Genomic DNA, 144,179 nt, shown 5'->3' with positions numbered 1-144,179 from the left:
ATATCATTGTTATTATTATGATACATCCGAATCTTGTCATTTTAATTGGATCCTATTGTTTTTGTTATTAGATTTATTTATTTTTTGATTGTTAATTTTATTTATAGTGAATTTTATATGAAAAAGACACGTTCGCGGGAACCAATCTGATTCCGAAACGCGGTCAGTTTACAGGAGAGCCATTGCCGAGTCACGGTCTGACGATTTTGTCAATAATTCAATGAATATAATATAAACAATGATTTTTTACGCACGAATAACGGACAATCTTATACGCCAGGCATTACTACCTATATAGTACCTAAGATCAATCGAAAGATGTAATTATAAAACGGCCGTTTTGCACACACATGTGGCACTTGTAAACACGCATATTATATGCTCACACCGTGTGTTTATAGGTAGGTATTGTACACCAGAACGACCGATTTTGCGTGTGTGAAAACAGACGTTTGATGTGTTAAGAACAGTTATTATTATACTATTACCGCGTGTCAGTTTTGTTGGACGTAAAATCATACACATATGTATAATATGATGTGTGAGTACTGAGTGAGGTCAAAAACCCACACGTCAATGTACTCTACGTGTTTAAAAAAACAACGATATTAATATTATTATTACTAGCATAATATATAAGGTACTATATAATGAATGAAGACCATTTAGGAAGAACAGCGAATCCACCAAATATTAATAAATATGTTTATACGACATGTGGGTATAGACTATAGATCATAAAATGTATAGAATTACGCGGATTTTCGTGTAGGTGTTAAATAATGTGTACTTTACCGTGACGACATGGTTACAACTTACAAGTTACGTGCATTATCTATACATACACCTAATATAACTATATTATGTTTGACACTTAAAGCAGTAGCATTTAAAACGTCGAGACATAACGTGGAATCAGAATTATAATATATAATATATTATAATAATCGAAAGTCGTTCATGCGTATCTATATATTACCTACATTATTATGTTTTTAGTAAAAGTTGTTGCCTGAATAAGTACCTACGTGTATCTATCTATCTTGCAACATAATATCATAATAATAAGATACTTTCATAATATTATTTAATATTAGGTATCGTTTATTATCAGTGTAAGCGGGGCCCTAGCACAATAGTTTCCAAAGAATTTTTGTAAAGGCATACAATATATTATATCGTCTCAAGTTGGGCCCCGATACCGTATTAATAGAAAAAAAGCTCATCCGCCCTTTCACGATTTCCGGCTTGGCCATAACCATCGTTGTCATAAATTATATTTGTATAATATAATATTAACAGTTAGCGCATGGCTATATTATAATAATAATATATAAGTACTCACTTAATATCTTTGGGGTTGCGAACGTCGTGTGAGAAGAACACCGTACACGCGATACAGTTGACGGGGGGGAAAACGGAACGAAAAACGACTACTGTATGTTATGATAATACTGTATAATACGCGATGCGGACAATGGGTAAGCGATTGCGTGGCGGGCGCGAAGACGGACGGACGGAACTGTGAAAACTGACCTGCAAACGCGAAGACTGCGACGGGCATAATAATAATATTATATCCACGGCGGCGGCGGCGGCGGCTGCTGAGACCGGCGGCCGGTGCATCGAACTCTCCTCCTCGCCGTCCCCAACCACTACCGCGGTCGCGGTCGCCGCCGGTTACACGCACGTATAGGTGACTTCTTCCATTTCCATTTTACGAACGCCGAAAGGGTGACCTCCATAGTGGGTTATTATTATTATTGTCGTAAACATACACACACACACACACATAATATATATATTGCGTATATTCATTTATATACGCACACACGGTCAGTCGGTTTTCGCGTACACAAGGCGGCGAGAGAAGACTACAATCGAGGTGCATCCGTGCGCGATCAGACGAGCAGAAAAAAAAATGAGGCAACGACGCACAACAACAACAATAATAATAATAGAAGTCTGTGAAGACATTTATTCTCGAAGGCTCGTGTGGGACGCGATCGGTTTGACCGAGTTCGACGAGTTGTATATTTGCGTATATTATCGTTATCATTATTTTGTATTTAAGTGTACCTATACTAAACACGTGCCCACTATATAATGGCACGTTTTGTATTACGCATGTACAGTATAATATAATGACGGTCTGACGACTTTCGATCGCCCAGATTCTGTATATTTTTTTTCTCCAGAATAATCCGTACGCAGGTTATAACATGTAGGCATGTGCATGAAAGCGCCATGACCATACTTAGTACTAACGTCGATCCTCGATATCATAAATATCGTTTAAGTGTTCCTTTAATATAGAGTAACCGGAAGAGCCGACGTTCGGGGCACATATATACCGCGCATGCGTATGATTTGCTATAGTAATACTGCAACACATATTACAATATGCCTGCAGCAGTGCAGCCTGCTTGCATTTTGTATGCGAATGAGTTGAGTTCGCGCGAAACACTTTCGAATACTGAAAAAATGTCTGATTCAACTAATCAACTCTAGAACTGTGTTTCCCGTACATCACTGCATACGAGAAAAACGAATTTTACGATGACCTCATCATCAAAATAAATTATAAATACGTGGTGACCGTTATAAAATTATCGTCTTGTGATTTCTGTATGATCAATAAATAGGTACTTTGGCCAAATTAGTCGAGTTTTAATTAAAACTTAAATTAATACATCTTTCTTTTCATTAGTACTAATTATTATATGCTTTGAAATACCGTATTGTTTTTGTATAGATTGATTTTATTGAGCGATGTTTTTGCACACAATGTAGGTATACGGACACGGTGTATAACATAATATTATAAACATCTATTATACGTATATATACGTGTTGTGTATAGATACTACGATATAAGATGCGTGCCTATTTTATTTTTGTACGTTCTATTATTCTATTTGCAAAATACATATTAAAAAAAAAACTGATTTCTTATTAACATATAAAATACACTTATACATATACGCTGTATCAGCTATCTATTCAATTTGTATTAATATGTTGTTTGTGTGTGTTTTAATTTAGGTACTTGTAATTTTACGTTTTTATTCTGATTAATTTTACTACAAATTTCGTTATACGAACATCATAGATTTATCACAGTATATAACACGATTAATACGTTCGAGGCTTAGGTTTTTATTACTTTATACTTTTTGGAAACCATAATGTCAATAGGTAATAAATTATATTTAAGATACCTACATAATGTATTTATTTGTGCTATTTTTTATTTTAATCTATACAATTATTACCCTATGCAGTTATTTTTTATTTTATTATTTTAAAAATATATAACAAACCTATATAGGTACGAGGTACCTACTTTACTAATTAATAATATTATAAATTTTGTAAAAATTAATCTACAACCGACAGTATTCGACACGTACGAACGTTATGAGCGTTGGAAATTATAATAAATTAATTAATAGAAATTATAATAGATAAATGATTTTTTATTTCACCGACTAATCCTTACTATGTATTAATATCTATAGTTCTTCATAAAATTACAAATGTGTATAATTTATTAACTCTAATTTTAATGCATTATTGTTAATTATTTTATCACAATTCACAACTATTATTTTAGGTATGAAAATTCAAAAAAATTATTTTTTTTTTATTATTGAACAAAATTTAGTATATTTACAATCTATATTTATAACTTATAAGTTATACGATGGGTACATTTGATAAGAGTTTATAATAGGAGGGGAAAGTCACCCATTTAAAAAAAAGTCATAATAATATTTATGTTACATATTATACCTACGCGGCTATACCTATATTATATTATCTTATATTATTATGTACCTATATATTATATATTCCTTGGTGACTTTAACGCTAGCAACGCTTAATTAACTAATAATATTATTTAGTTATACTATAACTTTAAATACTATCTTTAGATTGTTATCATTGAAACGTAATATTAGGTATATAATATGTTAATTATATTTCAATAAAATAACTTAATTGTTATAACGTCTTCAAGTTCAATTTCTTCAAGAAAAAAATTAAATCTATATATTTAAAAATGTTTGTATGGCTTTATTGATTTTGAAATTGTATCTATTCTATTACTATAGGTATTGGTAGGTATTTTATTGATATTTAAAAAAAATATAGTCTTAAATATCGTTTGTGTGATACAACACTATGTTTATTTTTTATTTTAATACCCATCATCGAATTAAATATTAATTATTATAATACTTTTTTGTTGAATGCGACATGTAACTTCCTATGTAAATTTATCATCCATATCCGGAGTATCTAGATGAGCATTTATTTCATAGGTTAATTTAAATGTTTTTAATAATCTAACTAGTTTGGTTTTTTTTATTTTATTATTCCAAAAATATTAAATGTGTTAAAGAGTAATTAATGATATATAATAATATTATGTAAATACTACGAGTATATATTAGTATATATTATTTACAAGTAAAATATGTTTTTAAAAACAATATTAGAAAAACAAAAAATGTCATAACTCATAATAGACATCAATATAATATATTATTATAGTACAGTATGTAACGTTTTATGTAGAATTAGTAAGGTATAGTTATTTATTGCAACCATCAATAACGTTATTATTTTTCGGATCAATAATTTTTACGTGATCATCCATGAAAAATAAGTTTATATTGAATAACACAATGAATATATATAGGTAACATACATTGTACCAATACATTGTAGAGCATACTTAATATATTTTAAACTTCAATCAATGTAGTTATGTTTTAATGAGTACAGTAATAACAAAATATGATTCACGAATTAGGTTCACATAAATTCTTGTACCAATAAACGACTATCACTTAATGATTTAATAGAAACTTATCACGCACATTAATTCAATATTTTCCTAGACCTATTTTATAATATGATTATAGTTAATACTTTAATAGGTACTTCTGGTACCTATATATTTAATCACGTATTCTATTGATGGGTGTATAAAATAAGTGTATTTCTTCAAATCACCTACTTAAAAATGTACAGTAGAGCAGGTTGGATTTGAAAAAAAGAAGTTTGTACCACCACAAAACACTCGTTAGATTGTATAAAAAATTTGAATAATTAATAATATACCTATAATATGCTTAAATTCACTTAATCAGAATCATACTGCATATTACAATTTAACTTAAATTTGGTTTTTAACATTTAAAAATAAATAATAAATGGTACAATTAATCATGAAATTTATAAACATTTTTATAAATTATATATTTTCAAGGAAACTAATAGAAAATTTTAAAATAAAGTAAGGTCGTTATGTTGTAAATAAATTACCTGATTTGAATTATCATATTTGCTCAAAACTTCAGATTGGTTCTTTTCTGAACTTGTCGATATAATATATTATTTGTCGGTTTTTCGTACTCAATATATACAGACGCTCAAACTTTCAATACTTGGCAGATGTTTTAATTTGATTGAATTTTGGCTCTGAAAAAAAAATTATTTAATTATTTAGGTTTACTGTGAAATCAATCAAATTTTCAGAAAATATACAAGTCATTCCAAAGCTATGACCACATACAATATTGTCATAAACATAATATAACAATTATATTAAAGTATCTTTATCAGGAAGTTATTACTTATTGTAAGTGATTTGTATTCTCGGAATTGATTGATTTAACGTTTTATCATTTTGTGAGTAATGCCAGTAATATGTAGATAGTCCATTACCTTTGTATAGTTATTAGTTATAACCTATAATTAAAATTACTATTGTTAATTATTATTTATCTAGGTAAGATTTTTGATGGGAAAATAGTCGTGTCCTAGATTGTGGGAAGACAGACATTGTTTCTGCGTGCATACAGCAAGGGGAGCTTGAATGTTTTTTGTTCCCGTTATATTAACAACAGCGACAATAAAAGCCCAACGCTCAATTTTAATTCACTATTATTATTGAAGTATAAGGACATGAAATAACACGACACATGCTATGTATTATTTGTTTTGCCTATATATAGTGACTTTATAGTATACAAATAAAATTACACTGTAATCGGAGTGTTTGGCATAGGTGTACTATGCATTTTGTATTTATTTTTCACTGTAAACAGTATAATAACTGTCGTAATAAAAACGGAATATTGCTCAAAACGATAACCATATGTAGCTGGTAGTACCTACAAGCTCCGATGATTAATATTATCTAATACTTCCTATAAGGAATGATTATCTAGTTTATAGTAATTTTGACATCGTCACATAATAATATACGGGATGGGTATAGTCCCACGGGCGCATTATATTCGATATCGACTTTCTATTTAAGCTTACGAGTATTTATAGGTATATTATATTATTATATAAAAACTGATTCCGCCGTAGTGGTTATCAGTATTTCGTACATTTGCATAACCGTGTCGTCTTCCGAACGTAATGGTGGTATAATATATTATACTGTAGCAAGACTACGCTGCTGCAGGAACCTACATAATATTATAATATACTATACCTACATAGTATGCTATACTCCGTATGGTACTTGGGTATAGATGGAACGGGAAATTGTTTTATCGGAGGAAAAATAATTTCCAGAATATAACGTGCGTACATATCATACCTATACATGTATTAGATTATAATATTATCTAGTCATTGCCATCGCATCATCGCAAATATAGGTTGATTACTATATATGTATACGTTGTACTTATATAAACGATTTTGTGTTTTCCGTAGACTCTCGTCGGTGGTTGTAATTAATATAGCAACAATCGATTTCGATGTCCGTAGAAAATGTTTAACGATATTAATTATTGTGATCGGTCACGCGTTCAGATGAGCCGAGTCATTATCTGCAGGTCATGATGGTAATATTATATAGGTACATATAGTGCGCGTTTATATTTTACTACTACGCATAGGTAGTGTATGCCATTGGTATATTATAATTTATAACATTTGCTGTAGTCGCTTGATGAAGACACGCCATCAGTGCATACTATAATATATTATATTGTATACGTCATGTATAACGTAGGTATACACCGAAACGCGCGACTGCAAAACGGTTTGCTTTGGACTGAAAACTAATTTCGTTTTACGCTGCGCGAAAAATGTAGTCCGACGATGAATAATTATCAAATAATTTCCACGGTAGTTCTGTAAAACTAAATTTAATTAACTGTTTAATATAGCGTTTGTATTATTTAGACAATGCGTAGGTACCGTAGTCGTTTTTGCCTTTTCTGACCAGTCACATTTGCAAAGACTCTCAATATTCTCATCAAGATAAGACTACATAGATACGACAACCGCGTTTCGTATGCCATTCTGGTGCTACTTTCAAAAACAAACGATTCGTTGAAAATTATTTAAGATTATTATCTTCCCACTGCATTTGTAGGTTATAGATGAAGGCATAACAAATAGTAAATTTGCCATAACTTTATTTGTATTTGGATATACTTTTATGGATTTGTGTTTCGATATGGTGTTTATGTCTAATATGCGCTATTCCATGATCACAGTCTTTACTATAATCTTATTACTATACTGCGGTGAGTCCCTATTAATAATGAGCAAAATACAGTATAAAACTACCGCTTGGATCAGTGGTTTCCAACCTTTTTAGTTTAGCGGACCATAGATTATGTAAAAACAACTTTGAAGCTCACTTACTAAATATACAGGTATTAAATATAAACACGCAAATTAAACGATAGAAATATAGAAGTGTATAAAATCATATACAAATCTCGATGTCGATGACAATTAAAATTTGTTGACCTTTGGCTTAAACTCTCCAACAGCGTCCACGACCCAGTACCACATTGCCCGCGACCCTGCATAGGTACTCATGAGTTGTGAACAGCTGGCTTAGATAATTGTATCTTCTACGAACCTATCTTCCTAGTTTCTAGTTGTAATTTATGAATATAAAGTTTTATATATAACGAATAATTAATATTATATTAGGTAATAAAATTCTTCATTTTGTTAAAATGTATTACGTATTACTAAAACACGACCAATAACGAGTCGTTATGAGTATAATGAATACTAAATTAAATTTTTAAAATAATATTGACATACAATATGTTTTATTTACGATATGACTCTTTATAATTTGAGTGTGCCCGCAGTGCATGAATTGGCAAAGATATCGAACGCATAATTTTTAGACTTAAAAAAAACTAGCATTTTTGCAACATATTAACTCAACCTATATAACCCGTGCAGTATATATATATATAATATGTTTAGTTATTTATTAACGTTATTGCTTATTCTTACAGAACTGGGTTTTAATTGTTATTATATCAAAATTAAATTATAGCATTCAAATATATTCTTTATAAGAATAATTTCTCCATTTTTTGATTCTGCAGTGAAGTACACTTTGTGAGCTACTGATATTTTGCCTTTACATCCGTGATAATAACTGATAAATGATAATATATCATATTACAATATGGAGCTGGTTTTTTTTCAGCAAGGAGGGAATACTTATTTAAATACTATTTTATCTGCATTACAAAATAATAATATAACATAGTTTCAACTTGTGATAGCCACCATAGTCCATAACAGTTGTGCTTTCACCGCAAAATAATTTTAGCAACTCGCGATAACCAAAATTTAAGATAAATTAAATAACCAATCAATACACATGTAGGTTACATATATAAATATTGGATGGTGGATAGAAACCTTAAACTATAAATTATAAATCGATTGTAATAATTGTTCTAAAAATGATTTTCATATTTCATTTACTTAGTCTTTTAGTTGTATTTCTGCACTTTTAAGAATATTTCAAATGGTATACAATATGATACACCTACTACCCACTACCACTATATGTAACACATGAAATCATTGAAACATATTACATATAATATACGCATGCACTGTTGGCTGTATTCTTGTGAATTATTGTATTTAAAAAACACTTTTCGTAGAGTAAAATACGCATTTTTGTATCTACATTTTATAGACCATAATATAACACGTGAAAAAAATTAGTAACAATTTCACAGAGAGCTGGACAATACACAATTATTTGTCCACGTTCTACTATGCGACTATTATGGTATAGTTACTATTGCTGACATAAACGAATAGTACCCAATTTCGTTTCGATGGTGCGCAAATTCAAAACAAACGGTTTTTTTCTCACAATCATGATGTCTATCGTGTCCGACAGTCGTTAACCGAGCTCCCACATACAGTAATAGGTACATTGGTATAGCGATGACACACACACACACACACACCAAAATAAATTGCATTTTATTATATTTGTGATTTTTAGACGGATGTGGTGCCATTCCTTCCGTGAAACGACGATTTTTGGTTGAGAGGTGCATATAATAAGGTACACACATATGAAACATGAAATAATATATATAAAATATTTTATGTGCATCACGCACGTGACGGAGATTTTATCGAATACTAGGTAATAATAAGCGAATATTATCATATTTTAACCATTAATCGCCGTCGTATAATCGTATGAAATGAGTTAAAATAAAAAAAAAGGTCTCTTATTTGACTAGCATAACAAATTTATTAATTTAATGGTTGACTAAAATTTGATGGACCAATAATTGTGAGCTACTAAATCACATTTAAGACGCACCATTAGCTCACTGTTGATTCATTAAATGTTTAACGACCGTTTATACCACGATGGCATTATAATGACATTATCGGTTCATTATAATTTGTCATAAAAATTAACCAAACAAATATGTACATAACCACGTGTAGTCGTTTCGGCGTTCCGCGTACCTATGTAGGCTATATATAAAAATATATATCCTTATGTGCATGCGTCATGTTATATATTTATATTATGTGGTACCTATATATTATTATTATGTATACATGCAGACACGTAAAATCATCTGAGCACGGCGCCGATTGCATAGAGTGCGTAACCCGGAAATTTTTTTGAGGTCAAAGTGGTATTCATTATGTATCGGGTGTTCTCGACTTGACTGTGACCTCGAAATAACTCCTGCCCGCTACTAACATTCTTCGCTTTTATTAGATACTCGATCCCTCCGGTTTCAAATATTTACATTGGAATTCGCGCACTCAAATATTCGATTGAAAACATCGTTGTGATAATAATTAATGTTATTACCGATCACGAGTCGGAAAAACCGCATACACTCTACGACGTAGTACTACACGCGCACGAGGCTATACTAGAGCTATAATAATTAATAGTATCTACTACCGAAAAATAACATCTTACCGGTACTGTACCCGTATATTATGATATAGGTACCTACGTAACATGTGCGGACACTGCAGACTATTAGATATACCTAGAGTCTAACCATTAACTGCCAAGTATTATATAACGAGTCTTCTACGATGCTTTTTGCCTTTGATAATTAATTTAGATGGTGTAGTTTTTCATTTATACCACTGTAGTGGTGCTAAAACGGGGGGGGGGGGGCAGAGGACCTCTCCACCATGTGCTTTTTTTCAATGTTTAATATCTGATAACCATAAACTATATTTTTAATAATTCAATTGTGCATGTTAAAAAAATCGACCATATCCTTCCCCTCCCCCACACATGACAAAATTATTTGACCGCCACTGTTTACCACTGTCTATTGTTAGATAATCAGATAGATGTTGGATACTTTAGTAAGTATTAAACGTTTAATATTTCCATAATGTTTGGCAAGCATTCACTAAGCATGGCTAGAAAAATGTTTTCAGACCATTCGTCAGGAACGAAAGTACCTAAATTATTTAAATCTATTTCACCATCGTTTAAATTCTAATAACTTTTTTACTATTCTTTCCTATAAAACTGTTGTCAAAATATGATAGTCAACGTTCCACGTTTAGTTTTTTAGTATTATAATATTTAATGGCATTTTCGTGAAAATGTTAATCGTCAACTTCAATATAATATTATATTATATGCTTAAGTCTGTACTCATAACTCACAAGTCATAATATTCATCATATGCTATTCATCATATGTTCAAAATTTAAAATGAATGAACACAGTATAATATTACGATAACAGTGTAATACATAAAGTCGTTATACTTTTTATAAATATATACCATTATGCCATTTAGTTTGTAAACGCATACTAACATAATACGTATTCCAATATCTATTGCTGTAACATATTTTAATAAAATCCACTTGTGTGTAATGAAATCAAACAAAATACGTTTTTCGTCCAATGCGTCCTACATAAATATACCATGTTATAAAATGAAACGCATGTAGGCTACATGTAGCAAAATATATATATATATTATATATAGGTACTGTCACAGTGAAATTATATATTTATATAATTGTATGTATACGCGTCGTATAGTATTTTTTTTTTTTTTTTTTTTTTTTTTTTTTTTTTATTGGGTAACCCGCGGCAACATAGGCCATTGGGTGTGGGGAGGGCACTGTAGGTTTTATATTGGGTAGGTTTGGTAGGTTTTATATTGGGTAGGTTGGTACACGTGTGTGTTGTGTTTGGCAGAATTTCTAATGGGGCACCCGTAGGTTTCTGCCGAGCCCCGGGGTGGGGGGATGGCGGCACTTGTTCTCCGGACACCGTGACTTGCACGGAGAAAAATGCCGCCCAGTGGTCGAGGATCGAACTCGGACCGGCTGTGCCGAATCCGTCGCGTTAGACCACTCGGCCACCTCGTCCCCCCTCGTATAGTATTATATTATGCACTATAACCATATAAAATGTATAATAATATGTATGAATGTGTGTTGGTATATACTATATATACATATATGCACGATATGTATACATAACTGTATACAGTTAAATACAGTTGGGGTCACGTTTACACACACACACACACACACATGTTGAAAACATTATGCCCGGGTGGATCAGTGCACTGTGTGTCCTTTCGGTCCGGTGTAAATTCTGTATAATATAATTATATGCAGACGCTCGCGATGCAGTTTTTAAATTGCGGCGCTCGGGTCGCGAACGGATGATACCCTATATTATTATCCGATAGAGATGGGTGCAATTATAGGTCGTCAACTGGAAAAACAAAATCAAAATAAATACAGCAGTTTTGTGAACAGAATAATATGACAATGACGTGTGTTAAGTGTTAACACGGATCGCTGCAGGTATATCGATATTATATACGAAACCCGATATCATCGTATAAATATATATTATATTATTATGTATAATGTATATATATATATATATATATATATATACGACACCCGCAATACATATAACGGCTATATAACTTTAGGTAGTATAATATTTTTTTACACGCCGATTTTGAAAACGAGTTGATATCGATACCTAATATTATACAAACGTGTATCGCCACAAACAGCGGCCTGTAAACCTAGTAGAAATAATTTTTTTATGAGTAAATTTATGCAATGGGTATAATTTTAAGCGTAACGAGGAAGCAGGGGACATATCTTTAGTTTTTATAATTAGTTTTATACTCGATTTTCCTGTTATAACATTTTATTATTTACATCACGACTGCAGAGCTGTGCAATCCAATCACCACCAAAATAAATTACATGATTTGTAGTTTTTCGGCTCAACCAAAAATGATACTATGCAATGAGTGGGGGAATGCCATAATTATTATTTCTAAAAAAATGTCATTGTGAAAACAATTTAAATGGAAAACTAAAATATTTTTCGGATAACATGAATTATATACTATTGAAGTAAAATTGCCAGAAAAATGTACATTCTAAAAAAAATATTTTGTGGATGGTCTGCCAAAAAAAATACTGCGCGTTGTACAATTATATATAATTATATTATATTGTGTTCTTTTTCAAAAAGCATATTAATTTGTATATAATACTTCCACGAGCACCTTATTGCGAGAAAATAGCTATGCGGGAACAAATAATATTTTATAGGTTGTATGTACCTAATACAATGAAAAAAAATAGACTAAAATAATATTCTAACTGCCAGCGAATAATAAATAGTGACAAACTTCATTGTACATTTAATAAATAGATCAAACCATATTAATATATTATTAAAATATTCAAGAGTTAACTAACTAACATCCTAACTGTTTCAAAAGTACGCACGAGTTTAGTTTTAGATTTGTTTGCACCTACACAAAATAAAATGCATCCAATTATTTTAATACATCGAAAGAATGTTTTTCGCAGTCACGATGTTAATGAACTTTAAAATATGATTTTATTAAAATAAAAATGACCTTACAACGCACTGCATGGTGCATACATAACAAATTAATAAAAACACGTAGAAGATATTATGTGTTGTTATAAATTATGTATTTAAAAGACTACTTGTGAGTCTGTTGTGACTCATACGTTTACACGTATTGTATTTGACAATCGATTTATCGATGAAAAATACAAGAACGAGATTAAAATTGATAAAATTGATTTGTATTTTCAATGGTAACGTTCAAGGTGAAAAGATGATTCGTTATATCAAGACAATTATTATAAAACGTTAAGTGTATTATAAAAAAGTACAAGACTGTTGACAAAATTGAATAGAGTGCCAAAATGTTTAATTCAACGTAAAACAAATTGAAACATTTTTTTTCCAACAATAGTTATCTACTTACTTGTAACTTGTCTGTTTTAAAGTTTAAAACATTTAGCCATCCAAATTTAGGTAATGAATAAAAATTAGATAACATATACTTCTATCATCCAAATGTAACGGTAATTTAACGAATCTAATTAATATTGTTAAGACGTTTTTAATTAAATCACTTAGACTCGCTTGAGAATACTAATAAAATAGTTAATAATATATGAAGTCACAAGTCAGTATAAACTACAGTTATAATACAATTTTTGAATACTATTTGATATAATATTCTGTCATTAGCATATAATTTTATTACTCTGCATATGAGTACAGATTTTAAATTGCATTATATTGCATATTATATTAGGCAGTTCAGTAATCGTGTCAAAAAATATATAAATATTGAAAAAATTAATTTTTGATCAAATTATTTATAAATACTAAAATACATTATTGTCGCTGGAAAACTAATTTTAGGTATATAATTTATAAATCTAAGTTACTCTTTATCAAATGTGTACAGTGTATCATAAATCATAATGAATTGTCTTACTATACACGATTCATATTTTATCGTTTCATTGATATTATTTTTAAGTTTAGTATACAATACAGACATGTATAAATGATAATATGCACATATTTTTAAACCCTTAAATTAAGTACACTAAAATATACAAAAACAATAAATATCATATTTATTTTGTTCTATGATGAACATTTTTTTTTAATTACTACGAAATTTCTAACAGGTTATTGACATATGAACGTTATTTCCACAATTAATAATCATAATTATATTCCAATACCGAGTAAGTTGATTGATAGTCGTCAAACCAGATTTATAAATTTAATAAAGAGGAAAAACATAAAATATACATAGTTTCACTATAATAGGTCTAAGAATTTAGCGGTATTGGTACCTAACTAGTGATTTTCAAGCATCATCTCGATTGTAAGGTATAATATTGTCACTATAACTAGTCTATAGTTACCTGCGAGTTTATCTAATAATTTATAGAAGTATAATAATTAAAATAATTAGGTACATATAAACTGTTCGTACAAACGATTAGTCAAAATAATTATAGTTCAATTTTGGAGTTTTGCAAAAAAGTAGGTAGTTTATGTAATTAACATGCAAATATAATATGTAGTAATTATGTACAATGCAAGTTCCGTAGTTTCGTGCACATTACACATGCATGTGTGATAACTGATAACACACTACTATACATAATAAATATAATATAAAAATTTAACTATTTAAGTATATTGATATTATAATATAATTATACTAGCAACTAGCTGATACTGTACGGCGTTACTCCGTTGAATATTAAATTTATTAAAATGCGCAGATTTTTAACACAGTTATTTGAGTTGTTTTGACCATATAAATCATTTTGAAATAATTATGTTACAAAATGTTCATATAAAATAATTTCAAAATGATTTATATTTTTTGAAATTATAATGTTTCTAACATAAACTAGATCGTATATTACTTAACAAGAATATTGATATTTAAAAAAATGGTAAAAAATCAGCCACTTGACTTAAATAAATGTTTTTACGATATAAATTTTTCTGAAAATCAGATTTACAAATTGGCTATTTTGGAAATTTTGGAAATTTTTTTTATCAGTTTTTAAGTTTTTTATTTTCAGTATTAAAAAATAAAAAATAAAGAATGTATACTAAAAATGTAGCGCAATAGTCTATGAATTATATTTAAAAGAAATTTTTTTAAAATATTAATTAGAACAAAAGTTATTTCATTTGTCAGATCTCAGTGGGACACCCTGTATATATGATAGGTCTAAAACGGTGTCCAATCATAATAACTATTTTTTTGTTAAATCTATTGACTAAAATATCATGAAAATCGGTTGAAAACGGGATTTTTATTTAATATAGTATATACGTATTTATTATTAATCATAATATAGTTGATACTGCACGACATTGCCCGTGACAAGTCAAATAATGTCAGTGGATTTAACCTGTCTTGGCTGTCTTCAACACCGTTAAATATGAACTGCACAGATTTTTAACACAGCTATTTGGGTAAATATCGGTCTCTTCTTATATTCAGTTTTAAAAACTATTTCATTTTTTATAACCAATGGCGACCACCCTATATACAAACAAACAAACATTCGTTTTTTGTGAGCCAATAAATTCCTTTGTGAGCCTCTTCTTATAATGAAAAATTTTAAAATTGGCTATGTTCCACATTCTCGGACCTCGGATCTAGTATATGATTATATATATAATAAATTTCAGAACCATTAGACTAGGCTGTAGATTGCTTACACACGCAGACACACACAAACACACACACACGAGATAACGAAGTTTGACATAATAAGAATCTACTGTATTAGCATTTTATAGACATACAATTATTATCAAAATATTTTGGCTTTTTACTAGACATTTGAAATATATTGATAAACATCATAGGTCCGATGAAAAACATTGAAAACAAGATTCATTTTGATTTTAATGTTTTTATACAATAATAAAAATATTAAAAATCGGAAAATATATGGGTACAAATTTTTTTTATAAACATTTCATTTTGAATGTTTACCAATTTCTTCAAAATCTCATAAATATTTTGTTATTTAATCAATAATTTCTAATCTAGATAAGCCGTGTTTAATCATATATTGCCGTAAAATAATGACAAAATGTGTTATTGGAGTTTAATGTTTTTTAAGCGCCCGACGAAATCTCAAACATGCATATACAGTTAAGCAATATGAATTGCCTATACAATGCCCATAAGAATATGAAAATTCAAGAATATTTAGAATTGTATTGTATATTTGTAAATGAGCAAAGGGGAAGAGTGTTTGGATAGGTTATGACCTGTTTGGCATAATATGTATCTGCTAACTGATTTCCAAGGATTCCAATATGACTTGGGATCCATATCATTGTGATGGTATGTGCATTTGTTTTGAGAAAAGATATCTGGTTCTGATAACCTACTATTATAATTGTTCAAAAATATAGATCCATTTTCAGGCGGATAAGGTAGACAACACTAGATGCACTAAGTTATATTTTGCCCTGCGCCGCCATTTCTATATAACAAATAATTCATGATGTGTAATATCTATGTTTAAAACATGTTTTTAATCACTATGTTTAAACGCCTTTTTATTGTTTGAAATATTTTTTTAAGTTAAAAATTGCGTTTTCTTGAAATCAAACAAAGGATTCAATGTATACTAAAAACATATTATTTTGTAGGATGTTTAGATACTAAATAAATGCACTTCAATAAATAATAAAAGTTTTTTCAATAGTTTATTAGAATAAAGTATGTTATTAACTAGTTTTAATTTTTATTGCATAGTATTGATTACGTTTCAATTTTCATTTGGTGATAAGCTGATATGAGCTTTATGGTAAAAACGAAACTAGGTATTTAAATTATGTCGCGTGTTTAGTGCACTGTATAATTGTGTATAGTTATGTAGCCGTTGTATTTATAGGTTAGAATATGCTATTTGTTTGTACCTATTCTTTTGTTCGTGTGTTGTATATTTTAATATTTATTATCGAACAAAACTTGTGGCAATAATAACATATTTTATACTACGACAGAGAAAATGTCTTCACCAAATACTTTATAAGAATATTATGAAAAAAAAATATTATCACAGTTTTACTATTACTATCGGCGTTGCAGCTTGCAGATCATCGTAAAGTTGAAGTGTGAAGGTTTGGAGAGTTAAATGATAAATTACCATATACAATTTAAAAATTACGAGATGATTTATTAAAATAACAGTGGAATTTTAATTTTTGATATCTGTTTATTTCTTTGAGCCTTCAACATTCGTCTGACGAGTGGGTGTTTAAAGCATTTTCGTGTGGTCTATAAGTATGGCCAAATTCAACATCGTTCCTAGTTGAATTTCTAAATATAGAGTATTTTTATAAACGCTTTTGACCAATTTTATATTCTGAGCTAGGCAAGGAATGTATTGATTTTACAATGATGATTTTATAATTTACACCAATGTTCAACACTGAGGGTGGTTTTAGTTAGCATATTTGATTAATTTGATACTTAGACAAATGGATCTTCTCAGGACAGAATTTTTCGGATCCGTATATAAAATTGCCTATATTTGCCCCTTTTCTGCAATTATTTTTGTTATAATAATATAGAGCCAATACAGTCAATTTCATATACGGATCAGAAAAATTCTTTTCTGCGAAGATCTATTCGTTTATTGAATCTTACATCTTTATTCGTCATAATTACTGATAATAAATACTGGTTTTTATAATTTACGTTTAAAAAAAAAACAGAACTTGACTTACTCATATTATTGAATGACATCGATTTCGTGTTTTATTCTAAACGTTAATAAACCTATTAAATATATACGACTCACATACCTAATTGCAGAATTTCGTATTACTGAGTTGTTTATGATAAAGTGTTTTTATAAAATTATAACTATCTATTATATATTATAGCTAAAAGTTAATAGGAGCAATAAATTGAAATCGATAAAAATATATTCTTAAAAAATAATTTGACTATAAATTTGGATCGAATTCTAACCTTGGGAAAAAATGCATCCAATGAATAATGATCCATTGCAGTGAGTTCATAAAGAAAGTTAACTCAGAAACAACTTGTTAAAATGTTGACTTCGATATAACAACATATTTAAATGCTCTTAACAATCTGCTTAAATCGAATAAATTCGTAATTTAACGATCAAAATGTGGTGAGCCTGATGAAAAATCGCCTTGTATAATATATAATATATAATATGTATATAATATGTATAATATATAATTATCGTATCATGTTTTTTGTATTTATAATATATATATATAATGATATATAGAGGTAAATAATTTAGTTTAGTTAGTAAGCAAAGTACGAGTTACGAGTGCGCGTTTGTGGAGGGGAATCGAAATTAAACGCCGGACGCGCACAATGATGGAACGGATCTCTGTTAACGCCACCGCATACCGTCGATGAATAAAGATAGCGAACTGTCATCATGTGGGAGATTTCACTTTGATTACTTATACCACGGTGGCGTGGGCTGGGGCAACGGAGCCGTGTCCACGTTACGACAATAGATATAGGTAGGTACCTAGCTATACAACAACAAGTCGGTCGTTTCGGATCTAATTACAAACGTCGACCGTGTTAATGAACACTGTCTCTATCATCATCATCATCATCATCATTATCATTGTCGTCATCGTCATCGTACACCTCCTCTGTACAGGCTGCCGCGGGGTTTGTCCACTTGTTACAGCGATATTAATTGAATACCGTCCTGTCCGTGTCGTGGTCGGTTCGTAAAATTAAACTCGCACGGACATCGTTTTTGGCGTACCTAACACACTCACACAGCTACAACGTTTTACACTCACACTCGTGCACAAACACACGTTTACAGAAATAATATTACTTCTATATTTAATACACTTTAATAGTTATTAACTATATATTATTAAAGTGATTTCTTGAAAAATTGTATTCTTTCTTTTCCAATGCCACAGCGTTTCAGGAGCTGGCGTTGTAGTAGCAGTTAGTCGCCTATTTTTTTTTTTTTTTTAAGGAGGTCGAACGTCTTTTACGTGACATTTTGTGAAAAAAAAACGCAACCGATAACTTGACTAGCAAATTAAGATGTCTACGATCTGAATGCCGGATACGAGCAGCGTAACCGTGACAACAAAAGTTTAACAATCCTGAAGCTGTACACCAATCGGCGATCGCCGGCAGATTCCAGTAGTTGGTAGTTATCTACTGACGGGACGAGAGTTAGTGCCAAAGTAACATACTCATTACTCACACGTTTATGGGTTTTAGGGTTTGTCAAATTTTCACTGAAATCACAGACTGAAACATAATATATATTGAGCAGGAATTGCGTTCGTTTATTTTCTGTCACATAAAATATTGGTAATTAACAATCAGTTCACCATTACTACGTAAATTCAAATTTACCGGTTGGTCGTAGCGTTCAATTAAATAAGCTCAACAGTCTCTACTCGAGTTTCAATACTAAAATAAACGAACCAATTTTTTACTAGTTAACGTCATACCACCGAATACTCGTTTACATAATATGTAAGGTTACAGCTGTAACCTAGAGAAAAAACCAGAAAAGTCACTTTTTTAAAAAATGGCACCATATTACTACGTAAATTCAAATTTACCGGTTAGTCGTAGCGTTCAATTAAATAAGCTCAACAGTCTCTACTCGAGTTTCAATACTAAAATATACGAACCAATTTTTTACTAGTTAACGTCATACCACCGAATACTCGTTTACATAATATGTAAAGTTACAGCTGTAACCTAGAGGAAAAACCAGAAAAGTCACTTTTTTAAAAAATGGCGATTTCGGTATCAAATTATTTGTATTGATGTATTCTATCTTTTAAGCGTTTGAACCAGGGAAAAAAGCGGAATAGTCGAGAGTTACGGCCGCCGGAAGTTTTGACATACAGAGATTACAGTCGTACTACAGGCATAGTTTAGAAATTTAAAATACGTTTTGCTCGAAATTAAAAAAGTGACTTTTCTGGGTTTTTCCCTGTACCTTTCATATACGATATACCCTTAAATATTTTACAATAACTAGGTACCTATTACAATATAGTAGTTTTTAGATAATAATTATTGATAATAAAACCTATGAGTTATACCTCACAACAAATATTTCATATTAACCGTTGAAATATAATAATGATAGGACAGTAACTTTGAAAATAAATGGAACTTTAACATTTTGTATAATATAAAATAAATAAATCACACATAATATCATGGTATATGTTTATACGTATTATTTTTTATTTGTGGTTAACTTAATAGTTAAAGAATATTTTGTAATAAGTAATTTAAAATATTCAATTACCCATATGTACCAGGTACCTCAATACCTCATATCAGCGTATCATATTAATTATAATTATATTTCATAATCATTAAAATAATCTCAATCCTCGTAATATTATAGTCAGTATATTATAGTTGAAAATTTAAATTATTCGTGTGACTAAAATTGAATAATAATAACAGGTATATTGGTATATATTGAAGCATCCGAAAGGTAAAATTTGAAAATATTAACAGTAAATTAAAATAACCGTTTTAAAAATTAGCAAACCTAATCATTTTTAAACTGTACATTTATTAATTATGATGAATTCATAATTCTAGATTTTGTAGAATTATATTAACATAATTTTAATGAGTTGTATTATTTTTGAACAGATTGTAATGAAAAAACAAAGTTATTTTTACTGTTTCCCATATTATGTAATTTTAATGGTCCTATTATACTTGGCTATTGAAACAACACGAATTAAGTACCAACTATAAAATGTATTATATTTCTAGTACCGTACAATTGATGGAGGTTTCTGCGTATCGTGGACTCCGTTGAGAATGGAGCCCGGTGATTTCAGGTGGAAGCCCCGCTCTTCATTCTAAAAAATCATCAAAGGAAAAAACATTATTTTAAATTATAAAATATGAGCTGTTGATTTATAGTTAAGTATTCAGTAATGCAGTAGGCAAGTGCCTCCTGCATATTCGATTGGACCATAAGAGAAAAAAATATGTTAGTGTTATCAGCTCTGAATGCCAATAAATATGATTGTATCGATTGGGTCTTTAAAATGTCTATTTTAAAAACTATACACAAATAATCTCCATTGTGTAGTAAAAATTAATAATCTTTAGTCGGTACTCAATGATACGTATTCCATCTAAAATATAATTTATCATTATCACAAATCACTATTCACTATTGTTGGTTAATAATACCAAAATTATTAAAAAAAATATTTAGAAAAAGGTAGGCAAGTAGGTGTCGCTCTGCTGTACAGTAGGTTACAAGTGGGTCACTGTAATGGATGGTGTTAGATTTGAATTCAATGCGATATAATATTATTGTACCTATAAGAAAAATAATTCTGAGCGTAGACAGCCTATGATATTACTAAGTATATTTGATGATATTATTATGAATAAAGTAATTTATATATGATCTATTTACGTGGAACCTTGTTTTAAATTTTCAATCGTTAGCTAAATATTTTATACATTTTTTTAAAGAAAAATTTTTATGAATTTTTACGTGCGGAAAACTTCAAAAGCTCGCTACTCGATATTTTTCCTCAACAAGGAAAATCTATGAATCATAATTATGATTTTGTTAATAAGTAACTATGACAACGAAAACCTAACGAAAATTTAGGCAGAAAAACTAAAAACGTGGATCCAGCCCAAAAACATAATATTTATGTTAATATTAAACAGTAATTTATAAAATATAATAATAACTAATAGGTACTCTAGTACAGTTTAATTATTTTTTAAATGTTATTTTTTGTTTCATCACTTTGGTTATTTTTTTTTTGATATTATTATACTTTTATACATCTGGTATTAATTTATTACCCTTTTGAATTTGTGGCATAGGTAGGTACTGGCATAATATAGCAATATGAATTATCTAATTATCTAAACTATAAAAAGTAATTTTTTTATAGATATATTGCCTTGAGTATTAAAATAAAGTGTTTTCAGTTATGCAATTTTTGGCAAAAACAAATAAATCATCAAATTAGTGTATAGTTATTAATTATGTCTGTTGATGAGTCCCTTTGTAAGTCAATTTCCGTTGCCCACATTACCCAGTTCACCGACCCTATCCCATATAATTCAACCAATGTTACTCACATCCCACAGAACCAAAATTAATATTTACCACTCCTTTTTTAACGCTGTTAAAAAATGAATACCGAAATAATTCGGTCATTTCAATTGTGTAGGGGTCAACTTCACGCACGTTTCTTATTCTAATTCATGTACAAAATGTATTATATATTGGTTTATCGGAAATCAAAAAAAAAATACATAATTAGTAATACAACATTATATTACTATATTCAAATATTCTATCTCGAACTCGCTTTCGACTGTTTAATTGTGCGTAATCATAGTAGGTAAAATTCTATTTTTGAAACAAAAATACATAGGTATAATATGCATGTATTAAATTCTACGTTTTATGTATCAATCGGTTATTGTCGGTTCAAAATCGATTAATTCCACTAGGAAACAAACAGGTTGTCGAGACTCCAGCGAAAAAAAATTCTCGTGTATCGTCATTTCTCTGCGTTTCGTCGGAACAACATAATTATTCCAAAAATTGGTATGTTTCGTCATCTGTTATAATTTATAACAATATTTTCATTATTAAAAATGTGTTCGAGGCTAGAGCGCTGTGCGAACGTGTCGCTTACAACAATAATAATAATAATAATAATGAGGATACACTTATTGCATTATATATATATATATATATCTTAATAAGGTAGGTACACGTAATTTGCGTACGTCTCGACCGAATTACTCCGCGTGATGGTGACGAATATCACTCGAGGATGTGCGCCCAACACGTCGTTGCGGCGGCGTCGGACTAATTAATACAGCTTCGCACAAGTAGTTCATCGCGGAAATAACAACGATATAACGTACATATATATATATATATATAATTGCGTCCAACCCAAATCGTACCGGAACCGTATAGTAAAACAAAATGCGTAAAAACCACTGGCAATTAAAAGAAATAAAAAAAAAAAAATAGAAATAAAATAGAAACAAATATATAGTTAAGGTACACACAGCGACTGCGATGATTGCGTGCATAATCATCGCGCACGCGACCTTGTATACCGCCATTTGTTTTCCTTCGCTTTTCCGGCGCAACTTTATCATGCCGTCTGTGAACGAGTTGCGCATGAAATAAAACGCGATTTATAAATACACATCACGAATGATACAATTTAACAACTATACATGTACAGATGCAGCGTTGTAAGTTGCAACTGATTTTATTGGGATATTTTTTTTACAAAATGCGTCCTTTATATCTAAATATTATCTGCAAGCAAATTAAGATGTTGGAAAAAAAATTGGATAATATAACACTATTGTACGCATTCGTACAACGCAATATTTTCCCGCGCGTTTGGAACTTTTCTGTTTTACTAAACAACCTTTTTTTTAAAAATTTTTTTTTTTAACGTACCTATGTAGTTAAGTATGCTGAAAACGACGGGGAAGTATGAATTTGGCTGTCAGACTTATTTTAAAGTATAATAGCTAACTAAAATTTTTAGTATTTTCATATAGACCTAGCGTGGTCACTCGCTCGGACAGTTAAAATTAAAAACATCCCTCAAGTTGTTATGTAAAACCACCATGGGTGGGTATCAGAATTATTTTTGCCCCATAACTAAGCGTGGTAAATTATAAGCGTTGTGCGTGTGGGTAACACGCCGAAAATCGTGGACTTCGTTGGGCTATAGTGCCCATGGTATAGCAATACCATAAAAACTAATGATTTCCGGCAATTAATTTTTGCATCATCGTTCTTAACTGGTTGTAATACACAGTTTCCGAAAAAAAAATTGAAAAATTGATGTGGGCACTAAACTTCATTTACACCACTAAATTTAACAAATATTTTATATGAAAAAAGCCATTCTAACCGTATTAAAATTGGTTTGAACCAATAATATGACTAACCCACAAAAACCTATAGCCAGGGCAAAGGCCTCCGTCTGCCCTCTACCCAAGTGATGCACAGAGTTATATAATATAATGTATATGTCTGCAGCATTTATACACTGGCACGCAAGTAAGGATTAAAAATATTTATAATATTATACCAACTTAAAAATAATTATCAGTGGCGCATTTATGAGTGATGACTGTGAATGCTCCTGCAGAGTCCGGATTGGGGTTGCCAAATTTTAGAGGCAGGAAAATTAAATGTCTACTTAGTGATCAATACATATCAGAAGTGATTATATAAGCATTATTTTGGTGAAACAACTTATTTATTAACCCCCCACCCTCCATCACACAGTAACAATATATAAATCAAGTTGTATAGTTAATATAATTTTATTTTTGCATGAAAAAACATAAAAACCAAGGAACACTGTTGTCCATTAATATAGTATACAATATGTAAATACATTTTTTTTACTTTATCTGGCAGAAATAAGTATTTAAAGCAATTTTAATACGAGTCTATGGCGTGACAAACTTAAAATGTCTGTAAATGGCTAAAAAAGAACCATACAAATTTTATTACGTCTAGAATAATTCTAATATAAATTTTCCGATTATATTGATAAAATATATAGTACTATATAAGTACTATATACCTAAGTGCTACGAATGTTCTAGTTTTGTTCCCCCTCCTCTCAAAAAGAAAATACCAACTAGATGCAATTTTCTTCCAAAAACTGCCCTTAATGTTGAAGTTTGAATCATTTTTGAATATAACTCCTAATGTTCCTATACTTTCTATAAAGCATGTATTGAATAGTTTAAAAAATTAAACTTATTTTAATTGCATATTATTGATTACTTTCCACAATATATACTTAATATTGCATGTATTATTAAATTAGGATCAGTTAGTAATTATAGAAATGTAATATCAATTTATGTAATGGATGGGAGGGGGGGGGGGCATTAAAATGTTGCCCCGAGGCATATTTAATGCTTAAATGCGCCGCCGGTACTTACTAATAATACATTCGTTACGCCACCGTCTCGGCGCGGTGAAGTCTTAGCATTCGATAGTTCAAGTCTTAGACACTTCGGACACGAGCCCCCGTGATTTCCCGCCAGTGGCACCAAATTTCACCGAATGTAGATCAGCACGATCGTAATTCATACCAAATATATACAATATAGACAATATATTGTTTTATAATATTGTCGAATGTACCCCCCCCCCCCCGCGCCTTTTGGTCAACACAATGTTATAGTACTGCAGTGCTATATAATATAGTATAATGCTATATGTATGAAAAATACACACACTTCACCATTGCCCTCAGTAGGTCCAGTTCGACCGTGTTATTCATAATATCATTATATACAAATAGACGTGTACGATTGAGCGCGAAACTCGTTTCGATAATTAAATCACTCCATTTCACGATTGTTTTCTTATTGATATCGCTTTTCCGGTAACGAATTGTTCAAACAAAATTATACCCGGTCAATGCCGTTGGAAAGTGTTATTCTCATTAACGACGACTAAACAAAAAGGATAGTTTCAGACACGAGTGCAAAATTGTGTTTTGATATACATGTATATATTATATTACATTATATTATATTAAACGCGAGTATATCAAATTACTTTTTGAATATCTATCTGTTCAACTTTCCCACGGCACTGATTTTGCGAAACATTATTTTCGAAAAAAATTATCCCATTAATATAAACGTGTGCACTTCTTCGACGTTATTATCATGTTGAAATTGAGTTTTTTCCGAAGTGACCAATGAAATTACAAAATATTCTTCAAATAATACTCCAAGCAGTTACATGCACCTACACTAATTATAGAGAAATCATTCCTTCGAAATATTATACACACAAGTCACAAATACATTTTTTTATATAATACACACAATACACACGAACAGTGAACACATATCTCATACCATATTTTTTATGTTTTTGTTTACTATATTATAAAATCTTTCTATTAATAAAAAAAACTTGTTAGGTAATACAATTATTATTCTATTGAATTTGGTTTATATGAGTTGCACAATATGTTACATATTTAATGAACACAAATTAAAAATGTAAAATACATTTTTTTGAATATTTAATTAATATATTAATATAAATTATTATAATACTACTTAATTATGTAATAAGTCGTCATCGACATCGTATCAAATAATATGAGTAATTTTTCTTTAAATTCAATAAAAAAAGGGAGAATTTCAATTTCAATTAATTTTTAAAAAAATGTACTACTTAGGTCCTAGATGGTTACATAAATAGTAAATAGCAAATAGTAGATATTAATATTATACGCATCATATCGATAAAGATTCGAACCATTATACTTTAATGTGAAAGTATTATTTGCTTGAATAAAAATATGTTTGGGACTATAATACACATGTTTTCTCTATCATAAAACGAATACAATTAAAACATAATTCCCAATATTTATATAAGAATAGAATAGTTAAATGGCATATTGACGCCTCCCGCACAACAACTTGAACACATCAATTTGTGTACAATTATTAATTTGATAAGCTACGATATTCGCCATTACAGTCCGTGTACAGTATATTATTATACGCGCTTCAATGAACACATTAATAATTATTTAAACAATTATTTGGAGAAAAAAAAAATGACGAACATAGAGGTATATCTTGTATACCTACTACATTTTGATGTTACGATATTATTATTGCTTCTATTAAAAATAAAATTGGCGTATATATCAGTTCTGACTTCTAAGTAACCAAGGGTAGACGTTTTGTAATTATTATAAAAAGTAAGAACGTTTAGAAACGTGGAGGTTTCTATAATGATCTGTATTGTGCGTTTGCGCTTATTGTCACCATCAGTCAGTCCGTTCGTAATATTATCCAACAACCGACTTTGGCCGTAATTTTTTTAATCGAATATTTCAATTATTGGTGTCACACAGTCACATGAAAATATCTCGATAAAATTATTACTGTAAAAATATCGGCAATGATATCACAGCTCATTAAGATTTAAGGCCGTGCATCATAATTACATCATGCTATTTGTTGGAAGTCACTGATTAGTGGATAACTTATACAAGTATAACACGGTTATTGGCTAGGGTTGACCTTATTGTCACATTATATCATTTATCAATGGAAGTTATGGTTGACCTAATACACAAATTATTTTAATATTAGTTGCATATAATACGCCTGAAGCCAACCAAAAAATATCAATCTATGAATACTTCCTTATAATTTTTTTATTTTAAATGTAAATGTACATATGCATTTATTTATATATTTTATAGTACTTTATATATTTATATTATTTTTCTACTTATATATTTTAATTTTTAAAACACAATTTGTAATTTGTAGGTACCTATAGGTACGACAGTTTATTTATGTGTTATTAATTTATTATATTCGTTACTATAATATTAATTTGTGATATTTTGACATGGTACGTTAGGAAGTAAAACAATTAAATTAAATTAGAAGAATTAATATACTGCAGTCTGCAGCCTTTAAACGTTTGTTCACCATAAATATAATGCGAATTATGCAACGTCGAAATAGTTCAACAGTGTCCGTTTGACCGCTATACATTATATTTTCATATTAAACTAGCTAAAACCGGTGCTAAAGTCTCCAACCAAGTTAATGCAGTTATTGCTATAATGATAGAAGAATAGAACATTGTGATATTTTTAAAGATTATCTTATCAAATATGAAATATTACATGTCATAAATGTCTACAAATATTTTACTTCCGTGGTGGTTCACAACAGGACATTTTTATATCACTTCATTTGCTATAGGTAATTTCAGTTATTTTTAAAATATGTACAACGTATATCAATAAACATTAGTTATTCATTGGAAATGGGAAATGTGAACATTTCACATGAATGAAAAACCTGGAATCGTAGATAATATAAGTGTTTGAAATTTTACATTTATAGTCATAGAGTTGAAATACTATTATTTTTCTAGAAATAACTTTGAAGACGGTTTCATTATTTTGCATTATTGTGGATAGCGTAATAGTTTATAATACCTAGTACATATCTATAATACACAAATTTAATCAAAAAACCAAATGGCCAACTCAATACGGTGATATACTAATATAATATAATAAAATGATGCAGCGCATGTATATTGTGTTTTAATTATTACGTAATATATACTTACATTAAAGGCGGGTATTATAATACATATAATATATTATGTTCGTAATGCAAGACGTTAAAAAAATCAATACTTATAGGTTTTCATACTTGAGTTTTAGTATTAAGAAATATTTAAGCTACCACATCATTCGAAAATTACTTAATCATTTACAATTTAATTTAATTCATTCCGATAGTAATTAAAATAATTAGTCGAAATGTATGATGCAGAAATAAAATAGTATGTAACATAATATTATAAATAATACATAATATACATTAAACGTTTGTTTGCATATTATATAGTAATTCCAGTTTTTATATAAGAATATAGTGTACCTTTTAAGAAGAAATAACATGATTATTGATTTTACAAATTAGGATTTGATTCTTTAAAATTATACTCGTTAGAAAGTTGTTTATTATAATTTAAAGTCAATTTTTAACATATATTACGTAGATCTATGTAACATAAAGCCTAGACAATTTGAAATAATTAGGAAACATGCATGTTTACTCTCTTATAAATATTAAGGTTCAAATTAGTAAAATCATAAATTGAACAATAGTAATAATACAAGTTAGTAGCAAAACAAATATTTAGAAAGCATACAATTATTAAACTCGTAAATCATCGTAAAACATATATTACAAGCTATATAATTATCACACTAAACCTTGGCATAATATACATGTATAAAAATAATTGACTATAAATGTGATTTTTGAATATATATTATTATATTATTATTGTCACACTATTTAAGTAATATTGTATTAGCAGGTGATTTAACGGAAAAGTGTAATAAATGGATTTTTATTATACTCTTAGCTAAGTATAGAAACGACCCTTTTATTATTGTTAATGGACCAAGTCCTCGAACAAAGATGATTGTTTTTGGATGTAAAAAAAACTAATGATTTATTATTATTTGTATATTAATAATAATACCGGTAAGCGATAACGGATAACATATAAATATCAGAAAAAAAGTAGGCTACTGTATATTTTTTCTGTCTGTTCAGCTTACTCAAAGAATAAAAAACAAACAAAACCAACGGCAAACTCTTCACCGCCAATAATAACGAAAACGTTTATATTTTTCTAATATTGTACCGACTATGTGTGCAGCTATACATTGTTGCACTATATAGGTACATTTATTACATAGGTAAATATACCATACATATTACACACATTACACACACGTCATGATGTACACGGGCGTATTATAATTTATAATACCTATATATGTATACGTGTAACAAGTGCTATCGATGTGTGTCTGTATCGAAATCACATTTTTGCCAATAATATATTATATTGTAATATTTTGTACAATATATCGTAATAATTTCCATGTTTCCACACGCAGACATGACAAGTATCATTTGCGTGCCGCGTTCTAACTCCGTTTGATTTATTATAAATCCGCGGCGAACCGTGCAACTCGAGCGCATCTATTGTCACGATCCGTACCGCATATATTATACGTCCGTTGTGCTGAACAACATAATGAGTGAAAATACGGAGGAAAAAAGTGAGCAATAGCAGTAAATAAATAATAAAAAATAAAATAAAATTTATATCGAAAGAAAACGTCCTAAAATGTTATTTTGTATAATGTACCAATATAGGTAGGTAATAGGACAGTAGGTACATACTATACATATTATTATTGTCTCATTAGACAAGACGACCCTTTTTTTACACACTTCCTGTAGGGTACGCACGTCACACAAAACCAAATTCGAAATGTAACACGATTAAATCACCTCACATTCAGTCAGTCGTTTTGCAGGCGCGTCCGGTCGTTAAAGTCTCTCGGTGCGAAAAACCAGTCGACTAACATAATATTATAATATTATAATAATAATATGCGTATTCTTATTATTATCCCACTTTAGGTAACTTATGCGTTTATTTAACACCACTATATAGGTATCTTTATACGGCTATAGCCCAAGTATTTACTATAAAGTATGAACGATGTTTCACCCTGGCAGTAGCCGTCAACAACTCTGTTTCTAATGTAAATTTGTCTAGAAAAAATAATGTCTATACTGTAGAATTAGAACGTTGCCAAGTTATAACTCATTAGTTATTTTAATTTATAGTATTTATTCTTTATTTTTATTTTGTCACATAAAAATCTGAGATTATCAATGTATATAGATATAAGTTTAAAGTTATGATGTACCTAAATGTTTTAAAATGTAACTATTAATTTCCATCAATACATTGATATTTTTCAAAAAAGTTATTAAATTAGGACAGGGTCACATGTGGTGTGGTCTGAATCCAGCATATTATTACCTAGTAAATTAATTAGTTAGTAGGCGTATAGATGATAAACCACATCCCTATATTGATACATTCAAACGGTTCACTCACAGTAAAACTTTACTAGATTTATCGTTTATAAGTTGACATCATAACTTAATACATATCTTGCTTTCTACAAACAGAACCCTCTGTATAGCAGGCACCTCCTAATATTGGACAAAATTTCAGCAACCGAAAGTGTCCGGTAGTTATAAGTTTCACTGAATTATTTAGTACAATATTATACATTAAGTATTAACATTTGGTTTGATAATATTTTATAATATAAAAAATTCATAGGTACTTTAATTCCAACTCTTTTATATTATGTAGAATGCATACTAGAACATAATATACTACTTAGATAATAATTTTTTGAATACCATTATCTTATTTTTATTAATTTAATGTATCGAAAATTGTATTTGGCTGTGAACATTTTTCTATTCTTAAATACGTTTTTACGAATACAGAGCACTTGACTTTTGGTTCAGTTGTAAGATTTAATAAAGTTGATTATACCCTCTCTGGATTAAGAAACCATAACATGTGTTAAACGCCTTAACCCCACTAAAAAACTGAAATTGCTATAACGTACATAATAATAGGTACATCGTTGCATACATATTATGCGTATAAACAAGGTACCATAACTCAACCACTTAAATGTATATTGTATAATGTATATACGATACACCCACCTATACCTACGAAGCGATCTCATTATATGATCCGTTATTAGACATACTAATACTAAATACATATAATATTTATATACTATTTATATGAAATTTTATACTTTATATTATAGATCTATACAGATAAAAATAAATATACATTTGGACTGGCACTACATTTTTCGCACATAGTTCTTGAGACTCGGGGAGTGTTTATAGCTTCATTTTCAACCCAGGTTGCTATAGAGTGGCTCACATAAGAATTTTGTTTCAGCTCACAAAAATCAAATATTTTTTGTTCATGTAAAAGATTTCTAATGGTTACAGAAATAAAAGATAAATTTATTTAATCTATAAATATAAATATTAATTATTGATATAAATAAATGAATGTATGTTTGTAGCTTATATATAGGTACTCGAAATCTACAATTCCAAATTGGACGATAATTTCAGAGATTGGTCTTCGATTTAAGGAAAGTTTAGATAGTAGTTTGAGCCACATTCAAAAACATACCAAGTAAGTTATATATCCAATCCGCTACAGGCGGATCACCCATCCCCATTCAATAGGCAAAGTGATGTACACCGATTCCGATTTTCGGATTTTCCCGTGAACAGACTGAGGCACAACACTACAACCACGATACACCGATATAGCACTGTATTTTATACTTGTTAATTTTTGCCCTGGCGGCGGGCAAAGTCAGATTATACCAGTTAGTATGCGTATAATTTAAGATACATATATTATATTATGTAAGTAATAAATAATATATACTTTGCTGTTATCTAACGATCCATTAAGGTTAGATATGTTTTATAAGATATAGGCTTATCGTGTAATTGGCGGATATTAACATATTATGCGCATTAAAAAAATGTTTTTGAGTTACAAACTTACAACCCTATAAAACGTTAATTACAAATCGTGCCTATTTCTCCGTATTACAATCGTTGAAAAATAGCAAACCGATTATATTCTTCGAACAGTATTTAGGTTTGAGAAATTGCGCGTGATATTATAACTGGAGTTATGCAGTTAAATAATAACTCTATGTCTGTATGGTACCATTCTATGTATAAAATATGGATTCGGTTCCAAGCGTATCCGCCGACGCGATCTTCGTTTTCGACACGATCAAATATTAATAGAACCGTCCTGTACGAGACAAGGACATAATATAATATAATGCGTGTGTGTATAATATGCTGGTAACGAAACGGTCACGAACGCTAAAAATCGACCGATAATAGTAAATTCGCGTTAGACACTGGACACAATGGACAGCGGCGTCGGCCAAGAATAAAATGGTAAGAATTTGTTTTCGGCTATAGGTACGTTTAATAATAATAATGATTCACTCGAGGAGCTAATAACAAAAGTATACGTGTTCCGCGTAATAGAAATCTTCCCGGATAGAGAAAAAGCGTGTTTGTTATAGTACATATACCCTATACGCAGGCACACAGTGTGCTTGTATATTATATTTCATATTATATTCTCACACGTCCAGATTAACGTTGCGAATTCGGTTGCGGTGTGCATATACCTATCATACAGCTGTGTATATAGGCACCATTTTAATATGGTCGTAAGTATATTATAATGCGTATGCAATATGAACCTTCGAATCGGCTCGAAAGTTTCGCACATGTTCTTTAATGTCTTATTATATTAGGCACCATGCGAAATATTATTATTCGCCCGGTCTGCTCTACATAATATCCTATGCGCATAGCATTGTACTATCAAACTTCTGCAGGTACTCGAGGTATTCAAGGCGATTATTACTTTTCTCTGCGTATTGTTCTCGGCCATATCCGTTTCCGGTCAACCGAGCTTATCTGTTCGCGAAATCTACGATTATTTATATATATATATTTTTTTTTTTTTGCACGAATCCACGATATTCGCAGCTAATCGTTCTTTCAGCTCTTTGTGTTCCTCGCTTTACCTTCTACAAGCGCTGCAGAATTACATTTTATTTAATCCAACGTCGGTTAAACTCTATTGTTTGACTTTGAAAAGTTTTTTTTTTGAGATTTGTAATCTTGTAGATTGCATTTGCAAATGTCGTACATCGACTTTTCAAGCAATATATAAGTACAATCATTTATAAATAATACCCATATAAATTATGATCAAAACTGTGCTTAAAGCCTTAATACATCCGAAACAACATTTCTACATTTAAATATTATACCCAATGATTAATAAAACGATGTATGATTATTACACTTATCTACAACGTAGTGAAAAAGTCTTTGATAGTATAATTAATATTGCAATATTTGGACATTTTTTTTTTAAGGTTTTACTGTATGGTTGTTCGAGACAATCAGAAACTAATTTGTAAGCTAAATCTATTTATTTCTGTAGTTTTACTGTACATAATATTTCAACAACTACAGTTATTAATTATATATTATTCAGTACCTAGGTGGCTAGGTATACTGAATAAGTATTTCAACTTTCAAAATTATTATGTTTAGATGATAACGAGTAAGCATCTATATCAGTATATGAGTATAATATTAATTTGTGTGTACCTACCTACTTATAATAATATAACAATATTATTGTCAAAAAATAATCAAAAATGTTCACTCTTGATATTATAATATATTGCTTCATTGGTACTCAAAGGCCCCCAACAATATTGATATATTTTAGACTTAACAATAATACGTAAAAAAAATGTGTAGATGTACTTTATAGTTATATAGGTACACTGAGAAATTATAGTAGGCACCTAAATAGGGAATCCGAGTATCGTTCCATACTTGTATAAATTGTTTTGATTTTAAATTAGCATTAGGTAAGTATATGTACGATACTCGTACAATATTTGTTATTCAAAAAACTTAACCAAAAACAAAATACATACACCGTGGTAAATTACCAGTGTATTAAAGTGGGTTTTTCGGGAAGAAACAAAGAACAAGATGTATCAAAATGAATTATTTTTTGAAATGTTATTGGGATTACAGATGTTTCATTCCGGTTATTTCGTTGAATTCATACTACATATTAGTATTGAAAAACAAAAAAACTCTTTTTATACAATGAGATGACTTACCCGGTGACGTAGGAAGTAGAGTTTTGATTCGCAGTGGCGACGGTTTCGAGCAGTAAAATCGATATCACAAGCGCATCCTGCGCAAAGTATCCATGTTGTACGATGATTAATGATTAATGAAGTACAGTCGTATGTCCAAACACCGTGGTCTTCGTCGATCGTTGCTGGGCACTGGTATACGGGTGTACCGAACTATACATACACGTGACACTGGTCACTGCAGGTCGGTATAAAATACACAAAACTGTTAAAAGCACAAAAGTCGTTCGTCTCGATCGTTATAAATATGTATATATGCAGCCACACGGCACGCAACCACGCGCAAACCGACGTCTTAACACCGGTGGTATTATTATGATATTATCGAAACGAATCGATCGAACAGAGATGCGGTCGCGTCGATTGACGGGCGCAACAGCGGCGGCGGCGGCGGTGATATGCGCGTATATTACACGCATAAGACGAGGAGAAAATGCGCCTCGAAACGAGAATAAATATAATAACAATAATGATAAAAGACAGAATTTAACAGAATTAAAAAAAAAAAACCAACACGAGTCGTGTTTGCGATGTGTTAAGTCGAATAATAATGGAACGCGACGATCGACACATCGGACACGATTCCGACAACAGTGCATGCGCCGCGCGCCACCACCACGAGAATGGGTACCACCGCCGCCACTGGTATAGAGAGACCCCTCTCACCACGATAACGCGCCGTAACACTGTGCATCGACATCACAAAGATTATTTTTTTCTTCTCTTTTAATTTGAACTGAAGACTGTCCATTAAAATATCGAACATTGCACGACGATAAGGTTATCGTTTACCTCTATTTTCTATATTATAAAGGTATATAGTCGTCGACGCACTCCTGTTAACCGCCCACGAAACAATAAATAAATACAACATTGAATACGTATATCAGACTCTTATCACGAGTTATAAGAGTTATATGAGACATGCACGATGACGAAAGATAATATCATTTTAAGGGCACCAGATCTAAAAATCAAAAACTAAATCAAAATCTCTCCTCGTCCTTTTATTTTAATTACAAATACGACTATTTCGTGGCCAACAATCAAGTTCTATAACCGGCAGATCCGGATTAAATATTTTGTGAGCCGTAAGCATTTTGAGCCAGATAAATGAGCATAATTAAATATATATATTAAATATTACACTTGTGCGACAAACTGTGGTGTTTATAGAATTTTATCAAGTGAGGCGGAGAGAATAAAATATATAATCTTTACTAATTTAAATTATGATTATTAAGTAATAATACATTTTTATTATGAAATCAATCAATAATGTCGTCTTTGAAACTCACAACAGTCAACTTCTTTATACTTTTAATCCATACATAATAATTTTTTCCAAAACTTTGGAGTATATCTTTATTTTCTAGTAATTTCACAAAACGCCGTTTTGATGTCGACAGTTCAGAGGTTTTGCAGATTACATTGCGATGATGATGATGATCTTGATAAGATTTTTAATAGTTTTAAGTTTTTAACAGAACTTTCACTAGTGCAGACGGTGCGGTTATTAAACATATTATAATAGAAAGATGCATAATATGTAACAATACATTTCAACATTTTTTTCAAACTCTCGATTTAATTACTATATAGTACCGCCTTATATGTAAATGTTAAACAGACTATTCTTGTTTTTATTTTTGTTACAATAGTAATTAATAATAACGACGCTTACGAAAACTTAAAAACTATTTGAATCCAAGTATCCAATACAATAATAGAAATAGACGGTTGGGCGATAAAAATCTTTAACTGGCTTACGGACGCGGAACGGTGGATACCGAAAAATGATCAGCGGACAAGTTCAATAACCAATGTCGAGTCGTGTGCGAAAGTACAGAGACCGCGGGTACTGCAACGTCGTATTATATTATTTACACATCGTGTATAGCTGTGAGTATTCCTCGGCCATATTATTATAATATTATACCTATACCGCGGGCACGATAACGATGACGGTGTGTGACATGTACGTTTATGATAATAATACAATAATATATTGTGTACACTTCGGCATAACAACATAATCTGCATGCCTGTTGTCGAGGGGCCTATGGAGAGTCGTCGTCGGGGGGGGGGGGGGAGGGGGAGAACCGTGCACTCGTTGTAAAGCTCCAGCTCCGACGCAGCAGCATACTTCGAACACGTCCACGCAATGTTCGACATTTCAGATGCAATTTTCTAGGGACATTCGCGGTGTCTGCGGCGGTAGTTATGCGGGTAAATAATAGCCAAATAGCCAATAGATATACTATTCTATACGGAGTTCCGGTCGTATTCCGATGCCGGGGTTTCCATTTATTGCGTACTATATGTACACTATACGCTTATATTACCATACTATTATACGTAGAAGTAAAATATATATATATATTATACAGTATTACGATTTACGACACGGTACGATAATAATAATAATAATAATAAGCGTGTGTGCGTTTAGAGAAAACGCCGGTATTCGATCAAAATCGCATCATTCAAATCAACGTCAATACAATATTGTATGAACCAATATAGTACTACCTTCATGGCTTCATGTAATCGTGTGTAATATTATGATTCATTGCTTGTATCGTTGTAACATAAAAATGAATCGGTTGATACATATTATTATTTATTATATACACATAATATAGGTACGTCTAATATGTACAAATTATATTACCGTGAATTATACCTATAGATAGGTCCACACCAATAAATACGATAATAGAAAACAGACATCGGTAGGTATAGTGTTACATGTGTTTTTTTTAAATTTAAATTCGACAAACGATTATGATTTTGAAAGATAGAAAAAAATAAAATTAAAAAGACACAATATTATGTGACATAACTAATTATTATAAAGAATATCCGGGGAAAAGTCTGTTACAATGTAGACTTACAAGTGTACGGTGAAAATCTGCAAATGTATAGTTAGCTGTATTTGTAATCGAAAAATTACGTATTACCTATAGGTACGTATTTTTACTCAGTTCTATATTTTTGTGCATATTTAGGCACTTAGTTTATTTTGACATTTGTATTCCTATTTTACAGTGTAAAATCTAGTCCGACAACTAAGTCCATGAACGTCTTTTATTTGTTTGTGTAATTCAATTATTGCACATTGCTAAACAAATTATTACATACAGAATTCACTATACAGTCTAGATTCTTCATAATTTTACTGCGAATATTGACGGTAGATTATTATAATATATGAATAATTTGTATTACTACCGGTAGAGTATTATTGTTTATTTCTGGCCAAAATCAGAGAAAAGATAGAAAGATTGTAATGTACGTTTGAGTTCAAAAACTTATTAATTTTTATGATGATTAGTAATACTAATAAGTATTTATAATCAGTATTTTAATGTATTTAGGTATTTTAAAAAATAATTATTAAACGAAAAATAAATATTGTGTACATCTTTGTAATACTTAGTAGGTATTACATACTGTTGTATTATAATTTATAATAATTATAATCAATACAAGAAATAAGTAATGTTTTCTTCAATAATTTTGTTTATTTTCGATTTAGTATTAAGATGAGAGTAGAAAAATAAGTTTTTCCCGTGAACCTTTGACGTATAGGGTCGTTGATAATTTCAGTTTGAGACCACTGATGTATATAATACCGTGCTACGGATATAATAATATTTATATAAATACATAACAATAATTTACAATATCAAAGGAAAACAACTAAAAAACTTCACATAAAAAATAAATGTTCACATACTTAAATTGTATAGGTTATAGGTATAGTTATTATTAATAATTTAATTAATCTGTTATATTTCATATTATATATATTATATTGTACAAAAGTCAAATGGCATAAATTCATATAAATAAAACAAAAAAAAATAATAATAATAATAAATAAAAAACGACAAAGACTACGTGTGTTCCCAAGCGGTCATCCATCTAACTAACTATGCCCGACGTTTATCAGACGAGAAATGGTGGTTATTGAACGTGGTATTATCGTTTTTAGAGGAAGATAATATATCTTATACATATTATGTAGTTCTCAATTATTATTAAATGCAATAATACTGTTTTTCAGATACCTATTAAATATCTATGAGCCAGTTGAAACTCCCTAGTACCTACTCCTTAGTACCTACGACTTGAATATGGTTCTCTAGGATCCTCACACACCTCCGACTCTGCAACCGTTAAACGAGTCCAAAGGCGATTTCTATTTTAAACGCCAGCCGACAGAAAAGTTGACAGTAACTTGAACTTTCTCCGAAACTTCATTGACGGCCCTGCCGACGTTTCTATACGCTCTTTTCCCTTATCAACTTTCACGTCCCTCCACGTCGGACCCGCTCTACCCCCAGCTTTCCTATCCCTATGCGAGCCACCAATTATAGTTCGAACAATCTGATTCACTGCATATTGCACTTTACTAATGTTCACTCCAATCTAGACACCTGGTTCCGTTTCATTTCCGCAGATTTGCTATTTCTATGTAAAATGTTACTATTTTTTACTGTACTTTGGGCTACACCTGTATTTAATAAAATAAAATAAAAATAGATATATATCCGTTTAATATTTTATAAAAATATACAAAAAAGTCAAATAATTCTATAACTTTTAGAAGCATTAAAATAAAGTTATTCATGTTTTCCTTCTTTATTTTGTTCTCTATTCCACTTATATGCTTTTTTTGTTTCAGACATTACTATAATACTATAATATTGGTATATCTATCTATTTATTAATTTTAATATATATAAATACTCTACAATTTTTTTGTAATATATCAATAGTCGAAAACACGGTCTGGTCACGACTTGGTATACCTACATACTTTTTTGACATGAATATACCTAATATAGTATGATAATCTTATTTCTCTCTGAAGTTTGTTTTAAAATGTAATATTTTTCACTATAAAAAGTACTAATGAGTAAATAATGACCACCAAAATGTAAAGCAAACAACATTATGGGCCTTTTATATATGTGGGCTCTATGAACGTGTCCCCTTGGCCACTGCGGTCATTACTCGATCTAGAACTGAGCTCCACCAATAATAAATCATTTATAATTTAGTTGGTCTGCCTAGAAAATAACCACGCATCTGAAGAGGAGGTAGTTGGAGAAAAAATAAAATAGCACTTAACAAACCATTATTTTAATGTTAACAACAAAACTCTACATAATAGTAAATACATTATAAATTATTTAATCATAACATACAAGTTAATATTATAATATTATTTATATAATATAAAAAAAAAAACAATCATCTCTATTTCAGATATAGTACTTGAATATAGGTCGTATGATGAATCAAATTAATGAAACTAGTAGGTACAATAGTTGGTATACATTAATCGTTCTGGTCTACGATAGAAATTAACGAGCAGATATAATAACATTTTTATTTTGAATGAGGTCATGACTCATGTTCATCAAATAGCATAAGTAATATACGATTATTGTAGGTACCCACATTGAATTGAAACGAACGATTTTTGAAAAAAAACAATTTATAGCAATATCAAATATTATTATTTAGTATTTACTATTATATTTTACGTGCGTTATTGTGTGAATAAAATATACAATAACAATCGAATGCTTACAATGACTTACGCACACGTCATTTTCATTTGGTCAAAACACAAAATGTACTCAAACAAAAAAAAACCATAATATGCCTACGATATCTCACTTAATTTCTTTAAGCTTTAAATCAGGTTAAAGTTATCTTCGGTGCTGGCCGACTCGGAACATTTGTATTTGGCCTGACAATCTCCGTCCGCCCTACCGTCTTCAATGGCTTCTTGCAACTTGATCAACATTTGCTCGTATTTCGCGTCTAACGGCACCACACTGAAATCAACACCACAAAATAATAATGATATATTATTCAATTAAATATTTGCAAGTATTTTATAGACGCCGCATTACTCTCAAGCGAACTATTGCAGTATTCACTGCACATTGATTCCGTGATGGGGACGTGGCCGTGGGCGTGTTTAAATAATCTGCAGTTGTACATTTATAATCTATATAGGTAATTATAATATAGGTACTATAAGTCTATAAATATTTTAGAAAAACAAATTTAATATATTATAAGAACAGCCGATCGGATAACGTTTAATTAGCATAGGTATATATGAATTTGTATATAGGGATTAGGTGGGCTATAGCCTATTATTATGTTTCTGGTACACAACATAAATTCTAAAATATGTAACTAAACAAAATTTACGGGATGGGGGGGGGGGGGGGGGGTGGCTAAACAAATTCCAAACAATTGGTATAATCCTTGTCGGAATGATGTAATCTATATATATTATCTATGATATGGGTAATTCAATGAAATAATAAAAATATTACAAAACTGTCAAATCAATATTTTTGAATGCAAGTAAAAATTAGTTATCACTTATCAGGATTATGAGTAATATAATTATGGTTACTTGTAAAAATAATCTCCTCTTCACTCTTCCTCCCAACCGTAAAAAGTAAAGTAAACATTCAACATTACTTCAATTGATGCATAAAAAACTACTATATGTCCTACATATCCAATGTTATTTTATTTAAAACTTTGTTTTAAATTAAAGTTATTATATAATATTATTAACAATATAAAAATAATATAAAAAATGCCAACGGCACGTAGTGTTCCCAAGCGGTCACCCATCCAAGTACTAACTACGCCCGACGTTGCTTAACTTCAGTGATCGGACGAGAACTGGTGTATTCAACGTGGTATGGTCGTTGGCGAGTGTGGAGAGGTTCTAAGTTATATTTAAATAAAAGGACCAACAGGCGGAACCACTAAAAAATATACATATTATTTCTAATGTGGCACACCGACAAAAGTTGGGCATTTATACAATAAATGTAGTTTATATTTTATAATAGCCATGTAAACTTACGCATCCAATAATTTCGCTGTTTTCCAGACCATTTCGGCGCTCTTTAAGTAACTCTCCGCCCTGGCCGGTTGTTCACACGCCACGCGGTTCAAGCAATCGTAGCGACCTGATTCATCGGCTACCAAATATCCAAGGAACAACAGCAAATCCGTCTCAGTGACCATGTTCTGCAAAAGTCCGGTCCCGGCTAAGCCCGCCGCATCCGGTCCGTCCTTCCGGCTTTTGCCACCGTGCCCCTGCATGTACGACGCTCCCCAGATCAGTCCCTTGAGAACCAGCATCAGAACCACGTTGGACATGTTTAGGCTGAGCATCTAGACAAACAGATGACGACGGACACTGTATAATAATCGATGATCGTTCACATACCGTCGAGTATGGCAGTGCAGTCGTCGATGAGGGCAGCAGACGAAGGTATACAGGGTGATTCACCAAACATGTTTCTGACACCCGTTTTGTCGCTTTGATTATATATTTATTGCAATTTTGATTTTTGGGATTTTAAAGTATAAGTACTAAAAACCATGTTTTGAATTAACCTACTCATGTAATTTATGGAGTAACGTATGATAATGCTAATACAAAATGTTTTTCAAATGATAGCCATTCGCGGTTATCATTTGTAAAAAAAGACGTTTGTATCATCACTATATCACTCCTAAAATGGCAAAAAAAAATAAAAAATTATATTAGTAATAAAAAAATGGTCATTATAATACAAAAATTAAAAGTTGTATCTTTACTTAAAAATTCCAAAATATCAGAATTCAAATAAACGCATAGCTAAAGCATACAATGGGAGTGAGCTGCTCACTTGGTGAATCATTTTGTATATTATACAATACACAATGTTAACAGTAGGAATATATATATAGACGAGAAAGTGATATAAATTATTTAATATATAATATAGCCATAGGTATAGGAGTTAGTATAAAAATAGGTATACAATATTACAAATATCATCATAGTGTGAAGATCAAGTCAAGTACTTACGCGGAAGTAACCGTTCATTACGTTATAAACGACGCCGAAATCATAGGTAGTATAGTGGAGAGCCAGTAAGTAACGAAAAAGTTCAGATCATGTGGTTGTGGGTTTTGAAATCGAAAGCTTTTAGTAAATTTATCAATGCATGATATATCAATTTAGGACGATTTGAATGAGAGTATTTACTATTTTTTTGCCAGACTAACATCATATTGTTATTCTATATAGCGTATATATTATATATTATTATATTTTGAATAATTTAGAGCAATAATGACTGTGCAAAATGTTTTGTATTAATTACCGATTTCTAATTAAAAATGTTAATACACTTGAATTTATATGTTTAATCAGATTTTACTTTTTTTGTCAAATAATGACAAAATGCGTGGATTTTAGATTTGTGTAAGTATTCGGCTTAATTTAAATACCGAAATGTATCACGCAGTAATACAATTTTAATATGGCTCAACGTTCCGTGACCGTCCAAAATTCAAAGGCGAGGTCGTAGGGAATGAGAAATTATACGCCCCATCGCAGCTGGTCAACACGATTTTCATAGACTAAAGTAATTTTCAGAGTGGAAACACTGTGAAATGGTTAACAATAAAAAAAACTATTGAATCGGATGAAAAACATTTAATGGTTTCTTAAATTGTTATTTAATATAGTTTTCGTTTGAAAGGATATAACTATTTAGTATTTAATGGTCAAACGAGAGTAACAGATTCGGACCGTTTAGAAAATTCGCAATTAAAATCAAATTAATTTATAACTATATAATGTTTTATATTATAATATGTGCTTATGGGGCTCTATTCATTTTCAGTACACAATAGGTAAACGGACGTATTTTGGGAAATACATTATTAATATGATGAATAAATGATGGTTTATTAATAATTACTAATGATTAATAAGGAATACGTGAGAAGTACACAACTATATAGTACCTATATAATAATAGGTAAATCGCCTACAAAACGTAATATTTAGTGTTTTACTGGATTCCGCTTTAACAAATTGTACAATTATTATCCCCCCCCCCCCCCCCCGGAGACCCGCGAAATTCCGTAGCCAAGGCTACCCTATCTTTACGCCACTAACGCAGTACCGATAGCCTAAAAGGTAATTATAAACGATTCGAGTTTTTACTGTGCAATGTGCATACATTAAAATGTTATATTGTTGTAATAAAGTGCAAATTGTTACGTTATACGAACTGACAATGAACAAAATACATCGTCCAATATAATATGAGTTTCTATTATCATAAGATATGCTAACATATAATATATATAGAAATAATCGTATTTTCACCGTCTACAAAATATATAATTCATATGTAAACATAGTGTCATTGTGACGAATCCAGTGTATATCATCTCGAGTCAAATATTACAATATATATGCGTGTATATTTTCATTATATGAATATAATATATGGGTATTGGGTTTGTGTGTGTGTATTGAAAACGATCGCAGTGGTCGAGAAAGCATTATGTATAGAAAAGTCAAGAACAGCATTAAAATATACTGTTATTAAATTGATTGAAGACTGAAGTAAAAGTAGAACCGAAATGCGATTTTAGCCATAGAAATAAGGTTCTCGAAAAGACGGGGGGAGGGGGTGTTAAAGTTTTGTTGCATACATAAATGAAATACTAGCCAAAATGTCGGGTAGATCGCATAATCCAAGGGCCATCTTGAAAAACTGACAGGGACTGGACAAGGTGGTCAGGGAAGACATTTTGCAGATACCCTGGCCGGTGGACCTCTTTTTTACACCCGGATTTATACAGTGCTGGTTCTAAATATACAATATAATAATACGTTGCACACGCGTTATTACCAACAGCGACAAAATAAAATCCCATTTAAAAAAATTTTTTTTCTAAAATCTTTCTACGAGAAAATAACATGAAAATAATATAAAAACCAATGTATGTGTTGTTTTGTACTTGACTACTGGTGGATCCAGTTCTGCTGATCATAGACTTGGCGAAACCCGCAAATATCGACTCCATGTCCAAAACCCTCGGCTGCTGCGAGGCGTCTCTCTTACGGTCTGCAGCGGTTCCGGCGTCTTCGTAGTCTGCGCGATTTTCGCCGATCGCGTGTCCCGCCGCGCGACTGGCCAGCAACAGTAAGCACACGGCCGCAACTCTCGTTGGCTGCATAATGTACTCTTAAAAAAATAAAATTTAACTAATAAAAAAGCATAACAAATAACGGACAATAGTCACTTTGTGTGGAGGTTTATCAGCAAACGCGGATGAAGTATAATATAGTCCGGTCGACACTCACCGGTATAGGAACGACCGCGAATACACACGTAACTATCAACGTATCTTGTGGTTAGATTATGGTGGTAAATCGGTAATGTCAATAATGTCGCGATGTTGTGTTGGATTGTCTTCGGCGCGTTAAATGATGGTCCAGACGGTCGAACGGCCGATTTTGTTATGTCTCCGACCGGGAAAGTAAAAGTGTCGCGTATTGTTCGTGCTTCGACAGCATATCGTTGCAATTAAAGTTTCACTAGGACTCGTAATATGTAACAACCAGACGAACGGAACCGTTTGTTTACGCCATTTGTGTGCTTGTGTGTGTGTGTGTGTGTGTGTGTGTGTGTGTGTTTGGCGGAAACGAAAAACTTGAGACCTGCGGAAGAAATGGCAAAACTGCGGCCGCCACCACAATGGACTATCCGTCAAAAATCATGACTGCAAACGATTTTGTTTGTTCATGTTTACTGTGTGTTAAGTAGTGATTATTATTGTTTTATTTTACCTGCGTGCTTGCCGAATGACTTAAACTGTGTATAGACTTGCTAGAATTTATATCATTCATACTGTATTGTACGCTTTCTACGGTTTCGTTAAATAATTATTATCAGTGTAAATTACAATTTTTTTATACGTTTCATAACATAACACGATATAGTGCTCAACTTGAAGTAGGTATTTTTGAATGAGATCTGATGATAAATAATAAGCCTTAATTTGAATTTATTATAAGGTCGAAAAAACTAAAAATATGTTCACGCACAATTTTTTTTGTTCTTAGAAACAGGACGTGTTTAACAAAATAAATTTGAATAATAATAATTATAAATACTTAACTAGCATATGTTTCAGTTCTTACCAGCAAATAAATATTTATCCATTAATTAAATGTGTACGGGTACTCGTATGAACTGTAAAAATAATAAATTGGTATAGTTATCAGGCAAATAATTTAACTGTTATGTAAGTAAACTGCCTATCACACATTTTATAGGCGGAACAATAAGAAATATCAATAGGAGTCAACCATATTCTGATGAATTGCATAAACAATTTATTTTATTATAGATACTTCTAATACATTTTTCAATTAGTATTACATTTTATTGATTAAAATAAAATCCTTTGCTATGGAAATAATCAAACTTTTAAATAGATCTAAAAGTTAAAATGCAATAAATTCACAACACCACCTGCAAAACATATTATATTATACCTATCTATGGGTTCGCCATTTGTAGTTTTTTAACTATAAAGCAATAATATGTCTTCTTACGCGGCCATTTTAATTTCTTAACGTAATAAAACGATATAGTGGGGGTACTGTTGCAAAAACCTTGTATATTTAAGCCATGATAGATCCATGGATTACCTTTGCCGTGATCGATGAATGCAGAGGCGTAACAAAAAATAGTATGTGTGGCTCATGTGAGAAGGCAATTTCAGTCTTAGGTGAAATGTAGCCCTCGCCTGCGGCCCGTGCCGCACACGTCGCCCGCGACTGAAATAGCTCACTTTCCGCCCCTTGCCACACAACATACTATTTGTCACGCCTGCACCGAAAATTTGATTTTCGACCGTTGTTGAAGCGTAAAAAGCAACATTTTTCCGTCCAGATGGCAGTAAAGTTGGAATCCCTATAGTGCCGCGCAGTAAAGTGGAGATTCCAAAAAGTGCTGGGCGCGCATATCACGCGTATTCCCTGTACAACCAGACACTGAAATCTATACCACGGTCCTTAAAAAAACATAAACTTTTGGTTACGTATTATATACATAATATTATAATTTCCTTGCATGACGCGTAAACATTTTTATTTCATGAAATTGTTTTCGTAGAATAATGTGATGAGTTGCATATAACCCTAATATAACCTTTGCCGTGATTAAATTTTTTTGTGTGTTGCGTTTGGTATGGGTACAATGGTTTTAGAATAATATTGGCTGGTAATTTTCATACCACTAATTTTAAATGAAATGTTTGTTTTATATATTTACACATTAGTTTAACCAGTACTAAATAATATTCTCTCCAAGCACTTTTTAATTAATAAATTCTCTAATATTCAAACTTAGATAATTTGTTTGTAATGGAACTAAATTTATACATAATTTATCATCATTCAATACCCATACTTTCTGTTTGTTACCCAAACATAACTATTTAACTGAAAACAAATTTAAATTAATTTTGGAGTTAATGAATTTATACTTTCCTACTTTCTCAAAAATACACAAATATAGAAGTTCCCCTTATCTGTAGCCTAAAATTATATAAGACTTTTCAGAATATGTTGATTGAATTCGGTAAACAGAGTGGAAAAACAGATTTTAGTTAAACCATAGATTTATTGATTAATTTAATCAATTTGAATATCTAAAAAAAGACTACTAGACTTTGTACTATAAAAATATTTAATTAAAAATACACATTTCATCACACATGTAGGTAATCCATGAAAACCGTTATTTAAATAATTATTATAATATATACATTTCTTTTTAGTTGGTTTTTAATTTTTATATTATGAAAATATATAATGTAATTTTAAACCTCTCCAGAAAATTTGTTTCAACTGAGGCCTTGAAGATAATATCAAAATGTCATGAATAACACACAAAGAGTGTATAATATTCAATTAGGATTAAGTCAAAAAGGTAACACAAGTATAATATTACTAATTATAATATATTATTTAACTTAACAAACAAACTAACTTAATGATTCTGAGCGGCTAAGCCTAAAAGACGTATAAATCGAGTCACAGAATAATGCAAATCGTAATACCAGAATATTAGGTACCTATCTATACTATATCAATAATAATAATGGTCTTTAGAAAAACTAATGTACTCGAAAAATTAATGCTGCGGGCCGATGAACTAGAGCGTACTATCTGGCTATATAATAATATATAGGTACACGTCGTCGCCTGGGAGATTTTCGAATTGACCGGTCTCTGTGTTGAGAGACTTGTATTTAGCTCATTATCAATTCTAAATTATATCTGACACATATATATACGTTCAAATAAAAAATGGCTTTCAACAATAGTAACAGCAACGATATACAAGATGCATTTCACGAAATACTCCAACTAATTGTAGTTGGTATAATGGATCGCCGTTATGAAAACGATGGCGACGACGAAAATCTCTTACGACTAGTTCAATATCTTCTGTCTTCCATTGTTACGGATATGGCCTCCAGTGGCGACGTGCAGTCCTCAGGGTCCGAGCCTGGAGAAACCACTTCGGTTCAGGACGATGCTCCAGTGGCTCCACTAGAAGAGGCAACCGGAATGGACGACGAGGACGAAGAAGATTTTGAGGAGTCGAGTGTCTTGCACAGTGAACTGCCGAGTGGCGATGCGCTGTCTCTCGTGGAATCTGAGCCTGCAGCTCCGATCCCCGAGACAGCACCACTCGGCTACACAGTCGAAGAATACGACACTTCAAAAGATTTATCAGCCTGCAGTTATGCGAAGTCGGGTGGCGATGCGCCGTCCTTGGAGTTGGAGACCGTCGACCCAGCTCCGACTACCGAGGACGGACCTCTCGACGACGTGGACGAAGAAGACGTATTATGTGAAAACATTGAGGGGCCGGCCAACGAATTAGCTGTGATAGATGATAGTATCGGTGAGCTGAACGGCAAGGAAGAACCCGCAGTAGAACGCGAAGAACGCGTTTCTCCACGTAAAAAGTCGACGTGGAAAAGTGTTAAACGCGTTTTTCGCGTGTTGTTCTGCTGCGGGTGCAGTAAGACCGTGCGAAGCTAACACAACTAGCACAGCCCACTTGGGCCGAAGACGACGGACAGGATGACGGCGACGCAAATGAGGGGAGGATACGGAAAAGAGCACGGAAGGTGCGCGGCGGTAAGTCACCCGCGCACGTTCTCCGACCACCCCCCCCAGCACGACGGGTTTACGGGCGTAGCGCGCTCGGCCGTAGTTGACGCGCGAGACCCTCTGGCGGCTTGGCGGGCGCCCGGCTGCAGTTACGGTCACGTGGAGCGACGGACGACAACGACGACGACGCGGCGGCTATAGCATAGGTACCGACGTGGGCAACGATTCCGCCCCGACGGCATACCGACGATGACGACGGCGATGACGACTCGTTTCGACGGCAACGGCGGAGACTTCGGCACGGGGTGAGTGGTATAGAGATTTTATGTGTTAGGAACACGGACGTGAGCGGCGCCGGACCCGAGGGAACTTAGGGTAATTAGGTTAAGTTAGGTTAAGTTGGTTTAGTTTAACTGTTTCATATGGTCCGGCGGCGGTCATCGGACGAAGACGCGGCTGAAGGGACGACGCCAGGGCGAAAATTACCGGGAGTCAAGGATCCGATGACTCTCGCCTTTTCGTCCCGCGGTAATCCCACATCGGCCGCGTCTCAGACTGTTCCGCAGCACAAAATCTCTGTTCACTCTCTCCACGTGTCTATTGGTCTTCGCCGTCTGTCGGTAAGAGTCGTCACCGTCAACCCCGTCGACGCACGACATCGCGCACTATAGCCGCCGCTCGTCGCCGTCAACCGTTGTCGCTCCCGTGGCCGTCTCGGTCTGGCCTCGCCAGCTGGGCAAGGTCGTCACGCGTCCGAGCAAACGCGCCCGTGACACCCGTCAACCTGGGGGACCGGTCGTGGGAACGTGCAGAGGTGACCAGTGGCCACAAGATTGCATAATATCCGCACCAAATCGCCATTCCGTACCCTCCCCTCCTAGTTATTTGCGTCTCCTCACTCCTGTCCGTCGTATTTTTTTTTTCTCATTAAATTTCCTTTACTTATATCACGATTAATAATGTTCACTCTATAAATTTCGGCTTTTTCTTTATTGTTCTACCTTTTTTTTGAACATACAAAATTGTAAATAACAACGGCAACTGTTTCCAAAATTGTTTCCGTTTTTGAAATTAAATTTCCTTTACTTATATCTCAATTAATAATATTCACTTTCACTCTATAAATTTCGGCTTTTTCTTTTTTGTTCTACCTTTTTTTTGAACATACAAAATTGTAAATAACAACGGCAACTGTTTCCAAAATTGTTTCCGTTTTTGAAATTAAATTTCCTTTACTTATATCTCAATTAATAATATTCACTTTCACTCTATAAATTTCGGCTTTTTCTTTTTTGTTCTACCTTTTTTTTGAACATACAAAATTGTAAATAACAACGGCAACTGTTTCTAAAATTGTTTCCGTTTTTGAAATTAAATTCAATATATTATTATATATATTTCATATTGTTTTTGTTTGATAAATAAAAAAAAAATTGTGAACACAAAAAACTGTCGTTGCTTTTTTTCGTATCGTCGAGTGTATAAATCAATTTTTACAGATTTAACAACTATATAATTATTGACTTGAGTTGTTAATTATATTTGTATTTATTTTTTAATTAAAATTAATTAAATACATAGCATTATATGCGTACCACGGTAGGTATATAACATAATATTATGAATAAAGCGTCTACGTGATGTGTCAATAATAATTGTGTATAAATATAATCATTAAATCATTCATTGAGTATACAGTACACATTTGTACTATAATATACATAATAATGTGCAGTTAAGATAATATTGGATAGATAATAATATTTGTATGTTTAAATTTGATGATAAATCAATTAAATATAATACTTAAGACAACACAGTTAAATAGATTATTTAGAACTTAAAATTTGCATAACGTCTTTTTAATAGAAAAATAACACACCATTTAGTACGTAACCCAGGGTTCAGGTAAATAAAACATTTTTGAATAAATCAAATGAGATTCTAGTTTATTCATCGTATTAAAGGTAATCCTATACTTAAAACATAAGTAATAACACGTTTTAGACCAAAATGGCAAAAACACGTTTCGGATTGTAACCATACAAATTGAACTAGTAGTATTTTTAATTATTATTAACTTAACTTTGTGTAATTTACACAATTTATAGGTAATGTTTGGAAGACAGTGGCATGCGGCCAGGGAAAGTGAAATAAGCCACCACATGCCCGCTTAAAAAGGAAGAAAAATTAATCAATTAAATTTATAATGTCAATTGGCAATAATACGGCATGTTACAATATAGGTTTTTCATTAAAAGTACTACTCTGGTATATGTGTTTTATTAAAAAAGAGAGAACATAAATTATGAAATTAAATCATTTTCTTAATTAGGTACCTACAGGTTATACGGTATACCTATGCGATATAATGACAGAAGCGCTCGGATTTTCCTGTATCATTATATAGTACGAATGGCAGGGTACAGACGTACAGTAGGGCGTGTTGACTAAACCAGCAGTTTGAAGCGGTGATGCATTGAGCGATTATAATTAATGAGAATAATATGAGATTAGATAGAAACGAATTTTCCGATAGGTACCTACTGTAAAAAACGAGTTTTTTTTTAAGCTCAATTACTACGTATTACACAATGTCGCAATATAAATATATAATAATGTTATGATAATCAATTGACAATTATATTAAAAAAGTAGGTAGGTATACTTTAAGAGCTAGGATGACAGCGCACTATTTGTTTTCTCTCTCTGGCCCATGCACAACATAGACAAAATTGAAAACGCATTTACGAAGAATCATTTTTTCTGTGTTTTTAAGTAATCTTAGAGTAAAATCACCCATTACAAAAAAGATAGGGAATAATATTTTTGAGGGAATGCCATATTGATTTGTCTAAATATTGTCTCAAAACAATAACATAATTTAAATTTACAACAATTATTTGTTTATTTTGAAAGTCGAATACAAAGTCAAAGTCAAATAACAATAAAATGTAAAATCGATATATCATTCCCTCAAAAATATTACTCTCTAATTTTTTGTAATGGATGATTTTACTCTAAGATTACTAAAAAACACAGAAAAAATGATTCTGCGGAAAAGCGTTTTGTCTATGTTGCGCGTGGGCCAGAGAGAGAAAACAAATAGTGTGGTAACATTCTCTTAAGTTTTCTTTATAATTTACATAGGATTTACCTATTATGGAACAATAACTGTAAATAGAAACTGGATCTTCAATTTTTTGGCGCTAAAATAATTTTTAAGGACTATTTTCTTACTTTCTACTTCCTAGTGTAAAATATGTTTCAATAATTGAAAAACTAATCGTATTGAATTTCAAATTATGTAACCCTTTGTAAATTATGGGTAGGTACCTAATATCAACATTTTCAGAACAATTTTCAACTTAATAATTTACAGTTATATTAAAAGAATAAGACTACATATAAAATATTATAAGAATATCAAATCAATCGTACGTATGAGGAGGGCTATGGCCTATGACGTACAGTTATGAATTATGATATAATATTATTATAATCATAATATTATGATATATTGTATATTTGACGGCTAATAATTCATATCTTATAGTAAATGAAGCAAATGTATACGGCCGTGATCGTCTAGTGGTTAGGACCTTGCGTTGTGGCCGCAATAACCCAGGTTCGAATCCTGGTCACGGCACAAATTTTTTTGCGTTTTTAATAAAATATATGAGTCACATTAATATATTATTATAAAATATATATTAATTATATTAAATATTTGGAAAATGAAACAAATAATAATATATTTTTAAAAAAACTTAAACATAATGTATAAATCATATAAAAGAGATGTTGACAATAATATAATAATAATATTATTGTTGTCGGATAATGCTATTATAAATAATATAGAAAATTACCATAAAACAATGTTGATTAGTGATTACACATTTACCAACTAGGTATACAAAATAATCTAAAAAGTGTATGTTTAGATATCCGCAAATTGCGCTCGGCATATGTTCGTCGCCGTCGATCAGACTTAATTCCACATTTACACAAATAATTATATTTAAATGCGATGAAGGTTAGGTTAGTAGTTTGGTAGTCAAGAAGATGCGTCTTATTATTTCAATTTAATTCAGCTAGACTTTGAAGTTATCGTCGGCAGTCGGACCGAAGCATTTGTATTTCGACTCGCAATTCCCGACCGCCATTCCGTCCTCGATGGCTTCTTGCAATCTGATCAACGTTTTCTCGTACTTTGCGTCCAACGGTATCACACTGAAAACGTCAATATTAACGTAGTTTTAATATTATTACACACGTTTTAATTGTGTAAGTATAGTCGTATAGATATTTAAAATCATTTCAAACGACGTTTGTGGCGTATTGTGGAGCAAAGGGGGGGAGGGGGGGGGGGTATGAGCGGTAATGTAATTTAAATTTAAGTAAACTCTTTAAGAAATCATTAACTCAGATAATGCTTTATATATATGTGTAATATATATATACATAAATACATTATACTTGTAGGTGTACAATGTATTCATATAGGCACATAACTGAGGGGAACTAGCGGGATTAACCTCCACCCAATTTTATTTAACTCAAAAATATTTAACCCACAAAAAACGTTATCCTTATTACTCGGCGAGTGCACCTTACCCGTCAAACATTTTCGCGGTTTTCCAGACCATTTCGGCTGTCCTGAGATAACTCTCAGCTCGCTCCGGTTGCTCACACGCCACGCGGTTCAGACATTCGTATCGACCCGACTCATCGGCTACCAGGTATCCGAGGAACAGCATCACATCGGTTTCAGTCACCATGTCCTGGAACAGTCCCCCAACCGCGGTCGAGGTCGAATCCTCGTTTCGCGCTTCTTTAACACCATTGCCACTTTGCATGTACGACACGCCCCATATCAGACCCCTGAGCACCAACATTAGCACTAAATTCGACATGTTCAAGCTGAGCGACTATAAACAGAATGAACGTATGTCGACCATATTAATAATATTGCCATATTTATTATAATATTATTATTATGTCGCGGTCGTCGTTTAAAAGTTATACCGTGCATGATAAGAATTCAGGTTGAAAACATAAATGACGAGCATAAAATTATTTAATATATATTTTATATAATAGTGCGACTGTTATAAATAGGGCAGACGACTTATTTTATAAAATTTGCTTATTTGCTATCGTGCCAGATACCTATCGCCAAATAAATTAGTTTTTTTCGTGATGAGAAAAAAGCCAGGCCTGAACATTTGTTTTTTCATAATTATATTCCTTAATTATGACAAGGCATATTATTTATTTTCTGACGTATTTTATCAGCAAAAATATCGCATTAAAGATTGAATGATTATTGATTTAAATAACTTTTTACTAAAATAAGTACTTTATATTCGTTTTATACTTCTGGAAAAAGTAGTAAGTACTATACCTTTAAAAAAGTTGTTTAGATTTATTTATTCAATAGTTAAATATAAAATTAATTTAGTTATTGTGTTATAAGAAAAAAGAAATTTGTTTTCGTGATACTATACTATACGTATAGGTAATACTAAATTATTATTAATTCTTGTTATTTTAAAAGCATATAAATATATAATGTAAGTTCTTGTATATTTGTTATATAGGTATATTAATGCTTTCATAGATTAAATAGACCAGTTGTTTAGGGTTGAGTCTTCTGCCCTACTACTTACTATAGCTGATAAATATACAGGACAAATAATAGTCACATGCATAGCTGGCATAGTAAGAGTAAAAAAAAGTAATTTAAAGTATGGTTAAATACTTAAATGTACTATGGTTGTATAGATATTTTGTCGTTATAATTTGAGTAATCGATTGAAAGCAGAAGTAAATAGCAGGTAGTATATGCATTATGCATATCATAAACAGTAAACCCAAGAACAATTTTAGAAATAAGATTCCCGAAAAGTTTTCTGACAGGGTATTCTATTATAATTTTTTTTTAAATACTAGCCAAGATGTCGGGCAGATCGCAAAATCCGTTGGCCATCTTGAAAAATTTACAAGGACTGGACAAAGTGGTCAGAGAGGACAGTTTGCAGAAACCCCGGGCTGACCTCTGGTATACATCGCGGTCTATACAGTAGTGGTTCTAAATGTAGAATAATAATACGTTGCACACGTGTCAATTTTTTACAACGAAAAAAAATATTAATTCTGTTTTTTGGCGTATGTATAATAATATGTATTATATACATACTATGCATGCCTGTAAAAAAAATTAAATTAAATCATATTGTTCAATATATACTTGACCACTGGCCGCTCCCGTTTTGCCACCGATCAACGTCTTGGCGATGCCCATTAACACAGACTCCGGTTTTATATCTCGCAATTTACTCTCTTTCTGGTCGGCTTCGAAGTCCTCCGCACGATGATCGTCGATCGAGTACCCCGAAACTGATCGAGACACCAACAGCAGTAGGCACACGAACCATGTCACCGACGTCTGCATGGCCTGTGTAATTTAAATTATCATGAAAAACAATTTTTTTATTTTATTTACCTGAACACCTGTCTGTGCAAATTTAAATTTAATTTTGTATAGAACCTATATATCGTTATTTTATATTATAACCTAAGTCATTTACGTATAATAATATATTATATCACCTTTATACTGCAGTTACTAAACTATTTGTACTTCAGATTTATTATTAGAAAATGTCAAAACTTAACTTTTAATGGAGGTACATTTTGTGTACAATAACTTTTTAACTGAACGAAATTAAATAAAAATAATCAATTTTAAGCCATTAAAAATATACGAAACATATGGGTACGGAAATACGGTATTATAATATTATAGTTGGACGGTATACTCACTAATGTGGCGTAATAATATTATTGTGTCTGTGATGTGGCGGTAGAATTTACAAGTAACTATTATAGTGTAATGGACAAATTGAATACGGGCAACAGGTAGGCGGGCATCGGTCTGATATTCTCACAATCGTCTTCGGTACGTGAATGGCAAGTGTTGCCGAGCGAAGGGCTGTTTTTGAGACGTCGCCGATCGACAAAGTAAAAGCGTCGCATAAACACGTCTTATTGTTTGTGTGTGAATAGCATATCGCATCTAACATATTATTATTTATTACTACGGCACATCAAACGCTCCAAATCGTTTGTTTTCGAATACAGTAAAGTTTCGATCGTCATACACGAGTAACATGTATTTTTGTAAACTCACGACTCACGAGATGGAGCGGAATGGTTTTGTTTATAAGTGAAAAATGTATTTAAACGCTTTCACTATAGGTATACAAATTATTTGCTACACATGTTCAACGGTTTTTATCTAAAAGTTTACTCAAATATAAATTCTTTTCAATAGTATTTTAAGTTTGTAAATAACTTTTTCGTTAAAACATGTCTAAATATTAAGCCTATACAGCTCGACTTTTGACCATTGAGTTAAATCTTGAGGAGCTTAATAGTCAATATACAAAATTTAATTTACATAATTATACATATTACAAATTACAACTTATTAGTATATATGCATTTTACAATAACTATTGTACAAATTCTTACATGAAAGTCTGAAACAGAGATATCTTAAAAGCGACTAGTATAACTTGATTCGAATTTAAATTTGTCGATGTAGTTTTTAGATCTAGGTATTATAGTAGCAAGTGGGATAGATAAAAGAGATTCGTGTTTTCGAGTATAGTTCATAGTAATGGTGCTTAAATTCTTCAATTAAAAATTAATTAATATTATACCTGCTTAAGCATCCACTTCCGAAATTGTTACAAATATTATAATACATAGGGAGTGGATTTAAATGTACTTCTAAACAAGAAAAATGGCTTAAAAAAATATCATTTAATACACTTATAAAAAAAATTAAAAAATGCTTTTAAAAAAACTTTATTTCACGTGATTAATCCCCTAGTATGTAAGCCACTTAATACATTTTAAAAATAGAAATATTAATTTTTCAAGAATGCCTTAAGAACCTGAAAATGCACTTGAAATGTCAAAAAAATGCTCTAAAAATTAACAAAAGTTCTACTACAAATGCAAAAAGATGAAAAAAATATAAAAGTTTCAGTTTTTAATTCTCTAATATACTAAACGAATTTTATGCTTAAAAAGCATTGTTGTAGCACATTTAGAAAAAAAATGCAATTTACATTTAAATCCGCTCCCTGAAGTATTAGTACACCTATACATGCTCTAGAAGTTCTAATGATTACTTCTATAAATTCCAACATTCGAATCGGCCGTTTTAGTTTTTGAACATTTAGTAGTCCAGCTACCGTTAAACTTACGAATTTACTATTGACAACATGTTTTGGGTTAACCTAAGGCCACTTAAGGTTTACTAGGTTCACATAACTTATCTCAAATCTAAATTAAAAATTGTTTTACAACTATTATAATTTATGAAATTATGAATTATTAGTACATTTTTGAACTCGTATTATACAAATTATGTCTTATAATTTGCCTATACTGAACTCCGTAAAATCGTTATATTTTTTCCACCCTCTTAAATTTGTATTATTGAATATTGCCCAATAGGTTTTCTTTAGTTATTTATTTTTTTTTTTTTTTTTTTTTTTTATTGGGTAACCCGCGGCAACATAGGCCATTGGGTGTGGGGAGGGCACTGTAGGTTTTATATTGGGTAGGTTTGGTAGGTTTTATATTGGGTAGGTTGGTACACGTGTGTGTTGTGTTTTGGCAGAATTTCTAATGGGGCACCCGTAGGTTTCTGCCGTGCCCCGGGGTGGGGGGATGGCGGCACTTGTTCTCCGGACACCGTGACTTGCACGGAGAAAAATGCCGCCCAGTGGTCGAGGATCGAACTCGGACCGGCTGTGCTGAATCCGTCGCGTTAGACCACTCGGCCACCTCGTCCCCCCTAGTTATTTATTATTTATACAAATGAAATAAGATAATAAAAACAATAATAAATGTTTTATATTACCTTTGTATAAAAACGAAGCATTCTGTAATTTTTCTTTAACCAATCCCGTTTATTAATTTTTATATTCATACAAAAATGTAATACAGTGTCAAATTGCAATATAATACACATTAACTTCTATGTATACAAATTGCCTATTTTACAGTTTATAGGCGCAAAATAATAAAATGTATTATTAACATAATAAAATATTTATGAATGAGGTTTTCATACCCAGTCAAATAATAGTATATACTATAATATTATTGTATAGTAAGGGCAAGAAGTGATCTATTTCAGTAATTGAAGATAGCTAAAATAATGAACTGATCTTGCTGTTATCTGTATTTAGATTTTCCAAACTGTTTCGTATAGAATACCAGTGGAAAACCATCTGCCAGTTGATAGCTAGTATTTGATATATTAGAGTATTAGACAAAATGTATCGATATTAGATATTATGTTCAACAACATTAATCCATTTGTACAGTAACTTGTCCCACCGGAGCCGTATAGGCAGATTTCCATTTTACCGCAGAACGAAAATAATATTTACTGTTCGCTGTGAAAAATGGTTATTTCCAACGCTTCAACCGGCATCAAAAATTATACTTTCAGTGGAGTGGTAAAAAATAATTTTATAACCAAGTATTTGGTTAACTAGATTATTATCTTTGTCCGTTGTAGCTACCAATACATACATTATATTATGCTAACTTATATGATACATACCACATGAAAATTATTGTCACATTGCAGCGCAGTGAGAAAATTCTATTGCCCTTGCATAATATGGAAGTGCCGGCGCGCGCACCATTGCAGTAAATCGTGTCATACTCCACCTGCACATTTTTAACGTTATCACGACAATGTGTGAAAACCTTTAACTTTTAAGAATCTTTAAGACATATTGTTTTCCACACACTTTATAACCAGTATGCTTTTCCGTTATTGGGTAATCAGACACAAAATGTAGTAATAATAGTACACAAAACCTAAGTGTAAACCAAAACTTTAATATCACTATTTTATGGATTTCACGACAATTACAGCTACATAAAATACAACTTGTGGTATAAACAAGAAGGACAATAATTTATTGTATTCAATACATTTCGTATGGTGCCTGTGACCATACGATCGGTTCGGTTTTCATTCCCACCAAAATTAATATTTTACACCGTTAATTTATATGATTATATCACAATCTACAGACTATTTTCATATATAGTCTGTGATTTTATCAATAAGTTGAAATCTATTAACCTAATAGGTATCATATTATAATCATTATACAATATTAATCGTGAGCATAAAGAAGAAAAAAAGATATTCTACCTTTCTACGGTATATTCTATGATATAGGTACCGAATACGGTGTACTCTCGATTATCCGTGTAATGGGGTGACGTCGCATACTTGCATCCATGGATAAATGAAATCCGTGAATAATCCGCTTAATTGAAATTAAAACAAAAATACAATAGTTATATTATGAAAATAATAATATAATTATGTAAATCTTGTAATGTTGTATAATATGTAGTATTTAAGGAAAATTATATGAGAACCCCTTTTATTTTTAATTTTTGGGTTAGATATAGCTTCGTTATAGATCGAACGTCATCAATAATTTACCATAAACAGCTGAATACCTACTATAATAATTAATTATACATTCACCCACATAAATTGTAATTGAAAATACATTTCTAGGGCTAAGAATTTGCATCAGGTAAACGTCGTTCACCACGTCACTGGCTGTACGTTAATTGGATTTGCAGATCATGTACATGGTTCGTTCAACAGAAGACCGCGAATACCTGTATACCTAACGTAATACCATTGCTTATAAATACTAGTATTTATAATCAATGGTAATACTAATATTCTAATTTTTCTTCGCCCTTCGCTGCAAAATATATGGGGTCTGCCACTCTTGTCCTTCATCTCCATATGTCAATATAATCCAGTACTGTTTTCATTTGTAAAAATAATAATAATTATAGTAAAAAGAAAAAGAAATACTATATCCAGAAAAATATATTCTACTCGGGAAAAATACTACATATTCGTGAAATATACGTGTATTTATAATCTTATATATAACTACCTAATAAGTTATAATTATAATATACTTATAAATTATAAACTATATGGACTTACTTTAGCACATAAAATAATAGTAATTTTCGTAAAAATGTAATACAAATGTATATTTTAACCACTTATTCAGTGGTTATATATGACGTATTTTTAATGTTATAGGTTAATATACCCAATAATGAATAAACATCTTAGGTAGGTACTCTCAAATTTTGATATAAATTGAGAAATTGGTTGAATCTTTTTACTAATATTTATAAATTACACGAGCCCATCGTACATACATAAATAATCTAAGCGTCTAATTCATCAACATTTTCTAATTTTTATCAACTAATCGTATAAATACTTGTAAACATTTTTCATTTCATTCATGTATTAATGAAATCAAGGAAAAGTGAAAGTAAAAAGTAAATTTATATTTTTTCCACAGAAACAAATGAAATTTAACATTAAAAGAATATTATTATTAGTCATGTAGCAATAAAAAACATGAAATTACTTAAACCTAGGTATAATTAATAATGACACGTTCTTAAAAACACAAGACGGCATGCACCCTTTGACGCAACTAGTTTTAACCTGTGATTTCTATAATGTTAAATCATTTCAGGTTTTTATTTAGTCATGACACATGCAAGTATAAAACTCTTTAATTTATATGAAAAAAACCAAAATAAATAAAACCACTTAACATAATATTATATACATTCAAATTATATTTATTTGTAAGGTAAACAATGTGCGTCATCCTTCCTTGACGGAAAATAATAACAAAATATAATATGCGTACACAATTAAATGAGTGTATTAAGTATTTTAAAATAATAAATTACTGTACAATAGTATATAAAGGTACATACATGACACAAACAAAGTTACATCAGATATACATATTCTGTATCACCGCAGAGACAATAAAAATAATTGCATAAAATTAAAAGAAAGTGTATTATGTTAATTTTTATGCTACACCGTTATTATTATACTATAACATGAGCCTAATTTGTACACTCTTCCGTGTCTTGAGTATGAACAATATGCATGGCCTTCTAGAAATAATATAAAATGCCGTCGTTTGTCTCATTCGAATGCGATGAGCGACAATGTAAAGGAGTATAGTAAGAGCCTAAATACTCAAACAGGTAATATGTTACTATCATTTGGGAATATGGAAAAAGTAAGTATAATGTTGCAAAGCTATATTATATTAATCGATTGATGTGGGTGATTTTAAATTAGTACCTATAATGTATGTTTATAGGTTATACTTTCGATATTGATCTTCGTCTGCCATACCCATCAGAGGCCACAGCTCGAAGTAGACGTATTAACTACAACCGAGCCGACCGATAATACTACCGAAGAGACCAAAAGCTTGGAAAAAATTTCACAAGTTACGGAAGCCACTGCGGTAACGGTTCAAACTTCCGTTAACTTTTCGTCGTTCAGTCCGAGCGTGGTTTTTGAAGACTTTAAGCCCAGCAATTATTATAGGCCCGATGGCAACCCTATATTTGAAAGGCCTAGTCCGCAAGTCTCTCACGAAGTAGTTTTCCACAAACCTGAATACTTTGCAAGGCCCAATAATCAAGCAAACCAATTGCCACCGAAATCCAGAGACAATAATGTAATTTTCCCGCAAGCGACCCAAGAACATTACTCCCAATTTTCACAATTCGAAAACCGATCTAACGGACCGGAGTCTAGGGGTCCGTATAAGTTCACCGAAGCCTTACCTCAGCAGCAGTTCAAACCGATGAAACACGATTTTGGTGGAGAGCTGCCCACCAGTGCTTACGATAACAACTTCTACGAAAGGCATTTTGGAAAGTATCACGGGAACGAGATGTCGCAATATCCAGACATAATACACGAACCGCCTAAAATCTATCACAGCGTCACGACGGCTCATAAAAAAGACCCCTGGAGGAGCATGCTTAAGGTGTTGGCCACTATCCTGCCGGTTGGTCTGTTGCTCGCATCCTTTCCACCAACTGTCATCAAAGTGAATTCAACGCAATACCCTTACCAGTGAGTGAATACATTAAATTTCGTTAGATATAAGTGAGTTTGGCAAAACAACAAATGAGAGGGTATACATACATCATTTGTAGGAAAAATTCTACGTCATCTTATAGTATCATACTTATTGGTGCAAATCACAAACTAACGATCTTATAAAGTTAGACCTATGCATTTTTCCGATAAATTGGGAAAAGTGAGAACATAGTTATTTTTCGGGAACACTGTTTTTTTGAGCGATTTTTATTATGTAAATTTACTGCGAGTGTCATACATTTTACAATTCTTGTGTTTGGTTTTTGATTTCAGGGCTATAGGCAAGTTACTACACAAATATGTATGTAATATATTATTTTTGATTCTGAGTAGAGCTATGAATGTATTGATTTTACAATGATGTGTGTTGTTTTTTGTTTGTCTGTCATAACATTTTAGGATAGTAAAAATGCTTAGATTTTCTTCAATAGTATCTTTTCTGATAGGAAAATGAATCTAGTTAATACTTTGAGGGGGTCAAAAGTAAAAATGTCCTAGTAGTTTTAAAAGACGCCGTGAAAAACAAAAAAAATTTAAGGAAAAACGGGAATTTTTATGCAAAGTTTTCGACAAAATCGATTTTGGTATTTGGTGTAACTCTAGAAAAAATTACCGTAGATACATGACATTTGACTTGATTGTATTAGCATTTTCTATACACCATAACATTTTCAAAATATTGTTAAATATATTGTTTTGAGCTGTTTACAGACATTTTCAGTTTAAATTTTTTTCGTTTTTTTTTCTATAAATATCAATAAAATGTTATTTGTTGGGTCAGAAAACTTTAACATTTAATACAATAAGGCTCCTGATATATTGTTAAAATAGCAATTGAAAAATATTAAATAAAAATAGCACAATTTTTTTTATAAGCATTTAAAGTTTGAATTTAGACAAAATTTATCAAATTTAAAAATGATTTTGTAGTAAATTTATGAAATATTCAATTTTTATAGCAAAGGATTGAAAACTTAAAACAAGGTTCCACGTAAATAGTTTAATAAATTACTTTATTCACAATAATATCATTAAATATACTTATTAATATATCATAGGTTGACGCTCAGAATCGTCTTTCGTATACAATGATATTATAATTTAATTATATCATTAAATTCAAATTTAACACCATCCATTAAAGTGACCCACTTGTAACCTACTGTACAGCAGAGTGTACCACTTGTCCACCATTTTTAAATTGATCATAATAATAATTAACATCGACTAAAATGGCCATTTGTTATAACTTATGAGACGTTTTATATAACTAATTAATGTCACATTTTAGATTCAGAGCGTAGTGATAAGTGTGTTTTATTTAGTTATTTAATGTATATTTATAATGATTTTTTTTCTGTCATCAACATTTGGGGTACTTAAAATGCTCCAATTTTCGATATGAGTATCTTTTCTGATAGTTGGTGCTTTCGGGAGGCCGGTAGTTTTTGTAAGCGCCAGGAAAATAAAACGAATGAATAATGGAAATTTTTATAGAAAACCAAGTTTTGAAAAAATCGATTTATATTTTTTTGGTGTAACTCAAAAACGAATTACTGTAGACACTTAAAATTTTCATCAAATATTTTTCCCTTTTGATCTATTTATTGCCTTGAGAAATTTTTCAAATTATTGTCGATAAAAACTTTTTACTATAATAATAAGCTTTTTTATTAGCAGTTAAAAAGTTGTATAGATACATATACGCATTACGCACGATGATTTTTTTAATTCATTTAAAGTTAAAATTTTGACAAAATTCATCAAAATCCCGAAAATCTGCAAATTATTTTTCAGTTAAAAATTAATAAAACAATTTAATTTTATATCTAACATTCGAAATGCTAATAGAGGATTCCCAACTAATTTTTCTACTTGTATCGATAAAAAAAAAGTTCACCGGACAGTAACATTAATTTTTTATGAGCGTTTGAGTTTAAATTGCTTACGATATTTGATATTCATTGGTTTTTTTATTATTGTGCTAATCGGTTTTTATACTAACCATAGATTGTCCAGTGTATATGTATATTTATTTGAATTTATGATGTAGCTATCTAGTTTGACCAGTAAAAATATAGTATAATACTAATTGCTAATAAAATATTTATTATTTAATTAGAACGTTTCAATCTTTGCTAAGAAATAAAATAATTAATTATTTGTCTCCGATACTTGTATCTAATATCCATAGTATATATTAATAACATAATAACATCAAACATATACTCTAACTGTTCGATCTTGTATCCTGATACTTTTTCGGGAGTATCTTTCCCAGCCCTGTCTAATAAATAATAATACAGTATATGGCGACAACCACACGTCGTGTATATTACGCTTCTGTGCGAATCCGCGTCCTCTGTACCCTTTTTACAGCGCCTTTACGATTTTTGTCCCATAGATATCGATGTGTTTTTTGAGTAATATCGTCCTCTTGCGCGGAAAGCGGTGCTCGTCGTTTAGGCGACCTAACATTGGCATTTAATATATTATATATATATAATAGATGTATCGTTTATATCCGACCCAATACTTATACATGCGGCCGGTTCCGACATAAGGAACGGGGCGGGGAAAGGGGAAATCTAAGCGGTGGGCATAGTCGAATCGCTGCACCCGGTGAAAAGTGCGTCCTTATACGGTAGATCGCACAGCCCGACCAAGCAAACCGATCCTCTCTAATCGGGAGACTTTGCGCGACTGCGACGTTTCGTGCGGGTGAAAGCGTCTGGGCAGTCGCGGCGTACATAATATATAATAATATATATATATATATATATATATGTGAATATTCACACACGACGAGCTGACGACGATAACATAACCCACCGCTGCACCCGCAGTCCACGCATATAGCTTCTCCTTTCGTACGAGTACTGGGTGTGCATTAGTTGTGTGTGTGTGTGTGTGTGTGTGTGTGTGTGTGTGTGTGCGGTTACGATGTCATACCTACGGATGCGATTCGAGAAAAAAACGAGAGGATAAAATAACACTCGCGCCAGTCGCCGGTATCGTACGCAGTGTAATATACCGAGTCAACCGCACACATATTATTCTATATTATGGTATATGGTAGGTACACGCCATGTCGTCGTAAAATAATAATTGTTGTCTCCCAATAATTATATATACACGGTGATTCACCTGCAAGCATCCTCACCCCCAGTGTTTCCATTAATAATGAATATAGGTACTCAGTCTGATTGTTGGAATTTTTAAATAGGACGTACACTTAAAGACCATAATTTAAAACTCTTGAGATTTTTTGTACTACTTAAGAAGTTTCCCGTGTCGATACAACTTTTGTCTTTCAAATTAGAACCGTCTTTTTTACTGTAAATTATTTATGAAATATTTTATTTATTTTTTTTTTTGAAAATGTTGATGTACCTAATTTTACATTTAAACGAGTAGTTTCTCTGTTATTAAAATAAATAAGGATAATAGTCTTTAAAAACGGTTTTACAAGAATATAAAAAAGATATGATATTGGATCTAGTATTTATTCAGACTATTTTTACAAATTACAAATGTTGATAAATTAATATTAATTACCTACTACAATTTTCAAATTTTCAAAACCCATTGGGCAATTATACTAGTACACAAAGTTAAATTACTCAAAAAACTTGTACAAAATATGAATACCTATTATTAAAAAATTACAAATATCAAATTTTAAATAACTATATTATTGAAGGAAAAATGGGGACAATGCTTGGTGAATCATTCTGTATATACAATATATACGCGCTTGCCACTGATGCGGGTCTCTTGGACTACGGCCTGTTGCCGCACCCTGTAGAGAAATCTTCGATTGTACAAAGGTCATCGCTGCAACTTACAGACACTCAGTGTGTTTCGTTTGTATACTTGATGTCGAGAGTTTACTACTATTACTATTATTATTATTAATTAATATTATTTTTCATCTCGTTAGTATTAATTGTTGTGTATGCGATATGCCATATGCATATGTATAGATGCTCTGCCGAGTAAACATGTTTGACGGTCGACGTTACATTAGATATATTCGACATCCATATAATTCACCTATTCGAATTACGTACTCATATGGCTCGCGCGTGCGCTTGTCCAGAGATTTTTATCGAATTATGTGGCCTAAAAGTGAAAACGACTAATTAGACACGTTTTTTTTTGGAAATATTTCTAAAATTGCATGAACACCCACCGTATTGCTAACTAGAATATACACGCAGCTAGCTTAGACTATTAGAGTAATATTCAACTTCGCTACAGGATCCTTCTGATACGTTATTAGAGCGTATAAATATATTATGGTTAATACGATTATTTTCCATGCTCCAGTGTATTTGAAGTTTAAGCGTAGATTAATCATCTTTGTCCGATCATCCTCCTGTACGGTCATGCTGTCATGGCGTGTTTCCTGTCTAGATATTCAAAATAATTTCTTTGGAATACGTCTAATATGCACACTATACGCTTATTTTATTTTTAAAAAAGCAAATATGGTTTATATTATATAATTATTATGCTAGAAAAGAATAGAAATGGCTCGGACAGGATAGAATTTAACGATGTTACTGTGTTATACACACACACACACACACACACACACACAAATATTGCCTATGGTCAAACGTTCCAATTTAGAAAAGTTCAAAGTTGTTATTTGTTTACATGGATGGAATATTATATTGCCTACGCTTGAATTAGTAATATATTATGTATTATACACCTTTGGCATAGGTTCCAAAAGAATTCGACAGCATACAATCCAAATGTTATTGCCGGGAGGTATAAGGCATTGAGAAAGATGAGCACTGAATGGAAAACAGACGGAGAAGACAAATCGCCCGGATATTTAGACAATTGTTTAAAAAAGAAAATATGCGAAACCATAAAGAGCAACTATTCGCATAGTCAATTGGAAACTCTACAGCAAAACTATAAACTAAAGTAAGATTATTTAAACGGTTATAAATTATTGTTCATACACCAATCGACTACGATTTACCTAAATAATATTGCTATTATTACGAAAATGTACCTACTAAACATTCTACGTCATTGGTGTACTTACCTATATTATTACACTATTTGTACCCATATTAAATGAATCATAATATTAATACATATTATATAGTATATTACTTACAACTAATTAGTATTATATCTTTGTAAATAATTCATAACTGTTTATTAAAATGGCGAAAAATATATTGACTGGTATTATAGGTATACTTAATATAAAATAATGATTATAATCATTTTGATTAAGTGATACTTGCGAAAACCAACCATCATAATAATAGGTATATAATATATTAAGTAGATACCTATCAAGAACAAGCACTGCAGTTTTATTTTTTTTTTTAAACGACTTAACTATTATAATTATTACCATCGGTCAACGCGTTAACAGAAATATTATACGCTTTGAATAATAATTTTTCCATAGTGGGCTACAACCATGTTTTCAATTTCTCATGTTCGAATGTTATATCTACCTGTGGAATACGAGAAAAAACTGTGGCTTGTTAACATTATAGTATGCGTATGTTTATAAAATTGACTTCGACGGCTTAAGAACACAAGCACACTCACATCTGCATAAAATTATGTTGTTTCCATCTTACACTAGCATTACGAACAAAATTACAAATTTGCAGCTGAAGACAAATATTTTGTGTTGTTAACTTTAATGATAGAGTGGATTAAGTTAAAGTAAGAACACTATTTGTATTTTTACGATATTTTAATTACCGAGCAAGTTATAGCATACTGTAATATTTTACACATTCAAAACTTGCTTAACATTTTTAAGGTAATTTTCGGTAAAAAACCGAAGCACAAACACTGATTATGTTCTTACTCTTAAGTTTTATAATAAGTCAATTTATTACAACAATTAAGCAAACAACACAAAATTGATTCGACTAAATTAGTAATAAGTTTGATATGTTCTACGGAGAAACATAATCTTTGGCGTATGGTATAGTGTTATTAAAATATAACATTTTTATATGATTATATTTTGTTGGTACAGATCACGTAAGTCAAAACTATAACTCACTATCAGTGAAATTTATTTTGGTCTAAACATTTTAAGTCACATTATATTGGGTACAAAACATGTATGTCTAGTTAAGAATTGAGAATCTGACAGAAATAATTTTAAAATGGTCTTAATATATTAAGTCAAGCTCAGTAATAATTTTAAATGCATGCCCTAATAGCGTAAGTCATATAAAATAAAAATCCAATTATCTTAAGTCACTTAAAAATAATGAAGAATCGATTTTAAAGTTCTACTTAATTGTTAACATAAAAGTTGGTACATTGAATATTAATATTAAATTAATTATCAGCCCAGACACTATTGTCTACGATTTAGAATGATTTTTTAATGTTTCGTTTAATCCTTTTGAAAACTAGTCGTTTCTGACTCAATAATTAAATTAACATTAATAAACATTTATACTGTACGCCAAAGAATTATAATATGTGGATATGGCGTGCTCTTAATTTAGGTATACACATCATTAGCCGCGGTATAAGATTACAGGCACATAATAATATTATTGTCTTATTATTTTCAGTTGGACCACGGACAATGGCCCGACGATGGTGGAAATCGCAAAAGCGGCCGCATCCGCAGAGCCGGAATCGTGTCAAGTATTCGTTTGCAGTGATTGAACAAGCTGGGCGTCGCTGTAGCGTTGTTATGTATATACATTTATTATTATATATAGGTACCTACTGTCTGCAATAATAATAATAATAATAATAATAATAATATAATATACCTGGTAGCGTGTATATATAGGTACACTTTTATAATATCAACACGGTAACCACAATTTTTATGTATACCGATCAGACCGCGAGAATTCCATTAATGCACGGAATGCAGACACGTTTTAATGGCTGGGTATCGGAAGTTGACTTGGCCCTGGGCGAACTTTCGTTCCGCGATAGCCATAAATAAATAATAATAATAAAAAAAACCAAATCTGCTGGATGAATTTCGTCTAAGAATGTGGTTGATGACACATTCTTACTTTACGGATATCGCTTTCTTTTGTAGCTTTTGACGCGATTCTCAATCATAGACGAATAGGGCATCATACGATTAATATTATATTATACACTTAGATTAAATAACGGTAGATACGTACAATATTTTCTATTACAAAATTTAAACCAGATTAAAATCCAAAAAACGTCGTATTTACGCTTTATCTCTTATACACATATAATTTGACCGGAATCGATCATTTACTGCACTGTACTGGATGGATTATACGTTATTATCTTATACCTATAATAGACGTAGAATATTGTGTGTGATTTTTGCACCATAGTATATTTTATTCGTGTTAAAGCATTAAAGATTAAACCAGCTGTTATTAATACAGTTCGTATGGCGTAATACAGTAAACTCTATTGGAAAACCAAAATTATCGATAAAAAAAATAGGTTTAAGGCATCATTCATCATTGCCGCCAAACTGTCGTAATAGACTACATTTTTTTTTTGTAAACTCGAGATCGTCTCTAACTTCATCATTGATCACATCTATTGTCTAATCAAAATATTTCTTATTACACTGCCATAACATAATTATATTATGACACGACGTCGACTCCAAAATCCGAAACGAATAATATTCACTTGACACAAATTTCAATTTATTATAAAATTAATATGTTATGGTACACTACGCGTCATACAATGGCATGCGGTTGTTGCAATACATTTTCATATGTAAATAAATTCGATCTCGTCCGCCAGGCGTTTCGATAAAACGTTTAACGGAGTATAACGCATTATTTTAATGTAAGTAGCATGAAAAAGTAAAACCGAAGAGCAACATGCGCAGACACGCTTAACTGCGAAATTAAATAACTCTCCAGCGATTATACATTCCACTCTCTTCTGCAGGCGTTGTAGATTTAACGTTATGATTTAATATTTTGTATAATACGTATAGTGCGTACATTATGTATGCTAGTGTATATTAAGGTCGACGTTATACCTTTTAGAAGGTTTTTAATGAAACGTCCAATAACTATTCGCCAAAATGTACACACCGTATCATCATTCTATTATTGCCGATTAAAAAATAAAACTGTTGTACTTACCATGAGTCTCTAATTGACCATTTTAATTATTTATAAAATATATTTCGAAAGTTTTAAAATGTTACGTAGTATATCTACGTAAATCGTACTACCAATAGTAATATAATAATATACTAATATATCCCATCATTGACCCTTTTACACAAAGTATACATTATATATCGACGGAATAAAATAATTATTTTGTAATTGTATTATATTCTTAATTTTAGCATAGTGAAGCTTAGTATTATACATAGTATAGTTAAAACTAGTATTGGCTTTGAAAAAAAAAAATGTCTTGATAAAGTAAGTAAAGTACCTAAGTATAAAACATTTCTCGCGTAGTCGTGTAGACTTACGGATTCAAAATTGAATAAGGATACTTAATTTTACTTTAAAGAGGTCAGTTACCTGCACCTTAATTAAAGATAAATTTAAAAAAAAAAACGTGAAAATCGAGGGAGAATTAATAAAAAGTTGAGCAGGATATACAGATACTAAATACTCGTCTCCCTTCATATATCTCGATGAAAAATAGTGTTTTTATATTATTTTAGATTCTGAGCGGATCGAGGAAACTATAGTGGTTCGACAATGGTGTTTATTTTATTTTATTTTTTTTATATTGTATACAAAATTTCTACCAGAAGGAGTGCTTCGATTCAAACATATTTACATATATCTTATCTTTTAGGAAATTGGATCAAGCTAGTACTTTAAAGAGGTATTTTTTTTATTTTCTCAATAGTAATTTGTTGGATATTTCTTAATTTTTTTGGAAGCCAATGCTCAACTTAAAAAAAATTTGACTAACAAACACATCCTTGTAAAATCAATACATTCCATTGCTCATGATTAAAAAAATTAAAACAATAACCCATCTTTTGACCAACTTTTCAATTATATACTCACTTCGATTAAAATTTTGTATTAGTTTAAACGGTTTGAAGATATTTGGAGAGTGACTCACCTGATTCATTAAGGTGTATCCATATTTTTTTATAAACGTGTACATTCTGTTATATAATATTTGATAATTAGAGATCTTATATGTTCAGACATTGAAAATGGGTATTTTATGGTAAATTATGCACCCGAATAGAGAAGAGAGACGAGGATAAGAGTGGCCACTATAATCTATATAATATATAGTCCCCGTACTAAGCTTGGGAACTCTGAATTTTCCGTCTACGAATAATATTTTCTTACTGATGATATTGTCTATGTATTTAAGTTTCTAGCAATGGGTATCAGCGTCATTAATTCATTTACCTAAATTTCTATGACAGTCTCAGAATAAATATCTATATTATGAACTCTAATGGATCACGATTTTATTTATTACCCAATTTCTTCAATTTAATACAATTTTAAGATAGTCTTGGACTTATGTATATTTCAATGTCATTTTTCAATTTCCTTTTTGTGTCGCTAGGGATGATCTTGGTGAAATTATATTTACGGAAAAAGCATACTATATGTATAAAATATACATTTGTGGGTGTCTTATAATCTAAACTATATTGATATTCTATATTCTATAGTTAATTAGTCTTGTAATATTCGTTAAAATCTATTATAATTTGGTTGTACAACTTGTACACGTCTTATACCATTGTTTTATGTCTGGTTATATATTAAATACCATTATACCAAAACTGATAGGTTCTCGAAACAACTTTCTGAATATAATTATTATAAATAGGTACCTATTTTATTATTCTTAATTATTTTTCGAAGACATTCCTACAACGTATACGTTATGTATAAAACGCTATACAAGATATTATATGATTTTTTTTTCTCACTCTTTCGTGTAAAATAAGTTAAAAGTATGTTAATTTTTAAAGGTCAACTACTTTATAACTTACATTTGTGAAAAATATTATGAACACATAAACGAGCAAAAACAAGAGAGTTTTATTTTTTAATAACTATCTGGTTCAAAATAATTATTTTAACCTTACAATAATAATTATTAATTAACATTTATTTTGGTTATCAGGTATATACTGTATACATAGGTACCTAACGTAACTTAATTTAAATTGATGTTTTAATATTTTATACATGGTCAATAATACGTAAATCAAGTTCACCAGTCTACCAGTAAAAGACATAATAATTGAAATATCACCATATTAATTAATAAGAACAACCACTACAACTATGTACTTAAATAGTTACATATAGTAACAAGTAACATACATTTTGTGAATAGTTTTGTCAAATAAATATATTATGTGGTTTAGTGATTAAGAATGTTAAGAGGATGTCTGCGCACTACTTATTTTTTCTCTCTGCCCCTTGTGCAACATAGAAAATTGTTAGTTCAATATATTACTTATATTGTGGATAATGTTAAAACGCAAACAATAATTGAAGACGAGTTTGAAAACAATATTATCTATGTGATGCACTTATTAGTTATTATCGCAATAGCTTACCTATACTAAGTATGAAAAATAAACTTTGGTACCTAGTAAATACAAAAAAAAAAAAGGTGGTTAAGTGGATGACGCTCTGCTGTACAGTAGGTTACAAGTGGGTCACTGTAATGGATGGTATTAAATTTGAATTCAATGATATAATATCATTGTATAAGAAAAACGATTCTGAGCGAAAACGGTCAGTCAGCCTATGATTTTACCAAGTATATTTGATGATATTATTGTGAATAAAGTAATTTATATATAACCTATTTACTCGGAGCCTTGTTTTAAATTTTCAATCTTTAGCCATAAAAGTTAAACATTTTATACATTTTTAACCACAAAATAATTAATAAATTATAAATTTGATAAATGTTGTCAAAATTTGAACTTTAAATGCTTATAAAAAAAAATTGTGCCTATGTATTTTTAATATTTTTCAACTGCTATTAGAACGATATATCAGGAGCCTTATATCAAATTTTCACGCTTTTTTACCCAACAAATAAAAATTTATTGATATTTATAGAAAAAAAAACTAAAAAAAGGTGGATAAGTGGATGTCGCTCTGCTGTACAGTAGGTTACAAGTGGGTCACTGTAATGGATGGTGTTAAATTTGAATTCAATGATATAATATCATTGTATAAGAAAAACGATTCTGAGCGAAAACGGTCAGTCAGCCTATGATTTTACCAAGTATATTTGATGATATTATTGTGAATAAAGTAATTTATATATAACCTATTTACTCGGAGCCTTGTTTTAAATTTTCAATCTTTAGCCATAAAAGTTAAACATTTTATACATTTTTAACCACAAAATAATTAATAAATTATAAATTTGATAAATGTTGTCAAAATTTGAACTTTAAATGCTTATAAAAAAAAATTGTGCCTATGTATTTTTAATATTTTTCAACTGCTATTAGAACGATATATCAGGAGCCTTATATCAAATTTTCACGCTTTTTTACCCAACAAATAAAAATTTATTGATATTTATAGAAAAAAAAACTAAAAAAATTGAAAACTGACAATGTCCGTAAACAGCTCAAAAAGAGTCAAAATATTTTCAACATTTTATGGTGTATAGAAAATGCTAATATAAACATTCAGTGAAATTTTCAAATATCTACAGTCATTCGTTTTTTAATTACAATAAAATAAGAAAATTGTTACATGAGAAATCGAGTAAATATCAAATGTTGTATAAATATAAATTTCAGACGCTCATAAAAATTTAATTTAAGTTTCTTCTAGACATTTTTTTTTTGATAAAGGTAGACAAACTTATGAGTAATCTTATATTACATTTTAAAATCTTAGATTTAAAAAGAAAATTTTTTATGAATTTCTAACTCAAAATAATTTGCAAATTTTCGTGATTTTTCCGTATTTTTTCAAGATTTGAACTTTAAACGTGTATAAAAAAAAACTGTGACTAAGGATTTTTAATTTTTTTCATCTGCCTTTGAAACAATAACCTAGGAGCCTTCTATTAAATTTTCAAGCTTTTTTACCCAACAAATAAAATTTTATTGATATTTATAGAAAAAAAATTTAAAAAAACTGAAAACTGACAATGTCCGTAAACAGTTCAAAAAAAGTCAAATTATTTTCAAAATTGTATTGTGTATAGAAAATGCAAATATAAACAACCAGTGAAAATTTCATGCATCTACGGTCATTTGTTTTAGAGTTACACCAATAACCAAAATCGATTTTGTTAAAAATCGATTTTGCGTAAAAATTCCCGTTTTTCCTTAATTTTTCTTTTGTTTTTCACATCGCTTTTGAAAACTACTGGGAAATTAAAATTTTGACCTCCCCAATGCACCAACGATATTCACTTTCCCATCGAACAAGATACTGAAGTCGAAAATCGAAGCATTATTTCGACTACTTATCGTGTACACAGACACAAAAATAAAAAAATAAAAAAAAAAATAAAAAAAAAAACACACATAATTGTAAAATCAATACATTCATCGTTTCACTCAGAATCTAAAATTGAAAACTGACAATGTCCGTAAACCGCTCAAAAAGAGTCAAAATATTTTCAAAATTTTATCGTGTATAGAAAATGCTAATATAAACATTCAGTGAAATTTTCAAATATCTACAGTCATTCCTTTTTCAATTACAATAAAATAAGAAAATTGTTACATGAGAAATCAAGTGAATATCAAATGTTGTATAAATATAAATTTCAGACGCTCATAAAAATTTAATTTAAGTTTCTTCTAGACATTTTTTTTTTGATAAAGGTAGACAAACTTATGAGTAATCTTATATTACATTTTAAAATCTTAGATTTAAAAAGAAAAATTTTTATGAATTCTCAACTCAAAATAATTTGCTATTTTTCGTGATTTTTCCGTATTTTGTCAAAATTTGAACTTTAAATGCTTATGAATAAAAACTGTGACTAAGGATTTTTAATTTTTTTCATCTGCCTTTGAAACAATAACCTAGGAGCCTTCTATTAAATTGTCAAGCTTTTTTACTCAACAGATAAAATTTTATTGATATTTATAGAAAAAAAAACTGAAAAAATTGAAAACTGACAATGTCCGTAAACAGCTCAAAAAGAGTCAAAATATTTTCAAAATTGTATGGTGTATAGAAAATGCTAATATAAACATTCAGTCAAAATTTCATGTCCCTACGGTCATTTGTTTTAGAGTTACACCAAAAACCAAAATTTTGCGTAAAAATTCCCGTTTTTCCTTAATTTTTCTTTTGTTTTTCACGTCGCTTTTGAAAACTATTGGGAATTTTACTAGGAATTTTTATTTTTGACCCCCAAAGTACCAACTAGATTCACTTTCCTATCAGAAAAGTTACTGTTGAAGAAAATCCAAGCACTTTTACTGTCCTAAAAGGTGATGACAGACACAAAAATAAAAATAAAAAATTTAAAAAAAAACACACATCATTGTAAAATCAATACATTCATCGCTTCAATCAGAATCTAAAATAAATAATGAATTTGTTTTTAATGTATTAAACCCTATTTTAACTTTGGTTATATTATGATCGATATATTTTATCATGTAAGGTAACATATTGTAACAGTTAGTATAAATATAAATCACTATAAAAATAGACTTTAATCAACATAAATATCACCTATAAATTAAAACATTTAAAAGAAAATGCAATATGCCAATTTATTAAGTTAATTTAGTATTGTTTGATTATATTTATGTTGTGCACATATGCAACCCATTACTAATCAAACATTTTTATATCGCGATTAAATCTGATTTGAGTAATTTAAGGAATTCTACAACTAATTCGCTACTTGCCGTCTTGGAATTTCACCGGAGGCGGTACAAAAAACTTTCTACAAGTTACAAAATAATTGATAATATCATTATTTAACTTGGTGTAGATAATATGCACGCGGTTAAAGCTTATTCTTTGATTCATGTTTTTTTCTTAAGCAGAAATAGTTTAAATGAGATCGTTGTTAAAGTTTTAAGCAAAACCTAAAATACGTTGTGAAAATTGTGTTTTTATTTTAGTCTAATAAATCATGTGAATATTTTCTTATAATCACCTTTGTGTCATTAATTTTTTCCAACTATATTTGTTTTAGAATGTTTTTATTTATAGTGAATTAGAATTAGGTATATATAGATTTTCTACCGTTAAGTTAAGTTCTGTGGTCGACACAATAATTATTAAATTGTAATATGATAATAAAATGTGGCAGTACAATTTGTCAGCTTTTCAAATTTATATGTATGAATCAATTTAATATTTCAACCAACCGATAATCCATAATCTATAGACTATAGGTACGCCTTATAAGTATACATTTTTACACTATCACAATTATAAAAACAAAATTTAATTTTTTTTCAATTTCCTAAAAAAAATTGTATAAAATAAAAATAATATATTATTTGTTAGCGACTAACCGTTCGCTATGATAATATTATAATATTTAGGTGTATTCGTGTACCTATATGCTGTTGTATGTTTAATACACGACAATAGGTAGGTACTGCAGCATCTGTTAAAAACACGGAATAGTTAGTTAATAATTTAATTTGTTAATTATGTACTTGATTATGTAAGTACCAATAGTTCCATCATATTCTAAAATAATTTTACAATGTCGATTGTAAATACTTATTGTAGGTATCTATATAATATTATATTAACAATTAACGATAGGTGCTCATTAACCAACTAAACTTTGTTCACGTAACATATGGCATGTTATAGTATTTTTAGTTGAGTAAATTTATTTTAAACCTGGATCAATCTCCAAATGATTTCAAGGTAAACTAATTATATTGATTCACGCACTTCTATAAGATTTATAATATTTGTACAGTTATTATAATCATTGTAGTGTTTGAAATATACGTATTATTATAATTAACAATATTTCAACTGTACATTAATATAAAACCCATTTGTCAAACTAGGAAGTTCAGTCTTAAAGTGATCATCCCAATCAGTGGCGTACGCAGGATTTTTCAATGAGGGGGGGGGGGGGCTTAAAAATGAATTATAATTTTATTTTTATTTTATCCAGTCTAATAATTTCAGACGTTTATTTGAGGTATTTTAAAATATTTGTACAACTTCAACCTCTCAACTTTTTGGTAGATAACTAGAACTTTTTAGGTAACGTTGGTTAGACCGTCTTCACTTGGATTGTATTTGATTAATTAAAGTTTTTTTATTCTAAAAATGTCAATTAAAAAATATTCATCCGGTCAAAATGATTAAAAATGTAATACCTACGTATGTTTTTATTATAGACAAAATATTAACGATACATAGGCATGATTATTTTTAATAAGCATTTAAAGTTCAAATTTTGACAAAATCACAGTTGATTTGTAGTTCAAAACTTATAAAATATCAAATGTGTATAGTTAAGGCTTGAAAATGTAATACAAAGTCTTTCATGCAAGTATTTCATACTTTTACTAAAAAATTACTGATAATTTTAGGAAAATTGATACGCAAATACAATGTTTTTACAAAAATGAATTCATTTTGATAAAACGTATATGAATTTACGTCTTGCTTACTAGTTGACAGTTGAAAGTTGATCAGTATTTTTTTTAAAGTTATAATAATACGGGTAATGTGGGGAGGGCTTCAGCCCGTTAGCCACCCCCCCCCCCCCGCCTGCGTACGCCACACATCTCAATGTTTGTTCATTCAAATTTGGTCATACGTAATAGTATGGGAAAAACTGTGATAAAAATTTGCGGTATAAACCGAGCTCTCGTGATTGTAGACATTGATTGACTGACTTTCCAGTTACATAATACCTATTATATGAACTTGAAATATTAATTTAAGATTCATTAGCTATTTATATAACAATAAATTTGATACATCGTTAAAGAAATAAAAATATTCTTTTAATTTGCTGTACCTATATTTTATTTGTTATTGAATTATACCTTTCTTCTTAGTGGTTTATATTTTTCAATTACCTATATTATATCGCTGATATAATAGTAATTACTAATTAATAATGAATGGAAATTATATTGTTAAATTACAATGGGAAAAAAAACAATCACACATAAATGAATACATATTAAATGATTATAATTATTTGAGTTGTTTTTATCAATTATACATAGTTGATACCTATATATATATATATGACTTTAAATCTTATAAAATAACAAAATAGAGAAAGCATTAATCTCTAGAAATGTTTATAAATAATTATTTAACTATCAGATATTGTCTATTTGGCATAATATTATAACTTACCAGTATAATCTACACAAATCCATTATTTTATCTAATACAAATTAATATAATAATGTACATATTACATATATATTATAATATAAGATAGCAGAACTCTAAAAGTACAAAGCATTTTACTAGGTACAATTAGCACATAATTATTTTTATGCAGACATTCAATAATAAATATACAAATAATAAATTGAATTCAATAATAAAATTAAAATATTGTATAATAATTTAATCATATAATACATAATATATGCATATTACATTACATTAATATTTAATACGGCCACAGTTTAAAATGTGTGATCATATGCTAATCTATTTATAAAAATATTTATTATGTATAAAGTATATAGTTTCTTAAAACTACTTTAAAAATGTACATTTTGATATTACCCTATAGGTAGTTGTTTGTATTACATTTAAAATTTAGCTTTCACGTGTTTACAAATGATTCAACAGAAGTGTGAATGCACTATATGTAGGCCTTACAAGTTTACATGCTATAAACAATGATACACGTGCACACATAGTCACACATTCACTCATCTGTGAGTACTTTTTAAGTAGTTTTAAGTGGAAATCGACAAATGCATGAAGAAGCATTGGAAGGCGGCAATCATCAAAATCACGAAAACGTATTTTCTTCGGCGTGAGACATGATGATAAATATGTTTTTAAAGAATATTCTTAGATTGTTTTTATGTATTTTTTACAATAACAGTTACTGTCGGTTGTAGGTATACAGGATTTTTAAATTGTAAGAATATTACAATATCACTTTCAATAAAAACGTAATGTATTCAGTATTCACTGTATTGTTTATTATGTTAGAAACTCATAAACATACACAAATATAGAAAACTGCTATCAACGAACATAGGTAATTTTAAATGTGGTGATATAAGGTAATCATTAATGGATTGCATATTTGATAAAAAAAAAAACGCAAATTTATTTCAGAAATAAATTACGGTAACATTAACTAACTTATAATGCTGTCAATCGTCAAGGTAAATTAGGCTTTCATTTTCAAGAGTAAAAAGGTAATTTCATAATAAAGAACTTTAAATAGATACCTATCCTACAATACATAAAATATTAGCTCAAACAGTCAACCAATTTTATTGAACATCTTATCCATGTGCAATACAATATAGTATATTATACAAGTATTAAACGTAATTTTTTATAAAATTGAAAAAAAAATGTTTTATTGTTATAACTTATTATATATACGAATTCCTTGGCATATAAAAATATTTTAAATCTTTGTATCAAAATATTGCTTAACTTTAGTCGACACAGCTTAGCTTGAGACTATTTTATAGGACTTAAAATGTTTAATTACTTGCGCTTTCGTGATTATAACCATTGCTTTATCACACAATTTATAAATTAAAATTTTTTATTTAATTTTACTTTTATACTTTCATTTCAAACATTATATCGAATGCTTATTAATTATATTTAATTATTTGTATAGCTAGAACGATCCCCAGAAAGTTTCATAATTTATTTATTTTTGTCACGTCAATAAAAAATGACGTATGGATTATGTTATGATATACGTCTAGCCGTCTAGGTACGTCGTCCAATACAAACATTGTAATGCCGTACCTGTAGCTACCCATACATAATAAATTATAAATTTCATTCATATCGTATTGGCTGGCCAAAAGTACAAATGGGTGTACCGATGCACAAACAGTATCATATAGTGGATATAGGTATACGAGTCACTACGCCACGTGAGAGCAGGGGAAATTAGTTAATGAGTGAAAGAAAGCATCGGTGCGTATACCGACTAGAGTACTACGACATTGGGTTAGTCTTGTGTGGCTTGTTGTAAGTACGGTACGGCCGCTTGTAGAAAGTGAAATGTGAATATTTTTACTTTTTAAAACCAAACTAAAATTCCGATAAGACTGAACCAGTGTACACTTTTTTACGTTGTAGGATAGAGTTTGTTTACTAAATACAGTGTTTTGTGCATTTAAAGGATAATAAAAACAAATTTGTAACGGTAAGTTCAATTTTTTTTATTTATCCGTTAGTAAAATATTATGGTATATATGATTTTTTTGCCTTGTATAGCATTTTCAATAGAGTTTCATAATTTTATAGAATAATTTCATAAAAAAGTCTGATTGGTGCTCGTAAAAAAAATGTCCAATTGAACTAACTATTGTTAGCAATATTTATTCAGTAACATATACTAAATTCCACTTTTTCTCAATATTAACAATACATCATGCATTAAAATAAATTCATATTTAATATTTCAAATCATATAATATATCTATTATGCCTATATTATATTAACATTATGACATTATGGTGATTACAGTCATGCCTACACTTAATAATTTTGACAATTTGACACACGTGTTAGTGTAACTAACCTAACCTATATACCTATAACCTAACCTACTATAGATTTATATTTATTTATTATAGCCATATTATATAAATACATATTATGTAAACAGAATATTGTAAAACATCATTTTTATAAAAACAACAAAAATATTTGAAAAACTGCTACTCATGCATACTATTCAGATAAAATTATACATAATATACCTACACAAAAAAATACGATATTATATTATAGTATAAAGGTATTATACTATTATAAAAGTAAACTCATAAGTATAGACGGTGTTTAGTTATAATATTATTGTTACGGTTAAGAAGTTAAACGACGTAACAATGGACTATTATTTAAATGTCTTACTATACCGGTTTAGACCCAAAAAAATAAGATTAATATAGAAACCATAGGGTGTATAGTGTATACAGTCGAACAAAAACCCGTTTAAACATTGTTTTTTAAGAACACCTATCATGTGGATAGCTATTATAATATTGGAATATAAATATATTTTTATACAAGGATAAAAAAAATGTTTGAATCATTATAGGTACTTGAATATAAACTATAAATGTACCTATAACATTATACGAAGACCGTCAATAACATTATCATGTTCTCATATTAACTCATGTCTTATAATGTTTTTTTAGAATAAATTTTCGTTCAGGATTAATTTAAATAACAACCATATTATAACATTCGTTTCATTCGATTCATGATATAATTTTTCCATAATATTAATAATACAAACATACAAATAAAATTGAAATACCAATAATTATTCAACATGGTAATATTATAATATATTATAATTAACTGTTGGTTTGAACGATGTACGCTGCAGAAAATAAAATATATATTAAAATACCAGCCTTTTTGTACTTTTCACATATCCATAATTGATCAGTGTCAGTTATGTCATACTTCATCAAGTATATAACACAATTATTTGAAAAGAAATATAATTTCTATTACACTCAAACTCATCACATCACATCGTCACAGTAATTTATCAAATTTGATTTATTTTTTAAAGAAATTAAAATACTTAAATGGTTTTAAAATTATAATATTATAATACCTATGATCATACAAAAATAACGAAATCCAATTTAACACATTTTTCTATGTGTATTTTAGTTTTTTGTGTTAAATAATTATCTATTTAACAACTCAAATGTTCTTTTTCCTCACTTAATAGTTAAAGTTAATACCCTTGATATTTCATTTAATTATCTTTCTACTTTTAATTACACGCACTGATATACAATTTACCATTTATCTTCGATTCTATATTATTTTATATTTTATATTTTATTATATATTATTATTTTAAGCATTAAATAATATTTATTTTATTGCATATATTTAGTATATGATAATAATATTAATTGTCTGTTAGACTAATTGTTTTTACAAGTAAAATAATAAAAATAAACATTACATAACAAACGGTTTTTCACAAATATATCTATAGTACCTAAAAATGTAGTATATTAGTGTTCTTTAGTTGATAAAATATAATATGATAACGTGATTAGAGCCACAGTTTCATGGATTAGTTGTATGTTTTCATGCTACCTATACATTATTTTTAATTTCAATTACCACGAATGTTCGTGACATTGGCAGAAGCATCCGGTAAACTAAGCGAAAGTGTGAGAAACTCGTGATTACCACTGATATTTACAATGTCATTAGGTTTAAACATTGAACGGAAAAGCCCAATGCCCTAATGAAAATTGTTTTACCAACAGTAATTTTTCAGTTTGTCTGCTTTTCAATAATATATATTCTCCTTATCATTTCCATTTTTAATTTTATCATGCTATTCCGGAACATTCATATATTTAATCAGATAGAAGACGAAACGGTGCGTTTCACCGTTGGGACCTGTCTAGAATAAGTGTTGCAGAAGGGAAAGTAAACTTCGATTCTAAGGTCAATGGCACTCGAAGCGTTTAAGTGTAATGAAATAATCATATAGTATTTTATTTCTATACGACTCTAGTTCATCTTATAAAGTTATTCGTATGTATGAATTAAGCAAAAAAAAAAAAGTATTGTTCATGCTTCCAATAAACACGTAGGTGGTAGCGAGTAGGTACCTATGTATCACTTAATTGGCTATTTGTGCGAGTATATCGGAGTATTAATGGGAAAACTTTAGAATATTATGTTTGCTTTAACACTGTGTTGTTCAGTACGATTGCAAAAAAAAAATGAGGACAAACACATTAAATATAATTTTCTAAGCTAATTAATATTTATCAATATTTTGAATTTTCCATAGTTCAATGCTAGACAATGAATTTAGTATAGATAAAGCTAAAATATAACTTGTAGGACTAAACATGTGTCACAAACTTATATGGCGTTGTGAATGTTATGCATGTATAATATTCAATATATTTAAATGTTTGACCTGCTTTTTTAAATACGTATTATGGAATACAAATTTAAATAGATTTAAAATTATTTAAAATGTTCCATAAAACATTCTAATACATTTCAATACCTAAATTATGCAAAAATATAGTTCAAGACTACTTAATAGTATATTTATTTTTTTTGCAGATGTGGAAAATATCATTCCTGTTTATTATATTACCTCTTATTGTTAATGGTGCTTCCGACAACAATAATGTTCAAATGACAAGAACATCTATAAAAGTAGCCAGAAATCTGGATCCTGATGCCATGGAAACGTTGGAAGTGAAAACTCGAACGGGAGACATCGCTACCATAGTTGTAAAGAAACGTGATAGCAGACAACAATTTACAGAATCAGCACCCAAACCAAACTTACAGTTGGTATCAATGAGTAACGAAAATACACCTAAAGTACCAGATCCTGTCGTCATACGGTCAGATTCAGTTTATGTTAAAAATCAAAAAGACGAAGAAAAAAAATCCCGAAGTCTTTTTCATGTGGATTCCGACGGCATACCTGTCATTACCGGAGTTCGAGAACCCGATGATGAAAATGACACTCAGGTTTGGAGAAACGCAAGAGTTATTAACGGTATTTTAGTTCCAAATACAAATAAAACTAACCAACATGTGGTAAAAGAAGAGTATAAGCCAGTTTCTCCAATGTTCAACGGCGTTTGGCAGGTGTACAGAAAAAAACCTGAGCCAGAAAAGGCTCAACCTATTTTAAACAATGAACAGCAACATTTTACGGCACAACGAGATTCGTATGACGAAAAATATATGACAGACAAGATCCTTGGGTACATAAAAAATATAAACGGAAACATTTTAGGCAATGACCGTACATCCAGGATGTTGGAGCCGGAGCCAAAAATGGAAGCTCGTGTGTTACATGCACCAAGTATAAGTGTTTTCCCAAATTCTGCCGCCTATTCACCAAAAACAGTATCAAGGTTGTCGTTCGAAGAGAGTGCAAGGACCCCCGTACTACAGTATGCTCATCCAGAGTTGGGCGTCCAAGTGGCAAAATATGAACCACCTGTTCCTGTTCCTGTTCCTGCAGAGGAAACCCAAAGAGACGGTAGAAGACAACAAGCACTTTCATATTTTGGGCATGATATTCATGCGGATAGGAGTCCTTACGCATTTGAGCCTGGCTTAGAAAAAGAATCTAGAGTTAAACTTCCTAAGAAATACTCTCCGCATTATAGCTTACCCGAAAAACAGGGGAAATATGTCCCTAGTTATTATACTAACGATGAAGCATCGTTTTGGACCCTAATGAAGAATAAAATGAAAACAAGTTTCGATAAGATGTCTGATTTAACAAGACCCGTAGTCGATCCATTAGTGGAAGCTACACATAAAATAACAGGAAATTTAGGTTTCGGAAACGGAAACCGCGAACTCACTAATGTGGTCAAAGAAAAGCTTGGTATGGTAGCCACGCCATCGATCTTGTTACCTGCACTGGGTCTGGTAGCCGGAGGAGCAGCTTTAGGACTAGGTGCAGTAGCAGTAGGAAGGTTAGTTGATTCAATATTTTTTGAATAAAATTACTAGTATCGTAAATTTAAACTCGATAACTTCGAAATGGTGTGCATATTATTTTACATATAGTAAAACAAAAAATAAACCTATTTAATTTTTGGACAATCTTATCTTAATTATAACTTACAGCGTGGTAAAATACCTAGCCAATAACGACATATTGTATGAAATATTTAATAAATATTTTTATATAAACGTGATGAATTAAAGAAAAACTTGTGTTAGGTATGTAAAACCATAATTCTTGTTTATCAAAATATTGAATAATAATAAACAACACGTAACAATTTCAATAATGCCCAACAACAATAGCAGCTGAAATCCGAAAAATTACGACACCTTTATTTACAAGCACACATAATATTAAACCATTCATAAATCGCATGTAATATGAACAATACCGCATGGTTAGGTATAGATACGCATATGCATATAATATTATAGTCTTATTTTACATTTCCCCGAGTAAAGTAGTAAACCACCTGCAATAATTTAATATTTTGACGAGATGACGGAAAAATGTAAAAAGAAAAAGTACAAAACATAAATACGGGGTTTCACTTTTTCCGGATAATCAATTGAATAAATATTTAAGTGTACGATATAATATTGACTCCCTCTAAACTGGACAATCGCAGAGAAATCGTTAAAATACGTCCACAGCACCAATGACAAATAGCATGACTGAACATTTTGGTTAAATAAAGTATTAAATAACACACAGAGCATGACATTGAAATTGAAATGAAAACGTGGTTGACGGTTAAACAACACAGGACACGTTTCACTTTCCATCCGTTAGAATAGGACCATCTCGTCGAGTTTATGTATAGATACACTAATAGGTTACCGTTACACCTTACTGTTCATATTGCTTTCTACAAGTTATAAATCTTAGTTTAAGCAAATAATTGAGAGTAAATATACTAATACAGTCTCGAGAAAAATATCAGATAACTGATCTTTATAACTGTTTAAATATATTTGGTGTATCCTTTGGAATAATTTGCATTTTTCGTTGAACATTGGACTATCCACCTTTATCAATTTTCTATTTTCAATCAAACTAAATATTACGCAGTTATCATGTGACGGTTTAGTTCTTTATATAATTGAAAATCAGTTATTATTACTTTCGGAGAATAGAAACTATTATTCCGCGTAACCTGCGGAGGTACGAATATCATATAATTCATATAATATTGTGTACCTACTTCATTATTTAGAAATTATGTAACTTATATGATGTGATATAAAAATGTTTACATGTATTATACATTAGGCAACATTATAATCTATGAAATAAATAAAATATCGGTATAAAAATATTAAATGTCAATCGTAATAAAAATAAAAATGTACCAATGTTAAAACAATAAGTAAATTATATAAAAACCAAACCATTAATATTTAAATTGAAGTAAAAATTACTAATGACGTATTAAACAGGTAGCTATGGTATTAAAAATGTTTGAGATATTGTTTTAATAATTAATTAGAAATAATGAATGGACTGTCGGAATATTGATATAGACATAGAATTTATAATAAAATAAATTAAAAACACAGAATACTGGTTAAAATTTAATTTTTAGGAGTCCTAAAATATTTACAATGTCCATACCATTTCTAATAAATCATCATTCGTCAATAGTTAAATGTACCTATAATCTATATATTATGTTTAAAACAAATAAATTAAAAATAATAATATCAATCAAAATTAACACAAAATATAAATACATAAAAGTAAATTAAATTAAATTATATACAATTTATGAACTATTAAAAAAAATATTATTTTACACATTTTGCTATATTATTTAAAAACTAGACTATTGTAATTTTTTTACTAAGTAACTCTTATATTCATTGTGTTGTTTGGAATGCAATGTATTTTTAAATTTTTTTTTTTTTTGAACTTTTAGTCGTTTAAGTATTGTTTATACCTATATATTCAGATTTATGCGATTTCGTAATTAAATCTAAATTACATATGGGTGTATAAGTGTTATTTTATTTTATACTTTGGGAAACTTTGATTGTTGAAGATTGTACCTACCAGTATTCCACGCTTATGATGGCCGTACCAGTTTCCCATTTACCTAATGAAACAAGCACATTTTATAATGTTGAAGTTTTCATTTTAATTGTAATACATCAACATAATAAATTAATAAATTTCCATCGCAAATAACTCTTAATGTTGTAAATCGAAATTAATAATAATACAAAATCGTACTATAATTTATACTTAATCAATAATTATTAATATTTAATTTCACGTATTACAGGTACCTCGATTATGACGTGGTAAGAATGAGAAATAATGATGATATAATTGAGTTCCAACGATCATTAAATGGATCATATCAACCAATTTTAATCCAACCGGCACAAATAGAAAACAAAACAACTAAAAATGAAAGAGAAGCTGAACCTATAAGTAGAAATAGAAGGTCGTTGTATTATAAAAATGGAAGACCATATACAAATCGTAAACTTAGGAAAGTTAAATTAACTCTAAAAACACTATAGTAACTTACACTATTCCTCGTAACTTTTATAATAGTAAATGATTAAATAGTTAAATATGTATAAGAATAAAATGTAGTATAAGCCATTAAATTTAGTTATGTTTAAATATAACAGTTGGTACCTAAGTAATATTAAATTTAAATAGTGGTCATAATAAGTATTTAAGAGATATATATTACATTATTTGAGATGGGTTAATTATATATAAATAACTTATTTATTCATCTGCAAAAATGTATTATCCTATATTAATATTTATAATATGCAGACATATTAATGTATACTTTACTGATTGTTAATTATTGTTATATTTTGTACTTAAGACCTTATGGGGCTTATACTAATTTATTATATAATATATTGGTAAAACTGTAATAAATTTCATATTTTAATCACCACAAATCTATAAAATATAAAAAGCCAAATTTAATCGTAGGTACCTAGGTAATTTTAATTTTTAAGCGACTTATTATAATAGGTTATTACTGATTGTATTTATATTATATTTAAATATATTTAATTAAAAACACATTTTGTTAGTTTTACTTTGTATATTTTTAAATTTAAATTTATTGTAATTCAAACATTTAATAAAGCTAATCTATCATGATAGTTATGTGAAAACTGTTCAACCTTTAATTTAAGTAAATTATATACATACAACGAAAGTAATATTTATTCACAGAGGATGTTACTTTTTCCTTTTTAGTTTATTTTAACTATATTGTATGCTTAATGCATGTATAGAGCAAGGTTTACAGGCTACAGAAATTATAGCAATAGCTGCAGTTCAGTTTAAACGTAACTTTTTAAAAATAGCAATGTACCTAAATAACATATAGGTACTTAATAAGTATTTGATTTAGGTATTATTTCTATATTACTTAAATTTTTAATAAAAATCAGATGTTGTTGTTGTATTACTACTGACAAAAAAAAAATATAATGTATTTAATCTAATATAAAATTTAAATAATTAATTGAATACAAATGATGATTTAAAAAAAATACATTTAAATATTGTAAAAATATAAATAAATATTTTTATTTAATATGTCGTACCTACCTATAGCATTATTTGAAAAAACAGTAATAATCATTACCAATCGATGATAGTGATGACTGATTTACGGTCTTTAGTAATGGCGTAACTTATTGGTACAAAATTAGTGGGGCAAAAATATTTTATTCACCAAAATCAAAACCATAGTCCAATTTTTTGTTTTTACACAAGTCTTAAAACTAATTTTATGGCTTGGAAACAAATCAGGTAGGTACCCTGCATCATATTATTAAATACTTAAATAATATTAAGTAGTAAGAGTTCATTAAAAAAACGATGATATTAGGTACCTAACTTTTTTGAAAAAAATAATGTGATGATAATCCTGAAAACATAATTTATAATTCATGAAATAATATTATTTGGTTACCTTTGTAACCCGGTTAATGCGATAACGTTGATAATACGATCTATATTCCCCAATAGTTTTTCAGTGTTCAGAAAATTGTAGTCATTTAAAATTTAAATAATAGTGTCATAAATAGGTAATAGCTGGTAATAGGTATGTAAATAGTACTATGTATAGGGATATTAGCTATAGGTATATTTTTAAAGTTTGCCAACACCATATTAATACTATACCTATCATATTACTATAATAGTACAGGTATACAGTATACTATAGACTATAGAGTATAGGTAATAGGTATATTGCCTATTAATGTAAAACATCAATCTGAGCGAGAGAGGGGCTGATGCCCCTCAATTCTCTCCCCGATTTCCACCAATGAACTGTAGTGCAAAAAACCTTAAGATTGTGAAAATATGATTTTTGTGTAGACATAGGTAGGTATCTTGTTAAAAATTCCAAAAATCATTTTTTTTAATGAACGCATTATTAAAGAAAAAGGGGTGAGCATGATTGGTGAATCACTCTGTTTATATTATATTATATATTTCACTATAAACGAAATTACATAACTCGTATAGTTTTATCACTCTCGCTCAGGCATTATAATATTACCGTCACATACTCACACGCGTACGTCGACACGTCATACCTACACATTATATAGGTACGCATACACATTCTATACACCGAAATGATTTCTTTTTAATAATATTATTATATGAATTATGAATGTAACACCTATAATACTAATACTTAATAGTATCAATATTATTATTTATTAGTTTATTACAACATTACGTTACCTTGCATTCGTGAGCATCCACTCACAACGGAACTACCTATCTGTAATATTACACATAGGTTAGGTACCTACCTACCTACGTGCAATACAATAATAATAGTATTCACATTTCACAGCTTACAATATCCGGTCAGATGTAATCGGAATCAAAGAGAAAGTCAATTTTTGTTTATTTATGTAAGTCATTCATGTTGGGTGTGTGTACGTCGTATATGATGAGCAAACATTTGTCATTCATAACAGCAACTGAACTTCTTAACTTATAATTTACAACAAAGATGAGTTATTTATAGAGAATAGTTGCATTCATTGGGCGCCTAGTGGAAGAGGGGTGGTATAGGGCTGGGTAGTTGAAAAAAATATCCTCAAAAAAAAATTCTCGGATAAAAAAACCCGACGCTAGGAAAAAAAATCGCTGGTATAATGTATAATGTACCATGGGGATTTACTTGCACGTCCAATTTACTTTGTTTTAGAGTAATTGTAAATTAAAATTTGATCTGTTATCAAATTTAAAAGTAATACTACTATTATACAGCCATAATATAGGCCCAATTTGATTTCTTTTTATATTTTAATTTTAAAGCAAGTTTACATAAGTACATGATACATGTCTATTGCCTGATTAAATTAAACTAATGCAAATTTACGGATTGAAATAATTAATGAACAGTGTTGTGTTTTTTCTAGATAGGTATATTAATTATATGTTTTATCTTATACAGATAAATGGGAAATATGTTATCTAAGATAAATAATTAAAACATCTAGATAAAATTTAATTTTTAAATATTTCTATTATAAATTATAATTAATGTTAATTAGGTATTTTATATTTTCTGATTACAAAATAGTAAATTTATATTTAAACATAATAGGTAAAAATTATTATTTAATATGTATTAGTATTATAATTTATAAATATACCTATATATATTTTTTGTCCTTAAATCATTAGATATATCAAGTTCATATTTTAAATGTTCTTAGTAATAAACTAATAAATGTTTTGGGTTAACTACGTATCAGCGTCGTATTCGCTGTCCGTCAACAGGATACCCGCATTCTGCAATTAAAATTGAAACGTTCACAAAAAAAATTATTATTGATTAATTATTAATAATAATATTACCATCTAGTGTAAAATAAAATACCTACAATACTAATTTTAGCATTGCAAAAACATCTACATGATTAGTGTATATCTATATTTTATTAAGGCAGATCTAGCCTCCTATGTGTTTATTTAATAATTTCCCATCACTTATTAGTTATTAAATATTGTTACCGGAATTTTATAAATTGTATTCACGTTAGGTTTGTAATAAATAGGTAAGTAGGAACATATTAAAAAAAAAATTTATCTTTTTTTTTATCTGGATAATAAATGTTGATTTTTATCTTTACTAGATATTTAAAAAATTATCTTTATACAACACTGTTAATGAATGTCAGAATGTCACAGCCGTAGGGCTGTAGCTAAATACTTACTAGTGAGTAATGACTAGTAATGACTGCAGAGTTGAGATGTTTAAAACATTTTGTTTTAAACACTTGTTTAAAACATGTTTTAAACATCTAAATTAATCAAACATGGTTTTGTTTAAAACGTTTAAAACAAATGATTTAAACAATATAAAAAAACAGTTGTTTAAAACAGAAAAACATAATTTATGTGCATATAACTTATAATTTAATAACTTCATACTGACAACTCCTATTTATTATTGTTTTTTGTTTCATAAACAAATTTGAAATTTATAACATTTATGTAATAATAAGCTTACTTATTCAAATTACTAAAAGTATATATGGTTCTATTACTTCTGTAGTTCTGTAGGTAATATATTTGTTTAATTTTAATTTTTAATACCTATATCATTTACAAATTACAACACAAACTTATACAACAGAATTATAAAATATTAAAATGTATTGTTGAATGTTTACTGTTCAACTATAACAGTTGACACTTAACAAGTCATAATGTAAAGCATAAGCTATAAAGAAATTAGAAATAGAATTATTAAAATTACATACCAATAAATAACATAACAATTAGTAATTATAGTTGTACTCCAACATAAATAAAAATTTATAAATTTTATAAAATGTTTATAATTAATATATATATAAACATTTTATAAAATTAAGATATTAAATAAATTACATATTTTGTTTTAAACTCGATTAAATGATGTTTTAGACATATTTAAAACATTTGAAAATATTATTTTAAAAAAACACGTTTTAAACGATAAAAACAGTTTGTTTGATTTTTTTAAAAAAATCATGTTTTTAATCAACCCTGATTCTACGATTGTATTACTAATGAGTACTAATTACTATTACTAATGTGTATTACTAATGGGCCATGGCCATAATAGTACCATAGAACAATACCTACTAAGTAGTAAGTACTAACAATTAACAAATACGTATATAGTACCAGTACTTTTTTTTTATAAGTATTTAGTTATACCAGCCTACCAATTTTCAAGTTAACAACACTTTTTCCTCCATGAATTGGTATATAAATAATAATAATGTTATGACATCATGCTTATCATTATCCAATGTGTATATCCGTCTGTTATCAAATATTATTATTATTATTATTAATATAATATATCATAATCTAATCCCACATTATTTAAGCATCTACCTAATACCTATATTAAATTTCCAATTTACATTCAAAAAATAATTGCTTACGATCCGTCAAGGCGTTTAAAATTATCAAATTTTAAGCAGGAGACCGTTCATAATCAAGACATCTTCCAGGTAAGAATAACGATCTACAACAAACCAATTTAATTGTTAATTTATCATTCATTCCATTGTCATCGAATTCCACACAGGTGACTAATACTGTTTTTAGTATCGTTTATACAGTTATAAATCTAGTTCTCAGAAATATGTACAAAAAACCGTCAAGTCCATTATATGCCAATGTTTCTGGAGTAAAGTACAAGAGTGAAGAGTTGACTTCACAAAATGAACCCACTTACTACAATACAGTAACAAAAAAAATGCCAAAACCTTCCCAAGGCATTTATAGCAATGTGAACTACCATGAGAAATCCAACAACATATATTCTAACATTGCTGAAACAGGCAAACCGACTTATAAAAATACTCAATATCCATTATACGACAATCTAAAACCATTAGGTTTGTTATTACTTATTGATACATTTTTTAAATTTTATTTTGATTATTAATTATATATATTTAAAATAGGTAAAGATAACAACCACTGCCCTCCATCTCCAGTAAGTTCTAGTTATTCTGAACTTCAAAAGGCGGTTAGTTACGAAGATGATGCAAAAGATTTTGATAATTCTTCTTCTCAGGTGAATAGACAATAAGATAGATATCACTTCATTAATTATTTGTATTTTTATTATTACTTCTCTTAGGCATCGAAAATGTATGAATCAATCTATGAGCCTATTAATGCTGTTCGTCCACCTAGTGAGTTATCATCTACATATTCAATGAGCAGTCTTTCACAGTCCATTACTACTCGTGAACATGAAACCGAAGTTGATTCTTTAACTGATCTCCTTGTAAATTCAATGTCCGTCAATGACGGTAAAAAAAGTTTGGACAGTAATGCAAGTTCTTTAGATTGTAAGTATTTTTTTATAATCTATAATATTATTTATATTATTTATATATTTTAAGAGTTAATAATTTCATTTATTAATAAAAATAATCATTTATCATATATATTTAGGGAATTGTACTAAATGCAATGAAAAAGTAATGGAGGAAGGTCTTGGGTGCACAGCAATGGGTAATATTTATCATATAAAATGTTTTACCTGTACCCATTGTGGAGATCAATTGGAAGGAAAACCATTTTATCACATTGATAACAAGCCATACTGCGAAGAAGGTTATTTGGTAAGTATTTGACTATAACAGGGCATGGAATCGCTTATGAAAAATTTGGTTACCGGTTTTAGGGGTTTTTGATTACCGGTTACCAAAATTATCTCTAAAAATGTGGTTAATGGTTTGGAAGCGGTTTTAATTCTTCAAGATTACAAGTAACTACTTTGGAAACGGTTTTTTCCATTTATGTTTTTTTTAATTTGTGTTTTACTTTTAAAACACAAAACAAAACAAGTATCCACTTTATAAAATGGTTTAGGACAAGCTAAATTAAAAAATAAATATCTATATGGCTATATTTTATCATTTGAAGCTATGGATAAATATAAATTTAAATTAAATTAGTAAATTACCCATAGGCCATAACCATCAATTGAAAAATAGTTCACGGAAAAGTGTTACCAACAGCGACAATTACAATAAAATAAAATGAATAATAATCATCTAATATGTTCTATAATATATCTTTGAACCAATGAATTGTACTACGATTGGTGATTATTGCTTATTATCACGGCTACAAACAGTATACCATCTTTAATCGTACTTAGTATTACCTTACATGTATAATCTTGTAAATAAAATTATTAATCAGAAAATTGAAATACAATATCCTGTAAAAAAAAATATAAAATATAAAAATCAAATATAACGTTAATTATTTTGATATTTCCAGTTTTGTTGAATTGACCGGTTTTTAAAAAAAAAAAAAGATTATCGCTACACGTTACCCCTTAATTGTCCTTGGTGGTTACCGGTAATTATTAATCGCTTCTCAAAATTTAAACTTACAAACCAGAATGCGGTTACCAGACCCAAAATTGGTCATGATAACCAGTTTCAAGCCGCGGATTATAACCATAGACCTATAAAGATCTTTATAGGTCTATATTATAACATGTACAGTAACATTATATTAGTTATTACAGTTTTTAATAAAATACTATATCATGTAAGCTTGTAATATTTTATATTAATTTAACATTGAGTGATAACAAAACCTTTAAATAGAAAATTAAAAATTAATTATTTTCAACAAATTGTTGTAAGAATCATTTTAACTTGTTAAGTATGATAGATAACTGTTCTAGCATTTTTTTTTTACTGTCCCCTAGTATAAATTATACATAAATACACTTGTATATAAAAAAATTATGGGGATATTTTTTAACAAACAAATTTTGTTAGATAATGATTTCAAACTATTTTTATGAGTCAATTCAGGCATTCAGTGTTATTTTAACAATTAGTTATTGCACACAAGGCACCTATGTTTTTATACCTAAATAAACTGTTAATTATCATCAAATGTATGTATTGAAACAAATTAATATTTATAATGTAATTAACAAGATTTTCTGCATTTTTATCATGATAATTTTTTCCCTTAATGTTTTAAATTTTCCATTCTTTAGTTTTATAAAAAATAGTATTTTTTTTTATTGGTATTAATGTATTATTATTATTATATCTAAGTAGAATGTATGATGCTATTCAAATATAATAACTGTATTTTATAGCAATTAAAATAAATATTTTCACATTCACTTTGTATTATATTCAGGATACACTAGAAAAATGTTCAGTTTGTCAAATACCAATTTTGGATAGAATCCTGAGAGCCACAGGACGCCCATATCATCCTCACTGTTTCCGATGTATTGTATGCTCTACATTATTGGATGGTATACCCTTCACCATCGATGCAGCCAATCAAATTTATTGTATTGATGACTTTCACAAGTAAGGCATCTTGTATGCTATGCACGCATACATAATAAATAATCAAAATTATAAATATAACTGAATATTCAATAAGTATGCTTATAATTGGGTTGTTGATATTGTTTGAGCAATAAAAGAAAAGTAGTAGTAAATAAGTAAAAGTGTCTTATTATATAGTAATTATTGATTATGATTTGAAAAATCAATATCATTTACTATTAATATTATTAAGATCAAAAAACATAAATATTCTTGTATAAACTGGTTGTATAAAATATAGTTAATTAATATGTAATGTTTATTATAAAATGTTACTACTAGATTAAACCATTTGATAGTTTGAATATTTTTCATATTGTCATCAATTTCTGTATGAAAATAAAATAGTTAAATAGTCCCTAATTGTGAAGATGTTAAATATTTATTACCGTTACATTAAAGTACATACATATTATAAACATTAAAAATATTTGTGATGTTACTATAACCACGATTTTTGTCTATAGGAAATTTGCTCCAAAATGCAGTGTATGCCAATTCCCTATTATGCCAGAGGTTGGTCAAGATGAAACAGTAAGATTTGTTGCATTGGACCGAAGCTTCCATGTGCAATGTTACAGATGTGAAGTCAGTTAAAAAAATACCTTAAATTATTTTTGATTCCAGTTTATTTTATTTTCCATAAATTTGTCAACTTATTTTTCTAGGATTGTGATACTTTATTAGGATCAGAAGCTGAAGGTAGAGGATGCTATCCATTAGATGATCATGTGTTGTGCAAAAGTTGTAATGCTAAAAGAGTTCAAGCTTTAACTTCAACCATGATTACCGAGCTTTAAATAACGCTATACTCTATTCCAAATAAGAGCGCACTGGGCGGCGTACAAAAGCCAGTCAAATTCACACATGTATACCCCACTCTAAACATTTTCTGTGGTATGCACGATGGCGTTGACAATAGCCAACACAAAATGATTAGACATTGTTGGGGGTCGAGACATTGTTTTGCGGCTCATTTGTGGCACCAATGTTGTACGCTCTTATTTGGAATAAAGAATATGTCGGAACTTCACAAGTTGGTATATTTTTTAAATAAACTAACCAATAGTTATTATATAAATTAATATTAGTTACTTATAACAGAATAAATAAGTTATTACATATAAATATATATTATTCAACAATTATTGTAAGCATGGTATTATTTGTTTATTGTATTTTTTTTTTTTCATAGGTTCCTAATTTGGATTTAGCAAGCAAATACATGAAATTAACTACCAAAGTTAATTGAGCACTCTATTTACGAGTCAAATTGTAGTTATTAAATCATCAAAACCATCTTATTTATCCATCATATTAGTATAATCATGTTTTAATGATGTGATGTATGCGTTTATAATTTATATTAGCTTCTGAAAACTGTTGATAAATTAGTTGATGGTATTTACGCTTGCAGTTAACCTGTTAGTATTATTAAAATAATTTATAAGTTATAACTCATATTATTGGATAATTCCTTCTTTTTATAACTTTTATATTTTTTTATTTTTTTTTACGCTATAAATATTAGCCATTATACATTGTAATAATAATTTGTCATTAATCATAGTTGAACAATTCTCATTCCATACTACTGTTACAGACTTACAGTAATACTTTTATTTTTTAAGATTGTCCCAATTGTTGACATTCTTTGCTAGTCTATTATAACTGATAGTAATTTTGTAATACAATTCTCAAATTTTATAATTATGAACCTACTCATTACTCATATTTATGTTAGTTTTAAAATAAAAACTTTTTTTAAGTTGAAGTTAAATTATCATACCACTAATATAATATATTTTATATTGGTGTGTAAAAAAATATATTTAACATACTTGTTCATTTAGGGCCTGTTTTACAATCATAGTTTAAACCTCGGTTACGCTTAACCCACTGATTTTACCAGCCAAATTCGGCGGCTTATCTTTAGTTTAACGATTGTAATACGGGCCCTTGGTCAATTCTGTGTCTTAATACATTATCTATTTATATTAGATTATTAACTTATGCATTTGAAGTGATATATCTAACTGCTATTATTTTTAATATTATTCTCACATTATTTATATCTATTATGTTCTAATGTATACTAAAATATCATATGTAGCGTAGAAAGTGATATATTAGCTATTTAAAATAAACATTCATTAACCTCAGACCATTGTGTGTTTTATATTTGTCATAAATATTAGTTTTTTAGGTTCGTTATACACTTTACATGTTATGCATTATTTATGATGGTGTCCCAATCACCAATATTTGGTAAATAATAAAAAAAAAAAGAAACAAAATATAATACAATACTCTTCAGTCCAGTCTTTATACAAACATAAATTATGGTTATTTATTTTGTGAATTAATTATAACCATTTTATTTATTTATTTATTCCAGTAGCGAACTATGGGTCATCTCCCCCCCGGACCACGTTAATGATAAAAATGTATTTTTAAATGACCTTATAATTTATAAAGGTATTAATATATGAAACTAATTTCAAGATGTTTAATCAGCAGGCTATACTAAAGAGTAAAGAGTGCATTTTCAGTGATTTTTAATGTAGCCATGCATTTTTCAGTATATTTATTTCATATTTTTAATGAAATCGTATATTTTTTACCTACGTAAAAATTCAACATTCATGCCATTGCACATCAATTTTAAAGTGTTCCCTATTTTAATGTGTGACTCACTGATAGGTACCACAGGTATATAGTATTATGGTACCACCACCGCCATGGCAAAGTATATTATAATATTTATTATTTTGTCATAACTACCATCTACCACTAGGTAGTAAATATTATACCTATTACCATTATATATTAATCCATCAGTTTCCCAGCGCCGTTTAAGTTACATAGATTTTGAAGGATAAGGGGCGAATTACAACCGCTTAAACTGGGCTGACCACTCAAATAAATAAAGATGTAGTCATTAATAAAAAAAAATTTCAATTTTCTTCCAAACTTAATAGTGCTAGTGACACCGGTTGATTGCCATTTTCATACATATTTTACATGTTTTTGAATTTTGTAGTAGTAGACGAGGGGGTCAGATCCCCTCCCATTGACTTTGGAGTGAATAATCTTTCATATTGTGTTTGATGTGAATTTTGAATCAATTCATATTATATTCATTGTTCCTTATTGTTAAATATTTTACTACCTATAAGTAAAAAGTTTTGAGAAGGTGGGGGATTTTCCAATTTTCCCCTCCCATTTAGCTATGTCGTTTTATTTTTGATCCCCCCTTTCAGAAATCATGTCTACGTTGTGCCACTCATTGGATCAAATCAATTTTCTGTGGACCAACATTGTCTATAACAAAATAGTTTAAGTGTTATACCTACCTACATTATAAGAAATTACTTTTTTTGGCACGTGGGTGGCGAAAATATGTTGCCTTGGGGCATATAGTGTCCAAATACGGGCCTGTCCGCCAGGTTTCCGAATTTCCGAGACATTAAGACATGTATTCAGTGGCGTCATTTCAGTTTTTGGGATTGGGGGACAACATTTTCGACCGGCCCATAATAAAACTGAAACAAAAACGCTCGCTAACAATTACATTACATTACACTACAGTTGCATTTTTATCTCAATACAAAATATAGCCTTCTTACACAATTGTATACTTACTTACTAGTTATAGTATCATAGGCATAAATAACACATTTTTTGAGAGATAACAATGACTAAAATAATGAATACATAATATGTAGTCATGCAGAGGGATACCTAAATATATTACCTGTTAGGTACTATATGAAGGCCCAAAACTAGCCCATACCTGGCCCGACAGCAGCCCGCTAATGACAAGGGGGGTTGGGAATTTATTCTCACCCTGCCATCCCTCTCCCAACTGACGCCACTGCATGTACATTATTATCGATATTTGTGTGTGATCTTCGCTGAGCTTAAGCGAAAACGATTAACAATAACGCCTTGTGCGCAGTGGTTGTATGTGACATGAATGGAAGACATGTCCACGAACGTTTTCGTGATGGAAAAAAATGATACAAACACGAAAATGGAAAAATAAGAAAATCAGTCAATTTTTTATTCATTGGTACACATATTTTTATATATATACATATTATACTTACAAAACTATATGGCACAAATATTATGTACAATCGCGAAACGTATCTTTGTATATAGCTTATACATATATGTCTACGACTATAATATTATATGTTTATATCTATTTATAATAGGTATCTTATATTTATGAAAATTGTACATATAATTAAAATATTTTGTACAAAACACGATTATGTAATACTTTTTTATATTATTATAATAATATTAATTACACATTTACAAGGTAGTAAAATTACTTAAGAGTATAAAAATATAAAAAAAGTGATTCGAAAGAGACAGGAATTAAAATACATAAAAATAATAATAATTAATAATAATGGTGACTGCTCGGGGGACGGGAATAATGTATTGGACTAGCACCGTTTGCGTCGACCGGGCGCGACATATTTTTTTATTACTGTTCAACATGGTCACGGCGGTCGTTGTCGTCATTGTCGTCAGACGTACTCTTCCGGGGACTTAGGCGACTGTCTGGACGATGATGTACCTTCGCCCGTTCTCGTCGCCACAGAGTCAACGGCTGACTGACCATTGCCGATGCCACCACCAACACCACTGCCAACGTGGTGATGGTGGTGGTGCAAGCGGTGATCGTGGTCGGTGTAAGGCGACGACGGCGACGGCGGCTGCATGATTGGCCTCATGCCGTTGTTGGACGGGGCCCAGTTGAGCAGGTAATCCCAGCCAAGGCCCACTGGTATGCTGGACGACTCGGACGGGTTGTTGTTGGGCGTCCGGACGTTACGGTACATAGGACCGTCGTCGTCGGACGCCACCAGCGTGCTCAGAGAGCCCCTGAACGAAGAGTCGAACGTGTCATAACCCGCGGCCGCCTGCATTTGTTCCTGTTGCTGGTGCTGTTGCTGTTGCTGGTGTTGGGCTACCATGACTGCGGCGTCGGACGACGAGGACGACGAAGGTGGGAGCTGCGACGGGAGCGGCAACCGGCGGCGGCGCTGAGAATCCCTGTCCGACGACCCGGACGCGCTCTTGCCACCGCTGCTGCCGATCTTGTTGAATATTACGTCGCTGAGCTTCTCGCCCGACACGCTGTTGTTATCGTACTCAATTTCCGAGCACGTGAACGAGTCGTTGCCACTCTCGTCCGACGACGTTGACGTACCGGTGTCGTCGTCGTCATCATCGTCGTTCTGCCGGTGATGCTGCTGCTGGTGCCGGCGGAGGTGTGCGTGGTCGTCCACCATTATGTTGGACGGTCGTCCGCCGCTGCCGCCCGTCCCGGACACCACGTCCACCGTGCTCCCCAGGCTGGGTGGTCGGCCGTGCTGTTGCTGTTGCTGTAGCTGCGACTGCGACCGCCCGCCACTGCCCACGCCACTGCCGCCACCGCCACTGTTGCTCCCGACCACGCCACCGCCTCCACCTCCACCGCCGGACATACCACTGCCCGACAGGCTGTGACCGCTCATTACCGGACTGTTCAAGCTCCGTTCACTGTTGCTGTGCATAGGACAGTCTTTGCTCACCACGCCTGACGACGAGGTGGCCAACAGCGCCGTCTGAAGTGGTTTACCGCTTATGTCCTGCGCACAAAAAACAATTGATCGAGTTAATATCAACCGTTTTGGTTCACATCAAAAAAATTCTACAGAATGATATAATTATAATCATAATAAATAATGTTTAGCAGCGGCCCGTTGAGTATAAAAAAATGTGTCCGTGTATTTAAAATAATGTATACTGCATGTATACGAGTGAAACATCGGAGTACTAATCGGCTGTACCTATATGGTCGTTAAATTTGGAGGGGTATATTGCATTATATTATTGTATTCTAATAGAATGATACAGAATATTACAGATTAATTATAATATGCACCTGAGTAGGTACATCTTATTATACTACGAGACTCGTTATACTTATATATTATGTATATAATATATATATATATATATATAAATAATTGCTTTCAATATTTGAATACTGTGCGTTCGACTATCGTATTTACGTCATTGCACAACTGTAACTACACAGATATAATAACATTGGTTTAGTTGGTTAGTTACCTACCTATATTATATATGTTTTTTTGCTGATTTTTAATGTCCAAGTCCATTAGTAAAATAATGGCCCGACTATATTTTCCTGGACGTATTATTATAAGTGCAGTCTGCGCGTATAAATATACATAATATGTATGCATTTACACGGGCTAAAAAACATCACGCTGCCGCGACGGACTCCAATTAATTATCTCGCCACTCACTTCGTTTCACATTCAACTATATAATATGATAATGAGTGCGGCCAAACGCGTAATGCTATAGCGTGTAACGCGATTCCCGAGCATAAGTTATTTTTACTACGTTTATAATTCGAATACATTAGGAATATTAGGTATGTAATATATTATATATATTGTTATTAAACGATGTTCTATACGTGTATTACCTGTTGTGTATAATAATATATGCCTATGTAATTCGTTTCTATACGATTTAGTGTAGTACAGCACACGCATCGGTTTTGGTAGATTTCAATACCATTAACAGTATATTATTATGTAATAGTAATATCCTTTTTATCGCACTCTAATAATATTATTAGAGGTATCAGCTAATATTATCCGAATAAAAAATAATTACCAGACCACGTTCCAAAAAGTAAAAACAAAATAATATAATGACATGTTTTCTGTGGTGTTTATCATTGTTTAATAATTATTTAGTATACCTACATTCAAAGTCCTTTACCTAGATCCTAATCTTACATTCCCGTAGATCCATTATAATATGTAATATATAATATTGATAGGTATATAGGTATATACACACACGCGCATAAACATAATAAAGTATAATAAGTAGGTAACATCACACAACCTGTAGTTCAACAACAAAGGTATTATAATAGAATAAAGTCTATAGAATTGTCGAAAGTCAATAAAATAGAATAAATTTTAATTTGTAACAATATAGCCGGTTGTATAATGGTTGCATAACCGGTTTATTGAATAAAAATCTATTTTACCTACGACTTTTATTATTTTTTAAAACCAATAATTTAAATTACAAATGATCACTCCGAGTAGTATGAAGACCGATTTATTGTGATGTATAGTAAAAATGTGTAGAGGCCATAATCGAAGAAATTCCTAGTTTAAGATCTTCGTAATACATAAAAAATAGATAAGTAGGTAAATTTATATCAGAATTTATAACCTAACGAAAGAGCTAAATCTAACCTAAGATCTACAAATAATATGATAAGTACTAAGGTTTCAAACAGCATAATATACGTTAAAGGCATCACCAACTATAGCTATCATAGCCCACATAGAGGACCCATTTAAAACTTACTAAACTTTCAACGGTTCAAAACACTTTTAACGACCTCTTTCACACACTAATAATTACATTATTTTTATGGTATTTATATTTATCTTTATTAATTTACCAATTAATAATCATTGTTAGTAACAAGTATATCGTGTGAATATTTTACTAAGATTTTCGAAACCTACACATTTTACAATAATATATATACCTAAATACAATTCTAAATTAACTTGGTATAGAAGAATTGTTTATATTCCTACAAGGAACCCGGTGATTAATATAATTGAGTGGTATGCAATGTGCATACTTGCTTTGAAAACCGATTGGCACAGAGGCACGTAATTCTCGAGAAACGGGGTCGACGCTCACAAAGTTAACAGCACAACCAGACACATAATATGAAAATATAAATCCAACAAATTTGTTGGTCACTTGTTGGACATTATTATCATCCAATTTACGTATATGACATATCGCAGACGGCGATGCAATAATAATGGTTCGATATCGAAAACTTTCCGAGAATATAATTGGATGGCTGTTTCAGCCTGCAGGAGAAGACGCGGATGGCGACCGATGATAACCAACGGAAAATAATACTGTTACCATTTCGATAGGTACGACTATACCTAAACCGTTTGATTCGGGATTTCACTATGCCGTGTTGTATTGTGTTGAATATATTCAACTTATAGGTAATGTGTAATATGTGTTCACATTTAGTCCCACGTTCTCACTAAAAAGTTCGCGGACAGGGGCGAGTTCGAAAAGTTGTCACCATAACATTTATGGATCTAACCAAACCTATCTCTAGGCTCTTGATCTGTGCGATCGTTTTTACGGTTTTTTTTTTTTTTTAATTTCGGGTTTACGCGTTCGTTTGTGTATAAGTAGGTAGTGTATTATTATTTTTATTTATAGTGTGCATTAGTGCGGTGCAATTCCAGATGCGAATGTCGTCGTGTCGACCTATAACCAAACCTTATCACGTTATAACGTCGTTCGAGAGCGCTTATTAGATAGTGCAGTAGCGAAACGAATCTTGATTACCTACCTCATCCAGCCCTACGACACGTGCCGTCCGTTTACCGAGGATTACGCGCCAGACGGCGCGTCAAGGTAGGATGCACAAAGTCACTTATATTATTCACAGGTTCCTTATAGGAATAGACAGTTTCATACATATCTGAGGCCGTTATTTCTAAATTAGATTTTATTGTAATTACATAATATTATACGTATATTATATGGTTATAGGTTTGGAAAATCTTGAGAAAACCTCGATTAAATAATCGCGTAGAGACCGCTTTTTATCACGACGATTTTTCGTATAATACAATAACATAATATTAAATTATAAATATAAAGTGTTATCATTTATATCGTATATTACTGTCGGTTCGATTGTAATCCGATGACACATTGACACGGTCACGAGTACACAACTATAATGCGTGTGTCCGATGTCAGTATGTTACTGCAGCTGATCCGAACCTCGTTGGTATAGGTACCCATTTTGACAAATACCAAAGGACGTTTGGAATTTGGTTAATAATGATTATAATAATATATAATACCTATGATTGTTTCGCAAGTGTATTCGTCAGTCGTCACACAGGCATGCGCATCGATTAACCACCAACGCACTCCGTCAAACAGATGATTTATCAATCTGTATATTATATAAAAATTAATGTTTATTTGTCCGTGTGTGCGTCCTCTATGCATTCCTAAACAGCTGGACCGATTTTGATGACATTTTAAGTGTGTGTTTGAATGGTTTTCAGGATAATTTAGATGCACAGTTGGACCCTGTAGGTCAACCCGGGTAGGTGCTCAAACAGGGATTTTAAGATTTACGATGGAAATGTTTATTTATAAATGGTTACTATTGGTCATAAGATAAATATTTAGAAGAAATAGTATTTATTTATTATTGATTATTATTGGTTAATCGGGCAGATCAGGTGCAAGCATGCATCAAATCGAATTTTCGCACATTAACCAACAAAGGTGGCCGAGTTGCACTTACTGCAGCGAGTTACACCCAAAAGGAGTTGAACAATCATAATTTTTTTAATAGTTGTAATTTTTGGGTCCAAAAGTTTTATAATAATTATTATTATATACTTTGGGTCTTTATGTTATATTATTATTATTTATTTATATATATTTTTTATACAACTTAGGTATAATAAATATTTATTAATTTTCTATAAGTATAACATAAAGATCTAAAGTATCTACCTATCATCGGTCAACAAAGTGCGCGGGATAGATAGTAATTAATAAAACAAATTGTACCTATATGTGAAGTTCATATTACCTAATTAGTACTTACCAACTACCTATATGTGCTATGGGCACTACCTATTTAAAACTATTTACAAAAAATAAATCTCATTGGCATTTCAAAATCCTTTTTACCTATTGGCTATAGGAAACAAAATTATAAATTTATATAGTTATTCACTTATTATATAATATAACCTAAAATGATTGTAATAGCCTATCGGCTATCATATTAAAAAACAGTTTATAGACTGATGCTGGAAAATGGAATTATCTAACAAGTAATAAGTCATCGATAAAAAATCATACACATGAATAAGCGTGTTTCAATTAATTTAATTTAATTAATTATTCAAACATAAATTTTAAACAGACTTAGGAATGCAAACCCAACAACTTAGGTGGCTCCTACAACGACTTAATTTATCCATCTGCTATAATTAAGAGTATAGTCTTTTTATAGTAATTGTTGTTAGTTTTACAAAGAGCGTAACGTTTTTAAGATTCAAATTTAAATGTTTGTTTTGTAAGTCACACTGATATCGGAATCGTATGATAATTATTCTAAACTTTTTCTTCAATAATTTTTTTTTTAAATATACATAATCATGCAAATTTATTTTAAAAAAACTGTCAACATAAATACCGTAGTAATGTTTTTAAGTGGTCCTGTAATAAAACAGATTAAACGAAATATTATATTGAATTAAACACATAATATAATGCAATCGTTAAAATAAATCTATGCAATTTATGGTAGCATACGCATTGGTAAGTATTATCAAATTATATTTTATAACCTAACCTAATTTTATTGTGCATTTCATCGTTACACTGCGATTTAAAATTAAATTACTCGAATAATATTGTTCGATGCTAATAATATCATGATTTAGCATTTTAGTACCAAGATATATTTAGTACTACAGAAGTGGCCATATATGATAAAATCATAGCTATTGGCAGTATTTTTTAAATATTGTTTGTACTATACGTTAATAGTAATAATTACTAACTCCCTTATATATTTCCTATACATTGGTATATCTCGCCACGCTTTATAAGTCGTTTAATAATTTTAAACGATGTACCTTTAGGTATAATTAATAATAGTGTAAAGTTTTATTCTTAAAACGTTAGCTATCACATTCTTAATATGTATGCTTTAATAGCGGGCATTATAAAATATTGATTTTCTAAGTATAGATATTATACTTCTATTATAAAAATAAACAAAAGGTTAATATTGTTTGTTCAGATAATATTATTTTTTTTCAACGAACGTATTGTGATTAAAATTCTAAACCTCAAATAAAACTAAAAGGCGACTTACTCTCAACGTGAGTATTCTGGGTAACTGTTGACTAAGTTCACTGCTAGGACTTAGCCTAGCGAGCGGTGTGCTTTGGTGTTGCATGTGACTGGTAGAATCCAATGGCGGAGGTGGTGGTGGTGCCGCTGACCGACTATCTCTGGAATGTGGTGATTGAAAGCCAGTTGCGTGTCGCATTTGTTTATGATACATGTTAGACGGCATCCCAGGACTAAGATGAGACTTCATTTTCCGTAAATTGTTTCCGTCTCGGTAACCTAAACAGTCAACATTACATACTTTACAATAAACGTATCAAAAACATTTCGCAACCAAAAAGAATTATTTTTTGAGAAAATTTATTATTCAGAAAAAAAATCGGCATTCATTAAAATAAATGCATAATAACTATTAACATACGTCTAATGATAAGAACTAACGTTTGAATAAATAATGCATTTCAATTAAATAATAATATGGTTAATGCAAAACACTTAACGAGTGAATTAAGATAAAGACCAATATTTTAATGAAATACTCTCAAGGCATATTAACTAATATTCAAATCAATTATAGAATTAAATCTGCATAGAATATAGATAAAAGCAAATTTCACATATCATGTTTGGGTTAAACATTAATACTTAATATATTATATCGTTAATAAAAATCTCGTATTGGCGTTTAAATAAATAGTTTCACGGAATTAAAATGGTTTGAATAATATAATAATATATGTTCGTTTATCGATGTAATGTTTTTGAACACATACTTTTATAGTGATAGACAATATCTATATCCGACGGTGCTATAGAGCTAGCGTTTTCTAGGTCATAGTGTTCGGGCATATCATGATCCCCGGTCACACTATCGTGCTGATGCATATTCTTCATGTGCTGATTAAGCTCGTCTCTTTGTGGTGGCGGAGATTTTCCCACGACCTCCCTTTCAATTATATCCGGTCTATGTGGCCTATGTGTATCATTCATGCCCATGTCTTGATCTTTGTAGCGCTTGGAAAGTATTTCCGGTGGCACCATATGATGCCGTATTACGTCTCCAGTTTCTGACATGAAAGATGACACAGGTATTGTGTTTAGAGCTGGAGATTCAGAATGGAGACCACTTTGGAAATGATCTTTGCCACTATCAGAGTCTTTATCGCATTTTGTTTGTCTCCGTATTTTAAACACGACAAAACTTATTGTTATCGCCATCAATAATATAACGAAAAACACAATAACCAACGTAATTCCGAGGCTAAGCGGATCAGTGACAGCCACACCAACTGATGCAAGCCCGGACAGATCACAATCGAATGATATATTTCCAGTGTGAAAAACTTCTGGAAATATACTACCAGTGCCATTAAATGGTTGAAGTTCTTTATTGATTGTTAAATTAGCTAAGCAGCCTGAAAAACCTGAAAAATTGTTTTTAATAATTAATACCAGAGTAGCATTAACACTATACTTGTACACTGAAAACGATTAGCATTAAACAATTTAATAAGTTGATATGATATTACATATTTAATACTTTTTATTTTAATGAGTTTATTTTATAAGTTTTTATTATTTTAAGGTAGATACCTAATGAATTTCTTGATTTTGACTAACTGAACTTTATTATTTTTTCAATTAACTTATCGAAATACAAGTACATTTTCTACTTAGTTTAGAAACTCAGTTAAGTTTAATAGATGCAATTTACAAAATCTCGGAGTTATTCATTTTTGTATCTTTTCTTAAATACATCAATCTATATAATTATCGCTATTACTAAAATCAAGTTAATTATATAAGGTATTTAAGTGTCTATATTTTTAAATTATTTTATTAATTTTGATAACACGCTCGACAAACTTATCAAAGAATATATATACTATCTTTTAATAAAAAAATTAAAATAAAATTCAACTTACGATAATGTTTTAATATATATAATTATTATACGATAGTTTTAATTTTCAATAAATGACTGACTTATTTTAATTGTGTAAGTAACTTTTCATAATTTTTATTATTTTTAACTTAACAAAATTGGAATTTTTTAAATTATAACAATAAACTCACTTGATGTATCGATTTTTCCAGAGAAATATTCACGATCGACACCACCTAGGTACATTTTAGTTAGATATGGATCCAAAAAATCGTGTACGCTAACCGAATCCAGTTCTTCTCCAACTTTTTGACCATTCAAAAATAATTTCAAGCTTTTTGCACCAATTACCATTGTTAAATTATGCCAGTTTCCATCATCTACATTTTTTTCTACTGACATATTCACAGTAGACGTCGAAGTACTTAAAAACGATGAATAGAGTAGTTTACCGTTTATAAGCTGAAAAAAAAATTGTAGATATAAATATTTAGATTGATATTTTTAAAATATAATATGTACTTTAACTAGCGTAAAATCTGAATTGGAAGCTGCAAGAAGTATAGTAGCATTTGATTTCATTGTTCTAAACATCAGACTAAGTTCCTTAACTGGGGTTACAACAAATGAACTTCTCTTAATTCTAGACTCTTGTCGCCAAACTGTTGTTCCATTATAAATAGATTCCAATAAATGCATTCGCCTGTGCTTCTCTGTGATCTTGTACTCAAGGAATGAACCTTCGCCCAACGAGACTGGTTTAAATGCTTGAAAACAATTTGGCGATAGAACATCATTATCTTCACATTTGCACATAACACCATTCCATCGGTCCAAACAAGAAGATCCTTCACCACATAGTGTTGATGATTGAGCACAAAGGCCTTGACGATTACAGAATGGATCGACAGCTTTTGAAGATAATGGGCTACTAAGGTTCATACCATAGCCATTGATAGTAACACTGTGCACGCAACCAACAAAATCGTCCGATCGTAACTGCCCAGGTCTTTCTAATAAGGGATCTGCTGAAATAACTCCACCAATCAACAAATTATTTCCATTGAAATTCAAAGTTCTGAAACACATTTTTTAACTTATTTGAATACAAACAATACAAATATTATACATTGATTATTGAACTAATACATACCCTACGGTTCCTGTATTATCACTATAACATGACTTATCCGATGGTCTGCACTCTTGACAATTGTCACCATTATCAATACATGACGCGACACTCAATGACAGAACTTTACCATTCCTTACAGCAGTTATCTTATACCATTGACTGTCAGCTAATGAAGATCCGTCACTTTTTCCAACACTAATCGCAGTTATAGAGCTTCTAGCACCACCGTATGAGAATACGCATTTCCCTTCGATCAATTCAATTGCTATAAAATCTGATCTTCCTCCAACCTGGGTTCCATAATTATATAAGAGTAGAGAGTCCGGTTTAGATGTAGAAAAAACTATTGTTATATCGTTGGTTATACTGTCCAATGACGGGAATGACATATATGAATACTCATTGAATCCAAACGATGACTTATCACAATGTCTTCCGTGCAAGCCGTTCGGACAATTACACTTATATCCAGGTTTCAAAGATACACAAGATCCTCCATTCAAGCACGGGTTAGGTCGACATGAATCAGCTGATAACTCGCATATGTTTCCTCGATATCCCGGTCTGCATAAACAAAAGTATCCAATGTTGTCTTGAGTTTGTTTACAACTACCACCATTCATACAAGGGTTGTTGTCGCATTTATCATAACGCTCTTTCTCACATTCTAGGCCTTCTCTATCTGAAGGGCAGAAACACTGATAACTAATGCCTTGTCTTCTACAAGTACCTCCGTACTGACAAGGATTTGGTGCACATGGATCTTGTCGTTTATCACATTTCTTTCCTGCATATCCTTCAGCACAGGTACAAAAAAATTCTTGTAATATGGTGGGCGAAGTAAAAATAAAATCTTGAGAATTTGTTACTCGTGGTTCTTTCGATATAACTAGAGAACTAGAACAATTTCCATAATTTTCACAAGTATTCTTTTGACATGGTGAATAATCGAAGAAAACTGGCAATCTTGTTGATTGTGCAATGCTATTTGATTTACTCCTTAACGCGTCGTTCATATGCTCTTTAGTCAAACCTCTTGCAGCTATTGCTACCTCAATACCACCATCTACTTCGTTAATACTGTACAACAACGGGTCGTTATCTTCAAATGTTGAGTTCAATACATTCATAAATTTCGTATAATGGTTTTCAATAAAACCCGAAGAAGTGACATTGTCAATTCTAGTAAAAACTGTATTTTCTATAATATTCTTATCGATTGTTTGATATTCTATTTTAACAATATTAGTGACAGAATCGTGTTTGCCATCATTACCAGACACATGAAGCACAGTAACTGGTTTAGATATGCTATTGATATGTAAATCACAGGCTTCAGGAATCAAAAAATCGTTGTTTGTTTTTTCGAGATAACATTTATAATCTCCTGTTGTATCAGGATCAATCGGCCTCACATCTGCAACTTTTCCTACAGGATATTCATTTTTGATTGAATAAATAAGAACATTCACTGATCTTGGACTAGATGGGCAGTCATTTTGATCTAAAATTACGATGTTCAACAGATTTTCAGTTGTAATTTGAGGAGAACCATTATCCGTAATTGATATCTAAAAAAACGAAACAATTTGATTATACAAATAATGTTTTTAAAAAGTTTCAATTGAAAAAAATATAAATAATGTTTATATTTTGGTGTTTGAGATTATTTTCACTATTCAAATAACATGTTTTGAATATTATAATTCAAAAATTATTTTCTTTTTAATTTATGAATATAAATAATTTGTTTATTATAGGTAAAATTTGTAAAAATATGATAAAAGAATAATTTATAACTATTTTTTTAAAAACAACTAAATATGCATTTAAGAACCCTAAGTATACAGGATGTAACAGGTTTTTTATTTTCAATATTAAAAAATGTTATCAGGTTTTTAATTTATAAATTACAAGTAAAATATATTTTACAAATCATGAAAAATTATGTATCAAAAAGTAAAAAAAAGCAAAAGAAATATCATTATGATCTGAAGGAAAAAAATGCATTTATATAAAAATAAAATTACAAAACTAGCTGTATCTAATATATAATGTATTTGTTATTTATTCAGCTATTTTTGTGGTTTCGTAAAACGAATATGTAGTGCTACAAGTTCTCTGCCCTAATAATTATAAACGTATTATATTAACCCTCATTGATGATACAATCCGTATTTAAAATTAATTTAAGTACATTTAACAAATACTATAAGACTAACTAATTATGATCGATATCGTACATACCACAATACTAAGGTTTGGTGTCTGTTCGCGATCAATTGATCTAGCGGTCCTAAGAAGTCCATTCGATTCGTCCAACGTTACAAATTCTCGATGAGGTCCACCAACGATTCTATACGTAAATGGAGCGCCATTTGGTGGTTGATCTGCATCAGTTGCTGTTAATACCATGATACTTGTATTAATTGGTTCGTTTTCAGATACATATCCCACACTGTTGTCAGGAGCTAATAGTGGACCATTATCGTTAACGTCAGTAATCATGACTTTAACTGTTGCACTTCCAGTCTGAGGCGGGGATCCTGTATCTACAGCGCCAACTATAATTTCGTAGTAATTGATAGTTTCCCTATCAAAGTGTCCAACAGTTTCAATAGTTCCATTTTGTGGATCAACCCGAAATAATTTTGTCATATTGTAAAGTATAGAATAAGAGAATTGATTATTTTGAGGCCAGGCATCTTTGTCAACGGCGTGGACAGTTAATATTTTTGCTCCTGGTCTAGTACCTTCGGAAACCAAGCATTCATAATACTCTTGATCAAACTCTGGAGGGTCATTTCCGTCTTGAATTGATATTATCACTTGAGCTTCATCAGTATCATTTCCTCTAATGCTACCAGCATTTTTCGCCAAAACAGTAAGTATAATTCGATTTTGCGTTTCTCTATCTAGATGTCTAGAAACTCTTAACAATCCGGTATTATGGTCAATCGTGAATCCTTTATCATTGCTAGATCCAACTAAAAAGTAATACACTTTACCATCATTTCCAGCATCTAAATCTGTTGCTTTTACTGCCCCAACGTTAACCCCAATTTCCGCAGATTCAGGTACATCATAATAGAAAACTGATTGACTAAATGTTGGATAATATTCATTAACGCCTTCTATATGTACGATAACTTTTGTAGATCCAGATAGTGTTGAATTTGGGTTAATAGCTAGGATTTCCAAACTGAACGATTTTTCTTTTTCGTAGTCAAATACTTGTTTTGAGAAAATAGCACCAGATGTACTATTGAAATAAAATAAATGTTCTCCAGTACCGCCAGTTATAGAGTAATTTATTATTGCATTTTTTGGAGAGTCTAAATCTTTGGCTACCATTTGTGAAACAAAGGTTCCTAGTGGTGAGTTTTCAAGAATAAACACATTAAATAGAGTTTGATTGAAAGTTGGTGGATTATCATTAATATCAGTGAGCACAATAGATAATGTAGCTTTAGACTTTTTTGGTTCAAATCCTGTATCCATTGCAATGACATTGAGTTTATATTCTCTTATACGTTCAAAATCCAAAATTTGAGCTATAGTTATAGCACCAGTGTCAGAATTTAATTTAAACTTATCGGATAAATTTTCAAACGAGTATCTAACTAAACCATTTGGCCCTTCATCTTGGTCTGTTGCTTTAACTGTTAGTACTGTTGAGCCAATCGGTTCATTTTCTGGTACAAATACTTGATAACTTAATGATGAGAATTCTGGGTTAAAATTGTTCTCACTAGTTATTGTAAAGGTGACATCAGTTATGTCTTGTTTTGGTGGTACTCCGTGATCTGTTGCTCTGATCACTAAATCATAATTTTTACTTAAATCTGTATCAATTAATTTTTTCTTTAACGATACTAATCCAGAAAATCTGTCAACTTGAACTAAATCTGTAGCATTGCCTCCATATACAAAGTATTCAATTTCGGCATTTACACCTGAATCGTGATCAGTAGCTACAACTGTAATTAAAGGTGACCATACTTCCAAATTGATTGGAATTGGTGAGAAATATTTCTTCTTTTCGAACTGTGGTGCATTATTGTTTGAATCAATGACGTTAATAATGATGAAGCATTCGGATGACAAAGGAGGTTTACCATTATCAGTAGCTAGAACAGTTAAAGTATATTCATTTTCTGGAGATATATCTTTTGTTGAATGTTTGTATTTTAATGCACGTTTAGTAAATATATCACCATATATTGGATCTATAAAAAATACATCAGAAGGCTGTTTCAAGTTAAAAGAAACGACAGAGTTAGAACCTTGCTTATCTCTATCAGTAGCAATTACACGACCAACAGTGGCTCCAATTTTTTGCGTTTCAGGAAAATTAAATTTGTAATTAGATTTTTCGAATTCGGGTGCGTTATCATTAACATCTTGAATTGTAATAGTTAGAGGAGTTTCAGCTTGCCATGAACCGTCCGCTGCGACAACGTTAAGTAAATATTCATCTTGAACCTCGCGATCTATAGCAGATGCTATATAAACTTTTCCAGTATCTGAATCAATTTTAAACATATTTCCCGGATTTTCAGTAAATCTGTAGGTTGCTTTAGCGTTGACGCCTATGTCTAAATCTGAACTTGTGATACCAATAACAAATGATCCAACTTCTGTATTTTCAGTTACATTAACACTGAACAAACGAGTAAATCGTGGTGGATTATCATTGATATCTAGAACAGTGATATGTACCATTGCAGATCCGGTAAGAGGTGGATAACCTTGATCAACAGCTTCGACCGTCAACGTATAATGATCACCAGTTTCTCTGTCCAATTTTGTGTTGGTTACTATTTCTCCAGAAACATCGTCAATGCTAAAAATGCCATTGATATCGTCAACTAATCTATATTTTATGATGCTATTTTTCCCTGTATCTTTATCTATGGCTACAACAGTGATGACGGAAGTTGGAGGAAATGTTTCTTCTTGAACAGAAATGGTGTAAAATGGATATTCGAAAACAGGCGGATTATCGTTTACATCTGTAACATTGACGGTTAATAATACAGCGCTTCTAAGTTTCGGCTCATCTGAATCAGACGCTTCAATCCAAATTTTATACTGACTAGATTTTTCATGATCAATTCCATTTTTACCAATTATTACTTCACCACTTACTGAATCGACTTCAAAGGTGTTGTCAAAATCGCCTCCTGCTATAGAAAATCGTAGATTGCCTTTTTTTGATCCAGCTTTTGGAGTTGTTGCTAAAATTCGTGATACGCCACTTCCAGGACTAGAATTTTCAACAATCGATAGCTGTTTTGTTCCTACATGTCGCACTACAGGAAAGTCTCGATCCGGCCAAAGGATTACAGTCAAATCAAATTCTGCATTTTTTGGTATTTGTCCTTTATCACTAGCTTCGATTTTTATTTTGTACTCCATTTGTTTATTTAGTTTTTGAATTGATTCAATAACACCAGTATTTTCGTCTATATGAAACATATCTATATCCCCTGCTATTAAATGGTAAACTATCTTTCCATTATCTCCAGAGTCTAAATCTATAGCAGTTACTCCAAATATAAATTGTCCTGATTGAGTCTTATCCGACACATAAATAATACTTTGTGAAGTTGAAAATATCGGATAATTATCATTAACATCTTTTGCAAACACTGTTAAGTTAGCTACTGATGCTTTAGGTTCTGTTAAACTTGAATCTTGAGCTACTACTGTTAAATAGTACACTTCATTTTCTTCTCTGTCCAAGTTGGATAATGTTCTTAGTATTCCTGTATCTTCGTCCATTTGAAACTTATCTTGTTTATTTCCCAGGAGGCTGTACCTAAAAAAAACAAAAAAATGGTAAAAATAATTAAAAGTATTTTAATAATTTAACAAAATTTACTTTATTTTGGCGTTCAACCCGATATCAGAATCTGTTGCTGTCAATTGAGTTACTGAATATCCAATTGGACTATTTTCATCAATGTATACTACGTAATTCTGTTGCTGAAATTGTGGACTGTGATCATTAACATCCTGAACAATCACACGGATGAATCCAGTGCCACTTAATGATGGCATACCTGTAAAAACAATTAAGTTAAATAACTCACTATGCTATTTAACTTTCATTAATATAATTTTGAATTTATTATATTTACCAGAGTCCATAGCTACTGCAGTAATCAAATGTTCAGATTGAACTTCTCTATCCAAGCTCCTCACAAGATGTATTTTTCCATTAACACTGTCCACAGTAAAATATTCAGTGTCCTTTAAATAATATCTTACTCTACCATTATATCCAGAATCAGCATCTGTTGCTTTCACTATAGCAACTGGAAATTCTTTTGATTCAGGAATATACTCTTCGAGAACATGAATGGTATAAGGGGAATCTGGAAAAACTGGATAATTATCGTTTATGTCCAAAACAGTAATTATAACTGTAACTTCGTCAGAATTAACACGGTTATCAATACCGACGGGCCCATCTTCAGCTTTAATAGTTAATACATAGCGAGATTTACGTTCATAGTTAAGATATTTTGCAACTCGTATTAAACCAGTATCATCAGCAATACTGAAATCCAAATTTTCATCTCCGTTTGTGATCGTATACCTTATACCAGCATTAGGACCAACGTCTTTATCAGTGGCAAATAATTGAACAACTGTGTATCCAATGGTTACATTTTCTGGTACAGATGAAGTATATTGCCTTGGATCGAATATTGGACTGTTGTCATTTTCATCCAAAATATTAACCGTCAATTTCATTATTGAGTTTAGAGAAGGATCGCCACGATCTTTAGCACCTATTTCTAATTTATACGATGATTTTGTTTCGCGATCTAAAGAACTCGCTACACGTAGAACTCCATCGATGGATCCAATTGTAAATGTTCTTTCATCACCAGAATTTATCCAGTACTCGACAAATCCGTTTTTTTCTTCATCGTCGTCTACAGCTTTAAGAACTGTAACTATTGTACCAATTTCTACATTTTCCATGACTGCAGTCACATTCGGTGTAATCCAGTGAGGCGAACAGTCGTTAACGTCCTTGATTGTAATTGTCATCTATACGAAGGAAACGCATTAATAATTGTTTAATACAATGAGATTATATTTCATGTATATAAATTGCTGTGGTGTTTATTACCTGCACAGTGGTTGAGAGTTCAGAAGCCGCCGGGCGTCCCCCGTCCTTGGCTACTACCACGAGATTATATGAAGCTACGGTCTCACGATCCAAATTGCGATGTGGCCAAATAGTGCCATTGTCCGGATCAATAGTAAAATCATTATCTTCTTGGTCAATAGATTGAATTGAGTATTTAATTTTCCCGTTAATTCCTGAAAAATCCAAAATGCATTAACTTTTTTTTATCAAAAACAATTAAGTATCACTACAAAATCTGAATAAGTTAAATAAAAACTCAAAAACGAAAGAATTCATTGAGTCGTTGTATACTTATATTTTATAAATAAAATAACAAGAATAAATAAATACCTAACTGATTGAGTAAAATAATACATATAAATAATAATTTATATCATACAAATCTTAACACGCAACCGATAATAATTTACATATAATTATTATTATATCTGGACTAAAATAAAACCCGTGATTGGTCCATACAATATAATTTTAATATAATTTTAATAATAAGGTGTATTATATTAAAAATATATATATATTTATTATAGTTATGTATATTATATACTTATGGAAAATCATAGTTTTTACGTAGTCGACACATTCGATGGTTCGAATTCATTATCGGGTTTATACCGGCAAAGAGTATTTAAAAAAATATGTTTACTAATAAATTATAAAACACGTGTTTCCGCCAAACACTTGGTATAATATAGTATATACTATACATACATACATACATACATACTACATACACGTGCACAGTGCACACACACACACGCAATATTATGCATCGAAGTAAACTTCGGCGGCGGGCTGAATGTTTACCTGAATCACGATCTGTTGCCATCACCGTCGCCACGATCGTGTTGACAGTAGCGTTTTCGTAAACATCAACATTGTAACTATTTGTCTCAAACACGGGTGCGTTGTCATTTTCGTCGATAACGTTTATGTACACCGTCACCGTCGAGGACAACATCGGCTTTCCCGCGTCCTGGGCTTGGACAGTCATGATGTAGTGCTGCACCTGAACAACGCAAACACACGACATCGTTATATAACAATAAAATATTATATAATAGGTATATCGCACAAGTTTATAATAATATGAGAGAGGTTTGATATGATGGGCTTGGTGAGCAAAAGCCACCGACACTCCCTTGTCCCTTCAAATATTTGATTTAGCCCACCCGATCGAGTTATACCGTTTATCAGATTTTGATTTTTTTTTAGTTTACTTTATCAATAATGATAAATTTTCAATCTTGTTAGTGAATCAGTTTTTTTCTAAGAGGGAAAAGACAGTGTGATTCAAAAGTTGGTTAAGATCGACTTAAATACTTGCCTCCTCGTGATCCAGTTTCCCAGTTAGGGAGAAGGCTCCCGTGTGCGGATCGATGTTAAACACGTCGTTAGCCCAGTCACTGATCACCGAATACGTAACCACGCCGTTGACGCCCTCGTCCTCATCCACGGCCGTGATGTCGCCGATTTTCGTGCCCCTAGACCGGGACTCGCTCACGTCTAGCGAGTACACGCTCTTGGCGAACGACGGCGCGTTATCGTTGGTGTCGAGAATCTGTAAACGCAGAAAAAACATTAAAATTCTAAACATAATGTTATGAATAAATTGATTTGACGATATATCGGTTTTATTTTGTTTATCACTTATGATAATATATTATATTTATATGTAGGTACAGCGCGGATCGCCTCGCCAATCAACACCATCCGGGATATTCGTGTTTGATGTGAGGCGTTTTCGATCCGACGCGTTCAAAACGACTTTAACGGTATGATGTACCTATTAAATTACTTTTTCTGCTGCATAAACGCAACTCGATTCGTTTCGCGATAATATTTTACTTTTTGATTTCATCCTGTTAATGGGAACTTTGACACCGCGCCGCGGTCTATGATATACGCATGTGTATTTCATTACATTATACCCCGTTTAATATAATCATTATATACATAGACTCGATAAAATATTATTTGCGTAGAGGGCGGCGTAACGCCACAACTATATAACTCGAACGGTTTTAATAAATAAATTATAATTTACAAATGTAAAAAAATAATATGTCCATTATATAATATAATATAGCTAATGAAATACAAGCGAACAGTCGAAGATCGCGTGATGTTTTCGTATGATTGTATTAGGTATAGTATTATGTACTATGGAATTATTTAACGAGAAATGTACGGCACGTGCGGAAGCGTCAGTATTGCGCTGTTGCCGAGGGGAAGAACGTGTTTGGTAAGACAAGAGCTGCAAAAATGTTAAACGTGGCAAGAAAAATCGACGCGACCGTAGGGCGTTGATACATATTTTTAAGTACTATTATTGAGTACGTATAGTGATTAATATAGTATTGGTAACTCCATGTGGAGGATGGAGGAATCGATAGAAATGTGTAACTTATATAAACTGGTACTTCTAAAATGAAATGCACGGTACAATTATAATTTATAATATGCATTGTACCCACTTCCTACCTATAGGTACGGATGTAATATATGAAGTTATGAATGATATCGCGAACAACGATAGTAATAATGTAAAAGCCATACGGTGTTATTGTTTCCGACTCGGACTAGACATTTTGCTATGACGTGCACACTGTATAGGTATACCCCGTACAATATGAATTTCTAATACATTTGTTTTAACCGCACGATCGCCAATAAATTATAATACATTATGTACTTACGACGAACACAACGGACGTGTCGCTGTGGTGTACCCCGTCGGATACCCGTACCGGTAGCACGTGTCTGGGGCTGGTCTCTCTATCTATGGGCTTGCGCACACGGACGTTGCCCGTGTACGCGTCCAGCAGCAGCGGCGAGCTACTGCTGTCGTTGTCGCCGATCACCGTGTACGTGAGCGTCGAGTCCAAGTCGGGGTCGGTGGCTTTGAGCGTAGCGACCAGCGAACCGATCGGTATCTCTTCGGAGATCTTGTACTCGATCGGAGCGCTCGGCCACATCGGGCGGTTGTCGTTTCTGTCCAAAATCTTCACTTTCACCTGTACGGATAACGCAAAACAATTAAAACACACGTGAAATGAAGATTATACACTATAAATTATAATACATGCACAAAGATATTAATACATTTTATAATATGCATTAAACATTATATAATATATAAATATAACAAACACATAAATCATTGGTACACGTTCGCGAATCCACTCATGCGTAGCTGTCCGTACGGGAGCCGAAAAATTTTTTAAAACAAAAAAAAAAAACGCTAATTGGCTCCATGCTATACGTTTTTGTTCCCATAATCTCGCGTCAGCACATATAATATATGTATGTGTATATTCAAATCGATGTTATCTTATTAAAATAACTTAACGCATTCCGGATCATGTTCTCAAACGCCGTATATTTTCATTCAATGGTGTTACTTTTTTAATGACCCAAGCAATTGCGCCAGAGCATGACGGCCAGAAAAACTATCCACTGTTCAACCGTTTAGGCACCGCCGCCTCGGCGACCGTGGATAGACGCACATCCTTAATGTAAGGTATACGTACATGCATAATGCAATATAAGTTAAGAAAGAAATATGTTCGTATAAAATTCGATTTCAATTTCAATCAATCGGGATTATGGATTTTCGTTCTATGTGTATAAATGTATTTACAGAGTTTTAAAATAAATCTGTAAACGAACAACGGCCGTTTATGTTAAAAGTATTTCTGAACCCAAGCAGCCATTGGTATTTCTCACTGCACTGCACCACCTATATTCAAATATTATCCCACACCCCAGTATAACTAATTTTCTTTGTGTTAAATAATGTTGTGTAACGAATATTTAAAGTCATTAAAAATTAGTGTCTGTAATTAAGAGTAATTATTTAATTTACTTGTTATGGAAATTATAAAATTAAACCATCAGGATTTTTATACAATATAATTTTTGGTTTTTAACATTCCTAGGGAAGTATAGCCGTATCTGCGCGTTAATCTTTTATTTTTGATAATATCAAGTCACATTGTGTTCCCAATTTTTAAAATTCCATGCTATTATTTGATAAATTTACTTTTTCTTTGCCAAAAATGTACATACCATATTTTAAGGAAAACCTCTCCATACCCACATATAATAGTATTCTATGCATCCAATGCATGTTCATTAAAGACGCTCAACAGTGTGAATAATCAACACAATTATTATTTCACAGGATTACTAAATATTTGTTTTGTAAGGTTCAGTATAATAAAGAATATAAGAGATAAAATATTTTTTTTACCCTAAAAACTGAATTTATTATGTGTCATAAATTTATTTTATTTAAATTACATTTTTCATTGTGACCATAACGAACACGTGTGATCTATAATTTTGAACTTCAGCAAAACAAAATTGTATTATGATTACCTACTATATATAAAATATATACACTCGTAGGTATAAATATATATATATAATATATACCTGTATAAATATATATATATATTACAATAATTTGAGGGCTTGACAGTTTCAAGGTAAGACAGCGTTTTTTATTGTACAAATTGTTGTTAAAACCTGTTTTCCCAAATAAATCCCACAGTAAGTCAAGTTTTATATTAACAAAGGAACAAAATAATATAATGTTTTCAAATACTTATACACCGCATGATCTTTAACAAATTTATAATTCTAAAACCATTATTAAGAAATAATGATTATTTATTTATAAATAATTATTTTATATTAATGTTATCATAACAATATTAATTCCAATAGGCAAGGAGACTTAATAAAAACATACATGTTTCAGTTTTATTTCACACCTACACATCATTATTTCACGAACGGAAAAAAAAAATTACCATCAAAACAAGATATGATATATTTTGTGTAAAAATAATTAATTTTAAAGATAATATAAGTAATATTACAGTTGTATATTTTTTCGAATATGATTTATTATTATTATTTATAAATCAATAAACGGTTTTATTTTTTATTCACACGTTTTTTTCTTACTGAATCGACAGTATTATGAAACAAGGGTACTCAGATATATTATATAGAAATAGAATTTGATAAAAAGTAACGTACAGACATTTTTTGAACGGTTAAAAAAATACATTCTTACTGAACCGGTACATTGTTATTTGGTATTTTTAAACGAGTCTTTCCGCAGGCATCAAAAAAGAGGTACAATTGATGTTAATTAGTTTACTATACCGAAATGGATATGTATTTTTTTCTTCGGGAATTGTTTTTTTTTTTATGATATAGGGGTAACATGTTTATCGGCGGCGGTTAGTTAAAACAAAAAAATATATGCCTCACCGTAGTCGTACACACGTTGTAGTCTGTAGACACGATTAATTGTAGCTATTTATGTAGGTATCGTGTATAGAATAACGACCCAACACATGATATTCGTTGTAAAATTATATACAATACAAAACTATTTATTTTGAACTTATTAAGGTTTTTAAACATTTTCGAAAATCGATAAATAATATCGTATTGATAAAGAATTGAATAGCTTGAATTGAAAGCCAATGTTTAACGGTATAAGTACTTTTTAATAATTGATATACATAAAAATACTCGACTGCAGATATATTTCTGCTAAAGACACGAGTGATCGTTTTATTTATTTATAACAAAATGCACGCTCTCAATAGATTAGCCTAGTACTATTAAAAAACAATCAAGAAATCAAATGATATAGTTGATAGGGCTATTAAATTTTAATGGTTATTTGACTGTTGTGTAAAGGTGCTCCTGGAATTAATGAAAAATATACGTGCTTGTACGAAAACAAATTATATAGCCCAATGGCCGGACGAACTACTCTATAGCTGTATATAGATATAGGCTGGTCCATACCAACTGACTACCGAGGACCAAACCTATCGTATTCAACCGTTAATAGAGAAGGAGAAAAAATCAAATTTTTTGACACATAATCTTCTAATCCAAACGCCAAAGTCGTAACTCATTTAATAGTAGGTACAGTGTGATCAATAACATGTTATCCGATTTTAATCCGGATTCAATTTTTATGAATATGATTGGTTAATGATGTTATAGCACAGCTCGCGATCATCTCGATGGTCCATTTCATTACATTTTAATATATACCAGTTGGCAGTTATACCTATACTATATTAATAATATAGTATAAATAGTATAATATTAATAATATAATATATTGATATAATGATAGATCAGTACACGTAGCCATGTATATTGTAGGTATATTGTATTTGTTTCGATAAGTGACCTATAAATTTGTATTAAAAACAAAAAATTGAATATTAAATAAACACGTGTTCGTATGTTTAAATTTGAAATCGATATAATATATATTATTTATGTACATAATAGTATAATACTATAGACAGTAATACAGTATACACTTTACGTATATAGTGTACACTGTACATCTACATAAAATGGGCAATGAATATTTTCCGAAATTTGACTGTTTATTATTGTTTATACTGTTTACATCACTGTTTATTTCTTGGAGGTAGTTCTCCAATAGTCAATAGTCAAGACTTAAGAGTGATATCCGATACGATATGAAACAGATTTCGTACTATAATGCAATTACTGCTATTATCGTATATAATTAATAATATTATAGGTAAGTATGTACAATGGAATCAGAAACGCACAAATCACGCGTTATTTAATTTTTTTACAACATTGTTTAATTTTAATTTATACAGTAACCACTAATAGGCACTAACCAAATATGAAATCCAAAACCAATTCACTATATTATAACGTTCAGATATTAGTATACTACGAGTCGACTAAAATATATTCTATCAAAGGGTGGAGCAGTTTTAAATTTTTAAAACTTTCTTCGTAATCGCGAAAAACAAATATAGTTAAATGCGATTTGACAAAGTTATAAGCAATACATGACGTGTCTTAATTGGTTTTATAAGAACACTTCAAGATTAAATGTACAACTATCATAGATTGGTACTTCATACTTTATAATTTATTTTATTGTTGGAAATGCCCTAAGTTGCCCTAGGGAATGAATTTAAAACAGTTATAAAATGTGTTTATATAAAATCTAATTCTTCACTATTAAGGCCTATAAATGAAGCAACAATAATTATGGTTTTTTTTGTGTAATTAATAATAATTATATTACAAGTATACAACGTACATACTATAAATTAATAATTATCTCTGAACTATAGGTACCTACCAAATTAATTTTGTTACTTATTATAGCAATCTTGTGAAGACAATATTTTTATAAGGTTGACCTTTGGTACTTGTTGTTCCATTTGAAATTGTTATTGTTTATTTTGTATAAGTACGTGGGTATAATCAAATCATGTTTTTGTAATATTAATTACATTATACATGCATATATTATATAATATGGTTTTAATACTTTTCTACATATTTTGTATAATAGTGAAGTGCAAAGATACAGATATTTATTAGGTTTTAATATTAATTATTAGATATTGTAATGTCATTTGATTACAAAGTAAGTATGAATGTTGTTCTTGTGTATAATTTTGATTATTATAATAGAGTATATTGGCACAAATATTTGTTATGGTTTTTATAATGACATTTGATGGTATTTTGGTGATATTAAATCATGGAGCTGTGTTGGCGTAATGATGTGAATATCACACATGTAAAATTGTAATGTTTTATTTTTTTTATTAATGTAAAGATTTTCTGATATGGTCTAAAATTGATATTATTAAGATAACATTTTTTTTTTACGTGATAATAATTATGACAATTGACAAAAGATAACAATAAATTATAAATTGTTGGTATAGAACACATAAACATTTTGAAAATAAATCTAGTAGTTTAGCATATAGGCGCTTTAGGATATGTATAAATATTATAATGTATTAAAATGTATTTGAATATTTTCAAAAAATTTTCATTTAGAAAATATCCTATACTAACAATTAAGATCATTACTAGCAAGAAGTAGCTACTAATATTGAATTCGTATAAAAGTATCATCGCAACAATAATTAATAACAACAATAATAAGGACGTACTACAGGACGACAACTAATACAATATGGTTAGTAATTATTGCTATCGTTCGAATACAAAAAAAAAACAAAAACAAAATAATAACATGTGTTGGTATACAAATTAGAACGGCGTCTTATTTCAAGTTTTAACCTTAAACAACTATAGATCGTTTATATTAGCCCGACACTTGTGTAATAATATTGTGTTATGTGAGCAATGGGCATTATTGTAACCTATAGGTAACCAACCTACACCCGGTCATAGGTATATACTATAATATATTGTGTACGTTCACTGTTCGCGGAGCCCACACAATTTACTATTAGTATAGCTGGTAAGTGGTAGGTTAGTACCTACGATGCGTATAAGTACGAGTGTACTACTATATAGTCTATAATAATGTACTATTGCTATAGTTGGGTGTTACAATACAGTATTAACTAATACACTATACTACACGTGCAGCAGTCAGTACACCCTACCCATATATATATTATATATTATATGTATCGATATAATATTATTGTAATGAAAAAGACGTGTAACAATATTAAGATATCGTCAAATATTACGCTTTTACTACGCTGACCCCCGCACACGGTTCGTATGAAAATCTTTTATAATATTATGTACTAATACACTATATATCGTTTATATTGTTATTAGAGTATTGTATATAATCCGCAGTGACAGTGGCCTTTTTTTTTATATATAAATATACATTTTTTTCCCCGGTTTTTCTTCCTGCCGCGGACAATGAGAGTAACATATACATGCACACACACACACTTATATACATATTATATTATATTATATGCCGCACTGCTGCGGCGTATTGTAGGTACCTCTTACCTATACGCTGCGAGTATATATGAAATATTCATCATTGTAGCAGGAACCCATTATCCAATCGGCAAAATACCTCCAACGGGATTCTGCCGTTCATATACATATAACAATATTATATACGAGTTACACATATATATAGCGGTCAGTGTTTTTGTATGCCAATTATTGTCACTTGATTTAATTTCAATAACCGATATAATATATTATTATAATGCGTGCACGTGTGTGTGTGTGTGTATAAACTATAATATATACACGTACGTGCGTGTGCATATGATGCGTATGATGGTACGAGTATGTATACAAAATAAAAACCACAATAAATGCGAAAACTGCATGCCGCCGGTATTATAATATTTAATAGCCAACCGATACGAACCCATACAATTATTGCACTATTAATTATGATGATTAACCACAGTTTTTTTTTTTTTTTGACGATACCCGTATAATACGAAAAAATAAAATAAAAATGTATATTATATGCACATCCAGCAAGTGTGTGTGTGCCGTATAGTGGTCCTGTTTCTTATAAGTTTGAAATCAGTACCTTTAGGCGTATTTGCGGTTTGTAGCGTGCCGTGTTCGCCAATGGGGAGCAAGAAAAGGAAAATATTATTCAGACGCTATCGTGAGAATGTGGGCGTGTCCAAAATGTTGAATCTATTCAACTCCTTGTGATTAAAATCAACGTCTAGCCCCGCTTTTTCAATGTTATCACATAAGTCGTTAAAATGAAAAACGGAATAATTGTGTCGTTCTGCAAAAGACTCGGAAGTGGCAGATTCATACAATATTTTATACTGCCGACTTTGTGTCAATTTTGTAAAAAAAAAAAAACATTCTCGAATTATTTTTATCGAACGTTTCTCTGCTGAACGTATCTAGATAATATGTCATGTGGTTTTTGAACTTCAAAACTGCCCCGAGTGGGTTACTTTTATAGATACATACTTATATGTCTTAAATATTTTCTCCGATGACTCTTTATAACATACGCGTCACGCGACCATAATAAAAACACGGGAAAATCTTCAACTGTCAGTTTAATTTATCATTATATAAGTGTTTTCATGCACCGATGCTATCCTCTAACTATACGCTAAGATGAAACCAAAATAATAATATGCTAAACCCTAAAATATACGTCCGGCTATTTCGTAACAACTAAATGACCGAAAGCAATGCGATCTTTTTAGAGGGAATTTTTCTAATTAACTCCGCGGGTTTGTCAATAAACATATTTTACATTTATTGTTGCACTAATCCAATACAAAATGGTTAAAAACGATTTTTATTAGACACTCCGATTACGATAACTCTAAAGCACTCTCAAGCACATTAGCATACTGATATCTCTATATACATTATTGAGCACGGTTATAGACGAGACGATATTATAAATTCACTTTTTTTTATATACACCACTATAATAATACTAACAACATCAGATACGCTTTTAAATTATACATTTCAAAAGAAAAGATTTATTTTGTAAAAAAAAACATGATATTGTGTTTTATATATTTTATAGTTAAGTACCTAAAGGTATATTAATACCTGTATACTGTGTATTATATAAAATATTAAAAATAATAGTAACATAAAAATTATAAAGAATTATTCAAATTGTACGGACACGCAACCATTTTAACCGTTTTGTTGTTAGGTACCAATAATATAATACTAAATATAATAAATTCAATGAACGTTACAAATATTTTTTATTTCAATATATTATTATATCCGTATACGCACATTATACCTGCAGACACATAGGTACATCAAGTGGGTATATATACCCATATATTATTTTTATTTTTTTTAATTAAAACAATTAAGATAATTTATTAGAACATAATATAAACACAATAACCGCGTGTTTCTTAAAAGTATTTGAACACAATATTATTGTTTATGCACAGCCGTATAGATATAATATAATGTTGAGTAGAATAAAATATAATATACATTTCAAAATATGAAAATATGAAAATATTTTTTAATTTGATCCAGTACACTATACTGTATACACTATACTGTATAAAGACTATAAACACAAGAATTCGATTTCTAATGGGTACAAATAAGAAAAAAATCCAAGGTGTTTTAACTCCTTAAAGGATAGTAATTTACTTTCGGAATTGCGTATAATAATAGTTGAATCCATAAGAGGATACTGTACAGTTCATTGTTCACCTTCGTAAGTAAAGTTTTTTTTTTGTACAGATGCTGAGTATACTTTAACCATATCTATCTGACGAGTTATATATACGCATTCCAATATGGCAGTTTATGCAATTGACAGACAACTTCTATATGGGCGTATATTCAGGGAGGGGCTTGAGGGGTTAACACATAATTCCCCCTCTAAGTTAAAATACCCTTACACTATAAGCAAAAATTTTATGATTTGACAATTTACAAAAAAAAAATCAAACTTAAGCGCGAGCCAAATTTTTCAATTGAACATCTGCTACTGTTGGAATTGTGTTTTAAACTCTTTGTGTGTAGATATTTTTATAGCCCGCGCGGTACGCACACAGCTGGTAGAATAATACTGTTATTGAATAGGGGATTTATTCCCTCAACCACCTCGACATTTTCAAAGGCCGGATATCATATATCAAATAAACAATTGGGCTTACAATAACTTTTTACACCTGTGATAAAATACAATATTAAAATCATAAATGTTAAGAACATATATTTCGGGATTAGAATTCAATTTTTTTATATTTTAGAATGTTGTATGAGATTTACATTACATAACTATAATATCAAAATATTTTCATAGAAAATTAAATACTGTATTATACATTAATTTGCTTTTGATCAAAACATACATTTATTTGCACATAATATAGGTAATATATAAAAATGTAGAATGAATAAATAATTATACCGTAACCGGGTATAAGGTTTAACGAATTGGTTTTGTACTGTAAGAAAAATTATTGTGTACCTATATATTATTATACCTACGAGATCAAATCAAAGCTTTAATTTATTTGTTATCGATTATTTATGTTGATAGTTCATAATTTCATTTTAAAAATCTCTTTTAAAAACGGTAAAATCATATTTTTCCAAAATGCTTTTAATAGATATACAATATACATATTATTATATATTATATATTTATACATCCACATTAGGTATACATTTAGACATATGGTGCATTATAAACTATTGAGATTTAATATTACGTACATTTTTCTAATTTGTTAGTCAATTAAGCCAGTTTTTCAATACGATTTATAGGCAGATGAAAATTAGTTGTAAATTTAAATAGTATGTTCCGGAGATCTGATCGTGTTAAAGTCGGAAAGATAAACGATGCTATTAAATTTTACGATTAATTAAGCTAAGGAAATACCGGTGACTATCCGAACATAAAAAATAGTTTTTAAATATGAACAAACGTTAACAATTATTCTTCAAAAGTAAACTTAATTTCCGATGGTTTTGGAATTATATAGTTTATTAGCTAGTAACATAAAAAAACCATAAAATCATAAATTCTTGTACACCGTGCCAAAATAATATTAGTCTTTAAAAGATATGTTTCATCGTTTTTATAGACGTCATGTAAACGTCCCACACTCACACATGGACTGCCAGTTCGAACCTTGACATTTTAAAGTTACACGGGTTTACACGGACAAAATGGAACAGTTATCCAAAGGATTAGCCGACGATAGTTATATAGCTATGCATATTCAAAGCTATTTTACACGTCCACTTCTCTAGCGTGCCGGTACTAGGTAGGCCGGTTTTAGAAATATTTGTGAATATTATAATATATTATAATGGTACCAACGTCAGTTCGCTAAATATATATATATATATATCGTCGGTTGAGCTGTCCGCTTTGTATTTAATCATCCAATGGATTTGCGTCGGGTTAGGACAACTGACGAAGTGGCTGAACCGCAAGATTGGGAGTTTTATTCATTCGCCTTACCTCGCGCTATACAAAAGACGAATTAATTCCTCGGCACCGAAGTACAAATAGGGTAAGAAGTAAACGGAAAAAAATGTGTTTTTTTCAAACATAAAGAACGTGTTCAACATGTTCATAAAATTACAGTTAAATAGGGTCGCGATTCTCAAAACTCCGGCAGCGTAATATCATAAATTATCAAGTAAATGTTTCCTTGTTTGTATAAAGGTAACCAATAAATGTGATAATGACATTGATATTTATGACATGTATTTTTCGGCCCAGCAAAACCATATTACCTGTTCCATGCAATGTAAACACAATGAATTTCGGAGGAAAGGTAAACTTAGTATTTTTAAAATAAGAAACTGAAAGTATAATATTATAAGGTACCTACTCATACATTAAACAAATATAAGTACCCAAATACACAATATCCTCCCACATACGTAAAAAGCTAATTTTAGAGCAACAAAAATGCATTAACGTGGTTTTATTATTTATTTGTGTAAAAATACACTGTTTTGAATAATAATTAACTTATGTGATCGTATATAAAATATTTATTTTTTACATGCAAGTTTTCACAAATTTATACATAAATATATATTACATTTTGTTTGCAATGTTAAATATTGTTGTACTCGTATTAAGAATACCTCCTAATTGATTTGATGTACCAAACTTAAAAAACGAAAATAATAAACCCTACCTATAGATCTTAATATCAATAATAAGTATTTAAAGTATTTTATAGTATTTTAAGTACCTATGTTTAATTGTAAAAGAAAATTTTTTCTAAAAATGACAAACTCAATGTAGATATAATATATAACGAAATTCGCGTAATGAGAAATGACATAAAAAACAATTATGTCCCAACTCGACTCTCCCTCCTCACCAAGCACACAATACTTTCTTGCACAGTAGACGGGTTCGCGTGTTACGTACATTCCATTGTTCTAACCAAATTTCAAGACTTCAGCAGCGGACCCCCTGTGCCCGTCCCCCACACACACCACGGGAATAGGTAACTCGTCAACTACTACTGATCCACTTTGAACTCACCGCGGTCTACCAAAATCCGGAATGCCTAGCTAATTGCAGCCTAGCGAATCGAATAAATCATATAGTAAGCGAACAATAATAACAATAATGATAAAGTTTCGGACGCCGAGACGCGAAGTAGAAGAGCAGAAAAGAGGAGAAGGAGAAGTTGTAGAATAAAAAAATAAATAAAAAAAATACCTGAATGTGACCGGTTTTCGGTGTCTGCGATCCAACGTTAGTAGCATAAACGTGCACAACGTACTGGTCGGCGCCACCCTCCCTGTCCAGCATCGCGGCCGTGTAAAGCACGCCCAGTTTAACGTCTACGGAAAACATCCGATCCGCCTGCTGCCCGTTGAACCCGGTCACGTTCACCACGTAGTATTCAATTTGCCCGGACAACGGGTCCATCCTCAGCACGCTCGTGCCTAGTGGTTCATTTTCGTACACGGACCCTTCATAGTCCTTCAGGTCAGCCAGCTTATCAACGCTATCTGTATCTGTTAATAGAGTGATGTAGGCGTCGGTCGACTTTCGTTCCGACTGCACTGCCTCGTCTGTAGCGCGCACCGTCAGCTTGTACGACCTTTCGGGCCGGGTCAACTCGCGGCGCAAACTGATTGCTCCCGATGTTCGATGTATGGAAAATAGTTCCGAGTCACCACCTACCATTTCATAGGTTACCAGGCCGTTTGTACTAGTGTCCATGTCCCTAGCCAAAGCATGCATGATGAGTGCACCAGCGTGCTTGGCCCGTATCAGTCCAGTGTCCACAGAAACAAATACGGGAGCGTTGTCATTTTCGTCATCCACTATAATTGTCACCGTTTTCTCAGCTGACAACCGAGTTTCCACTGGCATGGCTTGGTCAATCGCCGTGACAGTTAGTCTATATGTATCTACGTATTCCCGGTCGATAGGCAACACAGTGCTTATCACGCCCGTCTTTTCATTTATTTTAAAACTTCGTCTATCATTATCTGGCTGTTGTTGTGTAATAGAGTAGTGTACCAGACCATTTAATTCAGAGTCCGGGTCGTCGGCGACCACATGCACAATGGACGTACCAGGTTCCAGATTTTCAATAATTTGTCGTACAATGGCTGTGCTTGGGAACTGAGGTGGATTGTCGTTACAGTCCAAAACAGTTACGTGGAATGGTAGCGCGGAGGACAGCCTGGGGTTGCCATTATCGTAAGCAGAAATGTTTAATACGTATGCGCTGATGTCTTCATAATCAAGTCGCTTGTGCAAATACAGTACTCCGGTAACAATATCAATATGAAATGTATCTCGTCGATTACCAGATACTATAGAATACCGTACTTCGCTATTTACGCCCAAATCCGGATCCGTAGCACGGAATCGAACTAATTCCGTGTTCACCGTGGCGTTCTCATAAATGGACACGCCCAACGGAGGAGACTCGAATTTCGGCGGGTTGTCGTTGTCGTCTAATACTTCTACGGTGACTATTGCCGAAGCGTTAAGTTGCACTGTCGTGCCATTGTCGTGTGCAGTAACACGCAACATGTACGATGCCCGTGACTCCCTGTCCAAAAGCGCATTGATTGTAATCATACCAGTTCCATTGTCAATTCTAAATTTGTCATCATCACCGTCCTCCATGGTGTAATGCACAGCACCGTTTTGTCCATCGTCTTCATCAGTTGTGTATACCCGCAACACGTGCGTACCAACTGGTGACCCTTCTGAAACTTGTACTCGATAGGGTTGTCGGAAAAATCGTGGTCGATTATCGTTTACATCGTTAACGTAAACGTTCACCTTAGTTTTATCATAAAGTGGATGTTTTCCGTTATCCGCAACTGTAGCTTCCAATGTAATAACATTTTGGCCAGTAGCCCGGATCAATTGTTCCCTGTCGAATTCCCGCTGAGTCCTGATGAACCCGTTTTTTGGGTCAATCCAAAAGTCCGTTTTACAATTGATTAGAGAGTATGTCAACTCAGCGTTTCGACCCGTGTCCCGGTCAGAAGCCGATAATTTACCCACAAATGTACCAGCTGGTTCATTTTCGTTGATGTGAAAATCGAATGTGACATTGGCAAATTCCGGTTTATTGTCGTTCTCGTCGGTCACGTGTACGATGGCCACCACTGATGAACTACGAGCTGGTGTGCCAGCGTCTCGGACTACCACAGAAAGTGCGTAATAATCTCTACTTTCCCTGTCCAGACGATGTTTGATGTACAACATTCCATCCGGAAAAATTCCAAAATTTCCTTCCACGTCCCCTTCTTCAATGGCGTATGATAGTCGAGCATTGGAACCATAATCTCCGTCCGTAGCTGTTAAACCGAAAAACCTACTGTTAACGGCAGTAGCTTCGGAAAGTGACGATTCGTATGAAGTTTGATCGAATACAGGAGTATGGTCATTTACATCTTGAATAGTGAATAGGACTACATGTTTAGCACTAAGTGGGGGGTTGCCAGAGTCAGTGGCCATAATTTCGGCGGCTAGTACGGTGCCTGGGGCTGTATATACCGGCTTATGTAGATACACGATTCCGGACGATTCGGTGATACGAAACAAGCTGTCAGGTTTGGATACCAATCGGTAAGTTACCCGGCCATTCAACCCGACATCCTTGTCCTTAGCCCTTGCTACACACAATTCTTGGCCAACGGCAGTATTTTCGTAAAGATCCACTTCATCGATTACCGTGACAAATGTAGGTTCATTGTCGTTTACATCCAAGATAGTTACATTTACCAAAGTAGTACCAAACTTCAAGCCAGCCCGTGCTCCTATGCGTATACTGTAAAATGATTGATTTTCCCGATCGATTTTCTTCCATGTCGTTAAGACTCCATTTCGATCTACCCGGAAGTTTCCATTATCACCGTTCAGTATAAAATAAGCCACATCGGATTTAGTGTCTTTAACTCGAACCCGACCCACTTGTCGATTTGAAATCGGATCTTCTTGGCCACTGTGGTCTTCGTAAATTTGAAACGAATATCCCTCAGTCGTGTCGAACTTAAGTGTTTCATCGACATTTTTTATTATTTCTACAGATGCATCTTCAGCCGCTCTCCGACCATCTCTATCTACTGCTGTTACGTTCAGGCGGTATATGGATTTCGTTAGATCCCCACTGCTCTTCAGATATATCGATCCGTCACGTGCGTCAATATAAAAAAGGCCCGAATCACCGCCACTAGCTAATCGATATTCAACGACTGCGTTTTCTCCTTCGTCAACATCATATGCTGATACCGTAAGAATATTGGTGCCGGTCGGATGATTGTCGCCAACAAATGCTACATATTGTTGTGGATAGAACACTGGATCATTATCATTGACGTCCAGCACATCAAGTATCACAGTAGCTGTAGACGATTTGGGCGGAGATCCTTGGTCTTTGGCTAATACTTTGATTTTATATTCCAGTACCTTTTCCCTGTCAAGTTGTGTTTTAGCAGTTAGTTGACCCGTCAACGAATCGAGCGCAAACGCACCCTTATACTTGTATTGGACTTCAGGATGTAAACTATATGACACGCTACCATTGGTGCCTTGATCGTGATCTGAAGCCGTCAACATGGCTACTAACGTATTTTCCGGTACATTTTCCAACATTTTAACAACAATTAATTCCTGAGTAAATTCTGGACGTTCGTCATTTTCATCCAAAACAATAACTTTTAATTGTGTGTACGCCCATTTGGGATTGGGGCCACCGTCTCGCGCTGAAATCTTTATCTCCGCGGCGCCCATTTGTTCACGGTCCAGTCGCCCTTTAAGTGTTACCAGTCCGGTATCCGGATCGATGTCAAACCATCCAAAAGCGTTACCCGAAACAATTGAGTAGTAAATTTGAGCGTTTATACCGGTGTCTTCGTCTGTGGCTGTTATGCTGGCCACGTACGTGCCCACCGGCGACAGTTCGCTTAGCGTTGATGAGTATTCACTCTTTTCAAATACCGGTTCATGGTCGTTAATGTCATTGACATATATCAGCAGATATGCCATAGTGGTCCTGGCGGGGGTCCCTTTGTCACTGGCCAACACGGTCAGATTGTACTTGTTAATCTGTTCCCTGTCCAAAATGCCGTGAACACGAACAATGTAGAAGCTCTGCGACGATTCCAATCGGAAATGATTCAGCTCGTTACCAGATATGATTTCTATAGTCGTTTCGCCATTGAGCCCCTCATCGGGATCCATTACAGACACGGCGGCGACCACAGAACCGTTGATCGCATTTTCGTCTACCGTCGCGTACGCCGCGTTCGACGGGAAATACCGGAACCTTATTACCGGGTCGTGATCATTGGCGTCGATCAAGCTGATGGTGACGTACGCCCGGCCGTCCTGTCTGGGTGACCCGTGATCTCGAGCATGAACGGTGAACACGCAGCTCTTCGGACACGACGCCCTTGGCTGCTGAGTGTGTGGGCAGTTTTGTTGTGGACAGTCTGGAACCTCTGTCGTGTATATTGCACCCGTTTCCGAGTCAACGCGGAACCGATTGTCCGACGTTTCCGGCAAATAGTACACGATTCGGCCGTTTTCACCCAGATCGGCGTCCGTGGCCGTCACCTGTAGCGCGAACGTACCCGGCGGCGCGCTCTCGTTCAACCACGCACTGTAATCCGTGTGCGCAAATATCGGCGGGTTGTCGTTGACATCCAGTATGGTGACGTTTACCGTCTGGAAACCATACCTAGTGGGCACACCACCGTCGCGTACGGATATGTTGAGCTGGTAGAACGCCACGGTTTCCCGGTCCAGTTTCCCGGTGGTCTGCAGGTACAAATACGTAAGATCGCCGCCCGGGTTGGACGTGACATCCAACCGGAACTTGTTATCTACGTTGCCGGCAACAATCTGGTAATCGGATGATACGCCGTTGGCGCCCGCATCCTTATCCGTGGCTGTGTCCAGGAGCACCTTGTTATCGGGCGCCGCACTTTCCGGGAACGACACGGATATGACCGGCTCCGGGAATTCTGGCGCATTATCATTGACGTCGGCCACTAGTATGCGAACCTCGATCGGGTAGGTAGGCTGGCTGGACAGCACGATCAGGTCGTACCTGTCATTGGACAACGACTCTCTGTCTAGTATCTGCGCCGTGGTTATCTCGCCGGTGGTGGCGTTCAGAACGAATTCGTCGGACGGCTCGTTGAACCTGTATACGAACCCCGGCCTGACCGGTATCCGACCGACGGCCGTGCCCTTTGGTTGGCCCTCCAACACCTCCAGCTGCACCCGAGCGTTGTTGTCCACGTCGCCGCTGGCGCAAACCACCGACGACGGTCCTACCACCAACGCCAATACCACGCATATCACGGCGCGCCATGACATTATGCGAGGGATGACCCCTTTCACACCGTATCACCCGGTCATCACACTCACGCGCGCGAACCTAAGTACGTACGCTCTCACATAGGTACCACTGCACACTTTACTAACAACTACACTCACTGCACTACCGTAATCCATGTGCGGCGGCGGCGACGTCGACGACGACGATGACGATCACTCGGGTTCGGAAACAATGCGACGAGAGAGTGTACTATATTATTAATATAAAAAAAAACGTAAGCGCGGAAGAACAGCTGAGTTTGACGTGAGCGAACACGCGAATAAAATACGCACACGCGAACACTAGCGAACGGTTAAAAACGACAAAAAAAAAATATTACAAATTTAAAAATCACGACCCGTCGTGTTGTTATAAAGATATTGCGCCCTGATCTGTACATGCAGGGTAGAAAACTACGGCGGACCGAAGACTACGGTGTACACACGCACGCGGTAAAACACGACTGCTGCACACACGTATAGCAAAACGGAACGGTCGAGTGTGTGCACGTATACTGAAGACTGGTTTGGTACGGTCGGATCAGCGGCGGCGGCCGGCTCAGTCGGATCCGAAGTGGAAACATTCTTTCGGTCGGCCCCCTTCTGCGCGCGTTCCACACTAACCCCGCCGGCCACACGGCCATACTCATCGCCGCCCGCCCGCCCGCCCGCCCGTCAGAACCGTGTGTCCTCCGACCCCCGTCGACCCGCTTCACATTCACGCGGCGGCGGAGAGCCCGTTTTTACCTGTCAAGATTACCCGCCGCCGGCCCTATGCTTGCGTGTGCGTGTGCGTGTATGTGCGTATACGAGTGTGTACGTTCGTACTGTTGTATACGGGTGTTTGCGCGAGAGTGTGTGTGTGTGTGTGTGTGTGTGTGTGTGCGAGTGCGCGCCGGTCGGTCGGGCCGGTCGTCGTCGTCGACGGCAGCGGCGGCGGCGGCGGTGGTGCTTGAGTATTTTACTGCCGTTCGGATATACACGGCCCGGGTTCTAGTTGAAGGTATTCAAGATGGCTGCACCCCGTTCGCCACTCGCCCACCACCGGATCGCTCATATTATGTTTGTGTGTGTGAGCGTGTGTGCGATCGTGTGTGTTGTACGATGATGACGGGGGGATTCGCCGTGCCCGCGCCCGCGCTCGTTTCGTTCGTTTGCCCGCGCGCTCGCGCCCATTCATGCGAGTGCGTCCGCGCTTTGTGTCCGGTCATCTTGCACTATTTATTATTATTATTATTATTATTATTATTATTATTTTTTAGAAACGGCAGTGGCATCCGAATTACAATATTATTATTACTGTAACCGAATAATGTTTCGCGCATCATTCGTACCATTTCAGCGAGTGTACATTACAATCGTCAATCATCATGCATAATATTATTATACCTACCTGTAGCGTAATAATTTATTAATAATATTAACATTAGTATACGACGTAGCTGTAATGCCGTATTATCCATATTATAAACTAGGTACATATAAATCCTGTCGGCGACGACGATTCGCCACACTATGAGGTACCTACCTATACGGAGAACACATTATATCGAACTGAGTTTTGGATGTGCACAAAATGACTTTTATAAGGTCCGACTGCACGAGTGCATAATATACCTATTCCATAACAACCAAAAACGATAATACGGTAAAACGGTATGGAATTCGTACAATCAAAAATCAACGACCGTAATCCAAATAAAAACAATAATTGCCGAATTTGATCGGAAAGATATACACACCTGTCTTTCGCCTGTGGTCCACTACAGCGGTCGGTACCCCTCCCGCCACCTCTGCCACCGCCGCCACCACCACCACCACCACCGCCACCAAATCCGCCGCCCAATAAACGTTTATGGGTGCCGACCAAACCGTCAATTATCGACGTTTTGTTTTTTAATTTTTTGTGTTTTGTTACAAAATACGCGTGTGCGCGTTTAATATTATATTTCATTTTTTGTTACATATTATTATATATTAATAAATTATATTATAATATCGGCGATATTTTCGTATAAGACATCTATTTTCAAAAAAAAAAAATCGTAAAATACATCGGCGAGCACCGTCCGTAATAACTTCAACGACGTTTTTAGTTTTTTTCCACGGTATGCACGCGACGTTCTTGGTACATAGGAAAAAAAAAGAAGAAAAATAATAAAGTAAAATAATAAATACACAGCAACAATGTCGTCCGCGCGGCAGACAGATGGTGCCTATTCAATATTTTGTGTCCCATCTCTCTTAAGTATACGTATTTTCTGTGTAGAAGAAAAAAAAAAAACACGTTGTTTGTCTATCAGGTAGCAGAACGCACTTCTCGAGTACGAATCCGTGAAGAAACGTGTGCAGGCCGCTTACGCGCCGGGGGTTACGGACTCTCGTAACGAGCGTTGGAAAAATTCAACATCCAACGATTTGTACCCGTTTGGTCATTTGTCCGTCTGGCATTTAGTACACGCCGGGCCTGCCGTACAATCAGCTACGGATATAAATATTGTTTATATTCCGTTTAATATGACGTCGAAACGCAATGTCCCGATATTTCGCTTGCATCTGTATTTTATTGTTTGTAAATATATTTTTTGAAAATTACCTATCAATATGATATTTCTGTAGGTAGGTAGGTAGGTAGATAGGTACCCCATATATATATATATATATTGTCACTTGTCGGTTAGGCGAAGGTCAGACTCAAGTATTGGTTTACTCGGATAATTTATATGTTAAAGTGGACCATATATTATTATTTAATGAAAACTGATTAATGAACATAAAATAGACTTTTATGTTATAATAGTTTTATAACAGTTATAGAGCGATATTATAATAATATTTTTAATTGTTACAGAATGATTATATAATATTATTTTCTTTATTAATCACATGCGTTCAATTAAGTTTATTTATCACACTTATTCAGTGAAAATAATTTAAAACTCGTTAACAATTTATTATAATAACATTTTTGTTTTGTTTTGCAATGAATAATTCGTTATAATTAGTTCTATATATATATTTATAAGTACCTCCCAATAATAAGTAATAATCTATTACACATATAGTAATTTCGATTTTATTATTGTATTAAATTAATTATTCGCTAATTAATTTCACTTGGATATTTCACTTCCGTCGTGTTCACTGGTTCACTCAGTGCTTCAGTCATTGGATTTGTTTTTTAGAAAAATTAATTGCAGTATGTTCATTTATTTCGAATAAATAATTATTGTTTAAACGTCATTGGAACGATAGGTTTTGTTTCCTATTATTTATAGGAGTAAGCTTATTGTGGTAACTTAAAATTACTACTAAATTTCAAAAATGGATAACATTTTTACTATAATTGCATCATGGAGAGTATTTGACATTTGATAAATATTTCTTTCTTATTAAACTATTTATACATATATTATATATAATACCTATACATCTCCAATAATGGACACACTTCAAAAGGCCTCTCAACAAAATTTTAAATATTATCAATCGTAATAGGTATATTATAGTGTTTTTTCTTAAACTTAACATACTAACCAAATATCACGTCATCTGAATTCAAAAGAATTTAATTGAAATTCAATTTTATTTTTTTTTCACGTTTCATCGTGAATGAATTGTAAACATTATTTTATGAACAGGAACCCCCAAACATGTCAATTGCATGCCGTCCGTCGTTCGATATAAACTATATAGGTATGTAGATGTATGTGTGTGTGTATACATAAACTATAAAAATAACAAGTATATAGGTACTATATACCCGATGCCACAGTAATAGAAAAATTTGTGCTCGTACATCCACGTAGGCATACATATATATATATATATATATGCAGCAATCGTAGGCCGTAACGAGTGTTGGGAAATTCAACATCTAACCTTTTGTACGAGACTCGTTTTGTTCATTTGTTTGTCCGGTATTTGGTATCCACACGTGACCGGTTAAGTACCATCATACAAACATTTTAGAGTTAATCGGTTCGATTATTTATTAGTTTCTCATTTTTATGCGCAGTCTAAATTTACCTCACATTCTAACAGGTGTAGAATTTTAACTTGCCATTTTTTGGTTGATTAATCGTAATCGATTTAGATTTTTATTTTATTTTTAATGCAAAATGAAATATACATATTACATTTAAACGTATTCAAATATAAAAGCGTAGTCCTTATTACGGATGGGACAGTGCCAATACAAAAGACATACGCATATTTAAATTCAGAAAAAAATGTAGGTAGGTATAACTGCACATACCTACATATTACATATAAATATATAATATAATAACGTATTTACGTATAGGTAGGTACAGGTTTCATCCGAATATTGTGCCCCCTATTTACACAAGTTTCAAAAGACTGCTATTATTGTAGGTGGTTCTTTTATTCTCCAATGTGAGTAGAATGAAGATGTCATTTCAGCGTGTCTACTGATTGACATGCGTGATATTGTCACTGTATTCCCAAAAATACACGGTTTTGTGTGTAGTTAAGATAAAACACTATTGGACATTTGTTACAAACTATAAAACACGTTTAACACTATCTTAATGTCTACACGGTTGATTAAATAAATATGGGTAAGTACACCTATATACATATCAATTATAATATTGATTTCCGATACAGACAAGTCAATTGACAAAGAAACAATACCACATTATTTTTCTTAGAGAAAATTTCAAACTTTATTATTCCCTATTCTTGATATAATATATAGAAATATAACTTTGTTTGGATGTTTCAAATTTAATTTTAAGTTTTTTTAGAAAATTAGAAAAATGAATTTAAATATTGTAAGTACATGCGTAATCGATAAAAATAATTTCGTAAATAATTGTTTACATAATTTTAAGAAGAGTAAATGTATAAGACAGTGTATTGTGTAACAGAATATTATACATTATAGGTAAGTAGTTACTATATTATTGGGTTACTAATTAATCACTTTAAACCCATACTTATTCATACGTTTTTAAAAGTGATTATTAATTGTTTATTTTAAGTTTGAACGTATTAATGACATTAACATGATTTTTGACTGTTGTACGTGATCTATGTTTATTGTAGAAAATAAATACAGGCTTATTATTACCCAATTATATTTGCAGCTTAGAATCACGTTCACGTAGAACAGCATATAATGGAAACAAAAAGTTTAGCCTAGCTTTTTATTATAATAAATACCTGCTAAATAATATATTAATAATATTATATAAAATAATAAATGACCACTGGCCAGTGAACGATTGAGTATTTTTGAATAAACACAACATGGGTTAGCTCTCAGATGAAACATACTAGTTATAGGTTTAGGTATAGGTATCTACTCTTTTTATTTTTGACAGAACAACAGGAATACATAATAATACGTGGGCGTTATCATTAGAAAGATATTACGAAAAACACAACCAAATGGTCTCTGAATGCTTAAACCATTAAAAAAAAAACAGTTAACATAATATTATATTCTACCGAGTGGCCTACACTGTTATCAAATCTTATCTTTATATATCTTTTCTTAATAGGCCATTATTTTTTTTTTTAATACCATATGTAGGAAGATCTTTACCTAATTTGTATTGATTTTTTTTACCAGCTATTTGATAATTAATACAAAGATTTGATGTGATATTTAAGTTTTACTAATTATTATCGTACCAATATATTATTATACATATATTTATGATTATAATAATAATTTATTACTATTAGATATTATGTAAAGCTCCGGGGTAGCAAAATAATGTCATACTTCTCTAAGTATTCACATAAGAAAAACGATTGATACTCTGCAGTGGATTATTGATGTATTTAATGTTTACGATGTTCCAATGAAATGATTTGGAAAATTCTAAACAAATAGGTAACTAATAAATTATCACAAATGTAATATTTTGGAATTAATTATACCTATCAGTGTACAAAATAAAAATAAAAAGAGGGATAAAACCACATCATCCCCCGTTTAAATATAAACCGCATTTTACGGTAGTGTGGTTTGTATACTGCACACATATAATATTAAATACATTATACATTTTGTTATTAGTTATTACATTTACCCCACATATAGATATACAAAATATTTTGTACCTAGCTTATAAATTATAACTTTTAACGTTTATTATAAACATATTACCTTCGTGATTATTAAACTAATGCTAAACGTAAAATACTACCCATAATAGGTATAATTTATTGTATAACTAAAATATAATATTTTAAATAAATTAAACCTTAAACTATTAACGTAGAACCTGCATTACTTGTGTAATTCTTCAGATAGGTACCTATAACCGTATGCAATAGTGTACTTTTTTATTTACCTATACAATTTACTGCCAGAAAAAGTATAATAATTCAAGATAAAATTAACAAACATGCGTTCCTATATTGTTTCATAATAATACGACGTTGTAATCGTAATAAATCGTGATTTCATGATAGTAAGTATAGCCTAAACGAGTATCGTAAAATAAACCAAAAAATTAAAAATTGAAACAACAAAAATGATTAATTAATAAATAATTATTGGTAAAATAAATGCTTACAAAATCACAATTAGTATAAAACGTACAAGTTGATTAAAGAAATATTAAATACTAATTATTTCAATATTGCCAATTTTTCCCTAAATTCTTTTAGGCTATGTCTCCACAACACTACATGAGTTTCTCAAAAACACGTTTTAGAAATACATCGAATAAAAAATAAGCATGTCCAATAAAAACGCTTATGATGGTCTTAGTCATAGCCCATAGCTATTGTTTAACATTATAAGAAATTCCTGAATATTTAATTTTCAAAACTAAAATTTAATGTGTGATGGAAATATATTTATATCCATTTTCAAACTTACTAACTTAGTTAGCTAGATATTTTACCATTATTTGCAACGAAATTGTAGAAATATATCCAAATTATTCATCCAAATGTACACCTATATCATATTGTTGGTGAATTTATCAAATCAATAAATTATAATAACCGCCTAATATTCTGATCATATTTCAGAATTTACAGCTATTATATTGAATATTTATATTTTTAATATTAAAAACTACTATTGTATAAAAATTATGGCTTAGAAACATTAAAAAAAATTGGTAACATTTAAACAGGGAATAACGCCTATCAATCCGTTCATGTTTTCCTATTGCGCACACAGGCACACAGTTATCAACTTATATTAATTTCAGTGAGAAAGTTTAACTTTAAAATATTGCTGTGTTAATATGAATGGTAAAAAATTATTAAAATATAAAATAAACTATTACTATAAAACGATAAAAATATTATTTTTTATTTCAATAATTAAAAACTATAAGATGAGTAAAACAGTTTAAATAATTGAAACCATTCCTATATTCATGCAACAAAATAAATAAACGATTTCATACTAAAAATTCTAATTAAAAAAATGTTTTTTTATATAATAATTAATAACTAAAGGAGATTAGATTATGGGACTTCATTGGTAGAGTATGCAAAACAAAAAATCTGAACTAAGACAACTACACTGAGTATTCACTGTCACTATAGAAGGACCCTTCCTCTAAAAAAAATTCAGAAACAATTTTTAACTATCGTCATTAAAATATATCATTTGTAAAAAAGTAACTGTTTAAAAAAAAGTATTTATAGCACTTTTAAGTTGATTTTTTGGAAACGAAATTTCAAATGTATAAATATTGAGTTTTTTTAAAAATGGACTCTGAGATGATACAAATTGGCTTTATAACTTTTAGAGTGCGAAGTATGCATTGGCATACCCTACATAGTTGCATAGTGCATACCCTATGCTCATGTCTATAGGGCATAACAATTAAAAAATATACATTATAAATACATATCGTACATATATACATATTGTATATCTGTATACAAACTGGCTAAATCGCTTTGCTATGTAGTATAGGTATCATGTATACCTTGTTATTGAATAGGTCATTGTAGCGTGTGAATTACATTTTAATTCAATGATAATCATTGCATAAGATAACCAAATTTTAATAACAGAACTTACGATTGATTAAGTATTTTATTGCGTAGGTGGAATACGTCACATAATATATGACATAGAAATTGAGACCAATTTTTAATATTTATTTAACAATTTATACAATTATACGTTATAATATACTATTGCTATAATATATATTTCAAAATCATATTTTACACATAAACCATAATTTTCTGTATAGGTATTCAAGAATAAAGTCAAATATTAACTATAATATTTTGCTTACAAAATACCGAGTTAAAATTGTAAGAAATAATTAATTTTGGTCAAAGTATATGTACCCTGCATGTTTTTTACTTTTTGTACTGCAGTTTAAGATCAGTTATTATAATAAGTATAGTATATCATAAATCATAATGCATAATATAATGTTAATGTAAAATACTTATAAGAAAATTAATATACCTAATATAATACCATCACGACATCACATCACTGTAGTACTGACTTAGTGACATTACTATGTATTCATTATTATTGATTAATATTAGGTTAAAATACACGAAAAGTTGTATATTTTATTGTTGTAACCACTATAAATATATTTCCTTATGTATAAATCAATGTATGAGCAATATACTCGTAATATTATGTACCTATATTGTATACGGAATATGCCAGCATGCGATATTCTTGAAGGATAATTTATTTTAAAAGAACTATTCAATATATTATATTGATCAAATTATTTTTTATTAAACAAAGTTCAAACACTTCAACTTTTCAATGTTTAAAATATACAAAATTAAAATCAAAATTTGATAGGTACACGAATCCCTAATCCTATAATCACTACCAATTCTGAATGTTTTAAATTAAAATATTACTAAACCATTGCTTTCAAAAACGATTCAGAGCGGAGAACTTAAAAACTTAAACTTGATATGGATTATGGATACTAACTTAATTTATGTACCAATTTAGTTTTACATTTTTATCAAGTGCACAGGAATACTTTGGACTTCCATAGTTCCATCATAATACCATCGTTATTTATTTTTATTTTTTAAA

At 31.2% G+C, this 144,179-nt stretch overlaps 7 protein-coding genes and 2 non-coding genes across 14 annotated transcripts in view; 4 read left to right on the top strand and 5 right to left on the bottom strand.

Moving 5' to 3' along the window:
- Positions 1–35,046, bottom strand: part of LOC132942523 (uncharacterized) — a 50,102-nt gene extending 15,056 nt beyond the window's left edge. Inside the window, exons 1-3 of one of the 3 annotated variants that reach the window (XM_061011024.1) lie at positions 34,487–35,046; positions 21,012–21,097; positions 5,338–5,493 (exon numbers count right to left, since the gene is read on the bottom strand). The gene's annotated coding sequence lies outside the window, so the exon portion shown is untranslated. Of the gene's footprint in view, positions 1–1,345; positions 1,580–5,337; positions 5,494–21,011; positions 21,098–34,486 lie in introns of those variants that run through there. The other 2 variants (XM_061011025.1, XM_061011023.1) reach the window with 2 other exon arrangements.
- Positions 35,047–39,684: 4,638 nt separating this feature from the next.
- LOC132943260 (uncharacterized) lies at positions 39,685–44,851 on the bottom strand. 3 transcript variants are annotated; one of them, XM_061012166.1, is made up of 5 exons: positions 44,681–44,851; positions 44,396–44,620; positions 44,104–44,244; positions 41,445–41,758; positions 39,685–40,383 (listed from the first exon to the last, which is right to left on the bottom strand). In XM_061012166.1, the coding sequence occupies exons 2-5, from the start codon at positions 44,612–44,614 to the stop codon at positions 40,239–40,241; spliced, it is 819 nt and encodes a 272-aa protein (XP_060868149.1). In that variant the 5' UTR covers positions 44,615–44,620; positions 44,681–44,851; the 3' UTR covers positions 39,685–40,238. The 3 variants fall into 3 exon arrangements, with proteins under 3 accessions (XP_060868149.1, XP_060868147.1, XP_060868150.1); XM_061012164.1 differs by having other exon boundaries at positions 44,396–44,622; positions 44,742–44,851; XM_061012167.1 differs by lacking the exon at positions 44,104–44,244 and having other exon boundaries at positions 44,396–44,622.
- On the bottom strand, positions 41,170–41,288 carry LOC132944030 (5S ribosomal RNA). Its single transcript, XR_009664410.1, has one exon. It is a non-coding gene; the product is annotated as a 5S ribosomal RNA (ribosomal RNA).
- Positions 44,852–52,152: 7,301 nt separating the features above from the next.
- On the top strand, positions 52,153–52,224 carry Trnah-gug (transfer RNA histidin (anticodon GUG)). Its single transcript has one exon. It is a non-coding gene; the product is annotated as a tRNA-His (tRNA).
- Positions 52,225–52,415: 191 nt separating this feature from the next.
- Positions 52,416–55,539, bottom strand: LOC132943750 (uncharacterized). 2 transcript variants are annotated; one of them, XM_061012836.1, is made up of 5 exons: positions 55,407–55,539; positions 54,832–55,038; positions 54,535–54,672; positions 53,196–53,509; positions 52,416–52,811 (listed from the first exon to the last, which is right to left on the bottom strand). In XM_061012836.1, the coding sequence occupies exons 2-5, from the start codon at positions 55,033–55,035 to the stop codon at positions 52,673–52,675; spliced, it is 795 nt and encodes a 264-aa protein (XP_060868819.1). In that variant the 5' UTR covers positions 55,036–55,038; positions 55,407–55,539; the 3' UTR covers positions 52,416–52,672. The 2 variants fall into 2 exon arrangements, with proteins under 2 accessions (XP_060868819.1, XP_060868820.1); XM_061012837.1 differs by lacking the exon at positions 54,535–54,672.
- Positions 55,540–60,703: 5,164 nt separating this feature from the next.
- Positions 60,704–71,515, top strand: LOC132943186 (uncharacterized). Its single transcript, XM_061012052.1, has 4 exons — positions 60,704–60,787; positions 60,872–61,641; positions 66,403–66,612; positions 68,256–71,515. The coding sequence occupies exons 1-4, from the start codon at positions 60,704–60,706 to the stop codon at positions 68,350–68,352; spliced, it is 1,161 nt and encodes a 386-aa protein (XP_060868035.1). The 3' UTR covers positions 68,353–71,515.
- Positions 71,516–79,782: 8,267 nt separating this feature from the next.
- LOC132943358 (uncharacterized) lies at positions 79,783–87,876 on the top strand. Its single transcript, XM_061012323.1, has 3 exons — positions 79,783–79,992; positions 82,924–84,308; positions 86,628–87,876. The coding sequence occupies exons 2-3, from the start codon at positions 82,924–82,926 to the stop codon at positions 86,869–86,871; spliced, it is 1,629 nt and encodes a 542-aa protein (XP_060868306.1). The 5' UTR covers positions 79,783–79,992; the 3' UTR covers positions 86,872–87,876.
- Positions 87,877–91,715: 3,839 nt separating this feature from the next.
- Positions 91,716–96,917, top strand: LOC132943659 (lipoma-preferred partner homolog). The gene is made up of 9 exons (XM_061012680.1): positions 91,716–91,872; positions 91,950–92,262; positions 92,332–92,444; positions 92,511–92,724; positions 92,831–93,000; positions 94,556–94,734; positions 95,223–95,343; positions 95,424–95,791; positions 95,951–96,917. The coding sequence occupies exons 2-8, from the start codon at positions 92,007–92,009 to the stop codon at positions 95,553–95,555; spliced, it is 1,185 nt and encodes a 394-aa protein (XP_060868663.1). The 5' UTR covers positions 91,716–91,872; positions 91,950–92,006; the 3' UTR covers positions 95,556–95,791; positions 95,951–96,917.
- Positions 96,918–98,800: 1,883 nt separating this feature from the next.
- On the bottom strand, positions 98,801–135,661 carry LOC132943120 (cadherin-related tumor suppressor). Its single transcript, XM_061011944.1, has 14 exons — positions 129,998–135,661; positions 118,659–118,976; positions 117,287–117,520; positions 116,767–116,968; positions 115,939–116,132; positions 114,935–115,856; positions 114,676–114,856; positions 111,036–114,612; positions 108,807–110,359; positions 108,176–108,731; positions 107,845–108,115; positions 106,542–107,192; positions 105,791–106,047; positions 98,801–100,409 (listed from the first exon to the last, which is right to left on the bottom strand). The coding sequence occupies exons 1-14, from the start codon at positions 135,137–135,139 to the stop codon at positions 99,303–99,305; spliced, it is 15,165 nt and encodes a 5,054-aa protein (XP_060867927.1). The 5' UTR covers positions 135,140–135,661; the 3' UTR covers positions 98,801–99,302.
- Positions 135,662–144,179: the final 8,518 nt, after the last annotated feature.

Source organism: Metopolophium dirhodum, chromosome 4 (genome assembly GCF_019925205.1).
Source record: "Metopolophium dirhodum isolate CAU chromosome 4, ASM1992520v1, whole genome shotgun sequence".
In the NCBI taxonomy this organism is placed as follows: domain Eukaryota; kingdom Metazoa; phylum Arthropoda; class Insecta; order Hemiptera; family Aphididae; genus Metopolophium; species Metopolophium dirhodum.
The sequence above is the reverse complement of the archived record's forward strand: the minus strand, read 5'-3'. Positions and strand labels throughout refer to the sequence as shown.

What these genes read in the sequence shown, in the direction of transcription:
- LOC132943260 (XM_061012166.1), bottom strand. Translation starts at nt 44,614, where the DNA reads ATGCAGCCAACGAGAGTTGCGGCCGTGTGCTTACTGTTGCTGGCCAGT. An exon ending in GCGATCTACCCGACATTTTG is followed by an intron (nt 41,759 to 44,103) that starts GCTAGTATTTCA and finishes CTGTTTGTCTAG; the next exon opens with ATGCTCAGCCTAAACATGTC. An exon ending in ACAGCGAAATTATTGGATGC is followed by an intron (nt 40,384 to 41,444) that starts GTAAGTTTACAT and finishes TGTTGATTTCAG; the next exon opens with TGTGGTGCCGTTAGACGCGA.
- LOC132943750 (XM_061012836.1), bottom strand. Translation starts at nt 55,035, where the DNA reads ATGCAGACGTCGGTGACATGGTTCGTGTGCCTACTGCTGTTGGTGTCT. An exon ending in GCGATCTGCCCGACATCTTG is followed by an intron (nt 53,510 to 54,534) that starts GCTAGTATTTAA and finishes TTCTGTTTATAG; the next exon opens with TCGCTCAGCTTGAACATGTC. An exon ending in ACCGCGAAAATGTTTGACGG is followed by an intron (nt 52,812 to 53,195) that starts GTAAGGTGCACT and finishes TGACGTTTTCAG; the next exon opens with TGTGATACCGTTGGACGCAA.
- LOC132943186 (XM_061012052.1), top strand. Translation starts at nt 60,704, where the DNA reads ATGAGCGACAATGTAAAGGAGTATAGTAAGAGCCTAAATACTCAAACA. An exon ending in TCAACGCAATACCCTTACCA is followed by an intron (nt 61,642 to 66,402) that starts GTGAGTGAATAC and finishes CCTTTGGCATAG; the next exon opens with GTTCCAAAAGAATTCGACAG. An exon ending in CAGCAAAACTATAAACTAAA is followed by an intron (nt 66,613 to 68,255) that starts GTAAGATTATTT and finishes TATTATTTTCAG; the next exon opens with TTGGACCACGGACAATGGCC.
- LOC132943358 (XM_061012323.1), top strand. Translation starts at nt 82,924, where the DNA reads ATGTGGAAAATATCATTCCTGTTTATTATATTACCTCTTATTGTTAAT. An exon ending in GGTGCAGTAGCAGTAGGAAG is followed by an intron (nt 84,309 to 86,627) that starts GTTAGTTGATTC and finishes CACGTATTACAG; the next exon opens with GTACCTCGATTATGACGTGG.
- LOC132943659 (XM_061012680.1), top strand. Translation starts at nt 92,007, where the DNA reads ATGTACAAAAAACCGTCAAGTCCATTATATGCCAATGTTTCTGGAGTA. An exon ending in CGACAATCTAAAACCATTAG is followed by an intron (nt 92,263 to 92,331) that starts GTTTGTTATTAC and finishes TATTTAAAATAG; the next exon opens with GTAAAGATAACAACCACTGC. An exon ending in TTGATAATTCTTCTTCTCAG is followed by an intron (nt 92,445 to 92,510) that starts GTGAATAGACAA and finishes TACTTCTCTTAG; the next exon opens with GCATCGAAAATGTATGAATC.
- LOC132943120 (XM_061011944.1), bottom strand. Translation starts at nt 135,139, where the DNA reads ATGTCATGGCGCGCCGTGATATGCGTGGTATTGGCGTTGGTGGTAGGA. An exon ending in TGCAGTAGCTATGGACTCTG is followed by an intron (nt 114,857 to 114,934) that starts GTAAATATAATA and finishes TTGTTTTTACAG; the next exon opens with GTATGCCATCATTAAGTGGC. An exon ending in CACCAAACCTTAGTATTGTG is followed by an intron (nt 110,360 to 111,035) that starts GTATGTACGATA and finishes TCGTTTTTTTAG; the next exon opens with ATATCAATTACGGATAATGG.